Here is a 144,179-nt window from a genome sequence, read left to right as displayed (position 1 = left end):
GCAGCATCCCAGGAGACTAGTTAGAAATGAAAATTCCTGGGCACCACTCCACCACTCTAGACCTTCTGAAACAAATTGCAAGGCCCAGCAATCTGTGGTTTAACACTCCTCTGGGTGATTCTGATAGTGCACTGAAGTGTGAGAACCACTGCTTTAGCCCTTCTTTTGAGCCAGGTAGGTGGATATTCACAGATGCTTTTTCACCCATTGTCAAAGCCATCCTATGAAGAAGATATTATTGCCCCTATTTTTCAGCTGAGGAAAATGAGACTCACTGACAACTTGGGACTGTAACTTGGGAATGTGGAAGAAAGCATGGCCTTATTGGTGTCTTTCAGACCCCCAGTCCACTGCAAATCATAATAATCAACAACTAGAAAGACAGTAGTAGGATGGGTATTTTAGTGTCTATTCTAACCTCACTCATTTATTTGTCCATTCTGCAAACATTTATGGAACAGGTGCTCTGCTAGGTTTGGAGGATACAAACATAAATAGAACAGCCCACAGCCTAGCTGAAGATGAACAAATCATTAACAGTCACAGCAATGACAGTGATGGCAAAGAGGAGGGCATGGTGGACTCTGTTTCGCAGCCAGGGGTTCAGCAGTTTTCCAGGAAAAAGGCAACTCTTAAGCTGGGCCATAACATTGAGTAGGAGCTAGCCAAGCTGCCAAGGGAAGCTGAAGGGTGTGTTCATTCAAGGGCTTGCCAATAATTATTACTGGAACATAATATTCAAGGAGGGAAGCAGTGAGAAGTGAGGCTGGAGAGGAGTAATATAGGGGTCAGATTATAGAAGACCTTGTTTGCAAGGCAAAGTATTTCTGACTTGATCCTAATGGTGATGGGAAGGATTTTTTTTTTTTAATATTCATTTTATTGAGATGTATTCACATACTACGCAGTCATACAAAACAAATCGTACATTCGATTGTTCCCAGTACCATTACATAGTTGTACATTCATCACCTAAATCAATCCCTGACACCTTCATTACCACACACACAAAAGTAACAAGAATAATAATTAAAGTGAAAAAGAGCAATTAAAGTACAAAAGAACACTGGGTGCCTTTGTCTGTTTGTTTGTTTCCTTCCCCTATTTTTCTACTCATGATGGGAAGGATTTTAAGCAGAGATTGATATGAATAGATATGGTACTGTTCTAGCTGCACTGAGGAAGATGAGTTAGGGGCGTTCGAGACTAGAGGCCAGTGATGTGGCTACGGAATGCATGGTGCAGTTAAGAGATGAACTAAACCAAGGGAGTTTGTGGAGGTGAAGTGGTGATAACGGGCTAGCTACTGAGATCAAACTTAACAGCTGACCCAACATGGTAGATGTAGGAACAGGAAGAGCTTATGCTGTCTTCTGGATTTTTAGCTTAGGCCCCTGATGTAATAAACAAGGACAGGAACACAGGAGGAAGAGGAGGATCTGGGGTAAAGGTGATACATTCGATTATTCAACTGAAGAGTTTAAGGGATCTGTGGGATACCTTTTGGAGAAGTCCAGTCTTTGGACACATTGACCTAGAGTTCAGCACAGAGGGATGGGCTTGAGAAACAGATCTGAGAGCTGTGGGCATGGATGTCCTCATCCAGGAAGAAGTGAAGGAAAACAACAGTTAACCTTTACTAAAGCAAGAATGGAGAGGAGCCCAAGGAGGCTGAGAAAGAGCAGTCAGAGAAATAGGAGAAACACACGGAATCTAAAAGAGGAGAGTTTCAGAAAAGGAGTGGTAAGCAGTGTCAAATGTTTCAGAAAAATACTGAAAAGTAACTATTGAGGGTTTGCCCAAAGAAAAGACATTGGTGACTTTAATAGGAGCCATTTCCATGGAGAGATGAGGGCAGAAGCTGGATCGTGGATAGGAGATGTGGCATAGGGCAGGGAAGGTGGACTACTTTTGTAAGAGGTTTGACATGGAAGAGGAGAGAGAAGATGAGAGGCTTAGAAATGAATCTGGGATAGTATGAAGCATGTTTATTTGCTGGTAGAGAGAAGCCAGAGAAGAGAAGAAACTGGAGAGTCAAGATGGAATGCACATTAGAATCACCTGGGGATTCCACCCTGAACCAATTCAACCCAAATCCCTGGGGGTGGGACCCAGGCACCAGCGTTTTTTAAAATGTCCTCAGGTGAAGGTAACAAATAGCACTGAGAACTACTGAGATAAGACTTGCTGAGTGTGGCCTTAGGAGAAGGGGCAGGTAAGCTTGCGATGGGAGCCAGAAAGCTGAAACTTTACATTAATTTTCTCCATGAAGTAGGCAGACATCTAGGTTATCCACTGAAAGGCAAGGATGGGTAAATCTCATGCCTATTTTATACCCTGCATCTGTGAACCTGGGATAATATCTTCTCAAAGCCTGCATGTAGAAGGGGCTGTGATACTTTTCTCCCTTCCCCCACCCCCTCCTTTCCATATGTTTTCCTTTCATTCCTCAAAAAATCCAGCTCCTCACTCCCCAACATTTTGAAAATGAGAATAATTTAATTTTTAACCTTGACCAGGTTAATAAATTGCCTATTTTTCCTCCTTGAAGTGATCTCAGCCACAGTGATAGCCAAACTGGCTGGACAGTATTCGGGTCCCTCTTCAGTCCCCCTTCAGGGTCTTTGCTCATCGTTCCATACCTAAAAAATGCAAACCTATAACTGAGTGACATGACTGGCCAAGCAAATGCAAACTGTATTGGACAGCAAGTTATAAACAGAATAGGGAATTTTCTAAATATAGTATATGTATATGGAAAGACTCTTCCCCAGAACACAAGTATTCTGAGAACCCAAAAGACTGGGATCACAAAACAATATTTTGGATTCAGCAAACATGTAGATTCCTCTCACTATTTCTATTCACTTGCTTTGGAGAATTTAGTTTCCTGCTACACAGGTGAAGCCCATTTGTGCGTGCATGCATGTGTGTGTGTGGGGGGGAGTAGATAATCTGAGGTCAGTATCCTGAAGACTTATTCACATGTTGTTATAATCGAAACAATAATAAGACCCATGCAAGAGATGTCAGCTTATATTAAATCCATAATAAATATTTTGGATAGTATGAAGATTAAATATTACTTATTTTGCACTTATGGCTCCTCTAGTGATAGAAACTATAAGGCAGTATTTCCCCATCTTCTTGTGTTCTTTGACACTTTTGAATATTTTTGGTGACAAAGGTAGTTGCACAACAGAAGTTACAAACGGACAGCCCACATAATGAGTTTTGAAGGTCCTGCAGTGTTTTTTAAAGTTTGAATTAGTTGGCAACATTTAAAAATCGGTGATTTTACATAAAAATTCAGATTTCTGGCTTCTCTTGAAGAACTGGGAGGTGGAACGACCTGGCCCTGCATGCACCTGGTGCACACTCAGGTGGCTCCCCCTTAAGACCAGGCAACACTTTTGGGGTACCTGTCTAGCCTCTGTAGGCACTTGAGTTTGAGACCAAACCCCTGGTCTAGGTAGAAAGTCAGCTGCTCAAAGCAAATGGCTGATGGCATTGCCATTGTCAATATTTGTGTCTGTCACCTCCACTGAGATCAGGAACTTCTTGAGGGCTAGAGTATTATTTGCTCTATGTGTTTGTCTAAAAACCTGTGCCTGACACATAGGCTCAATAAAAGTCTGCTTAATAAATGAATCAAGGGTAGTTCTATGTAATCATCTGGCTACATATGAGGAAGCTGGAATTTCAGTGACTTGCCTCAGGTCCCAAAATTTAGAAATCCCAAGTTTGAGATTAGTCCAACCTGCCTGTGAAGACATGAATAAAAGGATAGGTTTAGTGTTAAAAGGGCATATCTTGGCAGATTAATCCTGAAATGCTGGTTCCCTTTTGAGTCACAATATACATACCAAAGGTTAAGAGAAATTCTGTAGTAAAATGACAACCAACCTTTTTATTTGGTTTAACTCAGTGTTTCCGAACCTTCATATACCTTTTCATTATGTTGATACCCAATCTTGGCTTCTGTATCATTCCCACAATTTCCCACCTCTTCCCAGATGTACTTAAGTGGCAACTTATTTTCTAGTTATGGTGAAATAAAAGTATCCCGGTCAAGAAAATTTTGCAAGAGTTTTCTGACAATCTCACAGGTCCCTGGGGTCTCCCCTAAGGGTGTTGCTAAAACTGAGTTGGGAAACATGACTTTCACTGTGGTAGTGTTTGAAGTCAGGGTTAAGCTATTCTGTTTCTTTTTTTTTTTTTTTTTGATGAGCCCATAAATCCCACAAGTTCCCTTACATTTGTATGGCATTTTAGAGTACATTATTACATGCATTATCTCAATTTCTCCTCACAACACCCCTGAAAGTAGGGATTATTATTCCCATTTTGTCTATGAAGAGTTCAAAGAGTGACTTGCTCAAGGCCATAAAGCCAGCAATGCCAGGCTTTTCATTCTAGATCTGAAGCTCTTCCTGTATCTCCAACTGACTTTTTTTGCTTGAATGTTATTTAGCCTTTTGGTCAAATAAGAATGTTGGCTCTAAATTCTGTGATCTGGGGTTGTACTCTCCTCCACCCAATCTAAAATACTGACTCCACGGTCCCTGGTGAAGCACTGAAGACCTCCAAGGGAAGGCAATCAAGACGGTTCACTTGCAGGGCACTTGCAGGGACGTGGAGGGAGCTCAGATCCCCTTGAAGAGGCCCAGGACACAGGCCAGCTGGGTCTGACCCGGGCCTTTTTCTCCTTCACCTCAATCTTGTCCACTCTCCACAGTGCCTCAGGGCCACAAGCCCCATCTGAGTCCAAAGACCTTCTCTACTTCTAGGAGTTGCAATCCTGCCCTTATTTCCCCTGTCCTGTGGGAGGAGTCCCTCGTGTGAAAAGCTTAATCTGCCCAAGAAAGAGCCTCCAGGAAACCCTTTACGTGCCTTTAACCTGCTTGACCAACGCCACTTGCTCAGTTTTTGCGGATTATGGCTCCGGAAACGCCGAGACATCAGGCGGGTGGCGCTGCTGGGGCCTGCAGTTTCCTTAGCTTCCAGCTCCCGGGGGAGGCAGGGGTCCTCCACCCTGCGAGGGGGAGGGTGCGAGAGGGTGAAGGGAGGAGGAGGAGGGAGTGAGGGCAGAGAGGGAGAAGGAGTGGGAGGGAGAGGGAGGGAAGAATGCTTTAAGGGAGATGCAGCGGGTAGGGAGGTGGGGAAGGGGGAGGCAGAGGAGTAGGGGAGGGGTGAGAAAGAGGGAGGCTGTGGGGAGAGGAGGACAGAGAGAGGGAGGAGAAGGGAGAGGATCTGGAAGACGGAAAGAGAGGGAGGGGAGGGAGGACAGACGGGGGTGGAGGGGAGAGGGAAGGGGAGGGTGGGAGGAGGTTGGGGAGGTGGAGAGAAAACCCGAGAGGGGGAGGGAGCAGAAGACCAGCAGGAGAGGGAGGGGCGCCTGGGCCCGCGCGCCCCGGGGGAGCTGAGACCCGCCAGCGCGCGCCGCAAGTCCCTGCCCTGCGGGTGCGCGCCGCCCGAAACCGGCGCCGGGCGACCTTCCCGGGCCTCCCTGGGAGGCGTCCGCTGGAGGCTGAGAAGTAGTTCCTAATGCCGAAGGGCAGCGTAAACTTGTGTTTCCGCGCTGTTCTGCGGAGCGCGGGAGGACCCGGGCCGGGCCTGCCTTGTTCGCCGCGGCCCCGCTCGGACCGCGACTCCCCGCGAGCCCGGGGGTGGGAGAAGTTGGGGGCCCCACGGGGAGTGTTGGGGGCGGTCCAGGGGGCGGTTTGGAGCCCCGGGAGTTGGCGATCCCCGGGAAGCAAGGGGAAGTCAGACCAGAAAGGGCAGGAGGGGCCGGTTCAGAGGGGTGCTCAGCCTGCTGAGTCCAGATCAGATTGGCTCTGGCCTTTTGAACGTGGATTTTAGACTACCGCGGGTGCCAGGCTGTGCGTCCTGGTTCGGGGGCTCAGATATGAAGGGTGGGAACTTGATGGCCCTGTCAGGGGGCTCCGTTCCTGAAAACCGGGTGGTCTTCGTTTCCGTGGGCCCCAGGTTAGAAACTTGCAGAGGAAAAGGGGAGAGGGGGTCTCTCTTCCTGCAGGCTGAAGGTATGTGCGAATGGGAGCGTGTGCCCCGGGAGCGGCCCTTCGAAAGGAAGGTCTGTGGGTCAGGAACCCCTCTCCCCAAACCTCTTGTGACTGGTGGGGTGAAAGGTCAGGGCTTCCTAATGGAGGAACAGCTTGTCCTAGTTCAAAAGGGCGGATGGTCTCCAGGAAAGTCTTCACTGCGTGCGAGTTCGAAGTGTTGAGCGTCCTAAAGAATGTTTTCGGACCCCTTGCCTTTTGTTCCTGTTGTGTGGGTGATCTCAGGGGACGCGCATCTTTAAATAGTGATGTTTTATTGCTTTTGTTCTCCCCTTCTTACTTGTTGCTCTCTACTCCCAATCCCAGGTTACAAGCTCATACATTTGATTCTAATAACACTCGAAGGGATGCTTACTCCTATTTGACTATCCAGTCTCCTCTGGGCCTTTGGACAGCCCATAGAAGTTCAAAGCCAACTCTGGAGACAGACTTCCCTGGGTTGAACCTCAGCTCCACTGCTGACTAGCTCTATACTTGGGACAAGATACTTAACCTCCCTAAACCACAGTTTTCAGGGCTATAAAATGAGAATAGTACTCACTTCCCATGGTTGACAGGAGGATTAACTGACATGATTCATGTGGGGCTAGCTAGCCTTCTTTACCAGAGCCAAGAGCCCCCTTTCTCCCAGGTTGCACTTGGTGTCTCCCGCTCCCCACCATTTGCTTCCCAACGGAGTTTTAATAAACAGGGCTTTGTTTGACAGGTTTTCTTTGTGCTTTTAAGTTCTTTAAACATAGTCACTTTTAATTCTATGCATTCTCAGTGGCACCAATTTAGTACATTGCAGGTAGCTTGCATTCAACAAATGTTTGTTGGTTGAGCGATTAATAAAATCTCACTGGTATATAGAGAGTGAGATTTTTCTAGAATATTTGAAGTTATGGAAAAGAAAACTCTTCATGGGGTTCATTAGGTAGAAGAAAATTTAAGATATGAAGTTGATTTGTTAGTTTAGGACCATAAACATGTATTATATAATCTCAACTATGTAAAGAAAGCAGTGCACGAAAGAAAACTGGAAGTAAACTTATCAGATTTTACAGTTGATGCCTCAGGTGGTTGGATTATGGGTGATTCTATTTTTCTCCTGCTTTAGTTCTTTCCAACTTTTCTATAGTAATTCTGTTACTCGGAAAAAATAGTTAATATAATTTAACTGTTAAAAATGATATTTTGGATATTTAGAGATGTGATGGCTTTCAGGGAAAAAAGAACTTGGAAAAAAACTAATGTAAAGAATCTACTTTTGAGGGAAACAACAACAAAAAATCCTAAGACTAAAACAATACTTTCTCCCCATGTTTTTCATTAAAAATTTTTTTTTTAAATTTCCAGACTAACCAGTCTTTACTGATTTGTGTTAGAAAAGAAAAGTTCATGTGCTTGAAGTGACCAGAGTAGTTGTCTTTTCTTTCCAGGGGACTTCCTTTGATGGGTCAAGATCCCAGGCAGGAAACCAAAATCATTGAAGAGTTAGTGCTAAATCCAGAATTAAGGCAAAGTGAGCTGAATGATCTTAATGGTTCTTTCAATCAAACCGTAACAGAATAATCTAGTTAACTTTCACCAATGATTTTCTTCAGATTTCAGTAATATACCCAGCATCCTTCTTACTTGTATGACTATAACACATTATTTTTCAATTTCCAGATTTACAATTTATTTCACCCAGACAGTTATCTTACATTTTTATTGAAAATTAGGGCAGCACCCTGATTTGTCCGTGCAAAGGGTCATTCATTCACTGAAAGTTTACTAAGCACCGTTCAGGAGCTTAGGGTCTAGTTAGTGGACATTCATCTATAACAATGACATATAGAGAATTTTCTCAGGGGCTTTTGTAGTGTTCAGGGGAGCACAAGAGAAGGAATAGCCAGTTCTACTGGGGAAGGAGAACAAGGGAGGAGGACTCAAGAAAAGCTTTCTAGAAAACTGGTTATCTGGGCTAATTACAAATCTTTAGCTTTTAAGTAATAGTTCTTCCTGAGGTGACACGGTTGTTTTTTTTCTGCCCTTTGCCCTAATCATTAGTTATTCTAATTACATTCCCCAACACATTAAGGGTATGCTTCATGATTCCTGACTTCATTGATAAAAGCAGTGAGTTTATGTATATGTTCCAATCCTATTCCATCACATGCCAAGGTCAAATTTTAAAAGTATACATCAGTCCTTTTATCAGTCGTAATTAAGATTTATGAAACATGTATGTCTTCAATTTTTTTTTTTTCAATCTAAAGTACGTAATTGTATGTTCATTCTGTAATCTTTGGATGTCAGGCTCAGTGTGTGAGTCCTCTGAATGAAATTAGTCATTGTTTTTCTTGCATTAACCCCAACCTTGATACATTAGGTTTATGATTTCCAGCCTTTTATAATAAATTAAATAAATAAATAAATAAATAAATAAATAAAGTGGGAGAGAGCTTATAGGCACTTGTGGAGCAATTTTAGTGTAGCGTTCTTTTAGACTTTACATATTTTCCTAATTTTTTGGTTTCCTCATCCGCAACTAATTTGACATCAGTTTTTATTATTTTTTAGTGACCTGCCTTTATAGAGTCTTTTTAAAGCATTCAATTTAATTTTCTTAGTCTTTGTTTGCTCTGTTTTGTTTTGCACTCGTATTGCATTGATTTGGGCAATCGTATTGCATTGATTTAGGCAATAGGCATAAACAATTTTAGAACAAATAACTGAATCTAACCACACTATGCAACCGTATTATACAGTTTCATTTTAAAAAATACTGGTCATGACTGAGTGAATTTCTTTCAACCCAGTACATTGAAATGAAGAGCCGCAGTTTGAAAAATATTGTGTCAGAGAGTAGCCTCCTAGCCCTCAGTGCACCTTGGCATCAGTGGGTGTTGGAGGGATAGAGAATGTCAGTAAATCCAGGAAGTTGGTGAAGAGAGCTTCTACTTATTAAAATTTTGTTCGATTTAGATTCTGGGTCAACCATTAGGGTTTGGAAATCCCTAGTGGGATTTGCACTGAAGTTTTGCTGTAGTGGTTTGAGTTTTAAAGGAAACCTGGCCTGGATCTAAAGCTCTCAAGCTGCAAGTGAGTGCTAATGGCCCACAGAGTTCATGTTACATACTTAATCAACCATAACTGAGCCATTTTAAGGTCATTTGATTATATCCTTTCTACAGATAGAACAAGGAGATTAATTGATAAAATGTCTAAACTAATCTAAAGAAACATTTTTCCTAGTTTATGACAATGTCTGGGGCTTCTAAGAACCTCCACTTAAGTCTTAGCTCTGTATTTCCTCCAGGGACACTGGACTTGAAAGATATTTGATGGAGCCAGAGAAGGCTATGGGAAGCAAGAATGTTTAAGTTGAAATCAAATCTCCTCGGTGGAGGCTCCCAGATACAAAAGATGATTGGGGGCTGTTCTGCCAGAGAGCATAGTAAAGGCAGATGGGTGTTTTTCTGGGTTGAGAACTTTATTTACTCTGATCTCCAAGACTGATTTTCAAAAGTTTACCCTTTTGCAAAATGCCTCTTGGTCAGGGGAGAGGGGGCCAGTGAAAGGATAAAGTACCTGTGACAAAATATCTGGGAATCCCTGTGACTCAAGTTCCTCTGTAGCATTTTTAACAAGGGCACAAACACAGTCTGACAACTTTCAGTTTTGAAGATGTCAGGCCTGACCCTTTGAAGAAAGTTTGATCTGAAGATTGGGGGTGTGGGGAGTGGGGTGGGGGCAGCAGGGCTGACCAGGGTGTGCGCTTAGGTATATCTCTCGGCTCCTCAAACTGTTTTTCTGAATCTTCTAAGACGGAGCTCCCTTATAGAGAGGACATGATGTTGTAGAGCGAGGCCAACTGAATCCGCAAGCAGGATCTGACGGGGGCATCATCACACTTTTGTGGTCCCCCAAACTCAAGTTGTCGGTGCAACCAGAGGGGACCAGGCTCTCGGGCTGGTTCATGCTAGCCAGGCTCACTGAGGGCTCATGCGTGAACAGAACTCCACTTCACCATGGGGAGCGTTCATCTCCAGTGGCCAAAAGACTCAAATACGTTCTCTAAGACCTTCACTTTTTTTTTTTTTCCATGCAGGAAAGGTTTGTTCATGCAGCAGCGTGGTGGGGGTTGGAGAGAAAGGCGTCATCAGCGTGGCGGGGGTCTGAAGTAAAGCTTCAGCCCACTCGAGACAAAGCTCCCTTTATTTATGCTTTGCTTTCCGGGGTGGTGACTTGGTAAAGATGGACAGGGATTTAGCTGATGGATCAAATGGTGACTGGACCCAGGGATCTGTTTAGCTGATGTAAGACTGTCCCTTCTAAATCCCAGGTGCCTGGGGAACCATATTAGTAACCAGAAAGTTGTTTGGTGGTCTTAAAATCACAAAAGAGAAATGGACGGTTTTAAGGACTGTTGCACATGGTGGAGTTTTTTTTTGTTTGTTTGTTTTGTTTTGTTTTCTGGGGAGGTGGGACAGGAGGAGGGGAGGTGACAGCTGTCTCCCATGCTGGTTGGGTCACCTGGGCACCCTCTGTCAACCTCCTCTTCCAGCCACTTGGAAAACCCACATGATCAACACCCACTTTCTCTGCCCCTTTACTGGGGGAGGGAACTGTCCTCCTATCTCACCCCCACCCCACCCATCCAGACACTTCCTGGGCAGAGCCCAGAGGTGTATCCTCTCCTCACAGAGTCCAACCTCAGTTCTCAAGATGCTCCCATCCTCCACATCACTTTTTTTTTTTTAATCTTCATTTTATTGAGATATATTCACATACCACGCAGTCATACAAAACAAATCATACATTCGATTATTCACAGTACCATTACATAGTTGTACATTCATCACCTAAATCACTCCCTGACACCTTCATTAGCACACACACAAAAATAACAAGAATAATAATTAGAGTGAAAAAGAGCAATTGAAGTAAAAAAGAACACTGAGTACCTTTGTCTGTTTGTTTGTTTGTTTCCTTCCCCTATTTTTCTACTCATCCATCCATAAACTAGACAAAGTGGAGTGTGGTCCTTATGGCTTTCCCAATGCCGTTGTCACCCCTCATAAGCTACATTTTTAACATGGTGGAGTTTGACAAACTATCTCATAACCCTGTCTAGTGACTATAAACTATTTGTAATCCCCAGATCTGGGTCTTTGTCCCTTGGACAGTACTAGAAAAACACTGCCCAAATTTTGGTCTTTGGGTTTCCTTTTCCTAAATCCAAGAAGATCTCCCTTCTTCTGTTTGTACGTTCTTTCTTCTGATTTGTTAATACCATTTGTTATATTTCAGTTCTCTTAGTCATAATCTAGTTATGTCTCACAGTGCGTCTGTGTTGCTCTTGCCAGGCATTTACACACAGTCCCCACGCTATGTTTCTCTATTTTGATGTATAGAAGAATTGCCTGGGAGTTACTGTTTTTGTTAAAAAATGCAGATTTTGTGACCCCTGCCACCAGAAATTTTGATTTGTTAGTTTGTGTTGAGACCTGAGAATAATCCTCTTAAATAAGCACCACAGATGCTGTTAATAAATTTGTTGATTCTTACAAGTTTCTCTCTCCGAACATAATTCAAGTTCCAAACTCTGGAGACCCCTGGCTTGGTCCTGCTTTGCTAATATTCCTAGTTTTAGGGACTAGGTATTTCCCTCCTAAGAGTTCAGAGTACAGTGGGTGTCCTTAGCCATTTCAGTTTATTCATTAGTTTAACAAAATATTTTGAACACCTGCGATGAACCAAATACTATTCCAGGGTCTGGAGATATATCAGTTAAAACAAACAGACAAATCTATTTTAGCTGCGGGGAGGAAGGAGGACAGCAGTCAATAAATCAATAAATATACCAGAAGGTGATCAAATACTATGGAAAAAATAATCAGGGTAGGGGGATTGTGAATGCAGAGGTCTGGGAGCACAGCAATTTAAAATGGGGTGTTCTGGGTAGGCCTCTCTGACAAAATGACATTTGAGCAAAGACTCAAAGGTGAGCCATGTGGCTCTGTGTAAGAAGCCAGTATAAAGTCCATGATCAGAAGCTGGAGCACACCTGGCGTTTTTCCAGGAGCAATGAGGAGGCCTGTGTGGCTGGAGTGGAGGGAGAGAGGGAGGGAATGGCAGGAGCTGAGGTCAGGAAGGTTCAGGGCTGGGGAGGAGCCGGGAGGTCAGATCTTGTAGAGCATTGCAAAGTGGTTGGCATTTACTCTGGAGTGATATGGGGAGCCATCCGAGAGTTTTGAACAAGTCAGACATGATTTGACTTACATTTTAAAAGTATATTCAGGCTGCTGTAGAGGGTACAGGAGTGGAAGCAGGGAGACCAGTTAAGAGGCAACTGCAGTAATCCAGGTGAGACATGATGCTGGCTGGCAATAGGGTGGTAGCAGCAGAGATGGTGAGAAGTGGTTGTTTGCTGGATGTATTTTGAAGGTAGAGCCAACACAATTTTCTGACAGATTGGATGTGGAATGTGAGGAAAGACAGAAGTCAAGGAAGTCTCTAATCAGGGTAAATCTTGAAATTCTTGCTTGGAATGCTGAGGATGCATGTGGCCCCCAGGTTGCTGGCAGCCATCCTATGCCCATGAGGAGAACCAGCCTGAGGGTAGAGCCAACACTGTATTTGGCGGGTGGAGTAGTAGAAAGAAAGTGGTCCTGAGGACAGTGCTGGGCCACTGGATTAATACCAGAGCCTGAGATACCTCTGCACGTTCAGTTACCTGAGTCAATGGGGCCTTTTGTTATTTTCTGTTACTTGCATCCAAAAGTATGCTTACTCTTACCCAAATCCAGACTCTTTGAGAAGGCTCAGATGCACTGTTTGCCTGCAGAATCTTTTCATACTTTTACCAGAGCTAATCTGCAGACCTCAGGGATGACTTTCCCAACACTTTCTTCTTCTCATGCCATTCCCATGTTGTTGAATTGCTCTACTGGCAAAACTTTAACGCACTGTGTCAGGAGCAGTGCCAGATCTATGGAGAATGGAAGAAAGCCTGAAATTATTGGCATTTCAGGGTAAGGTAGGTAGTCATATTATTGCCTTTATTTGTTAATATTATCCCTTATTTTATAGAGAAAGCTGAGAGCACTTATGAAGTGATTTATCCAGAATCAGAAAAGTCTTCTATTTCAAATCAGAGATTAGTTTGTCTGATTAACTAATCACAATCCATTTGTCACATAGTAGAGAGTAGAGCTTTGCAGAAGGAAACCATCTGGCCAGTTGCCTCACTGATCAGCAACGTATTGGTACAGCTGCCACATCTAAGCATCAGTTTTACAGATACCACAGGTCCAATAACTACTGGCCCTTTGTTCAAAGTGATTAGGCTGAAAAGGATCAATTTGTCATAGTCAAACTTATGAGACTGACGTATAAACCAACTTCTCATATTATTTATACTAGGACTGTGTTTCTTAAACTTGAGAACTTGTAGACTCTTGAATACATCCAAGTTTGAGAAACTGCATTCAGACTTAACACTATGAGACTCTGGGTGATCACTTGACCAAAACAGTAAAAAATGCAAACGCGGTCTGGGCATTGACATTACATGGCAGTACTCTGTAAAAAGGAGGTGATCCAGGTGATGCTTGTGTTAAAGTTTTTATATTTAAAATGAAAACACAAAATTTAAAAATTCTTCTAAAGAACTTATGGACCTCTGAGAATATGATTTAAGATTCCAGTCTGAAAAACAATGCAATAGGACGTAGGCTTTGTTTGAAAACTGGGGCTGGTTGTGTATACAGGATGCTCTAGAGCAAGTCCACTCAGGAAACCAGATTACAGATCAGAGGGTAGATTGTTGGGTGTAGAATAAGAACAGAGGCTGTTCTCAGGGAACACGGCCCTTGGACAGGGGAGCTAGTCATCCTGCCTGTGTCTGCTTACAGAAATTTCTCCCCAAGACTCTCATCAGTCATGGGGAACCCAGCACCATCTTTCTTGCCTTATGGTAAGGAAGCACCGATGATTAATATTTACTAACTTCTCTTTTCCTAGACTTCACTTTGAATCCATGAACCCTCCCTGCCAATGCATCATTTCTAGGTAAATACGACTGGTACTCTCATCCTGACAAGGAAAGGAGTTTGAATTCCAGAGCCCACGCTCTTTTCACTTACCATGTTGCTCGTTTCTGCCACTGAACTAAAATTGGAAGGGGCCCCTATGTGCTATTGGGGATAATGAAAGCAATTTTAAAATCTCTCCCAATTTTGTATATAACAGACTGAGAATCAATCATCTTCTCAGATGTCTTTTCCCAGTGTTCTCTGCCCACCTCTAATTTAGATCTGCCTTTGGCCAATCCTTTCCCACCTCCAGCCTCAATTCGAGTCAGTGCTAGGAACCAGGGAGCACCCACTGCCCTTTGCCATGTACTCCCTCCTGGCTCAGGACACAGGCTGGACTAGAGCCAGGCTTGGCGCTGGACTGCCTCCAAGCAGGCTGCGAGAATGCCTCCCGTTCCCAGGCAGTGATTCCAGGGGCTTATTCAATTGCCAATTCTTTCCTGGCCCCTCAAAGCCCGGAAAGAGCATGTAATCCCTTATGCCACTTGGCAAATGCTTGCTTGTTCTATGCTATGATTAGAAAAGAGGGAGCAGGGTGCATGGCCTGCCTTAGAATGAGAGAGGTCCTGGGGCACATTGGCTGGGGAGCACATATCCTTGCTGAGTCCTCCTTTTCCTGATCTGCCACACCCAATCATGCTGACCCCCTGTGCCTGCCCCACCAGTGACCTCAGGCACCATTTATTCCAGCCAAGCAGCGTGGCTGTTGCCTTTATCCACCCTACCCCTTCCTACCTGTTCAAATGCTCCCTCCAGGAAGCCTCTTATGATCCACCACCAGATAGGATCCTTCCATCATTTTCAGCTGCCATGCCTGTTTTCCTGGACCTATCTTCAAACACAAATAAGTTTCCGGTTTCTATTGTAGCTCTTGCTGCTTGTTTCTTACCTGTTCTACCAGGATATAATGTAAGTCATAGGGACACGTCTGATTACCTTTGTTTTCCCTGCAAGTTACTGCAAGTTTTGGGTACTTAATTGATACTTGTTAAATGTTTAATAAATCAGAAGCATTGTACACATGATACACAAATTGCAGAACACTGCATCCTGCCCAAGTTTCTCACCAGAAGCTGCCTCCAAGCAGGGCTGCCCTGGGATTCCTCTGACCTCCCCATATACCCGCAAGGGCCTTGATCTAGCAGTAAGCCAGTGCCCCTTCCAACTGGTCAGTACCTAGACTATACCAGTTGTTAAATATTTTGAATATCATCCCTGTATCCACTACAGGCAGCCCTCTACCAGATGAAAAAGGACAGATACTGGAAGTAGAGGCACGCGTGCTACAGCAGCAAGGCATTATCGTGTGAGTCGCAGGCTAAGGGTGTTGAGGGAGGTGGAAGAAGGTGGGGAATCGGTGTTGTTGGAAGCTAGAAAGCAGGGAAAATCATTTCATCTTCTGTGAATTACTTGTGTAACCTTGGGCAAAAGAACACTGGCCTGAGAGTCGGGAGACCTGAGTTGTAGTTGTGGTGCTGACACTGGCACGTGGGTTTTGGGCAGATCACTGCATATTGTTGAAGTTAATTCATCGGTAAGATTAAGGGGGATGGACCATGGTATAGTGAGATATGGTGTGGTAAGTGGATGTTGAAAGTCATGAATGGAGCCTTGGATGGGTAAAATTTATAATTTGAGCCTGGAGCAAGTATTCATTTTCTTGCTGTGCTTTAACAGGATATATTGGTTCTAGACCAAGCCTTGGAATTGGCAAAAAATGGGGGAAATAAACAGGAATCTTCAACATTAACCTAATATCTCAATACTTAATGTGCTCTGTAGTCACTATTTTTGCCTGAAGCAGGAAATGTTTCCTGTCAGTTCAAATCACCATTAAACCATGCTTCATTTTCTTTGTAAAGACACTTTTTTCTCTCTCTTTTTTTTTTATCATTTAACTTCTTTATTATTTCCCGTCTGAAGGTCTCACAACACATCACCAGATGTGTCAGGTGAGCATGGAGAGGTTATGTAAATATTTGGTGTAGTTTAGTTTAGTTTATTATCATTGGTAAAAAAAAAAAAAAGAAAAGAAAAGAAAAGAAAGATCACTAGCTGGTTCTATTTCCCCATGCAAATAGAATTGCCTAATAGAAGAAAAAGAAATAGAGCAACTGTTGGTAGATTACCCAAAAGCAGAAGTTGAGTTCCTTTCACATGAGTATTCAAAACTGTTTCAGCGCCATTCTCTGGTCCTGGGTTGGCAGCTGGGACCTGGGGGAGGCCTGAGCTGTGTTAGGCAAGGTGAAGCTATCTGAGCAGCCCGAGACTGCAGGCAGGAGGTAGACATGTGGTGTCGTGCTGGGGGTGAATCTTTGAGCAGAGCCACTTAGCTATGAACACCACTCACAAACCCGGTTATAATTCATGTAACAGAAACATTTTGTGGACTTTCTAATTTCTCAGACATGCTGTATTTCAGGAATCTTGAAAACCCCATGGGAACGTTCTCTAAACTGGTTCTGTTAAAGATCAAACTCCTGTCTAGCTGCCAAGTAAGATATTTTCTAGATTTGGAAGACATTTGGAATCTGAAACTCTTGGAAATAAGCATGATTTTATAATAGTTTAGAATATGGAACAGAGATTGCAATTTTTTTTACTTTTTATTTTGAAATAATTTCAAATTTACAGAAGAGTTACAAAAATAATTCAAACCCCATTCAGAGAACTCCAACAAACATCACTTCCCCAGTTACCCAGATCCATCACTTTTGACATTGTGCTACATTTGCTGTTTCTTTCTTTTTTTACAAGCTTAATTTATTTGTCTTTATTAGGGAAGTTGTGGGTTTACAGAACAATTATTCATAAAATACAGGATTCCGATATACAAACCTATTATTAATACCTTGCATTGGTATGGAACATTTGTTACAATTGATGAAAGCACATTTTTCTAATCGTACTATTAATTGTGGTCCATGGTTTAATTTAGGGTTTGCTGTTTGTGTAGTGTGGTTCCATGAATTTTTTTTTCTTACTCGCTCCTTTCCTTTCTTTCTTTTTCTTTTTCTTTTTCTTTTTTTCTTTTACTTTTTCTTTTTCTTTCTCTCCCTCTCTCTCTCTCTCTGTCTCTCTGTCTCTCTCTCTCTCTCTCTCAATCCATCCTCTTCTGAACATTTGAGAGCAGGTTGCACACATAATAATCCTTGACCACAATACTTCCATGTACATTTCATAGGAACAAGGATATTTACTTATGTAATCACCTTAAGTACAGATATCAAGTTCAAGAAATTTAATGTTGAAATAAAGCTTACATTTTATGTTCCAAGTTTTTCTTATGTCCCAATAATGTCCTTTTGAGCCTTTTCTCCCCCATTCTTAGATCCCATCCAGTATCAAGCATTGCATTTAATAATCATTATCTCTTTAGTTTCTTTCTGTTTCTTTTTTTTTTAATTATGGAAACACATTCAACATAAACCTTCCTATCCCAAGCATACCATTTAGTGGGATTAATCACATTCACAATGATGCAGTACCCTCACCACCATCCATTACTAGAACTTTCTCTTCCCCCCAAACAGAAATCCTATACTCATTTTACATCAACTCCCCATTGCCCCTTCCCCCAACCCCTAGTAAACTGTACTCTACTTTCTATCTCTATGAGTTTGCTTATTCTCCATTGTTTTCTTTGTGGTTACCATGGGGCTTAAATTTAACATCCTAAATCTATCCCATCAGAGATGGCAATTTTAACAATATGCACATAAACTTGAATTGTTATCATTGGCAAGCCAGATATCAAATTTATCCAATTCATAATCCCTAGCCTGTTTTTCCCCATAAAAGCCATAATGCAGTATCAAGTGGGAAATGAAGCTTGATGGGTGAGTGGTGGGACAGCTGATTGTTTCCCTGGGAAAGGGAATTTTCATAATTCATTCATATAACACTGAATAAATGCTAAAATGCTAAGACTTGCCATTGGCCATTAATTTTCCCCTACAAAAATCTGGTTTCTCTTTTTAATCTTGGTAAGAGAGCAGCTGCTATTTTAGTCTTCAGAGAAGGAGTAGTACCTGAGAGAAAGCAACAATGACAAGTAGGGCCAGAGTTTTAACAAGGGGAGCTTTGTTACAACAACAACAAAAAAAAAAAAAAAAAAAAAAGGATTCTGGAATGGTATTTTTAACATTCTGCCTCAGAAAATTAAGTTTTCTAATTGTTCTTGTTTTTAAAATGCAAGTGTATAAAAGTCATATCTGATGTGTTTCATGATAAGACACTAAGTTCCCAATTCTGCTTATACCAGATAAAAGTTGGTGCTTCGCTTTTACCTTATGTTTGATATTTTGAGAAAGACTTCAAATTTAAGTATTGTAACTAAGAAGCAGCACAAACAATTATCTCCTTCAGGCCTCTGATCAAATGCTAGCCTGCATTCTATTTGTTTTCTTTTCACCACTTACCACTTTCCAACCAACTATTCAGTTATTTATTATATTTATTATCTAGAAGGTAACCTCCACAAAGGCAGAATTCTCTGTGCTGGTCACTGACATCTCTTTAGAGCCATGAACAGTGCCTGGTATATAGAAGACATTGTCACTATTTATTGGATGATGGAATGGACATCTATATATTTGCACCTTCAAATCCTCTTCTGTTCATAGGGTACTACAAAATTTCTTAAGGGCAAAACTCTTGTAGGTGTATGTGATCAAAGTTTCACCAGAATATTGATTTTGGGTAACAAATGTTTGGAGCTCCCATTTCTATTTGAACTTTTACTAGAAGCAGCTAAGTGCCAACTCTGGATAGGATATAAGAAGAAAGCTCTTTCAGGTACTTGAAAGTAAAGTGAGCATGTATTTGTACAGCACGCATTTCTGTGTTCCTAGTGCTGACTCTGCTGTGGGGCTCCCCCAAAAGGAGAAGGCCCTGCTCTTGTTCTCAGCAGGTCTGCCATGCGGCTGGAGAAGTTTCTATATTAGTGGCTTCCTTATGGATCCTCACTCTTGTTAGCGAGAAGATCCACAGAAGTTTGACAAAGGAACTGCTATAAATTGAGGGCTTTTTGTCTCACGACAATGAAGATCATTAAAACCATGTGGAACCACTTGCTCAGACCAGTAGTTGTCAATTTCTTTTCCTTGGTGACCCAAGATTTTTTAAAGTAATTATTTGTGCAGTGAGGCTGAGCTGATTATTTTCAAAATATCTCTATATCCGAGTGCTCTTGTAATGAAGGCAGCTTGCGTGTCTCCCATTTGTCACTTACTTGCTGTGAATGATTCAGTCATGATGGGTACCCAACTCTCTTGTCTATTAACTAAGACCCATGCCTATGCTTGAGTATTACCCTAGCTCACTTTCCAGAGGTCCCCTTGTTCTCCCTACCATGTTCCCCAATTTTCTCACCTGGATTGATGTAGTCATCTGTCTCTCTAGCCCCTTCTACCTCTAGCCCACTCCAAACACCAAAGCCAGATTAATCCTTCTAAATCGTGGCTTTCACCTTTTCAGGCCCCTCTTTACAGAATCAATTCTGCAACAATTCATAGTCCTAAATCCAAACTCATCACTCTAGAATTTTAAGACTTCCAACAAATGGGTCCATCAGCTCCTGCTCGTTGCCATGATGAAGACTCTGCTCCAATCTGGTCTCCTTGCAGTTCTTTCCCTTTCCACTTTCTCATTATCCCAGTCCTCGTTCTCCATGCATATACTCATCTCTGTGCCTTTATTTATTCCATTTCTCACTGATCCATCCATCCATCCATTCATTAAGTAGGTATGAGCTTCTACCTATAAACAGGCAATGTTTTTGTCCCTGGGAATACATAATTGACAACTTCCCCCTCAATCCAGAGCAATCCAAATCATATGCTGCCTTCAAGAGCCAGTTCAAGCCTCGTCTTCTTGGAGGGTTCCCTGACTGTCCCCTCTGGACAATGGAAGACAGCAGAGTGTAATGGTTAGAGCAAGGGCTTGGAAATCAGATAAATCTGGGTTGGAATTTTTGCTCTACAACTAAATACCTGTGAAATATTGGGCAAATGACTCAACTTTTGTAAGGGTCCAACCACCTCATTAATAAAACAGGGATCACAATACTTCAAACACTCATTGTGAGGATGAAGAGAGGTTAATAATCAATAGTGATGTCACTCACATCTCTTCTCTTAAAGCTTATCACAAAATAAATGATGCCTGGTCACTCAAGAATAAGTGATATTGCTTGTAGTGTTCTTGTGTTTTATGAAACTCTTTCCTTTCCGAATTCAGTCATACTTAACAGACGTGTAGTGAATGTGTGCTCATTAATGCACAGTAAGAGGACATTTGGCTATCTCATCGTGTCTCTCCTCTTAGATCCCCATTTCCTCAGGGACACTGGCTTCTGTCTACACTGCCTCCCAGTCAAGATAAACCCTTTCTGTGGACTGAAAGCCATCAAGATGGGAATGGAGACGCCTTTGTCTGCTCTGGGGCTAACGGGGGAGAGAAACTTTTGCAAACTGGAGAGTGCCTGTATTTCCAGCTAGTGTTAAGTGGCCATTGCAAAGTATAACCCATGGCTTCAATTTGGTCTGTCAAAAATGGAATTAAAAGTAAATTTGAAGTTTCACAACATTGTTCTCTCTATTAGGGGTGCTGCTGTGCATTACAATCATCTGTGAGGCTTGTTGGGATGGGCAGAGATTCAATCACTGCTAATGGCTTAAGGAAATGGGGTGGTGAGAATTAGGGTCATCCATCCCAATTGGGGAAAGAAGGAGAATCAGGAAGTGTGTTTTTCAATCTTGACATCTTGCCAGCTGGAGCTGGAGAGAAATGTTTTTCCGAACTCATTGAGCAGCCTACTCACAAATCACAGAGATAGCTACATTCAATGAGAATAGATATAATTTTTATGTGGTCTAGCTAAAGACTTGTACCACCCACTCAGAGTTGTGCAGAGCACCCCTTAGGGACCCTCAAAACGATACCACATTGCTAGGTAGAAGCCCACTTTAACAAATGCCATGAATAATGACTGGTTTTATGCAATGAGGCTATTTATATATCCCCAATAACAGTTTGGAATGTTATAAGAAAAATACAAGATGACAGATGTGTTCCAATACATCCTGCACATTTGCCATCTAGTGAATGAACATATTGTCTTGTAGGTATAATTAGGTGTGTTATCTGTTTTTGAATACCTGTTTGGAGTTAAGTAGTTTTAATAAGAATGAATAGTCTACAGGTTGCAAATCAACTTTAGAATTTACCAGAAAACTTTCCCATGATCTTATCTGGTTCTTATGACAACCCTGGGACAAAGGGAGGGTAGGTAATTGCCACTTTTACAGTTGAAGAAAGAAAGAGGTTAAATAACTTGCCCAAGGTCACTAAGCTTATAAGTAGCAGGGCTAGTTCAAGAATCCTCGTAGCCATTATTATTTTTGTTATTATTATATGATGATTATTATATTGACTCCTTGACATGCTTTTCTGGTTTTTCTGTTCTTCTGTCTGGTACACAGAGATTTCTGGATGCATGTGCTCCTGAGCTGCTTCGTGAGCTTCTCTGGGCTGGGGAGGAGGATGCCCCTGGCTGAGTCCTTGACTTTCACAGGGGCAGATAGGACTGGAAGCCTGGCCTTGCCTTCGGGCCCGCTTCCTAGTTTTGCCTGGGGCCAGGCCTGAACAGGATGGTTAGAACTGGAGCCCTTTTTACATGACATGTTTTCCTGGTTTCTAAAAACGAAAATGCAAGAAACCCCTGCAGCAGGAGTGTTTGTTCCTGGCAGTCTGTTCCCTGCCAGTCTCCTCTTGTGGGAGGAACTGCCTCTGGGCATTCCTACTCCCCTACCTTGGTATGTGAGCACACTGACAAGTTTTAAAGAGATACCACATTCACCCATGTCCTGGTCTATTGGATTAGCATGCAAATGCGATAGGTTGCATGGATTCATTTCGTTAAAACCAACAGCAACGACAACAACAAACCATTCATAGAGTTGGAAGATGCACAGATTTCCAATATTATGCTGAAACTTGCGACCCCCAGAGGTGTTGGGTTAGATGGCCAGGGCCGGGCAAGGAGTGGAGGGGCCTAACACAGGCTGACATGTGCTGGTTGGCGGTGGGTATGGCACGCTCAGTCCTAGCGCTTCATCATCTGAGAGAGAGCTAGTTCACTCCCACTCTGTCTTTGCTTGAACTTTTGGGGAAAACAAGGAGAAGAAACACACCCCACATTCCAGGTAATGGAACTTCACTGAGTTGGAACCCCCAAGGTTGCGTGAATGAGGAGGTTTTTAATTGCAAAGGAAAATGAACAAGCCTTGTTCCTTGGACTCTGCAGGGCTGCAACCCTCCCACATCGCACATCTGCATTGATCCTGCTGCCGAAACTTTCCACAGTTGTTTCTGAAGGCAAGGGCCTGATTTTTGGATGCTCCCAATTCAGAGAACTGTGCCAGGGGAAACCCAAAGCCATCTAGCAAGTCTACCCAGAGTATGCAAAATGCTCACACCCTCCCTCCCAGTCCCTCCTCCACGCTGCCTGGACACGATGGCCTCCAAAGGCTGCAGGGGAAGGCATAACTTTGAAAGTCTCTTTAATAAGCTGCAAGAACATGCTTACCCACATAAACTCTGAGACAGCTGGGGAGAGAAAGAAAGATGGGTGGAGGCAGGGAGAACTTCTCTGGGTAGAATAAGCCAAGAACACAACAGCAGCAGTAAATGCGCCAGAGGAAGGCAGGCAAATAGCCAAGAGGCTCTGAGCAAAAGCTAAGCAGCAGGGGCCGTCCCTTCTCCCAGCAGTCTTCGGCCTAGGCGTGCTGGAAGGTGTCCACCAGTTGCCTAAGCAACAAGGGGGTGTCTAGGATCCCCAGGGGTTCATTGCAGGCTCTGGGCCCCAAAGAGGGGCCTCCTTATTCCTTCCTAAGTGTGCGGTGAGCAACTGGAGGGTTTGCAGCCGTGGTGGTCTGGGGCTTTGGGAGCCACTTTTCTCTGACCAGCAGCGTCTCTGGCCCTCGCAGGAGCAGGAATGGACTGCGTCATCGCAGCAGCTGTGTGTTTCTCAAGCTACGATCTGCATGTAAAATCATATTTGTTATTGCATTCCAACCCTTTCCGAATAGATGTTGCTTAATTTTTAAATTGCCCTTTGCTGGCTGGGATTATGTTCTCCCCCGAGTCTCTGCATCATAGTTCCTGAGTCTCCAGTTTCTTACAATACTTACTTTTTTCTCCTTTCCCATCCTAGCAGTTCATTCTCAGAGGTTTTGCTGAAAGAAAGAAAGAATGAACATCATGGTGCTTAAAGTCTCTTATCCTCCAAATCGTGCAAGACGGCAGCCGCCTGTCCACCAGCTGCGTGCTGTCCACGTCAGGGAAAGCAGAGGGAGAACTACAAACGCCGGCTTCCTGCATCCCTCCGCACCACCTCTTTTCCACTGTCTGGCCTTCTAAAACTAAACTGCATTCCCTAGGACTCCTGATGTTATCTCTTGACTCCCAGAAATATTTGGTGAGAACAGACAGAGGAATCTGCTGGGGTAAATCTGGAACCAAGGGGTCAGATAACTTCCATGAGCGGGATCTAAATCAGTGGTTCTTAACCCTGCCAGGATAGAATGGTGTGGGGCTCTGTTAACAAAAAGTGACACCCAGGCCCAGAGATTCAGTTCAACCGGACTTAACAGCATCCGTGCGGTGCTGAGATGCAACCAGGATTGAGAATCACTGATCCAAAGGTGAGTAGCCTGGGCGTGAGCACAGAAAAGGGCCCTGTGTGCTGCGCCAAGAGTCTCAAGCATGTTTGTCTGCAGGAAGCCCCTCAGCCTGGGCCAGTCAAGCGGCTGTGCTTGGGTTAGAGACCTTTTTCTTCCTCTCTTTAACTACCAGAAGCACTGACTAGCTGGTTCTAAACCTGAAGCAGGGGGTCCTGGATAGAAAAGAACTGATTTCTGTGGCACCATTACTGTAACGGAGCTTTTGGAAAGTCAGAGAGGAGAAATTCAACTTTAGAGCACAGGGGGTCAGGGAAGTGGCTGGTTGATTTTTTTTTCTTTACATCTAAAATAAAACCCAGAGTAGGGGTGGGGCAAAGTCAAAAGGAGGGAAGAAATGGAAGTGAAACAGCCGACAGAATCATGAAAGACAATTACAGGATCCTGGAAGATTAAAAACACAAGCACACCTGTTCTCTGAATATCTCAGAAAGTTAGGCTTTTGACTGAAATATTTAAAATGGCAAGTGGCCTTCCTTGGAAAACTGTCCCAAATCTCTGAATAGCTGTATCTCTGGCAGCTGCTTTGGGACAGTTATTTCAGTATCCCAGAAGAAGGATATTTTGGGGTTTAGTCCTTGCCAGAAATAAGAAGCCAAGGGAAAGGGAGAAACATTACAGAATTTCCAAAAATATTTTGATAACGATGCAAAACTTTGTAGAGTTTTGAAGAAAAATTCCTTATTTTAAGGAAACCTAGTGGACTGGCTTTTGTACTTTGACCAGTAGATTGTTTCCTGTGTTGTCAAATCTGCAGAAGGGCCTGTAAGTTCATAGAGAGACATGTGTGAGTTTATGTGTGCACCTGTGTGTGTGTCTACATTTGTATATATATGTGCACTTTATATATTTTTGTTAGGAGTTGTGTCTTGTATATATAGACTAGATAAGTTCTATTTAAGTAGGAAAATAATGTAGATGCTTTCCCATTTGGGAAAATGAGGAGATGACATCAGGTAAGTCTAGTAGGAAAGTTAAATAGGGAAGGCTTTAGTTAATGATTTAAAGTTGGACTATGCTTCTCAAGAAATTTGACCCTAACTGTCATCTTAGCAGTACTGTCCTATTACTGTAACTTGAAGATCTTTTGTGGGCCCCACTGGGGAAATAATAAACTTGCTATTATCCTCCTCTAGTCCTTCCCTCCACCAACTCCTGCTTCTCTTGCATCGCTTAGGAAAAGTCTCTTCTTTCTAATGTATCTCCAGTGCTAGCAGTTAAAGGACTTGATTCTTCCCCAGTGGCTCAGCAATAAGACTATTTTAAGGGTTCTTATATTTATTATTTAAGCTATTGTTCTGCATTATTTTATTTGTTATAATGTACTCATTTCTACTAACACTCTAAAGGCAGTGTTACACAGGGTGCAATTTTAAAAATAAAATAATGTTAATTATGCCCTGGAGGTTGGCAGATGTGGATTTATGAAATATTGCATCATAAGGGTATCCCTTAGTCACGTGCACCTTAATAAATGTCTGCCCATCAGTAAACTTGTCTGGGCAGCCACATTTGTAGAATTAATCCATTTGGGATCAGAGCTACTGAAAGTGGCAAAGTTTTGCTTATCTCAGCAAAGAAGGTCTTCATGAAATTTGGGTCCAAGTAATAAGCATTTCCATGGGGGAAAATAAAACTATATCTTCAGAAGGAACAAGAGTTGCCCAACTGTCAAAAGTGACAGGCAGCTAATACTGAGCAGAATACAGATCCACCGTCTGCTCTAGCACTCAGCAATTGGGTAAACAGTATCCTATCTGCTCCATAAAGTGTGTAAAACAACTTGCCCCAGTGGCTCATTTTTTTTCCTTTCCCTGTGATAAGGGAAAGAATTGCATCTTTTATTGGAAGGAAGGAAGGAAGAGAGGGAGGGAGGAAAAAAGAAGGAAGGAAGGAAGGAAGGAAGGAAAGAAGGAAGGAAAGAAAGAAAGAAAGAAAAGGGGGGGGAGAGGAGAGAGAGAGAGAGAGAGAGAGAGAGAGAGAGAGAGAGAGAGAGAGAGAGAGAGAGAGAGAGAGAGAGAAAGAGAAAAGTGTTTTCATTCACATGACTATACCTGCAGGAATTTGTTTTGTTTCCTTGAAATTTAAAATATTGACTTTGGTCATATGTAACCCCCAAAGCAGTGTTTCAAGTTCATATTGTTAAGACTGAGTTTAATTAGGAAATTCTTCAAGTTGAATGTTAATTGAGAATATAATTAAATTTTTAGAGTGCTTTACAGCTTATAAAAAGTGTTCCTCACATGTCCTTTGATTTTCACAGTTTCAAGAGGATCAGGCAGGTTTTATTATCTCCATTTTGTGGATGGAGAGACTAAGGCTCAGAAAGTTAAGGAACTTGCCCCAAGTCACAAAACTGGTACACGAACAATTTGTCTTCTTACATCAAACCTATACTCTTGCTTAACTGCTTATTAATTAGATGATAAGGACTGTTAGAAACTAATGAATTATATGTGGGTGTCTTGGATCATACAGTTTCCTATTAAGATTTTTAGTTTGTTAAGTTTCTTTGAGGGAGCCCTAGCTTCCCATGGTTTTAGCTCTCTCTGTCCCCTGTTTACTAGCTCTGTTGGCTCAGGCAGCTGTTTGTTTCTGCTCCCAATACTGAATGAGATCAAGAAAAATTCTCTTTCCTCTTAGCATAGTCCAGCCCAGCTGTGGCATTAGACTCTTTTGAAAGAGGCTTATCCTAGTAAACTGAGACAATAATTATAAAAACATACAAATGGGTTAGTTTATGGAATACAGATTTTAAAAATTCTAGTTTGGCCTTTAGCCACAGTAGTTTTCAGGATGCCCAAGTCCCGTTCCTTTTTTGGGGTGACAAAGAGGAACTGATACCAAAGTACTCAGACTCCTAGGCTGTGGCGGATTCCAGGTCAGACCAGATGCTCGGAACTCCTGAGTCTCATTCTCTGCTCAGGTGTCCTGTTGTACCCCTGTGTCGTAGCTACCTTTGACCCTGGTGGCTCTGTTAGACTCCACAGAGTATGTCATTTCTGATGCAATGGAAAACACAAAGCTGGGAGCAAAGGCTAGAGAACAAGCCCAGGGCCTGCTGTGGGACACTGGAAAATCGTTTTGCTTTTCTGGGTCTCCGTCTCCTCACTTGGAGAGTCAGTAGGTTAAACTGGACAATCTCATATTTTTCCCAGCCTCCATCCTGGAAGTTGCTCTTGGTAGTCAGAAATCCCCAACGGCTAGAGCCTAAAAAGACACAGACTGAGGTGAGATGGGAAGTGCCATATTTAATCAGCACATGTATTTATGGGAGATGCTTGGGTTGGACCTGGATCCAGAAATGAAGAGACCCTGCTTCTCCAAAGACCTAGGGGGCTGAAAACAAACTCATTTTAGGCCCACAGATGCAAATAATGGGGACAAATAAGATAATGACTTTCAAGAGTTGACACATAGAAAAGATCCATAACTGCCACAAGGACTGACAGATAATACCCAAGTGCAACTCTTTTCCGCTGGATTGTAAAATTCACCAGGGCAAGGGTTTTTGTTCTGTTTAAGAATGGATCTCACACACAGGTACTAACTAAATGTTGTTGAATGATGAATGGATACTTCAGGTGAGCAATGTGAGAGTACCTAATTTATCTAACTGCTGCACTCACCCTAAAATTATCCCTGGGCTGGTCTCTGGGTAGTAGTAGTTTATTTAGAATCACTATTTGAACTATAATCCATGTGGCCACTAAATGGCTCTGGATTTTCTTCTGCAACTTGCACTCTCCCTAGTTTGACCCTTACTTGTGGAGTGGTTCCTCTCATCTTTCTGACCCTGCCCATCATCAGTTAATCAACATTCTCCATTAATCATACAACACAATTCAGTCATTAACTGAAACAGTCAGCAGGAACGCATAATCCTCTGGAGACTGTGCTTGTATAGACCCAAGGGTGCATTAACATGTGGGTGGACATGCAAGTAAGTACATATTAAACTGAGAAGGAGGAAAAAAGGGGAAAGCTGCCATGTCTTTGTGGGTGCCTCTCTCGGATAACCAGGAATGTGCTCAGATCAACTTTTTTTAAAATTCAGTTTTATTGAGATATATTCACATATCATGCAATCACTCGTGGTATACAATCAACTGTTCACAGTACCATCATGTAAGTGTGCATTTATCACTGCAATCTATTTTTTGAACATTTTCCTTATACCAGAAAAAGTAAAAATAAGAATAAAAAATAAAAGTAAAAAAGAACACCCAAATCATCCCCCCGCCATTTTTCATTTCGTTTTTGTCCCCATTTTTCTACTCATCCATCCATACACTGGATAAAGAGAGTGTGATCCACAAGGCTTTCACAATCACACTGTCACCCCTGTAAACTACACTGTTATAAAATTGTTTCAAGAGTCAAGGCTACTGGGTTGGAGTTTGATAGTTTCAGGTATTTACTTCCAGCTATTTCAATACATTAAAACCTAAAAAGTGTTATCTATATAGTGCGTAAGAATGTCCACCAGAGTGACCTCTCGATTCCATTTGGAATCTCTCAGCCACTGAAACTTTATTTTGTTTCATGTAGCACCCCCCTTTTGGTCAAGAAGATATTCTCAATCCCATGATACCAGGTCCACATTCATCCCCCGGAGTCATATCCTGGATTGCCAGGGAGATTTACACCCCTGGGAGTCGGGTCCCACGTAGAGGGGAGGGCAGTGAGTTCACCTGCCAAGTTGGCTTAGCTTGATAGAGAGGGCCACATCTGAGCAACAAAGAGGCACTCAGGGGGAGACTCTTAGGCACAATTATGAGCAGGTTTAGCCTCTCCTTGCAGCAACATGCTTCAAAAGGGCCAGCCCCAAGACAGAGGGCTCGGCATACCAAGCCATCAGTCCTCAGTGTTTGTGAGAACATCAGCAACAATCCAGGTGACGAAGTCCAATATTTCCGCATTTCCCCCCAGCTCCTCAGGGGGCCCTGCATATATATTTTTATTCTCAGCCCAAATTACTTTGGGATGTTTCGCTATTGCACACTAACCTATACAAACCTACCAGGTCTCACTTCCTATTCAAAGTTCCATGTAATTATGGGGTGTGAACAAACTGTACGAGTTAAATTGTTTAGGAAATATAGATACTGCACCAAATAAACATCTCTTCCCTTGGTCTCACATGGAAGTTGAAGTTTTAAAACACAGCCAGTATCGTTCTTTGCCCTTTGGCCTGATTGGCCCTAGTCCTAACCAGATCTGCTTCATTCATGTCTCTAATTGAGGTCAGATCAATTTTTAAATACTCCATTGTGTTGTACTCTGAAAACAGACTTAGCAGGTAAAACAAATTCACTAACATCATTTTACAAATAATAATTACAGTCAGGGTTTTTTGAACACAAGAAAAGCCTTCACAAATGTGGAACAAACCAAATACAGTGATAGGGTTAGAAACACCTGGCAGCTATTGCAAAACCTGCATGGGGCCAGTTCCAAAACTCTGAACTCTTGTTGAGCCATATCCCCTGGGAGGTTGGGCTGCCTTCTTGTTTGCTCTCTCCTTTGGCAGACAGGTTCAGGCTTCTCTTTCTTTGGTTTCTCTCTTTAGAATTCAGTCCCATAACCTGATGATTTTGTTCTTCTGCTCAGTTCCTACATTAGCAGTTGCTTCCCTGCCAACCTCCTGTTCTGTCTAGGTCTGCGTCTTCTTATGAAACATCTCTTTGTGGGGTTGTGCCTGGGCTGGGAGACACAGACTCCGAGATAGCTCTGTGTCTTCTTCCCAAGAAGCCTGCCGGTCTGCATGGTTTGGGTTAAATGTGATCCTTGCCCTCTAAGCATTTTACAACCAAATAAACAGATAAGGCAGGTTAAGTATTGGGTGACGTGTAAGTAAGTAAACCAATTGACTAGGACAATTGCTGTGGTGTGGTGTGGTGGTTTGAAACTGTATGTACCCCAGAAAAAACATGTTCTGGAATCAAATCCATTCCTGTGGGTGTAAACCCCTTGTAAGTAAGATCTTTTGATGAGGCTATTTCAGTTAAGCTGTAACCCCCCTAGTTCAGGATGGGTCTTAATCCGATTACTAGAGTGCTTTATAAGAGAATGAAATATAGACAAAGAAAGAGAAAGCTACAGAAGCAAGAAGCTGAAATCAAGGAAACCCAGAAGAGAAGGGAGAGACCAGCAGACGCCGCCATGTGCCTGGCCATGTGGCAGAGGAGCCAGGATCACCGGCAGCGGGCTTTGGAGAGAAAGCTTCACCTTGATTTGTATGTTTTCCCAAACTCTAACCATGAGCGAATAAAGTCTCATTATTTAAGTCAAATCATTTCATGGTATATGCTTTGAGCAGCCTAGGAAACTAAAACAGTAAGTTATAAAGAACACCTTCAAAATCCATAATTTATAAGGATATAAGAGTTAGTTGTTTTTAGTAGAGAGGTCTAGCAGATAGGATGGATTTATGATTGTTCATTCCCTCATCCAATGATAACTGAGTAAATGTGCTGCATTGGACACAATAAGACACAAGATGGATAAAATGCGGTTCCTACTGTCAGAGGGTATAGTTTATAGAAGAGATGAGATGTGCATACACGTATCTAAAATATGAAATAAAAAGTATTGTGTTACAAAAGAGATACACAAACAAGGCATGAGGAAGGGAGCAATAATTTTGCCTAGGGAGGAGTTGGAAGCATTTGAGGTGGGCTCCAAGCCTGGCTGGGATTTCACATTTTTACATAACCAATGTTTTCTCACCAATGTTTAATTCACACTAACCGAAATAACAGTATTTTTTTCTGGCTTTGGCCCATAGCCACCATGGTAGCATTCTCAGAAACCTACAAAATCTGCGCATCCCATTGTTTTTGGCAGTCCAGGGAATAGTTCTTAACTTTTTAAGGATCACGTAGTCTTTTGAGAATCTGCTGAAACTTATGGAACCTCTTTCAAGAAAAACAAACATATACACCCAGTAATTTGCATAGTTTTCATGAGGTCATGGACCCCTGAAGCCCACTCTTGGGCTCTCAGGGGTTCATGGCCTTTAGTTTAAGAATAATTCCTGCTGCAGACATCCCTGAATTGCTGGAGCCATTAGTGTTCAGAGCTACAGGTAACAGGGCCACATACAGAAGCTACGCTGTGTTCTCCGGAGCCCTCAGTGCCCCTGGTGCAGGCAGAGCTGCATAATTCTGAAGGCCAATTTTGGTGCCAGAGCAGCACTCTGTGCTGCTGTGCACACAAGCACACACACAATCAGAATGGGGTGTGTATATGTGGACGTTGTACATATTTTTCAAAGTTTCCCCGGCGGTTCTGATACTTGTGACATGTCACCTCACACCCACTGCCTTAGGATGTTATTTTCTTGAGCCTCCTTGATCCCATAGGCTGGGAGACTCCTGGCAAGCCTATAAGACATGCCCAGACAAATCTGTATTCTGGCTCTGAGCCCAGCTTAGGCTCAAGCTGGGATATCCCTCCCACTCCCCTTCCAGGCTGCATTAAATATTGAAGCTGGATGGCAAAATAAGGTCACCAACAAGAAAACTCTAGAAAGCAGGCAGTCTACAAGTGTTAAAGAAAATATTTCTGTAACACAGCTTCATTGAGCAGGGATGGGGCTGGAGCCTTGTGGAATCAAGGATGTGACCCAGGGCTGTTGATTGAATGTTGAGTTGTTCTGATCTGCAGCTTTAGGATGAGACCAGCTCCTGGGAAAAGTGAGTAGGTTGGGGTGAATATATATAAATATGTATCTTAATGCCATTTAACATCAGTCTGGTAGCTCCCTCAGGACCAAGGCTGGATTCCCCAGTAGTCTTAAGGCACCAGCAGCACACCCCTCTCATTTTGCCACTTCCACCTTAATCAGGGCTATATGGGCTCTTTTCTCCATTAGACCCCTCTTCTCAAGTGGAAAGAGTAATCCAGGTGGAATGGTAGGTACCCTTTACTTCTAGAGGGCAATGTGCATTTCTGAAGACTTGAGGTCAAGTATGCAGTTCATAGACCTCAGCCCTCTCTAAGAATTATTATATTTCTAACCGTTGCTTATAAATATCCATTCTTTCTGGATATTGGGTCAGGCACTTCAGGAATGTATCATTTATGGTGAGTTTCTGACAGGGAGATAAGAGGCCCCTTGATTCAGACCACATATGAACTCCGGTTACTGTCTGTGAACAGTAAGCTTGCTATAAATTTTTTCTTATTTATTTTTCTTGGCTCTTGGTTCTTTCCAGTAACTTTCTGTCCTGACTTTTGCCTGAAATCGTCATACCCATAAACATTTTAAAATGGAGACAAGGAGAAAGGGAAGCAATGAGAGAAATTCTGGCCTCCCTGAGCTTGTCTTGAGAGCCCCGGCTCCTCTTTGCATTCCAGAGGGAGCCTGGAGTCTTGAGGGACTTGACCACAGGGCCGCTCACCAACTGTGGCCTGGGATCCCTCCTCTGTACTGCATTGAAGCCACTAAAACTGACTAGATTGAGATTTGGGAGGTGAATTGTGGCAAAGAATGGGCTTTTTGTTCTTTTTTTACCGAGGGTTATTACTATCTTTGGAATTTTTTTCCCTTGGAGAGTGATGGCAGCCTGAATTTGGCAGCTTTCAGAGCATGCTTTTGAATTTGCTTGCGTTTCTTTTTTATCTCCTAAAGCTAGGGACTGTGATAGCTCAGGGTATCGCCTTAGTAAGAAAGGAGCACTTTCAATCTGTGATGAAATAGCTGTGCTATAGAACTTGATAGACTCATGTGAGCTGCCCTGAACAGTAACAACCAGGATTCAGCACTGAGCTCTGTATGAAAACAAAACCAAACCAAAAGAAAAGTAAATAAATAAACAAAGCAAAAGAAATACAGCTACCAAAGGCTGAAAACAAATGGGAATGATTCATACCTCTGAATACCAAATGATCACTAGATCGCAAATGAGGAACAGGGAAAAATACTTGAAACATGTATGTGAGAAAAAGTTTAATATTATTAATATTATTGTTCACTCAATAAGAAAAAGATGGAGGTCTTATTAAAAAAATTGGACAAAGGGTATAAATAAGTAATTCACAGTATAAGAAATACAAATGACATGAAACGTAAAAATGCTCACCCTTACAGGTAATAAAAGAAATGCAACTTAAAACAACAAAAAACCAGTTTTAAAAAATTATCAAAGTGGCAAAGATAAAAAATAAGAACACAGAGTTTTTGAATGTATGGGGAAATGGATACTTTTAGAAATTGGCAGTGAGTGTATAAATTGGTAAAACCACTGTGCCAGTTTGAATGTATTATGTCCCCCAGAAAAAGCCATATTCTTTGATGCAATCTTCTGGGGCAGACATTTTAGTGCTGATTAGATTGGAATTCTTTGAGTGTTTCCATAGAGATGTGCCCCATCCAACTGTAGGTGATAACTCTGATGAGATAATTTCCATGGAAGTGTGGCCCCACCCATTCAGTGTGGGCCTTGATTACTGGAACAGTATATAAGCTGAGACAGCAGGAGCAAGTTGCTACAGCCAAGAAGGACACTTTGAAGAAAGTATAGGAGCTGCAGTTTAAAGATGGCCATTGAAAGCAGACTGTTGGTCTGGAGAAGCTGAGAGAGGACAAATATCCCAAGTGTAACTAAGAGTGGCATTTTTGAGGAACTGCAGCCTAGAGAGGAACGTTCTGGGAGAAAGCCATTTTGAAACCAGAACTTTGGAGCAGATGCCAGCCACGTGCCTTCCCAGCTAACAGAGGTTTTCCGGACACCATTGGCCATTCTCCAGTGATGGTACCCAATTGCTGATATGTTACCTTGGACACTCTATGGCCTTAAGACCATAACTGTGTAACCAGATAAACCCCCTTTTATAAAAGCCAATCCATCTCTGGTGTTTTGCATTCTGCCAGCATTAGCAAACTAGAACAACCACTCTGTAGCGAAATTTGGCAATACCACTTAAAGAAGTTTAACCTTAGGAAATTATCATGGATCTGTGCAAAGATTTAACTACAAGGATGTTAAACAATATGTCTATACTATGAAGTATTATGCAGTCATTAAAAATTATGTCATAGAGTGTTTAATATTATAAAAGGATATTCATAATATATTCAATTTTAAAATTGATTAAAATTTGCATATTACAATATAATCCAATTTTTACAAAAGGAAATGTGTGTAGATAGAAGAAAGACTAAAGGGATATAAAGAAAAGGGTTAACGGTTATAACCAGTGGCTTTTCTAGGACAGTGGACTTAAAAATAATTTTATTTCCTTCCTTTTAGTTATCTCTAATTTCTAAATTTTTTACAGAGAATATGTTTTCTTTTCATAAGTAGAAAAACAAATTCTTATAGTTGTATATCTTTTTTTATTTAGCCAAATGGTGATCTACTTTTACCCTTTCGGGATGGAAACTTTGGAGAAGGTCCGTGGCTTCAAGGGTGACTTGGACAATAAGCTCTGCCATTTTCAAAGTTTAAATAAGATTTTCTTGAATTTGAAACAATTTGATTTTACCCTTTGTGGAACAGTATTCTGAGAACTGTATCTAGAATAGAAAACTCATTCTGACCTATTGTATGATCTTGGACAAGTGATTTAATCCCCTTTAAATTAAAATGGAAATTCTGTTGCGGTGACAATGGTTAATGTAGCCATGAAAAAAGGACTAACATTTGCAAAGTTTCTAATTAAATTAGGGCCCCAAACCCCACAATCTCAGTTTAATCATGAGAAAAACATCAGACAAACCCAAATTGAGGGACACTCTACAAAATACTTGACCAGTACTCCTCAAAATATTCAAGGTCCTGAGAAACAAGGAAATACTGAGAAACCATCCCAGTCAGAGGACACCAAGAAAATGCTAAGAAGACATGATGACTAAACACAATGTGGTACCCTGAATTGGATCCTGGAACAGAAAAAGGACATTATTGGAAAGGCTGGTAAAATGCAAATAAAGTCTGGAGTTAATAGTAATGTACCAATGTTGATTTCTTAGCTTTGACAAATGTACCATGTTAATGTATGGTGTTAACATTGTAGGGTAACCAACCATCACACTTGGCCCAGAACAGGGGTTTCTTGGGATGCAGAACTTGCAGTGCTAAAACCATGATACAGTCTTGGGCAAACTGGATGGTTGGTTAACCTAGTACTAGGGGAAACTGTATTAGAGGTATGTAGGAAATCTGTAGTATCTTTGTAACTTAGTTGTAAATCTAAAATTATCCCCAAATGGAAAGTTTATTTAAAAATAATAAAATACATAATTTAAGACCAAAACAAAACATAAACAAATTGGGGACAGCTGACTAAAAATGGGATGGTAGGATTAAAAGAAGTTAAATATCCATCTATTCAATGAATGTATTGAAGTTCCTAGTGCATGCTAAGTTCTCTGCTGGTTTCTACTTTCAAAAGGATGAAGCACATACATAAAAATGCACACTGCTCTTTTTCTTGTCATATTTTCAGAGATAAATGTGTTTGTGGGGAACTCTGTAGATTTATTCATTTAGCCTTTTTAAAAATGCAATCACTGTTAGCAGACATTAAATAATCTTTAAAAAGTTTGTACTTTTTCCATTCCATTATTTTATCCATGGGTTTTGCCTATTTTTAAATACCCTTTTCTAAGCCTGTGTTCATAGTTCATATGCTTTCGTTTCCTCCTCAAAAAAGTTTCCACAATTAATCAGCATATGTTAAACCCCTGTATGGATCCCTTATGCTATTATCATATAGTCTTTCACTTTTACTCTATTAGATTTCTTTTTAAATTTTTATTCCATTTTATATTAACATATATACAACATAAAATTTCCCATTTTAACCACTGTAAAATCCAGTGGTATTAATAATTCACAATATTGTGCTGCAATTACCACCATCCATTACTAAAACTTTTCCATCCCCCTAAACAGAAACTCTGTACCCGTTTTCCCCCTCCAGTCCCCAACTTCTGACAACCTGTAATTTCTGTATCTATTTCTTTATCCTAGGTATTTCATATAAGTGGAATCATCTAATATTTGTCCTTTTGTTCTGGCTTATTTCACTCAACATGATGTCTTCAAGTTTCTTCCATAATATAGCATGAATTTCATTCCTTTTCACATCTGAATCAAATTCCATTGTATGAATGTACAGTACTATATTTTGTTTATTCATCTGTGATGGACACTTAGGTTGCTTCCACCTTTTGGCTATTGTGAGTAATGCTGCTATGAACACTGAAGTATAAATATCTGGTCGAGGCCATGTTTTCAATTCTTTTGAGTATATACTTAGTAGTAGAATTGCTGGGTCAGGTAGTAATTCCATGTTTAACTTTTTGAGGAGCCATCAAACTGTTTACCACAGGGATGGAACCATTTTACATTCTCCCCCACCAAAAATGTACAAGTGTTCCTACTTTTCCACATCCTCTCCGACACTTTTTATACTCCATTTTGAAAAAACAATAGTCATTCTAGTGGGTGTGAGTTAGTAGCTCACTGTGGTTTTGATTTGCATTTCCCTAATGGCTAATGATGTTGAATATGTTTTCATGGACTTATTGGCCATTTGTATATCTTCTTTGGAGAAACATCTATGCAATTACTTAGACCATTTTAAAATTTGGTTGTCTTTTTGTTGTTGAGGGGCAGGAGTTCTTTATATATTCTGGATAATAAAACCTTATCAGATCTATGATTTCTAAATATTTTCTCCCATTCTGAGGCTGTCTTGTCTACCATATTTTTCCAAGTGAAGGTTCTATTTATTTTTTCCATCCATTAAAAAAATTAAGGTGTAATTCACATACAGTAAAATTCACCCTTTTTAGGTATAGTTTTACAAATTTTTACTACTCTACTAGATTTTGACTATTATAATTCAAATGTTTTCTTCTTGATTCTCTGTAGATGTTTGAATTCATCAGTAAAGATAGAGATGACTTAAAAGACATCTTTGACTATGTCTATATCAGTAATTATAAATTAAAAACCCTCATCAAATTATTTTTCATTCTTTAAATACCCCTTTTCTCCCAAGTACAAGACTTAAAAACTAAGTTTAACTTCTATAAAGGATAAGATATTGGTAAATTTTGTAGGAAACCAACCATTGGAAATAACAGAAACTTATGATTTAACTTAAAAAGAGCCAGCATGCTCTCTCCCTAACACCCTCCAAGCCCCCATCACAAAACCCCCAAGTGTAGTCCTTGTCTTATTTCCTTGTGAATTCCCTGAAGTTGAACTCTGGTGGTACTTTCATACGGTGGGAATTAGTGTGGAGCATGCTCAGGAGGAGGAAGAGAAAGCAGAGCATGTAAAGGTAACCAGGAATCACACTGCATACACATATATTGTGGGTTTAATAGAAGCATGTTTCTTTCCTTTAAACATCAAGGTTGATTAGTTATGCACATCACCTAAGCCATAGCATGTCTTTAGGCCCACAGCTCAGCAACCTCACAAATACAGGTATATGGTTGACAGCACACATGGCCTGTTATGGATTGAATTGTATCCCCCAAAAAGACATGTCCAGGTCCTAACTCCCTGCCCTGTAGATGTGAACTTGTTTGTAAATAGGACCTTTGAAGATGTCATTAATTAAGAGGAGGACAAACTGGATTAGGGTGAGCCTCAATACAGTGTGATTAGTGTCTTTATAAGGTCAGAAAATTTGAACACAGAGAGATAGTGAGACAGGGGAGGAGGCAAGACAGAGAGAGAGAGAGCCATGTGCTGAGGCCGAGATTGAGTCAGGCTGCCACAAGCAGCCAAGGAACACCACTGATTGCTGGCCACCCACTAGAAGCTATGGAGTGAGGCATGGAACAGATTCTCCCTTTAAGAAAAGCATGGCCCTGCTGATACCTTGATTTCAAACCTCTAGCTTCTTGAATCATGAGATGACAAAAGTTTGTTGTTTTAAGAAAGAGAGAGTAGGCAGGTATTCACTTCATATCTGCCTCAGTAATGTGAAATAACCTCTGGGTCTAATGATAAATATCACCGAGCGAAGCCATGAACGAATCACTTGGACTTTGGGATAAAGCATGATGAAAAGAACACTATAAAGACAACTAATTTAGAAGTCAGGTAAGTATGGTATAGGGATGAACTAACCTAAGTAGATTAAACACTGAGTTTGACATCAAAGTGTGGAACGGTTTGGAATGCACGGCTTACAAAGCTACAGGGATCAATATTCGGACCAATTTTATTCATTTGATATGTCAATGACATGGAAGAAGGAACATGCAGTAAGCTTGTCATACAAAACTAGAGGGAGGGACAGTCAATACAAAGAAGGAATGAAATGATTTTAGTAGACTAGGCACATAAGCAGATAAGTGGCTTATTCAATTCCGTGTGGAGAAAATATGAAGTAGAAAGATTATCTCACAGTAATGTGAAATCAGGATGTTCAAAACAGAGTTAAAAAAAGTAAAAACTCATGAGATGAGTAAATAGGCACGCTAGAAAGAAAACAATTCAAATGCCATGAGTAAGACAAGAATATTGACTATAGATGTTAAAAACCACATTTTTTATATACTAGGCTAAGAAAATAACTCACTGAAATATACACAATTAGAGCACAAATAAGGACGTTTGTTAAGGAGGATAAATTTTTAAATTATAAGTGGTCTATCAATACCAGATGTTTCTTAAATTAGGTATGGATTCATCTAATTTATTATTTATTATGCTTTATAATTTACATATACTTCGCATGTGTCCTTTTATATGTATCAAATGGTATATAAGAACATTTAAGGATTTCCTTATACATTTTTGATGATCTGTTCAGCTGGTGAATACTAGCTGTATCCTCTTTACAGTTAGCAGTTCTAATTATTAACAGTTTCTCCATAAAAGAAAAATCTGAACCTTTATTTCTAAAAGAATCTAAAGTCATGGCTTATTGAAATCAATGAATCGTTCAGTAGATATTTGTTATCTTTTATTTGCTCATCATTACTGTATAACTGTTTCATGAGCTCTGTTCTGGTTTGCTAATGCTGCCATTATGCAAAATACCAGAAATGGATTGGCTTTTACAAAGGGGATTTATTAAGTTACAAATTTACAGTTCTACACACATAAAAGTGTCCAAACTAAGGCATAAACACGAGTATACCTTCACTGGAGAAATGCTATTGGCATCCGGAAAACTTCTGTTAGCTTGGAAGGCATATGGCTGGTGTCTGCTTGCTCCCAAGTTGCATTTCAAAATGGCGTTCTCCAAAATGTCTCTAGGCTTAGCTTCTCGGGGCAAACTCTGGGCTAGTATCTCCAAAGCATCAGCAAAAGTCTGCTTTCAACAGCCTTCTCCAAAATGTCTCTCTTGGCTGTAATAGTGAGCTCCATCTATCTGAGCTCTTATATAAGACTCCAATGATTAAATCAAAACCCATGCTGAGTGGGTGGAGCCACACCTCCATGGAAATAATTCATTCAAACATTTCACCCACAGTTCATTGAGTCACATCTCCATGGAAACATTCAAAGGATTCCAACCCAATAAACACTAATATGTCTGCCCCCACAAGATTGCATTAAAGACTATGGCCTTTGAAGGACATAATATATCCAAACTAGCACAACCTCCTTTATCAAACATGCCTTTTTGATAAAGCATAAAAATCTCACATTTTCCTTTAATATTTAAAATTCAGAATAAGTTAAATGATGTAGCTTTATAAAAACTCCCAAAGGGACAAATGAAGAGCTGTTTTGTTTTCAAACCATACCTCTCTTCATCTGTTCCACTGGAACTTTCTTGAGAATCACTGCTTAAGAACTACAGAAAAAGGGTAAAAATCACGCCTATTGTATTAATTGGGATGACAATGCTAATAGTCATGAATTAAGTGTAATAATGAGGAGTACACACTCTAAGTATAATGGAAAGTCATTCATGAGGGAATTAGTAATAGCTGGAAGTAATGGTTTTATGGCAAGAGGTTAAGAGTGTCTAAATGTGGGGCCATAAGGAAATGCAAAAGATACCATTGCATGCAACAGATTATAGGAATTGCTGAAGGTTTTCGAGCAAGATGAAGGAAGATTAATTTGGTGGAGAAAGTCTGGAGTCCCATTTAAGACTGCAGAAGTCTGGCCAGGACAAAGTGTGCTTTGATCTCCTTCAGATGGTGCTGCCTGACCCTCAGTGATTTCTGAATTCGGAGGGCACTCCTTTGGCAATGTATCTTGTGTATTTTATATTTTGTTATTTCACATCTATATTATTTGAATTTTATATGTTTATGTTTTGTCTCAACTGGGTTATATGCTTCTTGAGGGTAGGGGCTGTGCCTGCTGTGTCTTGCAGAATGAGGTTCAATAAATTTTGTGGTTTCAATAAATAGGTAGCTGAGAGATGTTCTGAAGTAAAACTTGTCAGCACCTGGCAACTGGCTGCCTAAGGGAGAGGAAGGGGAGAGATGTGTCAAAGGTAATTTCTGGTATGGGCTTATTCAATTCCGTGAACAATAGCATCAAATGGAGACGGGAGCTGGTTTTACAGAGAAAGGTATGACTTCAGCTTTGAACATTCTGAGTTTGAGGTGAAAATGAGACATTCAGGAGGAATTTCCAGTGCTTAAAGAAATGGAACTGGAACTCGAGGGACAGGAGACAACTAAAGGTAAGATCTGGGATTAATGAGTTCATAGATGAGGGCTCAAGTTGCAGGAATGGTTGAGTTCTTTCTAAAGAAAAGCTCAGAGAATCAGAGACTGAGCTTGAAGTAATATTCATATTTAGGGGCCAGAAGGAGGAAAAGAAACTAAAGTTGCAGTGTCTATTATGGTAGCCATTAGCTAATTGTGGCTATTTAAATCTAAATTTAAATTAATTAAAAAATTCAGCTCCTCAGTTGCACTAGCCATACTTCGAGTGTTCAACAGTCACATGTGGTTAGTGGCTACTGTATTGGACTGTGCAAACACAGAATATTTCCATCATTGCAGATAGTTCCATTTTACAGTATCAAGGATACAGAGAAATAATCTTTTGAAAGACAACCATAGTGCAGATGATGTTTCAAGGTAGGAGAGAGGTTTAAGAAAGCAATGTTTATAGTGTTAAATGATGAAAACATGAAAAAGAATGAAAACCTGGGGGTGGGGGGGTGGTGTGTGGGGTGGAATTCCTGGATTTGAAGATAAGGAAGTCTTTGGAGATCTTCAAGGTAGCAATTTCAAGTAGTGTGGTGGGGACAGAAATTGGGTGAACCATTAAATTAGGAAGACAGTAGGCAGAGAAAATTACTGAGACCTTAGACAAGGAAAGGGGGGAAAGAAAGAAGATATACCTTGAGAAAACTACAGATTGCTTTGGAGGGTTTTTAAACATGGGGAGACTTGTTCATGTTTGAAGATAAATGGAAAGAAGTATGTGAAGATGGTAAGGGCTCCCAACTCTATACTCTGCCCTTGTTGCTCTTTTTAGCTCTAGATTAAAATTTCCAATAGTCTGTTAGATGTCTCATGTATGCCGTGCTAGTACCTCCAGCTCAACACATCTAAACCATATTGATTTCCATTTTTATGCCTCTTATTTCAGTTTATCTTTCTAGTAACTAAAGCTGGAAAACATAGTCATTTGAATTATTCTACCCGACCCCCCAGCCCCTCTGCCCTGTTCAGTCAATCAGTTGCCTAGATGTGCTTATATTACTTCCTCTGCCATGTACTCTCTCTCCCTCCCTCTCCTCCTTTTCCACCATTTTAAATTTGGTATTTATTATTCCCATAAAAGATTTTATAGTTTTACCCTACATGCATGTATCCACATATAGTATATGGTATAACTTGATTCATTGTAAGACTTCATATAAATGGTATTATACTATTTCTTCCTGTAATTAGCTTTTTTCACTCAATATTATTTTTGAGATTTATCCATGAATGATAGTCATTTCTTTTTTTCACTTATTTTAGATTTCATTTAATGAATATACCATGATTTATTTTGGATTATTCTTTATATCTATCTGTCTGTTTGTGTCTGTCTATCTGTCTATCTTTATGTATCCATTCTCTTGATGGATATTTAGATGATTTCCAGTTTTTCATTATTTTAAACAATGCTGCAATGAACATTCTTTAAATGATTCCCTTTGCCCCTGTGTGAGTTTTTTCTAGGCCTAGGACATATATTTAGGGGAAGGGATTGCTGGATGTATTAATTTTCTGTTACTGTGATAACAAATTAATACAAATTCTGCATCTTAAACAACATAAATACATCATCATACATTTCTGTAGGTTACAAGTCCAGCATGGATCTCACCAGGCTAAAATCAAGGTATCAGCAGGGCTGTGTTCCATTCTTTAGGCTCTAGGTAGGATCCTTTTCCTTGCCTTTTCCAGCTCCTAGAGGCAGCCCACATTCCCTGGCTCATGGCCCCCTTTCTCCATCTTCAAAACCAGCAATAGCAGGTCAAATTCTTATGCTGTCATTTTTCTGGTATCCTCTCTTCTGCTCCCCTCATCCACTCTTTTTTTTTTTTTTTTATTTTGAAATAATATCTAACTTGCAGGACAGTTGCAAAAATAATACAAACCCCATACAGAGAACTCTAACATACCCCGTTTTAGTTTTAGTTTCCTAGGCTGCTTAAAGTTAATACCATGAAATGCGTTGGCTTAAGCCAATTAATGGGAATTTATTAGCTTACAGTTAATAAATGGCCATGAAAATGTCCAAATCAAGATATCATCAAGGTAATGCTTTCTTCCCGAAGACCGGTTGCCAGGGATCCTTGGCTCCTCTGCCACATGGCAAGGCACATGGTGGTGTCTGCTGGTCTCGCCCTTCTCTCCCAGGTTTCATTGCTTTCAGCTTCTTGCTTCCCTGGCTTTCTTTCTCTCTATTATTAAGGACTCCAGTAAGAGGATTAAGACCCATCCTGGATAAGGTGGGTCATACCCTAACTGAAGTAACCTCATCAAAAGGCCCTGCTTACAATGGGTCCACATCCATAGGAATGGATTAGTTTTAAGAACATGTTTTTCTGGGGTACATACTGCTTCAAACTACCAACCCCCATCCAGATACCCAGATCCACCAATTTTAACATTTTGCCACATTTGCCATACCTTCCTTTCCTTCCTTTTCCTTCTTCTTTCTATCTATCATCTATTTTCTAAATATTTCAGAGTAGGTTGTATATATCATGCTCCTTGAACACTTAATACTTCATAAGAATATTAGGAATATTAGGAATACAAGGATATTCACTTATGTAACCACCTTAAGTATGATTACAAGTTCAAGAATTTTAGCATTGACGTAAAACTTACAACCTATACTCCAATGTTTTCATATGTTGCAATAATATCTTTTGGACATTTTCTCCTCCATTATTAGATGCAGACTGGGATCATGTATTGCCTTTAATTGTTATTATCCCTTTAATCTCTCTCCTTTTGAAATTGTGGAAACATATATGCAACATGAACTTTCCCATCTCACTATTCCCAAGCATCCAATCTGGTGGATCACAACATAGTAATGTGCTACCTTCCTCATCATCTGATACCAGAACTTTCCCATCACCCCAAACACAGCCTACACCTATTATGTATTAGCTCCCATTCTCCCTCCTCCCCTACCCCTGATAACCTGTACTCTACTTTCTGTCTCTATGAATTTGCATATTCTAGCTATTTCAAGTAAGTGAGATCATACAATATTTGTCCTTTTGTGTCTTATTTCACTCAACATGATGTCTTCAAGCTTCATCCATGTAGTAGTATGTATTTATTCCACTGTATGTATATAGCCTCATTCCATTTTAAGGACCCCTGTGATTATACTGGGCCTGCCTGGATAATCCAGGATAATCTCCTTATTTTAAGGTCAGTTGACTATCAACTTTAATTCTCTTTTGCCAAATAAGGGAATAAATTCACAGGCTCCGGAGATTAGAATGTGGATATCTTTGAGAGGCCATTATTCTGCCCACCATGCTGGGTAATTGGGCATGTACATCTACATCTGCTGGGTACTATGCTAGCCACTGGGGCTGCAAAAATGAATAGAAAGTTTGCTATCCTCAAGTTGCCTAACATATAATGAGGAAAGCGAGTAAATCAGGCATTTGACACTCCCCTTCCCTTTCTATTGTACTACCTAGTCTAGCCTAGCCCACTGCAATAACTCCTTAAAAGATGGTCTCCTTGTCTCTGGTATCTGGTTCCTGTTATCTCTTCACTGCTTCCAGAGACAGGCAGCTTCCTAAACTCATCAGATCAATCCCTTCTAATAATCCTTCAATGGTTTTTCTATTATATCAGAAAATAATGTTATTTGAAAAAGCCATTATGAAAATGAAATTAATATATGTATGTGTATAATTACATAGATATATGTGTGTTTATAATTACATTTGTTTTTTACTCTAGCTCTTGACTTGCAATGGAGGGATGATATGGTGCAGCATTTCAGCCATTTTAGGGAGAATTGAAAAAATTCGATTCCTCCAAGGCAGATAAAAACTGTTTTCAATATTTTCTACAGTTCTATCCAACTTTCTACCTGCCACTTCATTCTCTCTTTTTTCCTCCTTCCTCCTAACTTCTCTGGGTAGGCCTGGCTGTGATTGGCTCTTTTGGGAATAGTTGATGTATATGTCAGGATTCTATGATTAAAGGAAAGAAAAAAATCCATTTTAAGACAGAGATCAAAACATCAAGTAAAGTATGAATACACTTCATGCTGAAGGGTTTTGCTCATCATTAAAGCCACCACTTTAGTGTGTCAGGTTACTTATCATTACTGTTTGTTTTGTATAGTCATTAAGCCAGTTCTTAAGTTTGCTAATTTGCAACAAAGAATTTCTAGCATTCTATATTCTTCTAAGACAGATTTTTAACAAAGTATAAATACATAAACCATATTTTCTCAGAAACTTGCAATGACTCAGAAAACCAATATGAGCAGGCTAAGTTTCCTAGACTAACATGAGATGACTTTTGAAGCGTTGTGGATATTTAAAATTTTTAGAATATCAAGGAATGCCAGTTTCCTGGATAAAGAGAATGTGATTTTCCCTTGAATTATAAGGACATCAGTTCTTTTGTACCATAATATCACTGGTGTGGCGATCGAATGAAAATGAGGTTCTAACTCATTTGGGGAAGGTGATCTTGAAAGAGGTGAACTATTAAAAGGTCAAAGAAATTTTATCATACAGTATTTATCAGTCAATTTTAATTTTTTCATCATTCATTATCCTATAATTGTCTTGACAATCTATCTGTTCAATACTAATTAAACCTCACAACTTGTTGGCTATTGGTTAGAGCATTCAAAATATATGATCCCTAAGACAGGGAACTCACATTATGAGGAAGGCTTGCTTTAAAAATGATCTTCCTTACCTATTTTATCCACTTAACTGTCTTATTTATCTCTTCTTTTCTGTTTTTTTTTTTTTTTTTTTGTTGTTGTTGTTGTTAAATTCACTTAATGGGTAGATGAATCTCCTAAACTGACCATTTAAGACTCAAATTTATTGATTGGAGACTGATGGAAGCAGGTTTGAATCCTGATTCCGCCACCTATTGAACGTGACACTGGGCAAATTATATAATCTTGCTGAGCCTCAGTTTCCTCATCTATAAAATGATAAATCTATAATAGTTATCTCATAGGGCTGTGAGGATTAAATAAGGTTAAAGATGTGAAGGGCTTGGCACATAGTAAAAGCTCAAAAATGTTATTTCTTGGCTTTTAAGATGTATTTCTGAGAAAGCAGGGAAGATATGAAATGTGAAGGGGATTAAAATATACCTAGTCAATGTAAACTGGAACGTTTCTGAAATATGATAGTGGTTATGTAACCAGAACAAACTTGAAGATTCTTATCATCCAGGGTGAACAGAAAAGCAGAAGTTGGGACTGTTAAGGAAAGGGGATAGTTTTTCAGGTGTGGGGCTGTTAATTAGGGTTGTCACTGTTTTTAATAGAGAATGGCTAGGCTCTTGCAGAAGTGGATCAAGCAATATTTGAAGACCTGTTTTCTTTGTAAAGAGAAAAGGATTGAAGATAAGTGAAAGATTTCATGCCACTAGGTCTATAAAAGCCTTTGAGGAGGCCCTTTGACCTTCAAAGTGTTTCCAAAGGATTTAAGAAAATTTACAAAAATACATACAAGATGTTTTTTAAAGTGAGGAAATTGAGGATAAGGGCAAATATAGTGATAACCAGATCTCTTAATGTAATGAAAACAGTGGCCTGCACAGAACTTTCTCCAATAATTTTTTGGAAGGGAGAAAGTATAAACAATATTCAGAACTCTGCTTTTCTTCATGTTAAACAACTGCAATTCTGGGTTCCTATGTAATGTAGCAGTTGCCTGAGAGGCTGCCCTCTTACTAAGAAAACAAATACATTTTAGTTAACATAAACTATATTTCAAGATTTGATTACCATAGTGAAATATAGCTAAGAAAAGGTGTTCTTTCCAGAGACTGTCTTAAGTTATAGTTGTCTTAAGATAATGTATGACAATAACTCTTTGGAGGCTGATTGTGTAGTAGTGGTGCTTTTAGTCTACTTATATCTTAAAAGTAGCATCAAAAGCAGAATAGTTAGTTCTGATGGGTTTTCTCTTTTCAGAAAGATTAGATGAAATATTTTTGCACCCTGTCAGAATGATCTAAAGACCAAAAAAGTTGGCAAACTATTTGTTCTTGTCCTTTGTCATATTGGTATCAATGTGGAAATGAATTTAATTCCTGTGGCTAAGTATTCTGCCCTCTCTGGTGACGGGACTAATGTTTTGCAGAAGAGCATGGAGATAGTGTGTTTAGACCCATAAAACACATCCCCTCTCCTGAAAATGTATTAAATATTCTTTACAGGGAAAGAGCTATCCTCTAGCCAACATATCCAGGAAAGAACAAAGAGGAATAATATTGTTGACTTCCCACCCTCTCTCCTACTCCAATTATTTTTACCTCTAGCTCATCCCTTTTCCTTTTTAATTCAAAAATCAGCTTATTCTGACACTGATTTTCCTTTAAATTTTAAGGGTAAAATATTTCTGTATTGTACATCCACCACACCATTTGCTCTATTCAAATTTTAAAGTGATTCTACTTAAATAGGAGACCCAAAGGACATTTAGAAGATATCAAGCCTACTGCTGGACTCAGACTATCAAGTCTTATTTTTGCATATGGGCTGTTTTTAGGTCAATTCCCTAGAAACTCTATCTTTTGTACAATTAAGAGCCAGGTAACCATATAATGTTTCCCATCCTAGGAACATAAGTTCCAAGTGTTAATTCTTTAGAACTGAGATGCAAACTCTCTCACAAATGGATTAAGAGTTTTTGTTTTTTAGTTAGCACACACAAAATTTAGTTCAAGTGCTTGGACTTCACAACCCAGTAGTCTCCCCAGCATCCTCCCATGCCCCAACACAACTTCATTTATCACACAAGATACAATAAACACAATAGATGGAACACCGATTCTTAAGGCAGATTTCCAATAAAAGATCATGAACAGCGACTCCATCTTTCATTTAACCTTTCTTGGCTACTAGATCTAAAGGTAATAGGCAGGCATGTCTCTTAGTTGGCAAAAAAAAAAAAAAAAAAAAAAGCAAAAAACAAACAAACAAAAAAACAAAGAAAAACATTTTTTTCCCTCAGGATGACAGCAAGATAATAAGGATGCCAACAACGACCGAAGGAGTGTTAACCTAACCCAACAAATGAGACGAGACTTAAAGTATAATTAAAATGTTCCCAGAAAAAATGTACTTGGCTGAGATGCATTATTTAAAGTGTTGGCAATTGTTGATGGGTTTCTTCAGGAGGTATCTGACTTGGTACCAAGAGAATTAAGACGTGGGTAAGATGCTTGTGCAGCAAAATGATTATGCGAATGGATTTTTTTTTTTAGGATTCTGCCGCCACTGAATACATATACACACCACGTATGGAGTGAAACATACTTTAAAAATCCGTTTTGGTGCTACTGGCCAGAATTGAAGCTGTCCCCCTAATGTGTGTAGAAACTTGAGATTTCTTTTTTGTTTTGAATGCCGGTCTACACGGTACCTAAAAGTGGGAAACTGTTTAGGAGCACGGGACTAAAGAGGATGGAAACGAGTTGGCTCCAACTGTGAATCCAAGAACTGAATGTGTGTGAGAGAAAATCCTCCTCCAGCCTCGGAGGGGGTGTCTCCCCCAATGCCAGCTCCCTCCCCCCGGGCTCGTGGGGCGGGTCTGGTTTGCTCAGTAGCAGCAGCGGACGCAGCAGCAGCCCCGGGCTGAGCCGCGGCTCCAAGAGCGCGAGGCCCTGGGGAGATCCGGCCGCGGCTGCCGCCAGAATGAAGCGTCGAGAGGAGCCAGAGCTACCCGGGACGGATTTCCTCCCCAGCTCAGCCCCCCCAAAGCTTGGCGGGGTCTGTTCCAAGAGCCTGCGAGGTGGAGGAGGCTTGCGCCTCCGGCTTGGCAGCGGCAGCCGGCGACCGAGGCGGGCCCAGCGGGGTAACAGGCGAACCTTAACCGCTCTCGGGAATCTACGCCGCCTCGGCCGCTCATTGTCTCTCCACTTCCACCCGGGGGGCAAACAGGAAACGCGCCGCCTGCCCGAGCGACGGACGGGTGCCCGGACCAATGAGCTCACTCGACGGAAAGCGTGGCGGCAAATGAGCGGGAAGAAGAGGGGCGGGACTTCCGGGCGGGCTGTCACCCTCTTCCCCCCTTTTGGGCTGGAGGCTCCACCTTTTGTGTTTCCCGCACAGTCAATCAAAATAGGAAAAAAAAATCCCCGGACCGCTCCGGCCGTGTCCACCGCCGCTTCCCGCATCCTCTCCCGCCGCCGCCGCCTTCGCTCCTCACCATGTGTAAGGCGGCGGGGAGCCCCGCCTGAGGTGCCCTAAACACACTATGACCGGTACGTAAAGCCGAGAGAGAGCAACCTCTACTGTTGCCGCCGCTGCCGCCGCCGACCACAGTCAGCTCGGGGCAGCCGCCGCCGGCTCCCGGCTCTGTGTGTGCGACCGAGTGTCCGTGAGAGACAGAAAACCGCACTCTCCTCCGCCTCCCTCCCCTCCCCGCCAGCTACCGTCCACCCCTCAAGCCTCAGCAACGCCGTCTCCCCGCTGGGCCCCGGGACAGGCGGCCGGGTCCGCCGGGAGCGCATCCCCCTGTGTGCGGACGCGGGCGGCGGGCGGGCGTGTGTGACTGACGGTGCGAGAGGAGCGAGCGCGAGTGAGAGCGAGCGGCGCGAAGGGAAAGGGGAGGAGAGGAGAGGAGAGGGGGCAGGGGCAGCGCGGGGAGGAGGAGGAGGAGGAGGGAAAGAGGAGGAGGAGGAGGGTTACAGCGGCGGGCGGGGGCAGCAGCAGCAGGAGGGGAGGGGAGGAGGGAGCCGCCGCCGCCGCCGCCGGGGGGCGGGTGGGGGAGGGGAAGGGGACTCGGTCCTGGCTTTCGGAGTAATTTCGCCTCGGCCCGCGGGCCCCCTCCCTCTCCTCCACCCCCTTCCTCCCCCTCCCCCCGCGCTGTGCCTGCAGCTCCCGAAAAGCCCGTGAAACAAGAGGAAATGGCTGCCTTGGACGTGGACAGCGGCGGCGGTGGCGGTGGCCACGGCGAGTATCTGCAGCAGCAGCAGCACGGAAACGGCGCGGTGGCGGCGGCGGCGGCCCAGGTGAGGAGCGGCTGAGTCCCGGCCCGACTCCCCCCTCGCGCCGCTTTCTCCTCCCCTCGCCTCTCCCCTCCCTCCTCTTCTCCCTCCTCCCCTCCCCCCGCCCCGGGAGCTGCCCGCCGGAGGCGCCAACGCTCTCGACCCCGCCCGCGCTTCCCCCCCGCCCGGCGCCTTTTTGTGTGTGTGTGTATGTGTGTGTGTGTGTGTGCGAGTGCGAGTGCGAGTGCGTGCGCCCTCCCGGGGGTGGGTTCCGGGCCGATGGTGGAGGCCCCCGCGCGCATCCCGTAGCCCGCCTCCCCGCGGACGCTGGTGCTTGTGTGCGTGCGAGCGGGAGGACGCCGGCCCGAGTCGAGGCGGAGGGCGAGAGCTAGAGCGTGGGCCGCCCGGGCGCAGCCTGCGAGGACCGAGGCGCACTTCCTGTGCGAGCGGCGGCCCGGCCCTAACCGCCACCCCCTCCCCCTGTCTCCCTCTCTGAACCCGCCCATCGGGGGTAGGACACTCAGCCGTCACCGCTCGCCCTGCTGGCCGCTACCTGCAGCAAGATAGGGCCGCCATCGCCAGGCGACGACGAGGAGGAGGCGGCCGCCGCAGCCGGGGCCCCCGCCGCTGGCGCCGGAGCGGTAAGTCCCGCGCGCGCGGCCCGCCCCCGCCGAGGCCCTGCGTCCGCCATCCCCGGCCTGTGGCGTGCCCGCCCAAAAGGCCTTCCCGGCGCCCGCGTCTTCGTCCGAGCAGACGGATCGCGGAGCCAGGGCGCCCATCCCTGCTCTTTCGCATGCCTCTCTGGATCAGAAGCCAGCCCAGGCTTTTTCTAAATTGACACTGCGGCACCTCGCTCAAAATTCCCTACAAAATGAAGCCAGAAAAGGCGGGGGTGGAGGACTCCAAAATGGATGTTTGAGCAATTCTTATCAGTGCAGAAAACTCCTTCTCTGAACACTACAGAAATTTTCAAGCACAGCCTATCGGTCATAGTATCAACTACAGAGGAACAGTGGTCTATAGTTGTTAGCATTTTTGAAACGATCTTTTTTTGCTGGAGTTTATTAGATCTTACTAGTTCAGTTCTTAAACCTTTTCAAAAACATAACGATATATATACTCTTTGAATTATCGTTTTGTATGCAGATGTGAACACTTTTTGAGTGCTTTCTAGTGGCCGTTCAACATTGTTGAATTTTGTTTTTTTTTTGCAGATGACTGCATAAATTTGCGGTAGTTTTTATTGAGTGGATTAACTGAAACATTTAAGTAGCGACAGTTGAAATCGACTAAGTTACTTAGGTATTACTTTGGCTTTTGAAATTGAATGTGAGTACCAGTGTTAGAAACAAAAGTACACGTATGGAATGGTATTAACATGCACGGTAATACGTACGATACTTACAGCTGAATTTTGTTGGCAAAGTTATGTTTTTATTTTATTATTGTTCCTGATAAGGATATGGTAGGATTCTGTTTGTAGTGTTTTTAGTGTATGGGGCAGTGGGAGGAACAGGCCAATGTTGAGTGAGGATTCAAGACATTAGCTAGAAACAGTTTTTAGACTGTTGATTATCAATTTAATATTTGTTTGAATTGTTGTTGCATTAGTTTAACAGGTAAATGCTCACCTGTTAAAATGATTGAAACCCTTCCATTTTTTTTTCTTTTGAAGTGAGTTATAGGAATTGATTGTGTAGTGATGTTTGGAAGGGTCATTGTAGGCAAAAAAAAGTTGGACATTTGGTATATTCCGGAGCAAATGCTTTTAATGTGTAGGCATTAAAAGTTAAGATAATGTTATACTAAAGTTAAGTCATGTTATTGTAAAATATTATATTTGTAATTTTAGTGCCTGTTTAGGATGTGAATAGTTTTAATACCTTAAAAGTATGATTTTAGGTTTATGCTTTGCAAACAGATTAAAATGTAAAATCGTACAATTACATTTGTGAGAGGCATTGTTACTTTGGAAAACAAACTTACAGTTTGGTAAACCTTATTTTATGAACTGTATCCCTCCAGCCCCACAATATCAAAACAGGTTAACTGTTATCTTAGAAAACCACTGCTTAAGTAAAATTGCAGTATGTAATTGCTTCTACTTACGTATTTTTATGTTTTAAATAGAACAAAAAATTTCTCAAAGCTGAAACTTCCCACGTTTAATTATCAGCTAACAGATGGGGGAAGAGATGGGGGAGGGGCAGAAGTGAAGGAGGAAGTTATGTGTGAAAAATGTGTGTGTGTATATATATATATGTAGAACTGAGACTCACATGTGAGTCTCAGTCCTGGGAATAGAATCTGTCTCCAGCGTTAGCCAACTGTGGCCATGTTTCTACTTGTAGGGAAGTTGTTTCTATGCCTCTACCTAAATTCTGAGGTAGCCCCTCCTCTGGACTGCCAGATCACTACTGATACGTACTTCCTGCCAGATGAACATAAGCTAGAATTAGTCTGAGTAGATTTTTCTTTGTATGTTTGGGATGTGTGCATAAAATTTTCACTTTGAATAAAATTGGTAAGACTGACTTGAATATATTTGTCTTAGCAAATAGGGAAATTATTTTTTCCAGTTCAAAAATGGATTTCAGACATTTACTTCTCAGGAAATAAAAGAGGAATAAATTTAGGTGCACTCATGGGCATTTTTTTCCATTTAAAAACGTGTTTAGATAATCTTATTTTAACTACTTAAATTACTGGGAATCATGAGAGGTTTATAGTGAGCTTTTCTGTGGTTGTGTTTTTTAAAAATAACTTTTATTTTGGAAGAATTTTAGCTTTACAGAAAAGTTGCAAAGATGGTACTGAGAGTTCCTGTTTACCCTTCACCCAGCTTCCCCTAATGTTAACACCACCATAGTACATTTGTCAAATCTAGGAAATTAATGCTGATACAATATTATTAACTAAACCATAGACTTTATTTGGATTTTACCAGGTTTACCACTAATGCCCTTTTTTTGTTCCCGGATCCAATCCAGGACACCACATTGCATTTAATGTTGTGTTTGAAATCAAGTGGAAATACACACATAGAATTCAACTTTGTGCTAACTTAGTTTGGTACTTTAAGACTAAAAGAGCTTTGAAAAGCCAATCAGCTACATTGGAGATATGCTTTAAATATAATTTGGAATTTGTTATATTATGGGTTCATCTTGGATCCTGGCTAAGGGTGTTTGATTACCCTAAGTACAGTACTGAGTAGGTCTAATTGCAAAACAGTCTTGCCTCTAATGTGGTCCCACAGCATGAACTCACCAGAATGGTTTTATAGGAAAGCTCCTTTGTATTTTCCTTACTAAAAATTGTGTAGCTACTTCTAGTGATAAATCAGAAAATAGAAAAAAGTAGACTTAAGTATTAACTTGTCCTACATTTGCATGGACTTGTGGATCATTAGTTTGCTTATTCCATTTGTACTTTAATTTAGTGTAATAAAGTGCATAAGTAAATACATAAAAGACATTGCCTGATCTTTAAATTATAAATTTAGTGTTCATTAATTTAGCATATCAACATTGGAGCTACAATATGAATAGCTGATTTCAAGAAAGGTCATTGTTACTACTTAAATTAAGACCTACACTGTCAGTGTAACTAATTCATTGGATAATTGTTTTTATTTGAAAACTGAATTCTATTCATGTTTGTTGAAAGTTTTAAGAAACTTGAGTATATGCCTAAGCTTGTTTCTTAGTTTGTTTCCATCTTAGCTTTACACTTGTTCTTTTTTTCAATTATACACTTTCTTTGCCAATTCTGGCTTTCAAAAAGCTGTTTGTGGGAGCTGAGAAGTAAATAATCACTTCCAAATGCTATGCAGTAAGTGGTGTGAACATTTTTTCTTTTTCCCTTTCCACAGGTGTTATCTGAGAAGATATACCTTTTTCTTGTCCTCCCAACTCCTTTCCCCTCACCAATAAGGGAGAATGTTCTTGCAATGAATTGCTATAGCAGCGTCACTGCTGATGCTATCCCAGCGCTACTTGAGTCTGGTTCTTTTCACCTTGTGGCTATGTGTTTGTATTTACAGGGAAACTTACAGTGCCTACATTTACAACTTTTTACAGTAATACCAATACCAACATTATGTTAGATGTTGGGTTTTTTGTTTTTGTTTTGGTTCATTGTTCAGTAAGAATATTAGGAGTTACTGAAACAGGTGGATTTTTTTCTTTTGACTTGTAAACTTACATAGAGGATCATCTTGCAACCTTGTGTCTGGGCTTATTTAGCAAACCATTCTTGTAGAAATAAATTAACCTGAATATTCTTGCCTGGTTTATGTTGTTTTATGTCTCTTTTCCACTGTTTTGTGTAATACTTCTAATAGCCTAGCAGCAAACATTTTTATAACTTTTTAAAAAGTTTTCTAATTTATCCCTTTTCCATTTGGTATTTAGTGTACTTTATCTTTTTAAGTGATATGCTGCTGATGAATTTCTTTTACAAATTGGGTTAGTAAGGAGGCTTTGCAGTTTTGAAATATTTGGGGCTTATTCCGTGTGGAAATATGGAAATAAGTTAAAAATTGGTTTAGAGTTTCTTACAAGAAGCCTGTGATACTTCAAAGTCAGTTTTATTGATCCATTCTGTCGTATTTTGTCAATCATTTAAAAATAAACATTTTTAAACTATTCGTTCAGTAAGTACTTACTGATCTTACTTTGTGCCAGGAATTGTGCTAGGCATTTACCTAATGGATGTTTTCCAAATCTGTTAACATAATCTTAGTACTTAGTACTAATTGTATTAGCAGTGCAATCCTATTTAGGATTGCATAGTGCTTTACTATTTAGGAAGCTTAACATTTTCTTTTGATTTTTATGAGCCTGCAAGGTCATATATTTTTCCCTATTTTTAACATAAAGATAATTGAGACTTGCTCCAAATCATACATAGTTTTTAGCTGTAAGTGGAAGTCAGTTCTGAGTTCTTTCCTTTCTACTATAACATGATTCCCCACCCCACCTCTCCCTCAGCATAGTTTCGTCTTAAATCATGAAAGTCTAATAGCTTTCTGAATCAGTGGTTTTTTAATTCCATTTTTAAAATCTAATATTTAGCAATTTTGAAAATTGGAATTTTATGACATATAGAGTCTTCTTCTTTCCTGAATTTTTGCTTAAAATATCTTGCTGATTTTTTCCCAAGCTTGTGCTTCATAGATATTTTTATAAATGCTTTGGTCAGAATATATAATTTTGTCCTAAATTTGGGGTTTTCCTTCAATTAATGGCCTCATTGCTAGGAAAAAGGATTTGTTTTTGTTTAGCTTCTGGAGAGGGAATGACTCGGGCAGCAGCGTTTACTTAGATGTGAGAAGCTGTATTTATTTTCAAGGACTCTCTTAATTAGAAGAAAGCTGTTATTAAAAGTTGAATATTTAATTTGCCTTTATTACTATTTTGTAAACAACTTTTGGGATACCATAAGTGACTTTTTTTTTTTTTTTAAAAGGAAGAAAAGGACAAAATGTATTGTAAAATTAGTTTGTGCCTGAGATACCAAACTCTTTGTGAGAAGTTGAGTAATTGTAAACAGTGCTGGTCAGAAAAAGTTGATTCTTCAGTGATGAACAGTAACCTTAATAAGACAAAGACTGGGTTTTAGACATTATACTTTAGTTCAGATTTTAGTATAAAGTATAGATTTAAATATATTTATAGTTTACTTAAAATGCCAAAAGACTGAAATGAAACATGAATTGTGATATTTGGAATGGTGTCTTAAGCTTGTAATTTCTATTGCATGTGACTTTAAAGTCTGATGCTTCGTTTTAATAATTTAAGTGTTTATATTTGAAAGGCATTTTACTCTTTTAATTGAGGCCTAGACATTCCTATTGGGTCTTATGGTTTCTCTGCCTTTGGTCTCTTCTGCCTTGTAGTCTCTTTTACTGGGCCTTAGTTTATCTCTGAAATACAGTTCTGATTGCACCACTCACTTGCTTGAAAACCTTTTATAGCTTTCATTCACGATCTGCAGGATAAAGTCCAAACTCCTTAGCAGGATCTGTGAAGTCAGTTGCAGGCCCTAATAAAGATGTCTGGTCCTGTTCTACATTACTCTATGAATGTGAGCCTTTTCTGGATCTTCTCTTGAACTGCAACTAGATATTATTGTTTAGGGTTTCTTTTTGTTTGTGACTTTATTGTTTCTGTATCTTTATTAATGCCTCTTTATATTCCTATTTCCTAATTGCCCACAGTGAAATCTTATATTTTATTCTTAGAGTACTTCAAAAATATCTTCTGTGAAGTCTTCTTTTTTTTCCTCCAAACTTTTATGCTCCCACATAGTGTTTTGATCATATGGCTGGTATATATCATTTTTCACTTTGTATTAGCACATGTACATTTGCTTGGATAAATTGTGAACCATTTGAAGATAGTCATTATGTCTGTCATGGGTTTACTCACATGCCTATTTAATCTTGGCCGATATGCTCAAATGTTTAAATTGAATCATGAAACTGTGGTTCATCCATTGAAATAATACACTTCTCAACTGTGGGTCTGCATGAAAATTAGACAGTGAGTTTAAGACGTTTTTAAGATCTTTTGTTTCTGTAATATTTGCATTAAATTTTCAGAATGGTTTATGTTGGGGGGGACAGTATTTGGATTAACCTCTTTTAGTGTCACATATCCCTTTGAGATTATGACAAACCCTTAGGTCATCTTCTTCCCTCAAATTGCATCTCCCCTCCCCCCCAAGTTGGTATGCTATTGAGTATTCACGAATCCCTTGAATCATAGTCATGAATCCTAGGTTCAGAGTTCTGGGCTAGATATGCTTACATTCGCATTGTCTAATTTATGTGAAGTTATTGGTAACCATAGATAGGTCTAGAAAGAAGTGGGATAGGGATGGCTTTGTTTTGATGGTAATTCATATAGGATATCATTTACTGTGTGTTTATCCCTGTCTTAGTGGGACATGAATATGGCACAGTGGCTGAAGGTCTGGGTTGGAATCAAACCTATCCTAGTTTTATATCCTGTCTTGGTCATGTGATAGCTGTGTGAATTTTGTCCTTGAGTTTTCTCATTTGTGAAATGGGAATGAATAACACTTACCTCAAGAATTGTTGTAAGGGGTAAATTGTAAAGTCTTATAAACCTCTACCATAGTACTTTGCATGCAAAAGAAAAGCTCAAATACTGGACATTACTGTTACTTATCCTGTAAAAAAAATTTTACCCTTTGACATCCACATCTAGACTTTTATTGCTTTCTGCTTTCCTACTTTGTATTTTTCCAGTCTGTCTTCATCAATAAACTATGGGGGTGGTACCTGAAATTTCAGCATGTAATATAATGCAAAATGTGTATATTTACATAGACATTAAAATAGAATAGTAGGTAAAGTCACAGACTATCTTCCATGTTTTAGACCCTGGAAAAACCTTTCAGATAGGACTACTTTGCTATGTGATCACAGGACAAAAACCTTTCCTCATGAAATTATTTTAAGGTCTCATTTTTTTCTGGTAGTTTGTGGGAAAAATAATGGGTGTTTGGTGGCTTTACTAATGGAATAGCCTTAACCATGGGTTTACTCAGAGTACATTAATTAATCCAAGCCATAAAAGGTAGTTTTAATTATTAGATTTAAAGTTTATGGCAGTAACATATAAATCTTATTTTTCTAACTTGGATGACTTGATAACACTGTACTAATAAAGGTTCTTTTTTATACACAAATACAGTGCATCCGATTTAACGATGTATCTGTATACATTTTGAACTCTTCCCAGTAGTTGAGGTCCATTTGGTTTGAGCTCTCTCATAATCTTTAATAGCCATCTTGACTTTTTTTGTTTGTTTATTTTTAACTAAATAGCATTAGAGATCACATATCAGGGATAAGGAGATCACTTTGTGGTTGTAAACAGAGGTTATTTCCAATAATCCCCCTCCCCACTCAAATAGGATTTGTATGGGTTATCTATGCAATAATTAAAAACTGGAAGTGATAATTATTGTAGTTCATATATTACTGCATCTGCATTTGAAATCCTTTTGTGTTATTCAGATAACTTGTTTTCAGGTAATAGGATGTATGCCAATTTTTAGAGTTTCTTGAGGGTTCATTTAAATATACCAGAAGTGTATCTTGTAACATTTTTTGTTTTCTTCGCCCAGACAGGTGATTTGGCTTCTGCACAGTTAGGAGGAGCACCAAACCGATGGGAGGTTTTGTCAGCCACACCTACAACAATAAAAGATGAAGCTGGTAATCTAGTACAGATTCCAAGTGCTGCTGCTACGAGTGGGCAGTATGTCCTTCCCCTTCAGAATTTGCAGAATCAGCAGATATTTTCAGTTGCACCAGGATCAGATTCATCAAATGGTACAGTGTCCAGTGTTCAGTATCAAGTAATACCACAGATTCAGTCAACGGATGGTCAGCAGGTTCAGATTGGTTTCACAGGCCCTTCAGATAATGGGGGTATAAATCAAGAAAGCGGTCAAATTCAGATCATTCCTGGCTCTAATCAAACTTTACTTGCCTCTGGAACTCCTCCTGCTAATATCCAGAATCTCATACCACAGACTGGTCAAGTCCAGGTTCAGGGAGTTGCAATTGGTAGTTCATCTTTTCCTGGCCAAACCCAAGTAGTTGCTAATGTGCCTCTTGGTCTGCCAGGAAATATTACCTTTGTACCAATCAATAGTGTCGATCTAGATTCTTTGGGACTCTCGGGCAGTTCTCAGACAATGACTGCAGGCATTAATGCAGATGGACATTTGATAAACACGGGACAAGCTATGGATAGTTCAGACAATTCAGAAAGGACTGGTGAGCGGGTTTCTCCTGATATCAATGAAACTAATGCTGATACAGATTTATTTGTGCCAACGTCTTCTTCGTCACAGTTGCCTGTTACCATAGATAGTACAGGTATATTACAACAAAACACGAATAGCTTGACCACTTCTAGTGGGCAAGTGCATTCTTCAGATCTTCAGGGAAATTATATCCAGTCGCCTGTGTCTGAAGAGACACAGGCTCAAAATATTCAGGTTTCTGCAGCACAGCCTGTTGTACAACATCTACAACTTCAAGAGTCTCAGCAGCCAACCAGTCAAGCCCAAATTGTGCAAGGTATTACACCACAGACAATCCATGGTGTGCAAGGCAGTGGTCAAAATATATCACAACAGGCTTTGCAAAATCTTCAGTTGCAGCTGAATCCTGGAACCTTTTTAATTCAGGCACAGACAGTGACTCCTTCTGGACAGATAACTTGGCAAACATTTCAAGTACAAGGGGTCCAGAACTTACAGAATTTGCAAATACAGAATACTGCTGCCCAACAAATAACTTTGACGCCTGTTCAGACACTCACACTTGGTCAAGTTGCAGCAGGTGGAGCCTTGACTTCAACACCAGTTAGTCTAAGTGCTGGTCAGTTGCCAAATCTACAGACAGTTACAGTGAACTCTATAGATTCTACAGGTATACAGCTACACCCAGGAGAGAATGCTGACAGTCCTGCAGGTATGTCTATTTTAACACAACATTTGTTAGAAAAACATAAATTGTAAGTTTTAAGTCACGTCATACTATGAAATAAGTTCTGACTGATGTGTTAATGTGTAGGGAAAGTTTAGATGTTCAGCATTTGGCGCTCTCTCAAGGTGATCAGACATTTCCCTGTGTTTAAATGAAAGTGCGCACCAAAATATTTTTCAAATTGTTCTCCATTGAAAGTTTGTAATTTTTGAAGTTAAGGACTCATTTCTTCATTTCTCCAGTTACATTTGCAGGCTCTCCCTTTCCCTTCCCCCGTCAATTTTATATTTGTGTTCACATCCGTTTAGTATTGTCCAGCCTTATAAAATATTTATTTGGCAGGTAGGATGTCTTGGCTAGCGTGGGTGTGTGATGTATGTTAAGAATTTTATGTATTATATTTCGTTGGGGAGTCAGGATGACATACTGAAAACATGGTACTGGGAGTAAAGACTTACATGTGCTGTCTTAGCTGCTAGCTAGCTGTGTGATTTTGGTCATCATTTTTTCTCTTGTGATTTCAATCTCCTCACGTAAAATGGGGTTGTTGGGCTAGGTAACTGTTTCTAGGATCTCTTCCAGACCCCTAATTCTTTGATTTTGTGATAGTTTATTTTTATTAGTGTGTAGTGTTATTAAACTTAGTCATGCCAGAAATACTGTTATTGTTAGTAGGGGTAGAAATTTCAAAAGTCTCCTCTTTGAATATTATGTAACAATTAAGTAATACAGTTTAAAAAGAAATAATACCACTATTATCCTATTAATGTTATTCATCTAGATAACATTTCATTGAATGTTTTATTGTGCACTAATTCCAGAACATAATTGCTTTCACTATTCTACTTTGTATTTGGATTTTTGTGGAAATTGTACAATCAGTGACTGTAAACTTTTTTTTAATTCAGTTTTATTGAAATATATTCACATACCATGCAGTCATCTATAGTATATAATCAATTGTTCACAGTACTATCATACAGTCATTCATTCATTCATCACCCCAATCTATTTTTGAACATTTTCCTTACATCAGAAAGAATCAGAATAAAGAATGAAAAATAAAAGTGAAAAAGAACACCCAAATCATGGCCCCCCCATCCCACCATATTTTTCATTCAGTTTTTGTCCCCATTTTTCTACTCCTCCATCTATACACTAGATAAAGGGAGTGCGATCCACAAGGTTTTCACAATCACACTGAGTGTAAACTTCTAAATAGGGGCACTTGGGTGTAATTTATTGAAACAACTCCTGTCACCCCTTAAAATACTTTTTTTTTCTTTTAGAAATTTGTGCTGTATGTTTAGATAATTGGAATTGTCCTGGAGCTTCAGATCTGGATTTGGAAATCCTTTAATTTCATTTGAGCCTTAAGCTAGAGTTTAGGGCAGTAATTGTCAAAATGTGCTGTGTGTGCACCTGTGGTGGTCCTTTAGATCCTCTCAGGCCTTTGATTTCAAAACTATTTTTGTAATAATACTAAGAAGTTATTTACCTTTTTCACTGTGGTGGTATTTGCACTAATGGTGCAAAAGCAGTGGTGGATAAAACTGCTGGTGTTTTAGTACGAATCAAGGCAGTGGCATCATCAGACTGTACTAGTAGTCTTTGTATTCTTCATGACCCTGCATCTGCAGTTTAAAAAATGCCGATTTCACGGAAGACTATCCTTGATGAACCAGTAAAAATAGTTATTTTTACTAAATCTTGACCCTTGAATGCTGCATGTCTTTTTTTTTTTTAATAACTGCTTTAAGGTATGTCACATACCATAAAATTCCCCCTTTTAAAGTATACAATTTAGTAGTTTTTAGTATAGTCACAGAGTTGTGCAGCCATCACCACCATCTAATTTTTAGTGCATTTTTATCACCCCCAAAGGAAAACCTGCATCCCTTAGCAGTCACTGCCCTTTTCCCCCTCCCCTCAGCCCCTGGCAACCACGAATTACTTCCTCGCTCTTTGGATAGTTTGGATTTTAATCCCATTTCATAGAAATGAAATCATACGATTTGTGGCCTTTTGACTCTGACTTTCATTTAGCTTAATGTTTTAAAGGTTCACCCATGTTGTAGTATGTATCAGTACCTCCTTTTAATGGTTGAAAAATATTCCGTTGTATGGCTGTACCACATTTATCCATTGGTCAGTTGATGGATATTGGGTTGTTTCTACTTTTTGGCTTTCATGCATAATGTTGCTATGACCATTTGTGTACAAGCTTTTTTGGACATAAGTTTTAATATCTCTTGGGCATATATCTAGGAGTGGAATTGCTGGGTCATATAAGTTTTAGTATCTCTTGGGCATATATCTAGGAGTGGAATTGCTGGGTCATATGGTAACTGTTTAACTTTTTGAGGAACTGCTAAATTATTTTTCAAAGTGACTGTACCAGTGTATGAGGGTTATAATTTATCTACATTACCACCAGCATTTTTGATTATAGCCATCCTAGTGGGTGAGAAATGGTAGCTTATTGTGGTTCTGATTTGCATTTCCCACTGCCTGTCTCTTGAATATTTTTTTGAGAAATAAGATACCTGTCTTTGAAAAACACTTTTTTTTCTGTTGTGCACTTGTGTGAGTTGCAAGCTGAACTAGATGCTATTTTCGTGGAACACTTTTTACTTGAAAGAACAACTGACAAATTATGGTTAAGACTCACCATTTGTATTTATTATATGATAGATATTTTCTCTAGCTAATCAGCAAAATGTGTCTGTCATTTAAAGGAAAAAGCCTGATAATATTTGTTGCCAATGACAAAATTTAGGCTTTCAAGTAAAAATTAAAATTTTGGTAAACTTGAATCTACTATACAGGACGAGGCTTAAGAATGGGGAGTGGTTGCTTAGTATGAGCAGAATGTTTAATTAGGATGAACTTAAATGTTTGGAAATGAACAGAGGTGTTGGTAGCAAGATGCAAGAATAACTAACAGCCCCGAATGGTGTGTGAATGAGGTGGAAAGGGGAAGCTCAGAGTCATATATGTCACCAGAAGGAAAGTTGGAGGTCAAAAGATGGAAATGTATAAAACTGAATCCTGTGGTGGGCAATGTGCATGATCAACTGTACAAATACTAGAAATCACTTCCATGAACCAGAACAAATGTATGACAATACAATTAGAAGTTAATAATAGAGGGGCATATAGGGAAGAACTATATACCTATTACAAACTATATACTGCAGTTAGTAGTATTTCAACATTTTTTCATAAACAGTAACAAATGTACTATATCAATACTATGAGTCAACAGTTGAGGGAGTTTGGTTAGGGATAGGGGAGGTTTAGAGTTTCCTTTTCTTTTTTTTCTTTTTTCATCTTTCACTTTATTTCTTGTCTGGATTAATGAAAAGTTTCTAAAAATTGAACAAAAATTAAGTGTGATGGATGCACAGCTGTATGAGGGTACCCAGGGGCAAGTGATTGTATACTTTGGATCTTTGGATAATTCTATGGTATCTGAACAATCTCAATAAAAATGAAAAAAAAAAAACAAACAAACTTGAATCTACTATCATGAGCTTTATAACTTCATACTTAAATATTCTTATGATGAGATGGGTGGTGGTATTAATAAACAGAGACGCTTTTGATAATGTATTACAATGAAGTATGCCAACATTTGGAAATAGGTATTTTTCACATTGTCAACTCATGATATTACTACATAGGCAAGCCTTTTGCTTAAAAAGCAGTGTTCTAGTTTGCTAATGCTGCAGAATGCAAAACACCAGAGATGGATTGGCTTTTATAAAAATGGGGTTTATTTGGCTACACAGTTACAGTCTTAAGGCCATAAAGTGTCCAAGGTAACACATCAGTAATCAGGTACCTTCACTGGAGGATGGCCAGTGGGGTCCGGAAAACCTCTGTTAGCTGGGAAGGCACGTGGCTGGCGTCTGCTCCAAAGTTCTGGTTTCAAAATGGCTTTCTCCCAGGATGTTCCTCGCTAGCAAGCTTGCTCCTCTTCAAAACGTCACTCACAGCTGTACTGAGTTCCTTCTCTTTGAGTCAGTTCATTTATATGGCTCCACTGATCAAGGCCCACCCTGAATGGGTGGGGCCATGCCAAATATCCCATCAGTTGTCATCTACAGTTGGGTGGGGCGCATCTCCATGCAAACAACCTAATCCAAACGTTCCAACTTAATCCCCACTATTATGTCTGCCCCACAAGATTGCATCAAAGAATATGGCTTTTTCTGGGGGACATAATACATTCAAACTGGCACAAGCAGAGTCTATGGTAGAAATGCACTCCTTACAGTGTTTAAAAAAGAATGGAAAAAAATATGAATGATTTTGATCCATACTGTTTTTAAGTAATAGGTAGATCTCACTTTTGACATTGATATACAAATAGGGGACCAACCTAATTATTGTTTTTACTAGACCTTAAAATTGTCATATTAAATATAACCTGAGGATGACTTTTTAGATATTGTACATTAAACCCAGCTTTGTTTCTATGTCTGAGTTCCTTTTACTCTGGGAATCTGTATCCAAACCTTACTGAAATAACTACTGAAGGATTAAGTAATCAAGCAGGCAAATGGATCCAGAGGAAATGAGTGGGATGTATGTATATGTGCATGTCAAGGTGTTTCATTAAATTTTAGGAGAGCTCAGATTTTTGTTTTATTTTAAAACTGTGTAATAAAGCATTAGAAAAAGCTTGGGGAAAAATCATTCAACTCATTTTTTTTTGTTTGTTTATTCTTTTTGAGTCTTATAATTGTGTATTTTCTGTACTTCATTAAAATTTGTTTTATCTCTTTACAAAAAATAATACATACTTGGTTTGGAAGATAAAACTTATGGAAATATTTAATGTAGAAAGTAGAAGTTTCTCTAATTTCATCTCAGGAGTAAGATGGCATCACATCCATTTTTTAATGCTATCATAGTTATATTGCACATACTGTAACTTGTAATGTTTAAGTTTTAGTTATTTTTATTGTGATAGGATGAAAATACCAGGTAGGTATTTAGATCAGGAATTATAACCTATTTAATAATTAATATAAATAAAAGTATCCCATGTGAGAGGGCTTGGCCCAGAGTTTAGGTTCACTCCTTAAACCAGGGGTGGGAGTTGTTAAAGGGTAGCTAAAAAAAACACAAAAAGGGTTGTTGCTGGGTAAGCCAATACTCAGTGGTACAACTTAAATAAAGCTGTATACTTAACAGAAATGTGGAGAGGGACTGAGGGATATGGGACATCAACAGTCTTCTGACCAACATCTGAGCTGATCTGAAACATTGAGCTTGTTAGCTCCATTGTCTGGATTTGTGGTATCCTCACTATTACCACTAAAGCCAGTATAAGACCTCGTTCTGTCTACAGTGTGGCGGGGCTCCTTTAAGGCACTTGTAAAACTGGTAGACTCAGAGATGTGAATACAGAGAGAGGAAGAAAAATTGTACTCAAGATGAGTTTGTAAACCAAAATCTCTAAATATGTGAACATGGCAAAATCAATGAAAGATAGCCAAGAAAACCAACAATAGAAGATGAATTCATGTCAGATTTAAAAAGATAGAAAAATCTGCTAAAGACATTTAAGTCACTATGCCTATCATTCTTAATAAGATAAAGAAAGTAATGGAATCCATAGAGAAGTTCTAAAATGAGAAAAGGTAGATATGAAAAGAATCAGAAGTCCTGGAAATGAAATTAGTATTGCCTTTTCTTTTTCATTGATAGTGATGTCTTATTATCAGTATTGTCTTAGATGAAAACAAGGTGTTTTTTTTGGTAGTGCTGGTGGGGTGACCCCAGAACAACTTTTAGAATAGACATAGAAAAAGAAAGAATGAGCAAATATTAAACAGAGGAGTGCACTCAGAATGCAGCACAGAGATAATTAAAAAGCAGTTAAGAGATATTGAAGACAGAATTCCAGCATAAGAATCTTAGAGAATGGTGCGAATGGCAGAGATGCAATATTCAATGCGATTATTACAGAGGTTTGGGTTGAAGAAGTATAGTCTACAGATCAGAATTTTACTTCAGGTATCAAGTAAGATAAGTAAAAATAAGTCCAATCCTGACTTACAATGAAATTATAGAGAAAGAGATCACCTGAAATGAAAACAGAGGGAAAAGACAGTTCACCAACAAAGAATTACAAACCTGCAACTTTTCTCATTAGCCACACAGATGTCTTCAATGTGCTGAGAGGAAATAACCAGCAACTCAGAATTCTATATCCAGTTAAATTACTACTCAAGAGTTAGGGCTTAATGAGTACATTTAAAGTATTCAAGGACCGAGAATTTATTATCCAAAGATCCTTGTTGAAATATAACTACTGAAGGATTAAATAATTAAGTAGAAAAATGGATCCAGAGAAAACTAGTGGGATGCAAGAAATAATAGTTATCACAGAGATGGATTAAAAAGTTGATAATTTGACTGTAAAATACTGGTAATTGTAAAAAAAAAATTATGGAAATTTAAAAAATACACAAAAGCAGAGAAAATGTTTAGTGAACCTCCATTTACTCAAACTATTAGTTTCATCAGTTATCAACACTGTCATCATGTCATTATTGTTTCCTCTGTCTCTACCATTTATAGCTTTATTTTGCTGGAGTATTTTAAAGCAAATTCTAGGCATTGTGTAATTTTGCCCCAAAATACTCATGGAATAATTTTCAGGAAATTATAATTCTCATGAAATAATACTCATAGTGTGGGACCCCTGAGTATTCCTGAGACCTTTCGTGGCAATGTGTGAGGTCGAAACTGTTTTTCACAATAATACCAAGGTGTTACTTGCCTGTTTTACCCTCATCTCACTAGTATGCAGTGGCATTTTCCAGAGACTACAAGATGTGATAACACAGCAGATTAAATGCAGAAGCAGATGTGAAAATCCAGCTGTATTCTAATAAACCACATATTAAAAAGATTGCAAAAATGTCAAACTCTTCTACTTTTTTTTGAAAATATAGTCAGTTTTCATAAAGTTGTTATTTATGTTAATATGTAATGAGTTTATTGTTATTTTTGAATGAATTAACACGTTTCAAAATTTCCCAGGTTTGATTCTCTATATGGAAAGTATTGCTATATATACTTAAGTAGACAGAGGCCATTTGGAGTCCTGAGATTTTTTTAAACAGATTTTTTTTTCATTTTTATAAAGTTGTAATTTACATAAAGTGAAATTCCCCCTTTTTAAAAGTACACAGTTCTGCCTGTTTTGACATAGACACACTGTTGTATAATTACCATAACAATCAAGATACAGTATCATTTCATGACAACACCCCCTTCCCCCAGTTTCCTTATGCCACTTTGTAGTCAGTGCATCTTTCCCACCCCCAGTCTCTGGCAGATATATGTATAAGTCACATAAAAGCTTCTTTGAGGTTCTTAATAATTTTTAAGAGTTAAAGGGATTGATGTTTTTTTACAGTGGATTTGTTTAAATTAGGATTCAAACAAGAACTATATAAATTAGGATTCAGGCAAGGACTTTGAGTGATGTATGTACCCTTAAGTCTCACCTTTTTCACCTAATGGTTTTGGCAACTTTCCCTTGTCACTTGGAATCATTTTGAGGTGCAAAGTGGTGATTTTTCTAATTCTCTCATTCCTTTTTATTTAAACTTGTGATTCTTCTATGAAGAACTTTTTCTCTCTCAGATATTTGTTTACCCCAAAATAGTTTGTACAAGAAGGGCAGATTAAACTACTAAATTCATTCCTTTTATTTACTCTTACTTTCAGAAAGAATTGATGTCTTAACTGTCAGAGATTCTATTTTTTTGGTGAACTATTATGACCTCATATATATTTTTTATCTTTTTGTGTTTTAATCAGTTGCAATCAGTATTCTTGGTAGTTAATTTTTATAGTGCTAAAAAGTGGAATTCTATGCATGAAAACAGAAATTGGAGTGGGCAACTCATGAGGTGTTGGTCTGTGTGTAAAGGGTTTTTGTTATTTTTAGGAGGAAAAATCATGAGGATAGTTTTAGCCTTTCTCCAGAAATTTATAGATTGGTTATAAGTAACTATCAGGAAAACAAAAATGCAAATTTTAGCTTCTAAACTGGGACAGGAGGTAGAAAATTATCAATCCAACAGAAAATACTGAAGAAGAAATGCAGGAAAGAAAAAGTAATAAAAAACAGATGTAGAAATTCAGGAAAGCCCTGAAAAGGAAACAGGAAAAAGTATATTAACAGTTCCACAGCCAGCAAAATTGGTAAATTATCTGCTGGTATTCTGCTATATATAGTCTGCTATATATAGTGTATATATATACACAAAAGTTTTATAGTTTTGTAACTTTGTTTTCAACTGCTCATTTCCATATCAGTGGTTTTCTACAACAGACTTATTTGGTTGCATTAGTAAGAATTGTTATATGGATGTTCCATGATTTATTTGACTAATCTATTATGTGTTTAGGTTATTTCTCATTTTGTCCCATTACATAGAAATTTATACTTCTGTAATTATTTCCTTGTGCAGAATTACTAAAAATGGAATTGTTGGGTTAAAAAGTGTCACTATTTAAGGCTTTTAGACATATTGTAAAAATGCGTTTTTACCACATTGTATGAGAGAAAGGACTTTTGCATACTTTATCAACACTGAGATACTTTACCAAATGGGCAAAGTTTGGGGAGTAAAAATAGAATCTGAATGCATCCATATGATTATCAGGGAAGTTGAACATTTTTGCATGTCTGTGGTTATTTGTGCTTCTTTGGTAAAATGCACTTCATGTTTTTTGTCTATTTTCCTTTTGTGTGTTTCTTCCCCACTGCTAATTTGTAAGACATCTTTATTTGTTAAGGATCCTAATGTTTTTCATAATATAAGTATTTTCCCCATTTATTTGCAGTTAAGTTTGGTTATGGTGAGTTTTAGTACATGTATGTTCTGAAGAGAATTTTTTGAGCCAAATAGTTTAGAAACTCTGAAATATAGTTTCTGAGTTTAGTTTGTACTTATTTGCAAGTCTCTTGATGGCAGTGACAACAGTATGTTGAAGAGCCTGGGAATTTAAAAATAATTTCTATGACTAGAAAAATCTAGAATACATGATGTGACTTGTAAAATAAAATCATTTAAAATGTATGTTTTGGTCACACTTCTTATTTTCTTAGTCTTTTATGGAAAAAGAGTGCTTAATTCCTTGGGGATGATACTTTCCTTCATTCTTAAATGGCTGTTTAATGTTGGTAAGTATGATGGCAGTATTTGTTCTGATCTAGTGACGTGATTTAAACCATACAGTCTTAGAGGTCAGCCAATACAACTCATTAGATGCGTCTTCAACAAATGGCTGCTCAGTGTGTTTTTAAATACTTCTGTTCTTAATTTGTTTTCTGAAGTTGTATATTCCATTTATGGTTAACCAAATTTATACTGTAATGTAGCCAGTAATAATAATGCACATAATTCTGATTAGATAAAACAGAACGGAAATTACCTGATGTCTGATCTTCTTGCTTTCTTTGAAGCGTTGTTCTGCAGTGCTATGTTACTTTGAGTCTAAGTCAGCTTTATTATAGTTTGTTATCTAAGCTACTTATTCATTTGGTGGTCCTTGGGGACCATTTTGTATTCCGCTTCATTTTATAATGGTATTTGATGTTGATACTTTTTCATACATCTCAAATTCTATGAATCATCCTACCAGCAATCTAGATTAGAGAAGTCAGTCAACAAATGTTTGAGGGTATACTACAGTATTCCAGTTAATGTTCTCTAGGTTCTTCGGCCACAACATACTCTAATTTCAGATAAATAGTGGTATGAAGAAAATAAAGCAGGGTTATGGAATAGGGAATATTTAAAAATCTGGAGAATGGACAACTGTTTTAGATTGGATGATTAGGAACTACCTGCTTATAAGGTGGTGAAATTCCAGTACATAGCTGAACACTGAGAAGGAGTGTGCCATTTTGAAATTTGAAGGAAAAAGTATTCCAGAAAGAGGGAATGAACCAGTGTGACTGAGGCTTTGTGAATTAGGAGTATTAGAAGGCGAGGTTGGAGGTAGTCAGAGACTGGATAACATAGCCATGGTAAGGAATTTGAATTTTATTCCACATTTAGTGGGAAAACTTTGGGAAGTTTTGAGTAGGAAAATGATGTGATCTATGTTTTAAAAAGATCACTCTGGAAGAACCCTATGGCAGGCTTGAGGGGGTTGGGATGGCAAGAGTAAGCACAGGGCTAATCTAGTAATACAGTCAAATGATGATACTAAATTTGGCTAGATTAGTAATAGGGAAAGCCCTGGGGGAGGGGTGGCATAAAGAGGGAATTAAGAATTCTGTTTTGGCTATGTTAAATTTGAAAAGCCTATTAGATTTCCAAGTGGATGGTTCAAGTAAGCATTTGACTATCAGAGTCTAGAGCTCAGGCTGGACTGGAGATGAAAATTGGGGAGTCATTAATGGATATAAATGTGACCAAATGAAGTCATTCAGGTCATAGCTTTTCAGTCTTCAGTTGCATGACAGAATCTCACAGGGAACTTTTTTTTTTTTATTTTTTTTTATTTTTTTATTTTATTTTTTTTTCTTCCCTGCAAAACTTACCTCTACTCTGGCCTTCAAGAGAAAAAAAAAATCCCTTTCTCAGTACTAAAAACTCCTTGTAAGATTTTTTTTTCTTCCAGTTTTATTGAGATATATACACTTATCATACAGTCATTTATAGTGTACAATCATTTGTTCACAGTATCATTATATATTTGTGCTGTCATCACCACAGTTTTTGAACATTTTCATAACTCCAAAAAAAAATAAAATAAGAATAGAAATAAAAGTAAAAAGAACACCCCAAACGTCCCATTGCTCCTATTATTCATTTAATTTTTGTCCCCATTTCTCTACTCATCTGTCCATACACTGTTTAAAGAGAATGTGAGCCACAAGGTTTTCACAACCACGTGGTTACATGGAATACGCTATATAGTTATACAGTCATCTTCAAAAATCAAGGCTACTGGGTTGCAGTTTTATAGTTTCAGGTATTTCCTTCTAGCTATTCCAATACACCAAAAACTAAAAAGGGATATGTATATAATGTATAAGAATAACCTCCAGAATATCTTCACAACTACATTTGAAATCTCCCAACCACTGAAACTCTATTTTGTTTCTTTTCTCTTCCTTCTCTTGGTCCAGAAGGAAGGCTTTCTCAATCCCACGATGCCGGGTCCAGGTTCATCCTGGGAGTCATGTCCCACGTTGCCAGGGAGATTTACACCCCTGGGAGTCATGTCTCATGTAGGAGGTAGGGCAGTGAGTTCACTTGCTGAGTGGGCTTAGAGAAAGAGAGAGGGCCACATCTGAGCAACAAGAGGTTCTCAGGGGGTGACTCTTAGGCACAGTTATAAGTAGGCTTAGCCTCTCTTCATATAGAGCTTTTTAAAGATGCAAACGACTGTGTTCACTCTCCCAATTATAGTTTTTTTTTTTTTTTTTTAAGGAAATTGATTTTATTCAGGCTATTGCAATAGGGAGGGCTTCCCTTGACCTGATGATTAGAATGTCTTGATGAGGTAGTTTTGTCTTAGAGTTTTATAGGGAGGAGTAGATAACTTATTGGTGGGGTGATTTTACAGTTGAGATTGTTTTTATAATCAGAGGGAGAGACAGTCAGCTGAACAAGAATTCTCTGAGTCTAGGTAGTTTCAGGAGGACAAACGGTTTAGCTAATCATTTGTGAGACAAAGAGTGGGAATTTGGAGGGTCTGTGTCTGGCCTTGTCATAGGTGAACAAGGGGTCAACTGCAGGTCTTATCTAAGTCATGGGGAAGGGTGGTTCTTTGCAGTGAGCCATTTCCCAGAACACAAAAGAGTGGGGGGATTTTTTGTTCTCTTCTAAGCAGTTTCATTGAGATATATTCACATACCATACAATCCATCCAAAATATACAATCAGTGGCTCATAATTATACATTCATTATTACCACATTCAATTTTAGAACATTTTCATTACTCAAAAAAAAAAAAAATTCATACCCCTTAACTACCCCCCCTCCATTATTGACCCTTAGCATTTGTGTGGTACATTTGTTAATGAAAGAATATTTAACTGTAGTTCATAGTTCGCATTAGGTGCATTTTTTCCATGTACCATTCTATTAACTCCTTGTAAAAGTGATATACATTTGTTCTAGTTCATGAAACATTTTTATATTTATACTATTCATGACAGTCATTGTCCACCACAGGGTTCCCTGTGTTATACAGTGCCATGTTTCATCCTCTAGCTTTCCTTTTAGTGACATATCTGACTCTGTGCTTCCCCTTTCAACCACCATCACACATAATTCAGTACTTTTAATTGCACTCACCATAATGTGCTACCATCACCTCTATCCATTTCCAAACATTTAAATTCAGCCTAGTTAAAAATTCTGCACACATTAAGCATCCACTCCCCATTCTCTACCCTCATGCTATCTCTGGTAACCTATATTCTAGATTTTAACTACAATAAGTTTACTGATTATAATTAGTTGATATTAGTGAGGTCATACAGTATTTGTCCTTTTATGTCTGGCTTCACTCAACATAATGTCCTCAAGGTTCATCCATGTTCTTTTATGCTTCAGGACTTCATTCCTTCTTACTGAATAATATTCCATTATATTTATATACCACGTATTGTTATCCATTCATTGCTTGATAGACACTTGAGATGTTTCCATCTTCTGGCTATTGTAAATAATGCTGCTAGAAACATTGATGTGCAAATGTTTTCATGTCCCTGCTTTCAGTTCTGAGTACATACCTAGTTACAGGATTGTTGCATCCAATTCTAATTTAATTGCTCTGTATGAGGCCTAGGAAAGACATGTATTTTAAAAGTTTGCAAGTGATTTTGAGTGAAGCTGGTTTGAGAATTACTAACTTAGTAGGGAATTAATAAAGATAGAGAAGAGTTGGAAAATAATGTCATTATGAGCCTCAAATTATTTTCTGCAGAGTTCTCAAGTGCAATATCCAGCATATAATCAGGTAACCAGGCATGTGGGGAGATGAGACCACATGAGCAAAAACCAGCAGAAATCATAGATACAAAAACAGACCCATTGGCACATTGGAGCTCCAGCTACTAGAATTATTAAACAGGAACTAAAACCTATGTTTTCTATGGTCAAGAAGATAAAACCAAAATAGAAAAATTTTAACAGGAGCGTTGGAGACTAACAAAAACTACATAGCACACTTGGAAAAGAACCAAATAGAAATTCAGGAGCTGAACACAAAATAACCAAAATTGAGAATAAACCTTAGGGCTGAGTTCTAGGGCATTCCTAACATTTAGAGGGTAAGAAGTAGAAGAGGAGCCAGCACAGGAAACAGAGAAAGAGCTTCCAGAAAAGGGAAGCCAAGTGAATAAACTACTTAAGGAAAGAGAGAGTACTTACCAGGGTCAGATATTGTGGAGACGATGTGTAAGATGAGAGAATGGGATGTTAGATTTGGCAACCAATGAGTTAGCCTTGTTCATGGTAACATCGTGGATTGGGTGTGAGTACTTAACTTGCTTCATAAGTGGCAAGAGGATTTATGGTTTTATGAAAGTCTTGAAGGTAGATTTTGACTATTTAGACTATGTCCCTACTTTATTTTCTGTATTAGAAAGAAGCTAGTTGATAAATTTCAGGGGCTACTCATTCTTCATACTTGTATGAAGTGTTCTTGCTTTTTCTTGAGTATGAAGGAGAAAGCCTTTATGTGCCTCTTCTAATTGCTGCTCATGCTTAAAATTTTGTTTGGGCCTCATTTGGAAGAAGGGATAGTAAACGCTCAAGAACCGAAGAGAGGAGGTGAATAAGTTTCTTAGGGTGGAATGGTATTTAGTCAAATAAGTAATACTTTCTTGATAAGTTTGTTGTACAAGTATGTGCATGTTCTGAAGGAGCTTACCGATTTGAAGGAGTTATTTAAAGCAGACATATGAAGCATAATTACACAATTAAATCAGTGTGTAATTGGCAGTATATATCAACGTAATAAGTTCCTAAATTTTATGGTGCAGATAATTGTGTATTAGTTCATAGGAATGGGGTATCAAAGAGGGCTCCGATTGTCAGGGAAGACTTCATAGAGAAGGGGGAACTTGAAGACGGGATTTGGATTTGGATAGGTAGGGAGATGAGGGGAAGATGTTTACTAATAAGGTAAAAAGCAATATAAGTGAGAGTAGAGACCAGTCTGTCCAGGAGATAGTTTATTAGCACAGCATTTCCCCAAAAATGGTTTTTTAATTAAAAAAATAAAAATGGAAAAACATTTAGTTATTAATAAGTTATTAAATATGAAAATGTTAATTACCACATTAGTTTCTGAGAAATCCTGTGAAAAGTAAACTTCTGACCCTTTAAGGAAAGGAAGCAGTATCCCTTATCTCTTTTAGATTGTACATTTGTAGAGATTAGTGTTTCATTGGATTAATTGTGAGGACACTTAGTGAAATACTGTAGCAGCCTAAATAGAAAGCTGGGATGTTCGGGGACTAGTGGCTGATAGGACACATTTGGGTAAGTATAGTGTGAGTGTGGAGAGCTCAGAATTCTATTGGTGAGGATTTTAATATTTTTACTCGACTTTAGGAGCCCTTGAAGATTCTTGAACAGAGGAATAACATGAATAAATCAATGCTTTGGAAGACATACTTCAGGAATTGATTGGAATGGGGAGAAACTAGCATTGAAGAAGGTGGGATGCTACTTCAGTTATATAGGGGTAAATTAATGAAAGTAAAGAAGTAAGAATGTTAGAAATTTCTTTCAAAGGGTGAATTTACAGGATTTGATGATTGACTATTGAAAATAAAAGATAAGTCCACATAATTGGTTGAGTTGTAAGGGGTAACTGATCTGGGGGAGGCAGATTGATTCTGGCCTTAATGCGTTAAATTTGTGGTGCTGGGTTGTAATGGCTTGGTAGAAGAGATAAAGGACTAAAGTTATTCGGGACAAAGGACTGTCATTATTGTAGGATTGGGGTAATAGGCATGATTAAAGTTGTGAGAGTGGCTAAACTGAGCTAAGAGCTACAAAAACTCTTTGGAAAAGAGAGTTTTGGAAATTTTGGTGGGGGAGAGGGGGCTGTAAGTTAATTAGCTATGACATGTTAGTATCAATAAAACATGCAGGAAAATGTGTATATTTTCTGTCATTTACAAGATACTCTTTTAGAAAGATAAAAGTTTAGTGGAGATGTTTCTCTGGGTAATAGGGGAACAGGCAATTTCTCTTTGCCCTGTTGTCTGGCATTGGAGAGTTAAGTTTGAACTGAGTGGCTGGTTTTGATTTGGTAGTTTTGTTGGTTGATTTTTTGTTTTTTCTTATTTATTATTTTTCCTCAGAAAATTACATTTAGATATTACTGCCTCCGTTTTTTTTTTATAAGAGCCTGTTTTATTCTAGATTGATAAATAAAAGGCTAGAACACCCAACTTCAAAATAAAGATTTTGTAGGGAGGACTAACTCCTTTGAGAAAGTAATCTGCATATGTACTAGTACATTTATTCCCTGAACTGAATGTGCTGTTATATTTGCATAAATCCCTCCTAGTATTGCTTTTTTATTGCCTGCCACTTACACCTCACTGTGACACCCTTTAATCCCCAATACTTCATACAATTCAGCATTAATCATGGTCCTCTCATGCTAAAATTCTTTCTTTGAATGCCTAAGTGAAGATGGAATAGAATGTAAGCATTTGTTTTAGGAAGAAATGGGTTTCACCTTTAGACCTGTGAAAACAAAGCTTTAAGTTTTGAGATAATACCTTATAATATATTTTGGATAGACAACTAATTTTTATGTTACAGTGTTAGTTGACAGAAAGTTAACTATAAAGACTATGAGGAAATCCTTTTAATAGCTTTTCTCAGTCTTCAGAAACTTTTGTAGAAGGGAGAATTTTGTTCTGTAGTAAAGAAGCTTCTTTTATCTTAGAGGTCCTGGTTTTATCTAGCTAGTAGCAGAAGCAGTTTACTTACATGTTAACCCTGTCTTCTTAGGCACTTTCTATAATTTGATTTGCATTTTGAAGCAGGTTTCTACCAAAATACAAGGAAACTAAAAAAGATACATTTCCTTAAAGACAAACTTTGAAAGTTTAAAATCATGACTAAAAAGTGAGTGCAGTCTACCTAATTCTGATTCTTTTCCTGGGGTTATCCAAGTTAGGTATAGCTATGAAGCTTGTTTTGGCCATGAAATGTGTTGTAGAGACTGATGTCTTAGCTTTGATCCCTAATTAAGGAAAACATGCAGTGTGCCTTCAGCTGACCAGTGATGGATGTGAATGAAAAGTAAACCTTTGTTGTTTTAAGCCCCTGGGATTTCAGGGGTTGTTTGTTATTGCAATTTAATTTTGCCCTGCACTATCTAATGTGCAGTTATCAGGTCCATGATGTGCTTGACACTTGAAATGTGGCTAATCCAAATTGAGATGTGCCGTAAGTGTAAAATACAAACTGGATTTCTGAAGAGTTAAATATGAAAAAAATGTAAAATATCTCATTAATTTTTTTAAATTTTTAAAGTTAATTTTATTTTCAATACCATGCGGTCATACAAAGCATACAGTTTTTCACAGTACCATTATATAGTTGTGCATTTATCACCAGTATTAATTTTTGAACATTTTCATTACCACACACACAAAAGTAATAAGAATAAAAATTAAAGTGAGAAAGAACAATTAAAGTAAAAAAGAACACTGGGTGCTTTTTTTTTGCCCCCATTTTTCTACTCATCCATCCCTACACTGGACAAAGGGGAATGTGATCCACAGGGCTTTCCCAATCACATTGTCACCCCTCATAAGCTACATTGTTTTACAATCATCTTCAAGATTCAGGGGTTCTGGGTTGTAATTTGATAGTTTCAGGTATTTACTGCTAGCTATTCCAAGTCATTAGAACCTATAAAGGGTTATCTATATTGTGTGTAAGAGTGCCCACCAGAGTGACCTCTAGGCTCCTTTTGGAATCTCTCAGCCAGTGAAACTTCATTTCATTTCATTTCATTTCACATCCCCCTTTTGGTCAAGAAGATGTTCTCCATCCCACGATGCTGGGTCTAGATTCCTCCCCGGGAGTCATATTCCATGTTGACAGGGGGATTTACACCCCTGGGTGTCAGATCCCATGTAGGAGGGGAGGGCAGTGATTTCATCTGCCAAGTTGGCTTAGCTAGAGAGAGAGGGCCACATCTGAGCAACAAAGAGGCACTCAGGGGGAGACTCTTAGGCACAGTTATAAGCAGACCTAGCCTTTCCTTTGCAGTAAGTCTTCCCAAGGGCAAGTTCCGTGATTGAGGGCTCAGTCCATCAAACCACCAGTCCCCAATGTCTGTGAGCACATCAGCAACCATTAAGGTGGGGAAACCCAACACCCCTGCATTCTCCCCCAGCAATATTCACATTAGTGGTAGCATGTAATTTTTCTCTTTTTGTGCCTGGCTTATTTCGCTCAGCATTATGTCTTCAGGGTTCATCCAAGTTGTCATGTTTCACGACATTGTTCCTTCTTAGTGCTCATTAATTCTTATACTGATGTATGTTGAAATGATGATTATTTTGGGTTAAATGGAATAAATAAATTCCACTCATTTGCTTTTTTTAATTTGAATTTTTTTTTTTTACCTTTCTTATGTGGCTATTAAAACATTTAAAATCACATATGTAACTTGCATTATATTTCTATTGGATAGCGCCAATACCAGGAATAGTATACCAGAACACCTCAAATGTGGTAGGTATAGAGTTAAGGATCAGGCAGCAAGGAAACTGGTATGAGAGGCTAGGAAGGCAACAATGCAAAGGAGAAATATGTGGCAAAACTTGCCTGCAATAACATGAAAGGCCAAGTAATGTAGGTAATGCATTTGTAGCTCTTGGGGGAAGAGGTTGGAAAACAAAATTGTACTGTAGCTTTTGTTAGCTCCCTTTGATAAGGTATTATAAGAAAAAGATGAGCTCAGAAAAGAATTGGCTGGTTTGCAAATAGGAATGAGAAGCAATAAAGATTTGAGTTCAGAAATTTGGGGATTTGTAGGACAACTGCTTCTGCTTCTCGTTACTAGTTACTAAGAAATGAAACTGAGAAGGCCTTTGAGCAAATAATTAAAATGCATTCTTATGACAAAGTTCAAATCAAGGTTTATGACCATCACTTCTATTGTTAGATCTTCTGAATGGATTAAGATGACTTGGAGTAAAGGTTTACTAATGGGTCAGAGAAAAGAGACTAGAGGTATGGCTTCCCTGCTGAAGCGAGGAAAGCTAAAGATACCCACAACTGAGGAAAAAGAAATAGAAGTGCACAGTGTCATGGTGCAAGAAAGCAAAGAAATGTAGCAAATCTAAGCAGCATCTAGGAAAAAAAGCTGTAGTTCTGGACATGTTCACTTGGAATTGACTAGAACCAAATAGATAAGAAGCCTAAGGTTTTCAGGGGATTATACAGCTGAAGAAATCAAGCATGAAAAAAAGTCTGAAGAAAGTGTAACTGCTTGTGACTCAGTGATCTTGGTTCCCATCCCACTCCCCAGCCTTCTATAAGAGGACTGAGAAAGCTGCTCATGTGAGAAAGGCACAGTTTCTGATGACCATTTCACTTGTGGAGGAGGATAACAAACGAGGAAAAAAATTTCCTAGAGGATGGAGCCAAGAGGCCCAGAGAATAATGGAATGAAGAACTTAACAAGAAACAGAGTGAGAGCATTCCTTACCCCCAGGACAGAGGGTTCTTGGACTATCTGTTCATCAGGGTTTGGGAATTGCTGTGAACATGTGACTGTTGTATTTCCCATTCTTCTTTTTGAATAGGAGTGTTTCTTATAGTTCTGCTTACCTTGTTCTGTCATTGTATATTGTGTATGGGAAAGGAGGTAGATAACTTGTCTTTTAAGTAAATAGGTCTCTGGGTGAAGAGGGGCCGCATCTGAACTTGATGTAGAGGTGATTTGTACATCACTTACAGATTCTGGCCTTTGAGCTTGATGCTGTGACTAGATGGAGTTTGGGGGTATCTTCTGAAGGGAGTGGACATGTGTGTTCTGCATGTGGGAAGAATAATAATTTGAATATTTGACCAGCACGGGGGACTTGGGAAGATACAGGAAAAGTCAAAAAAATAGAAACTTGTAATGTTATAATTAGAAATAACTGTTCAAAGCTATACCTCGGTGTAGCTTACTGGTTCATTTAAAGCATTATCCCTTATTTCTGGTGGCAGCAACCTAACTTATGATTGTTGATAATCTACAGAAAGTGTTGTAAATAATCCATAGGGAGAACAAATAAATAGCTTTCTAACACAGGATTGAGGGAGGAAGGGAAATCTTTTTTGTTTGCTTGCTTGCTTGCTTGCTTGCTTGTTTAAAAGGAGTCTTTTTTTTTTTTTTTTTTTAATGGAGGGAAAAAAACTCAAACCATTATTTTGTCTAGCCATAGCAGCGGTGGCAGTGACAGTGATGGTTTTAGTCCAGTGCTAGAGTTAGAGCCCTTTCCTCAAGTGAAGTTTTAAGTGGAGAACCCTGGTGTATAAACTCATCCTAATGGGTCTGCTCTGATTTATATGAGTGCCTGGGAACCCACGTGTTCATCTTCCCCGCTGCCACCAGTAGTGTCCTTTGAGGCTCCTTTGTGGAAGGAGTTTGAAAGTTCCTATTCTGGAGCAGTTGTAGCTGCTGTGTCCATCTTCATTTCTGGGAGGTTGGGGTTTCTTAGGAGAAGGCCAATTTTTACATACAGTTTAAAAATCTTGGCTGATTTCCAAGTTTAAAACTGACTTGGAAGATGTACATCAGAAGGGGTGTTGGGTGTGGTGGTCCAGGAAGTAGAGGATAGAGAGGGTTAATACCACCACAGATGAGAGAAGGCAGAAAAACTTAAGAAGTAGATACAAGACCTCAAAAACTAGATTTCTGGAGGTTTTATTTTTATAGTATAGTGTGTGATACTGTAAATTATTTTCAAGGAATAGGAGTCATTAGACAAAAATTACATTTTGAGTTTTCTGCTGAAGGAAGAAAGGTAAATGTTTCTTTCTGGAGAGATTTCCATTCAAAATATTGTAAACTGTAAATATCTGGGAAATTACTGTCCCAGATAACTCATGCCATGAACATTTTGAATTTTAGAAGTTTTCAGAATTTATTTTTAAGGGAAATGCAAGTAATTAAACACTGGAGTTGTAAATAATACTCCTTCCAAAGTTTAATTTTTTAAATTTAAAACTGAAGGAAAAGAGCCCCAGGTTGTTTATATATATTTATATATATACATTATGTATTATATATTTACATTATATATTATATATTATTATATATTATATATTTTGTATTATACATTTATTTATATATATGTATTTTTTAATTGAGATTGTTCATATACCACACAACCATCCAGAGATCCAAAGTGTACAACCATCTGCCCATGGTACCATCATACAGCTGTGCATCCACCACCACAATCAATTTTTAGAACATTTTTATTACTCCAGAGAAGAAACAAAGACAAAAAAAGGAAACTCAAATCCTCCCATACCCCCAACCACCCCCTCTCTATCATTGATACATAGTTTTGGTATAGTACATTTCTCACTGTTGATGAAAGAATGCTAAAACACTACCAACTGTAGTATATGGTTTGCAATAGGTACAACCTTTTTCCCATATGCTTCTCTATCACCATCTTCGAGCCACAGTGTCATACATCTGCTCTAGCCCGTGAGAGAGACCGCTAATATTTCTATAGTTGATCACAGACATTGTCCACCACACGATTCACTGCTCCATACATTCCCATCTTCCAACCTCCAACCCTCCCTCTGGTAACACACATGACCCTGAGCTTACCCCCTCCACCACCTTCAGACACCCCTCAGCACTGTTAGTTATTCTCACAACATGCTACTGTCACCCCTGTCCATTTCCAAACATTTAAATTCACCCTGTGTTCTAGTTTGCTAATGCTGCCGGAATGCAAAACACCAGAAATGGACTGGCTTTTATAAAGGGTGTTTATTTGGTTACACAGTTACAGTCTTAAGGCCATCAAGTGTCCAAGGTAATGCATCAACAATTGGGTACCTTCACTGGAGGATGGCCAATGGCGTCCGGAAAACCTCTGTTAGCTGGGAAGGCACGTGGCTGGTGTGTGCTCCAAGTTATGGTTTCAAAATGGCTTTCTCCCAGGACGTTCCTCTCTAGGCCGCAGCTCCTCTTCAAAATGTCACTCTCAGTTGCTCTTGGGGCATTTGTCTTCTCTTAGCTTCTCCGGAGCAAGAGTCTGCTTTCAGTGGCCATCTTCAAACTCTCTCTCATCTGCAGATCCTCTCTCAGTTCCTGTGTGTTCTTCAAAGTGTCTTTCTTGGCTGTAGCAAGCTCACTCCTTCTGTCTGAGCTTATATAGTGCTCCAGTAAACTAATCACGGCCCATGCTGAATGGGGAGGGCCACACCGCCATGGAAATTATCCAATAAAAGATCTCGCCCACAGTTGAGTGATCACATCTCCACAGAAATATCCAATCAAAAGTCTTAAACCCAATCAACACCAATAAGTTTCCAGCCCACACAAGACTGCATCAAAGATGATAGTGTTTTGGGGGACATAATACACCGAAACCAGCATACCCTAGTTGAACATTCTGCTCATAATAGGCAACTGCTCCCCACTCTTCAACCCCATTCGACATCCTGATAACTTATATTTCATGTCTATGAGTTTACATATTATAATCAGTTCATATCAGTGAGGCCCTGCAACACTTGCCTTTATGTGTCTGTCTTACTTCACTCAGTATAGTGCCCTCAAGTCGTCTTCATCAAGCCATTTCTTCCAAGACGGTTTTGTTCCCCAGGTTATTTTAAGAATAACTGATCTGTGGTACCTAAACAGCTAAACTGAAATCTGTTCTGCCATGGCTATTTTTTAAAGCGAATTTTAAGAAATAACTGCAAGCCATCCAATTTGAAAAAATTTTTCTTGCAAACTGCAATTAGAATGAATTAATAATAGAATTAGCTTAGGAACGATTTTTGCATTCTTGGTGTATAACATAAACACATTTAGTGGAACCTAAAAGAAAATATGTTTTTCTGCTGGGTTAGAAAGTATGAAATCTGAGAATAAGATTATGAGAGGTGAAGTTAAAAAAATCATGCATGGATGACTTATTGCTGTTTTTGTATATGTCCTCCACTGGTCTTACCTAAAGAAGGAGGCTTTAAATAAAAAAGAACAGCATGTTTTATTCCTTCTAGTACTTAGCCTAAGAGTATTTTTGCTTATTTTGGTACCATACTGTTTAGAAGATTTGATGATTTGGGAGAGGGGTTTAAACTATTTTAGGATCCAATTTATATTATAGTCATGCATAGTTTGTTTTTGGTATTAGGTGATGTTGGCTTCATGGAAGGAGTTAGGTAGTGTTGCCCCCTCTTCAATTTTTTGGAAGAGTTTGAGCAGGATTGGTGTTAACTCTTCTTGGAATGATAGATAGAATTCTCCTGTGAAGCCATCTGGTACTGGGCTTTCCTTTGTTTGGAGGTTTTTGATGACTGACTCAGTCTCTTTACTTGTGATTGGTTTGTTGAGGTCTTCTGTTTCTCCCAGAGTCAGTGTATGTTGTTCTTGTGTTTCTAGGAAATTGTCCATTTAATCTGAGTTGTCTGATTTGTTGGCATACACTTGTTCATAGTATCCTCTTATCTTTTTTTTTTTATTTCTGTGGGGTCAGTAGTAATGTCCCCCCTCTCGTTTCTGATCTATTTGCATTTACTGTCTTTTTTTCTTTGTCAGTTTTATTGCTCTTCTCAAAGAACCAACTTTTGTTTTTGTTGATTCTTTCTGTTGTTTTTTTGGTTATCAGTTTCGTTTATTTCTGCTCTAATCTTTGTTATTTCTTTCCTTCTTGCTTTGGGATAAGTTTGCTGTTTTTTTTTTCCTAGTTCCTTCAGGTTTGCAGTTAGGTCTTTGATTTTTAGCTCTTGCGTCTTTTTAGATATAGGCATTTAAGGCTATAAATTTCTCAGCACTGCCTTTGCTGCATCGCATTATTTTTGACATGCTGTATTCTTGTTTTCATTCATCTTGAGATATTTACTGATTTCTCTTGGAATTTCTTCTTTTGACCCACTGATTGTTTAGGAGTGTGTTGTGTAACTGCCATATATTGGTGATTTTCCAGTTCACTGCCTGTTACTGATTTCCCTTACTGGTAAATCTTCATTTCTGCACTCTACTCCAAGCTTCTCTCTCCTGTCTTTTCATTTCAGCCTGCAGAACTCCCTTTAGTATTTCTTGTAGGGCAGGTCTCTTGTTAATGAACTCTTGGTTTCTGTTTGCTTGTGAATATTTTAGCTCTCATTTTTGATGGACAGTTTGCTGGATAAAGAATTCTTGGCTGGCAGTTTTTCTCTTTCAGTATCTTAAATATATCATAACACTACCTCCTCATCTCCATGATTTTTGATGAAAAATCGGGACTTAGTCTTAATGAGTGTCCCTTGTAGGGATGAATTGCTTTTCTCTTCCTACTTTTGGAATTCTCTGTCTTTGGCATTTGATTCTCTGATGAGTACGTGTCTAAGATTGGCTCTGTCCAGGATTTATTCTTTTTGAAGTATGTTGCGCTTCTTGGATTTGTATATTCAAGTCTTTAAGAGATGGGAAAATTTTGACCTTTATTTCCTCAGATATTCTTTCTGTCCCTTTTCCCTTCTGTTCTCCTTCTGGGATACCCATGATATGTATATTTGTGTGCTTCATGCTAACGTTTAATTTCCTGAAACGCTGCTCAATTTTTCCATTCTTTTCTCTCTCTATTCTTCTGTAAGATTTCAGATGTCCTGTCTTCTAATTTGCTAATCCTTTCTTCTGCCTGTTCAGATCTGCTGTTGTATACCTCGACTGTATTTTTTTAATGCAGTTTTGTTTAGATAATACACAGAACATAAATTCATCCAAAGTGTACAATCATATGTTCATCATATAGTTGTGCATTCATCACCACAATCGATCTTTGAACATTTTAATTACTCCAAAAAATAAAATAAAAATTAAATAAAAAAGAACATCCCAAACATCCCATTCCCCTCCTCCCCCCATTGCTCATTTGCTTTTTTTTAGTAGTTTTATTGAGATATATATTCACACACCCTACAGTCATCCACAGTGTACAGTTATTCACAGCACGATCATACAGTTGTGCATTCATCACAAGAATCAATTTTTGAACCTTTTCCTTACTCCAAAAATAAAAATAAAAACAAAAAAGAACACCCAAAACTTTCCATCCTCTCCATCCCAGCCCATTCTTCTTCTAATTTTTGTCCCCATTTTTCCACTAATCTGTCCATTCACTGGATAAAAGGAGTGTGAGCCACAAGGTTTTCATAATCACACAGTCACACTGTGCAAGCTACATAGTTACACAATCGTCTTCAAGAATCAAGGTTACTGGGTTGCAGTTTGACAGCTTCAGGTATTTCCCTCTAGCTATTCCAACACACTAAAATCTGAAAAGTGATATCTGTATAGCGCATAAGAGTATGCTTCAGAGTAACCTCTGGACTCCATTTGAAGTCTCTCGGCCACTGAAACATCATTTTGTTTCATCTCTCTCCTGCATTTTGGTCCACATTATCTCATTTCCACAGTATTGGGTTCAGGCTCATCCCCAGGAGTCATTTCCCATGTTGCCAGGGGGATTCACACCCTGGTTGTCATGTCCCAAGTAGGGGTTGGGTAGTGAGTTTACCTGCCAAGTGGGCTTGGGTTGGGGTGGGGGGGCAAATCTGAGCAACAAAGAGGTTCTCTCCTCCAGTGTTTTTTTTTTTTTTTTTAATTGAGATTGTTCACATACCATACAGTTATCCAAAGATCCAAAGTGTACAACCGATTGCTCCTGGAACGATCATACAGCGGTGCATCCATCACCACAATTTTTTTTTTTTCACTTTTTAGAACATTTTCATTACTCCAGAAAAGAAATGAAGGCAAAAGAAGGAAACTCAAATCCTCCCATACCCCTAACCACCCCCCTCCATTATTGACTCATAGTATTGGTATAGTACATTTGTTGCTGCTCATGAAAGAACATTAAAATGCTACTAACTGTAGTATACAGTTTGGAATAGGTGTATTTTTTTCCCTATATGCCTCTCTGTCATTAACTTCTAGTTATAGTGTCATACATTTGTTCTGCTTTCTGAAAGAGATTTCTAATATTTGTATAGTTAATCATGGAGATTGTCCACCACAAATTCACTGTTTAATACATTCCCATCTTTTAACCTCCAACTTTCCTTCTGGTGACATACGTGATTCTGAACTTCCCCTTTCCACCACATTCATGGACCATTTCAGCACTGTTAGTTATTCTCACAATATGCTACCATCATCTCTGTCCATTTCTAAACATTTAAGTTTACCCTAGTTGAACATTCTGCTCGTGATAAGCAACCATTCCCCATTCTTTCACCTCGTTGTATATCCTCGTAACTTATATTTTGTGTCTATGAGTTTACATATTATAATTAGTTCATATCAGTGAGACCCATGCAGTATTTCTCCTTATGTGTCTGACTTATTTCACTCAATATAGTGCCCTCAAGGTTTCTTCATCAACCCATTTTTTAAAGACAGTTTTGTTCACACACTATGCATTCCTTCCTAAGTAAACAATTGATGGCTCCCTGTATAGGCACATATTGATGTATTCACCACCACCACCACTATCTATATAAGAACATCTCTATTTCTTCCACAAAGCAAGAGGAAGAATCAAAGACAGTAGAGAGACAAAAGAAAAAAGAGAGAGGGAAAAAAAAAAAAAAGCTGGGAAGCAATGAAAGTAGAGATAACATTAAACTAAAGTAGAATTAAGGGTCAGACAACATTACCAATGCCAAGAGTCCCATACCGCTCCCATACATCTCCCTCTTATATGCATTTAGCTTTGATATATCGCCTTTGTTATATTAAAGGAAGCATAATACAATGTTTCTGTTAATTTTAGTCTCTAGTTTGCATTGATTGTATTTTTCCCCCAATACCTCCCTATTTTTAACACCTTACGAGGTTGACATTCATTTGTTCTCCCTCATGAAAAAAAAATTTGTACATTTTATCACAGTTGTTGAGCAGTCTAGTTTTCACTGAGTTATACAGTCGGAGTCTTTATCTTTCCTCTTTCCTTCTGGTGTACCGCATGCTCCTACCTTCCTCTTTCAACCGTACTCACAGTCGTCTTTGTTCAGTGTCCTTACATTGCTGTGCTACCATCACCCAAAATTGCATTCCAAACCTCTCACTCCTGTCTTTTCCTGTCTGTAGTGCTCCCTTTAGTATTTCCTGTGGAGCAGGTATCTTGTTCACAAACTTGGTCATTATCTGTTTGTCAGAGAATATTTTAAACTCTCCGTCATATTTGAAGGACAGTTTTGCTGGATATAAGATTCTTGACTGGCGGTTTTTCTCTTTCAGTATCTTAAATATATCACACCACTTCCTTCTTACCTCCATGGTTTCTGTTGAGAAATCCGCACATAGTCTTATCTAGCTTCCTTTGTATGTGATGGATCACTTTTTTCTTGCTGTTTTCAGGATTCTCTCTGTCTTTGAAGTTTGATAATCTGATTATTAATTGTCTTGGTGTAGGCCTATTCAGATCTCTTCTTTTTGGGGTACGCTGTACTTCTTGGATCTGTAATTTTGTCTTTTATAAGAGATGGGAAATTTTCATTGATTATTTCCTCTATTATTGCTTCTGTCCCTTTTCCCTTCTCTTCTCCTTCTGGGACACCAATGGCAGAGTTTCATGTTGTCATTCAATTCCCTGAGACATTGCTCATGTTTTCCATTCTTTTCCCCATCTGTTCTTGTGTGTGTAGGATTTCAGGTGTCTTGTTCTCCAATTCCTAAGTGTTTTCTTCTGCCTCTTGAAATCTGCTGTTGTATGTCTCCATTGTGTCTTTCCTCTTTTGTGTTTTGCTTTTTGTTTCCTTAGATTCTGCCAGTTGTTTTTTCAAACTTTCGGTTTCTACCTTATGTACGCCCAGTGTTTTTATTATTCGCTTCATCTCTTCTGCCATATCTTCCCTAAACTGTTTGAATTGATCTAGCATTAGTTGTTTCAATTCCTGTATCTCAGTTGAAGTGTAAGTTTGTTTCTTTGACTGGGCTATAACTTCGTTTTTTTAAGTGTAGGTTGTAGTTTTCTGTTGTCTAGGCATCTGGTTTCCTTGGTTACCCCAATCAGGTTTTCCCAGATCAGAACTGGCTCAGGTCCCAGAAGGAGGAAATATTCAGCACCAAATTTCCCTGAGGGTGTGTCTTAGAAAATTGACACACCCTATGATGCCTCAAGATGCTCTGCTTTTCCTAATCTGCTCAGCAGATGACGCCTTTTAGCCTGTCGCTCCCAACTAGTGTAAGGAGGTGTAGCCCCTTTAATTCTCAGCTTAAGTTGTTTCTGGTTTGATTGTTTTCTCCCAGGCCCTGGGATTTGGTTCTGAATGGAAGGCTGGTAGTAGAGCTGGGCACCACCTCTTTCGTTTTAGGGAAGATGCACCCCCCCACCCCAGGGAGTTTTCATTTGTATTTAAATAGGGTCTTTGTCTCTCTGACTCTGCTATCTCTACCCTTATTTGGGTCTGAGGGCTGCAAGCTGAAAATGACTGAGGCTTTCTCCACTGAGCTGCTCAGGTTGAGAGAGAGAAAAAGGGACAGAAAGCCCCCTTTCAGGGTCAGTCCACGGCTCCCAGTTTCACCCATTGGCCTGAGATAGCACCCGGTCCTCTGGGCTCCCCCTCCCAGGAAAGAGATGTCCCCTGGCTTTTCAAGGTCAGTCATCACTAAAAGCCTCTGTCTGCTTGTTGGGGATTTGCAGCTTGCATTACGCAGTCCACATCTGTTAATTAAAACCCCAGTTGGAGCTGAACTCAGCTATATTCGCTTGTTCAGAGAGTGCTGCTCTCTATCACAGAGAGGCTTTGCAGCTTGCACTGCCATCCAGGAGGGGGCTCCCGGCTCAAGTATGCAATTTCTACTCATAGATTCCATGCTGTGATCTTAGGCATTCCTCCCAGTCCAGGTTAATGCAGTATGTATGGACAGTCACGGTTGTCCCCTAGCAATTATTCCAGATCATTTACTAGTTGTTCCTGGTTGTTCATTAGTTGCTCTTGGGGAACTAACTAACTTCCCCTCCTCTCTATGCCGCTATCTTCCTCCGTCTCCTCCAGTGTATTTTTAATCTCATCTATTGTGCCTTTTATTCCCATAAGTTCTGTTATTTTTCTTTGCATGCTTTCAGATTCTTCTTTATGCTCACCCAGTGTCATCTTAATATCCTTTATCTCTTTAGCCATATTTTCTTTCATCTCCTTGAATTGATTTAGGAAATTTGTTTGAATGTCTGTGATTAGTTTTTCCAAATTCTGTGTCTTATCCAACTTTTAAATTTGTTCCTTTGATTGGGCTTTATCTGCCTGTCTCTTACTAGATTTGCAATTTTTTGCTGATGTCTGTGCATCTGATTTTCTTTATGTATTTACTCTGATGGTCAGTTTCTTTCCCTTGTCTAGGGTTTTATTGTTGATTGGCTTTGTAATAAGGCTCTACTTTGACATTTGGTTCAACTTATTCTAGGTCTTTAGAATTGCCCCTGTTTAACTGATCAAAACAGGGGCAGGGACCCACGAAGCTGTGCAGACCAGTTCCAAAAGGCCCTAGAGAGAGGGTCAGGAAAGATGCTAAAAAGCCCCCCCCCCCTTTTTTTTTTGCTCCCCTATGCTGCATTTCCTAGCCTGCCCAGCAGACGGCACTCTTCAGCAAACCTTCCCCGCAGTGCTATTTTTCAACCTCCATCAGGCAGTGTTAAAACAGTGGCCATGGGTATCCCAGTTCTCGGCAGGCAAGACCGTGTTCAGAGCTGGAACCCAGCAGTCCAAACGCTCAGATAAGAAGACATGCTCAGCACTCTACCATGCCCCACCCCCCACCCCCATTCCTGAGGAGGAAGATCTTCACGCCCCTCTCCATCTATGACAGCCAGACACTAACAGTTATCTGAGGCAAGCCTCGAGGGTGGGAGATGGGTGCTGGCTACTGCTGTGGAAGCAATTCACTCACAGTTGCCGCTGTATCTTCTCACTCTCCCTGTCCCGCTCTTTCCTTGATGCTGTACAGTGCTCCCCTGGTCTCTGGAGCTCCAGAACCATTGATGCACACAATTTCTGCCTGTCCACTAGCTGTTTTTTAGGAGGAGTGTGTCTTGCATCTCCCTACTCTGCCATCTTCCCTGGAAACTCACTTTGTTTTGAATCAAGAACAAGATCATATCACCTAGTTTAAATACTTGTCTTATTTATAAATGTGGCTTCTGATCATCTTCAGTTGTCTCTAAAAACTGAATATCCTCTTAAGAGGTGAATGTTCGAATTCATCTCTGATTGGAATAGTGAGAGTTGTGAGTTGTGGTTGCTACTTGAGAAAATTACTTTCTTACTGCTTCTTAGCTAGCAATTAAAAATTATTGGGAGCTATTATCCTTTCTGATATTATTTTAACCTGAGGGAGTGTGTGTATTGGGGGAGGGGGCATTTCTTTTACCCTTTACAGTAGATTTAAAGTAGTTGGTCTTTTTCTTTTTTTGAATTTGAAGGAGAGAGGAAAACTACCCCCTACAGCTTATGGAGGAAGGGAAGAGCCTTAGGAAAGAGCACTGTCTGTAGTACTGTTGTGTATCCTTCATAGTTATTCTGAACTTTTTACCTGTGAAATTGAAGATTTTATCTCATTTCCTAAAATAAGAAGTCCTTTAATGGAAGTGGGAAACGGGAGATGTCTAGATTTTTAAAGTCACACGTCAGTTTGATCAGTCTGCAATTAAAATTAAATATTTATATATGGGGAAGCTAAATTTAAACTGCTCTTCCTATAAACTGGCTCTGATAAGGAACTAATCTTTAGTCATATTGCAGTATGGTTGTGTACAATTCTTTGTCTTATATCCTGGTTCCATGCATAAACAACTTTGTGATCTCAGACAAACTACCTAACTTCTGTTTTCTCATCTAGAAAGTAGGGGAAAAAGTAATAGTAACCTCAGGATAGTTGGGGGCATGAAATGAGTTGTTCTTATAACAGTGCCTGACAAGTAGTGAATTTTAATGTGTTAGTCACTATCATGTATCATCTATCATCATACAATAGAGATGAACACTGTTCCCTTAACAGGAACTTATTTAGTCCTTAGGTGAAATACTTCACAGTATGTTAATTGCAGGTCAGATAGTCTTTCCCCATGTATTTGGGGTGTGATAAAATAAGGTTTTCTGTAAGGCATATTAGAAAAGCAGTCATATCCATTTGTGTTTCTGTGTATGTGTATGTTGTGTAGTCTACAAAAGCTTGCATTATCTTGATAAAATAGGGAGAATAATCCTATTAGTTTTAAAAATCTCCCCCTAAAATTTTAATTCCTTTTGAATAGCCTAGTGAAGTTACATTTTTTTAAGGAACCCATGTCTACAATTTAGAACTCTCCCCTTAAAAGAAAAAATGGGAAGAAAAAGCTCTGACATGTCCATAAGAATTTGAGTAGTTATGAATGAAAATCTAATTAAGATAATAGGAGATCTTGTTGGATTATCCTGTAATTTTGTTTTGGTGATTTTTATGGCAACTGAAACTGATTAAAGGGAAAATGTAAATAAAATAAACTTTTAGAATCAAATGAAATAATTTCATCACTGGTTAAAAAAATGGAAGGCAGATTATGAAAAACTTTGATAAGAACAACAAAATCCTAATGATATGCTATTGGTAAAGGAGAATATCTCATTTTATAAACTACTGTAATTCATATTTATCAAGTGTTATTTAAATTAAATATGCATACTCCAGACATGGTAAATCAGTAAGAATTTATCTTAAATATTATTAGCTCTATTGAGGAAGGCATTTAGAATTTTTTTCTGTTAATAGTTTTAGTAGAAACCTGTGCATGCCCTTAGTTATTAATGCTTAACCGGTATTGATTATACAGACTGTCACTGGTGCCTTCACTAATTCTCTCATGATTGTTTGTATTACCTGTTACCTGCCTGCTCAGTCCCTCAGTTTTCGCTTGCTTTTAGCATGCCAGTACATACTGCTGTTAATGTATGCTTGAATAAAATGGATTTGTATTATCTGGTTTTAACTGAATAACCTTCAAAGTGGACAAGTAGCTTTAATACACCTATAAAGAAACCATGCATTGAATGGAAGAAAAAAATTCAAGTACCACTGAGCAACAGGAAAATGTCAGAGCAGAAGCTTTTCATCTGCCATTGGTAATAATGAACTTTACCCTACATATTTTGTTGTGACTTATTAGTTAATATTGAGCAATTACAATTTACCACACAATTAAACACATTTACTTTTATCTTTATATTTCTGTTTGTGTATCTTATTATTTTACAATCAGAATAGTTTTATGTGTATGTGATTAATTAATAAATGAATATATATTTATGGGGTGCATGTTCAAATTTTACTTACAGTGTCAAGCAGTCAAAAAAGTTTGGAGGCTTCATCATCTTCTTAATCTATAAAAGCAACCAGGTTTTTTAGAGCCAACAGGACTATTTAATGTTGGATATGGGAAGTAGTTCCATCAAAATCCCCACTACCTTTACTAGTATACTGAAGGAGATTATGCCTACATTGCATTCTTCTCTGTTCCAGTTTGCTAATGCTGCCATTATGTAAAACACCAGAAATGGATTGGCTTTTATAAAGGGGGTTTATTTGGTTACAAAGTTACAGTCTTAAGGCCATAAAAGTGTCCAAGGTAAGTCATCAACAAAGGGTACCTTTGGAGAAAGGCCACTGGCATCCGAGAAACCTCTGTTAGCTGGGAAGGCACATGGCTGGCGTCTCCTTGCTCCCAGGTTGCGTTTCAAAATGGCGTTCTCCAAAGTGTTCCTCTTGGGGTGTTTTGTCTTCTCTTAGCTGCAGCTGCTCTCTCAGCTCCTGTGCGTTCTTTAAAGTGTCACTCTTGGCCATAGCAAGCTCGTTCCCTCTGTCTGAGCTTATATAGTGCTCTAGTAAACTAATCAAGGCCCATGCTGAATGGGTGGGGCTACACCTCCATGGGAATTATCTAATCAGTTATCACCTACAGTTGGTGGGTCACATCTCCACAGACACAACCTAATCCAAAGGTTCAAACTTAATCAACACTTAATATGTCTGCCCCATAACACTGCATTAAAGAGTATGGCTTTTTCTGGGGGACATAATATATACAAGGTGGCACATTCTCCTTTTTTCGTATTTCTCCACTTAGTTTATTAGTCACATGTTAAGCAATATCTTTCTGTCATTTTGTGTTGTTATGGTTGTTTGCCCATTGATTGGCCATACAAGAAAATTAGTCTTTTATCTTTGTAACCACATCATGTGTATAAATATAGTTCATCTTAAATTCCTTCTTCCCTCTCTTTTCCTTCAACTCTTACCCAGGCATGTGGGAAATGTTCTTTATATATCCCTTTTGCAAGCTTGTTTTTTTGGTAGGGCTTGAAAACAGCTATAATCATGGCTGACCAAGTTATTGTCAGTGATGTGCCAGGCTAGATGAAAAAGAAATTTACACATTTTCAGGTAGATAGACTTATAAAAAAGTCAATGCTGTTAATTTGTAAAGCTCTAGAATATATATGCATATCTCCTTGAGAATTTCTTCTCCATTACTTTAATTTTTTTGCATTTAAATTTGTTTTTCTTCAAATACCAAAGGTCAAATTATATAGTTTATTCATTTTTAAAATTACTCATTTATTTTAGAGGTATTGCTACTGAAAATGGTTCATTTACACTATTTCAGAGTACTCTTATGTGTTAAGTCTGCCTTTTTGGGCTAGCCTAGGAATTTTAGTACCATTTTATGATGCTTGCTTTCACTGTAAAACTTGAGGAGGGAGGTGTCTAAGCTTGTCTCCAAATCATCTTTTACCATTCTCTTGAATCTACCCTAAGCAGAACTTTGTCCTCATTTCTCCACTGAAATACCTGTTGTTGGGATAACCAGTGGTTATTATATTGTTAATTTCAAGGTCATTTCTCAGTCCTCATCTTACTTATCAGTAACATTTAATATGATTGGTTATGTTCTTCTTGAAATGATTTTGTCATTTGGCTTCCGGACCACAGTTTCCTCCTACTTTACTAGCTGCTACTCCTTGGTCTCTCTGTGGTTTTTTTGTTTTTTTGTTTTTTGTTTTACTTTTTGTTTTGAAATAATTGCAAATTTACAGGACAGTTGCAACAATAATATAAACCCCCATACCCAAATCTGCCAATTTTAACATTTTGCCACCTTTGTCCTTGTGCCGGTTTGAATGTATTGTGTCCCCCAAATGCCATTATCTTTGTGGTCTTCTGTGGGGCAGACGTTTTTGGTGCTGGTTGGATTTGCTTGGAATGTGCCCCACCCAGCTGTGGGAGATGACTCTGATGAGATGTTCCCATGGAGGTGTGGCCCCGCCCATTTAGGGTGGGCCCTGATCGGTGGAGCAATATAAATGAGCTGACTCAAAGAGAGAAAAATAGAGTGCAGCTGGGAGTGATGTTTTGAAGAGAAGCAAGCTTGCTAGAAAGGAATGTCCTGGGAGAAAGCCGTTTTGAGGCCGGAGCTTTGGAGCAGACGCCAGCTGCCTTCCCAGCTAACAGAGGTTTTCCAGACACCACTGGCCGTCCTCCGGTGAAGGTACCTGATTCCTGAGGTGTTACCTTGGATGCTTTGTGGCCTTAAGACTGTAACTGTGTAGTGAAATAAACCCCCGTTTTATAAAAGCCTGTCCATCTCTGGTGTTTTGCATTCTGCAGCATTAGCAAACTAGAACAGTCCTTCCTTCCATCCTCTGTCCTTCCTTCCCTTTCTTTAATCCTTCCATCCTTTCATTCTGTTTGTCTATTTTCTGAACATTTGAGAGCAAGTTGCATGCATCATACTCCTTGATCAATACAGTACTTCCATGTATGTTTCCTATGAACAAGGATATTCACTTGTGTAATCATTTTAAATGCATTTATCAAGTTCAAGGAATTTTGCATTGATATAAAGCTTGTATGTATATTCCTAGTTTTTCTTATGTCCTAATAATGTTCTTCTGAGCCTTTTCTCCTTCATTCTTAGATCCTATCCAGTATCATGTATTGTATTTGTCATTATCTCTTTAGTTTCTTTTTCTTTTCTTTTTTAATTGTGGAAACATATATACCCCATAAACCTTCCCATCCCAGCCCCTGCCAGCATACTATTTAGTAAGATTAATCACATTCATAATGTTGCAGTTCCCTCACTGCTATATTCCTTCACCCCAAACAGAAACCCTACACTCTTTATTTTTTTTAATTTTTAAAATTTTTTTTAACTCTCATTGCCTCTGTCACCCACACCTGGTATCCTGTATTCTACTTTCTGTCTCTGTGAGCTTGTATATTCTCTCTTTTTTTTTCATTATTACCATGGGGTTTAAATTAACATTCTGAATCATCCTGAATCTATAACAAATCTCATTTGCTTTTAACTTCAACAGCATGTATGAACTATGTTCCTATACCCTCCATCCACCCGTTTATATGTAGTTGTATCAGATTACATATTTCTGCATTGAGTTCCGACCCCATTGATTTATCATTACATTTTATCCATTTGCCTTTTAGATCATGTGGGAAGTAAAAAGTGGAGTTACAAACCAAAGATAGAATAGTTATCACGTTTATATTTACTACTGTCATTACCCTTACCATAGATCTTTATTACTTTGTATGGCTTTAACATATTATCTAGTGTCCTTTACTTGCAGCTTGCAGATTCTCTTGTAGGCCAGTCTGGTGGTGACAGAGTTCCTCAGTTTTTGTTTATCTGGGAACGTTTTGATCCTTCTCTCATTTTTGAAAGACAGTTTTGCCGGGTATAGAATTCTTGGTTGGCAGTTTTTTGCTTTCAGCACTTTGAATATCTTTCCTCAGCCTTCTTGCCTGTATGGTTTCTAACGAAAAACTGGCACTTAACTCTTATGGAGGTTCCCTTCTCCAAGACATGTTGCTTCTTTTTTGCAGCTTTCAGAATTTTTTCTTTATCTTTGCCATTCCACATTTCTTTTACCATGCTCTTAGGTTATATTTGGTTCCTTTTTGTAATTTCCATCTCTCTATTGATTTTTTTTTTTTTTTTTTTTTTTTTTTTTTTTTTTTTTTTTGTTCATTTGTTGATTTCTTTGTGTTTTCCTTTAGCTGTTTGAGCATATTTAGGACCATTTAGAAAAAAATTGTGTCTGGAATGTTCCTGGTCTTGCCCTCCTCATTGATGGTTTCTAAATCTCTAGTCTCCTCCTTTGCCTGGGCTATCATATCCTGTTCCTTTGTATGTTTGTGATCTTTTGTTGAAAACTGAACATTTTGGTATTTTAATGTGTTATTGCTGGAATTTGGACTCTCTAGGGCATCTGTTCCTTAAGATTGTATCCAGCATGATGTTACGACAGAGCTTTTCTTGAATGCCAGAAATTAACAACAACAAAAAAAATTAGAAGGAAAAAAGAAATACGTTTCCTTCTTTGCAGATTGATCTGTGCCAGGTGTTCCCTTTAAAGGCTTATCTGTACAATGAGTTTATAGAATAGCCCCAGGCCAAAATCTAGTGCCGTCTTGGTCCTTTCTGTGCATGAGTTTTGTCTTGGGCATACATGTTTGGCTTTAGGAATTCTCCTGTTTTACATGTTTCTGAATATCCCTTTTTCCCTAGACACAGTTTCACCAGTCCTGGGCACTACTCTTTATTTTCTATGGTCAGCATTCTCTTGTCCCAGGCAGTTACTTGATTGCTCACACACAGCTTTCTGTAGAAGAGCTCAGTGAGCTGCCTTCTACATGCTGGGCAAGTTAAGTCCTGGGACAGCAAGTCCCTCATGCCATCACCAGACAGATTGGGTCATTGTACATGCTCTCATTATGTGTGTGAGGTTTACTCTGCTCCCTCTGAAACCAGGTCCATGGGTCTGCACTGGGAGTGTGGGTGGGCTCCGTGCTGAGATATTACCAGTTTTAAGTAGACGTTTGCTTGATTCTGCACTTGCCCTTTTACTGCAGTCCTCTAACTCTTTTTCCCAAGCTTTGAGAAGGATGTTTTTGCCAGTTTTTGTGGGTTGTTCAAAGCTTTTCTGAGGTCTTGGAGTTCTGAAGTGTCTCACTCTGCCTTCTTGATCCTGGATCTTGCTGGTGGTTTTTAGTCTTTCTTACTTGTTAATTTTGGAGTTCCCCAGGGTTTCTTTCTGTCTGCACTCCATTCCAGGTGACTCTTAATACCACCTATAAATGCTGATAATGCCTTAATTTGCATTTGCAGGCCACACTTTTTGCTGAACTCCAGACCCATCAACTGCCTAACCAGTGCCTTCATTTGGATATTTTATAGGCATCTAAAATTTTTCGTATCTCAAAATGAGCCCCTGATTGACACCCCTTCCCCACTACCCTGTGCCACTTACAGTCTCTACCCTATCTCTGTTCATGGCAGCTTTCTAGTTTCTTAGGACAAAAAACTTGGAATTATCTTTAAATCTTGTCTTGTTTCCACACCTCATTCTGAAACTTGTTTTCAAATCTTAACAAATTTAGATGTCTTTGGCTCTACCTTCAAAATATTTTTTGACCCAGACCGCGTCTTATCTCCTCCACACCAACACCCTTGTTGTATGCTACCATCATCTTTTGCATTGATAATTACAATACCATCCTAATTTAGTCTCTTTTACTTCTGCCCTTGCCTTCCAACAGTCTCTTTAATGCAGCGAGTGACCTGCTTAAATAAAATGCAATTCAAATTATATAACCCCTCTACTCTTAACACTTCAGTGGCTTTTCTAACTAAGAATAAAATGTAAAACCCTCAAATGATAATACACCGTAGTCTATAATATACATGATCTTACTCTGTCCCTCCACCCCATTCTTCACTTTTTTTTTTTTTTTAACCCCCGTGGTCTTATCACCTACTATTCTTCCTCCACATCATTCCATCCTAGCTACATGAGCCTCCTTGCTTTTTCCTGAGCACACATCCAGCTTGTTTTTCCTGCCTTCCTGTTTACTCCTTTGCTTCCTTCAGGGTCAGATGTTACCTAATCAGTGAAGCTTTCTCTATTTATAATAGCAACTATTCCCCTCTCCTTTCATTTCCTACCTGTCTTTACTTTTCCTTCATAACACCTAATCACCATGTAAAATAAGGTGTCATTTGTTGTGTTTTCTTCCAACTAAAAGGTAAACTTGATAAAAGCATGAACTTAATTTGTTTACCGATTTATCCTTAGAGCCTCTGATAGTGACTGATGCATTGTAATCACTCACATATTTGTTGAGTGAAAAAAATTATATTCTAAACTTTAAACTATGGACTTAATTTTTGGAGCACACTTGTCTTAAGGTATTTTTGTTTTTGTATTAAATTATTTTTATGGTCAGGAAAGTGATGACTTTATGGGAACTAGAGATCAAGCCAAAGCAGTAGAAGTTGACTGCCTTTAACAGAATTCTTAAGTAATCTCCTATAGGTTACTTCAAGAAATTTTGTTTAGAATAACTATATTGAAGTACAATATACATTCATAAAAATGTGTTAAGTCATATGTGTATAACTTGATGAATTTTTACAAAATGAACACATAGGTATAATCACCCAGATCAAGAAAATAGGATATTACCAACAACCAGAAGTGTCCCTTGTACCCAGTCATTACCCCACTTAAAGGTAGGCAATTAATTCTTCTATCACCATAGAGTAGTTTTGTCTGTTGTGTTTGAACTTTGTGTAAATGGGATCATACATGTATATACAGAGAGAAAGAGTCTGGCTTCTTTTTGTCAAAATTATGTTCATGAAATTCATTTCTGTCACACGTAAGAATTATTGATTTTCACTGTTTTAACAGGCATCATGATTTATTTTTCCATTCTATTTCTAGTGGATATATGGGTTATTTCCGGTTTAGGGCAATTACAAATAATGCTGCTGAGAATTTTTGTTTATGTCTTTTGATATCACATGAGTATACAGTTCTATTGAGTATACACCTAGGAGTGAAATTGATTCTATTATAGAGCATGATTAGTTCAGCTTTAGAAGATTACAACCAAATGTTAATCAAAGTGGTTGTACCAATTTACATACCCACCAGCATTGTGGGGAAGTTTCAGTTGTGCCAGTTCTTTGCCAGCAATATATGGTATGGTATGGTGGTATTTTGTTTGTTTGTTTGTTTGTTTTTAATTTTAGTCATTCTGATGTGTGATAGTGTGGTATCTCATGATTTTGACTTACATTTCCCACACATCTAATAATGTTGAGTGTCTTTTCATACTTTTTATGGACTATTTTGATGGAGTATTGCTTCCTCTTTTCTTGAGCCTTATAAATACTAGATTTATAAGAATGGTGAGATAACTGGGTCCCATGTTGGATACTAATATGGCATGGTAAAAAGTGTTTTCCTATCATCTACAGTAAGATGGTGAGAAAGATGTAAATTTTACTGCCTGGTACTGAAGATTTATTTTTAAGGTATCTGGGTTGGTAAAGGGGAATTATTTAGGGCTTATATTAGATTAATTTATTTGATGATTTGGATTCTAAAATATAACCAGATGTGTATGAGTAAGTGCAATGATTAAAAATTGGTTGTAATATTTGTTGGGGGATTAATTTTTTATCTTTAATGAGCACTTTGTGATCCTGTGTCATAGGAATTGACTTCTCATCTTATAAAGATGATCTGTTTATATATTATTTGCAGATAGGAGAATAGAATAGTAGAGAATAAAGCTTTTCCAAGTATATTATTATCTATCTTGAAAGCTCCTCCTAAATGGAGCTTCATTCGTTTAGTCGGATTGTATTTTCTGAGCATTTCTGGGTACAGCATTCTTTATCTAAAGGGATCTGTGAGCCAATAAATATATTTATGTCTTTTCATAAATATAAATAAAGAAGCTGACATTTGAACTAGTTTTGAAGTTTAAGTGGAGGTTAGTTAGATAGGGAAGGGTAGTCCAAGCAAAAGGAATAGCACATCCTTGAGTATAGTATTGGGAAAGAACACTGCCTATTCTGAAAATGATGAGAATTTGTGTTTTAATTTTGAAATTGGAAGAGGAGTTTGGGACTAGATTGAGAATATTACTGAATGCTAAGTTAAAAAGAGTTTAGACTGTTCCACAGAAAATAGAGAATTAGTGCAAGTTTGAATCAGGGAAGTGATCTGATTAGATCTTTACATGGGAAGAAAATTCTAGCTGTAGAAGAGTTGGAGAGAGAGCCTCTAGCTGGGAATGGACTGACAGACTCACCTGAAGTTGATAGTTTGAGCAAATTCGGTGTATTTTCATGCTGTTATTTAAGAGGGTTTAAGTAGAATGTTTGGTGGGTGGGACAAGATGTGGTCAGTTTAGACTTAAGTTCTTTGTGCCTGTGGTATGTTCAGATACAGTAAGATAGTAGGAAAGAAAACTAAGCCTAAGCAGCCATGTTTATTACACGTCTGACTTTAAACATATTTTATAAGTTTCAGTAAGAGAATTAGCAATAGGGAAGAGCAGGAATATCATATACCTTCATTCCCTCAGTTAGGTTGCATTTCACTCTTTCCTTCCCCTATTAATTGTTTTTTTTTTTTTAATTTGTTTATGTTTTTTGTTCTCTATGTTGTCTTTAAATCTTTTTTTTTTGTTTTTTTTTTTGCTTTGCCTTGTTTTGTTTTTTTTTTTTTTTTTTTTTTTTTTTAAATCATCATTTTATTGAGATATATTCACATACCACGCAGTCATACAAAACAAATTGTACTTTCGATTGTTTACAGTACCATTACATAGTTGTACATTCATCACCTAAATCAATCCCTGACACCTTCATTAGCACACACACAAAAATAACAAGAATAATAATTAGAGTGAAAAAGAGCAATTGAAGTAAAAAAGAACACTGGGTACCTTTGTCTGTTTGTTTCCTTCCCCTACTTTTCTACACATCCATCCATAAACTAGACAAAGTGGTGTTTGGTCCTTATGGCTTTCCCAATCCCATTGTCACCCCTCATAAGCTACATTTTTATACAACTGTCTTCGAGATTCATGGGTTCTGGGTTGTAGTTTGATAGTTTCAGGTATCCACCACCAGCTACCCCAATTCTTTAGAACCTAAAAAGGGTTGTCTAAAGTGTGCATAAGAGTGCCCACCAGAGTGACCTCTCGGCTCCTTTTGGAATCTCTCTGCCACTGAAGCTTATTTCATTTCCTTTCACATCCCCCTTTTGGTCAAGAAGATGTTCTCCGTCCCACGGTGCCAGGTCTACATTCCTCCCTGGGAGTCATATTCCACGTTGCCAGGGAGATTCACTTCCCTGGGTGTCTGATCCCACGTAGGGGGGAGGGCAGTGATTTCACCTTTCAAGTTGGCTTAGCCAGAGAGAGAGGGCCACATCTGAGCAACAAAGAGGCATTCAGGAGGAGACTCTTAGGCACAAATACAGGGAGGCCTAGCCTCTCCTTTGCAGCAACCGTCTTCCCAAGGGTAAAACTTATGGTAGAGGGCTCAACCCATCAAACCACCAGTCCCCTATGTCTGTGGTCATGTTAGCAACCATGGAGGTGGGGTAGGCGAATACCCCTGCATTCTCCACAGGCTCCTCAAGGGGGCACTACATCTTTTTTTTCCCCTTGTTTGTCTTTTTTCTTTTTTTTTTTTTTTTTTTTTTTTTTAACTTTCCCTTCTTTTTTCAAATCACCTGTATGAAAAAAAAAGTTAAAAAGAAAACAAACATACAATAAAAGAGCATTTCAAAGAGACCATAGCAAGGGAGTAAGAAAAAGACAACTAACCTAAGATAACTGCTTAACTTCCAACATGTTCCTACTTTACCCCAAGAAAGTTACATAATATAGCAACATTTCAGTGAACTTGTTCCTACTACAACCATCAGAAATTAACAGACCATAGTCATTTCTGGGCATCCCCAGAACGTTAAATAGCTTATCTGTTCTTCCTGGATTATTGTTCCCCCTTCCTTAATTGCTCTCTACTGCTAGTTCCCCTACATTCTACATTATAAACCATTTGTTTTACATTTTTCAAAGTTCACATTAGTGGTAGCATATAATATTTCTCTTTTTGTGCCTGGCTTATTTCGCTCAGCATTATGTCTTCAAGGTTCATCCATGTTGTCATATGTTTCACCAGATCGTTCCTTCTTACTGCCGCGTAGTATTCCATCGTGTGTATATACCACATTTTATTTATCCACTCATCTGTTGAAGGACATTTGGGTTGTTTCCATCTCTTGGCAATTGTGAATAATGCTGCTATGAACATTGGCGTGCAGATATCTGTTCGTGTCACTGCTTTCCGATCTTCCGGGTATATACCGAGGAGTGCAATCGCTGGATCGAATGGTAGCTCTATATCTAGTTTTCTAAGGAACTGCCAGACTGACTTCCAGAGTGGCTGAACCATTATACAGTCCCACCAACAATGAATAAGAGTTCCAATTTCTCCACATCCCCTCCAGCATTTGTAGTTTCCTGTTTGTTTAATGGCAGCCATTCTAACCGGTGTTAGATGGTATCTCATTGTGGTCTTAATTTGCATCTCTCTAATAGCTAGTGAAGCTGAACATTTTTTCATGTGTTTCTTGGTCATTTGTATTTCCTCTTCAGAGAACTGTCTTTTCATATCTTTTGCCCATTTTATAATTGGGCTGTCTGTACTATTGTCTTTGAGTTGTAGGATTTCTTTGTATATGCAAGATATCAGTCTTTTGTCAGATACATGGTTTCCAAAAATTTTTTCCCATTGAGTTGGCTGCCTCTTTACCTTTTTGAGAAATTCCTTTGAGGTGCAGAAACTTCTAAGCTTGAGGAGTTCCCATTTATCTATTTTCTCTTTTGTTGCTTGTGCTTTGGGTGTAAAGTCTAGGAAGTGGCCTCCTAATACAAGGTCTTGAAGATGTTTTCCTACATTATCTTCTAGGAGTTTTATGGTACTTTCTTTTATATTGAGATCTTTGGTCCATTTGGAGTTAATTTTTGTGTAGGGGGTGAGGTAGGGGTCCTCTTTCATTCTTTTGGATATGGATATCCAACTCTCCCAGCCCCATTTGTTGAAAAGACCATTATGGCTCAGTTCGGTGACTTTGGGGGCCTTATCAAAGATCAGTCGGCCATAGATCTGAGGGTCTATCTCTGAATTCTCAATTCGATTCCATTGATCTATATGTCTATCTTTGTGCCAGTACCATGCTGTCTTGGCAACTGTGGCTTTATAATAAGCTTCAAAGTCAGGGAGTGTAAGTCCTCCCACTTCGTTTTTCTTTTTTAGAGTGTCTTTAGCAATTCGAGGCATCTTCCCTTTCCAAATAAATTTGATAACTAGCTTTTCCAAGTCTGCAAAGTAGGTTGTTGGAATTTTGATTGGGATTGCATTGAATCTGTAGATGAGTTTGGGTAGAATTGACATCTTAATGACATTTAGCCTTCCTATCCATGAACATGGAATATTTTTCCATCTTTTAAGGTCCCCTTCTATTTCTTTTAGTAGAGTTATGTAGTTTTCTTTGTATAGGTCTTTTACATCTTTGGTTAAGTTGATTCCTAGGTACTTGATTTTTTTAGTTGCTATTGAAAATGGTATCTTTTTCTTGAGTGTCTCTTCAGTTTGTTCATTTCTAGCATATAGAAACATTACTGACTTATGTGCATTAATCTTGTATCCCGCTACTTTGCTAAATTTGTTTATTAGCTCTAGTAGGTGTATCGTTGATTTCTCAGGGTTTTCTAGATATAAGATCATATCATCTGCAAACAATGACAGTTTTACTTCTTCTTTTCCAATTTGGATGCCTTTTATTTCTTTGTCTTGCCGGATTGCCCTGGCTAGCACTTCCAGCACAATGTTGAATAACAGTGGTGACAGCGGGCATCCTTGTCTTGTTCCTGATCTTAGAGGGAAGGCTTTCAGTCTCTCACCATTGAGTACTATGCTGGCTGTGGGTTTTTCATATATGCTCTTTATCATGTTGAGGAAGTTTCCTTCAATTCCTACCTTTTGAAGTGTTTTTATCAAAAAGGGATGTTGGATTTTGTCAAATGCTTTTTCAGCATCTATTGAGATGATCAATTGATTTTTTCCTTTCGAGTTTTTAATGTGTTGTAATACATTGATTGTTTTTCTGATGTTGAACCATCCTTGCATGCCTGGAATGAACCCCACTTGGTCATGGTGTATGATTTTTTTAATGTGTCTTTGGATTCGATTTGCAAGTATTTTGTTGAGGATTTTTGCATCTATATTCATTAGGGAGATTGGCCGGTAGTTTTCCTTTTTTGTAGCATCTTTGCCTGGTTTTGGTATTAGATTGATGTTAGCTTCATAAAATGAGTTAGGTAGTGTTCCATTTTTTTCAATGTTTTGAAAGAGTTTGAGTAAGATTGGTGTCAGTTCTTTCTGGAAAGTTTGGTAGAATTCCCCTGTGAAGCCATCTGGCCCTGGGCATTTATTTGTGGGAAGATTTTTGATGACTGATTGGATCTCTTTGCTTGTGATGGGTTGGTTGAGGTCTTCTATTTCTTCTCTGGTCAGTCTAGGTTGTTCATATGTTTCCAGGAAATTGTCCATTTCTTCTACATTATCCAGTTTGTTGCCATACAGTTGTTCATAATATCCTCTTATAATTTTTTAATTTCTTCAGGATCTGCAGTTATGTCGCCTTTTTCATTCATTATTTTGTTTATATGGGTCTTCTCTCTTTTTGATTTTGTCAGTCTAGCTAGGGGCTTGTCAATCTTGTTGATCTTCTCAAAGAACCAACTTTTGGTGATATTTATCCTTTCTATTGTTTTTTTGTTCTCTATGTCATTTATTTCTGCTTTAATCCTTGTTATTTCTTTTCTTCTACTTGGTTTAGGATTGGTTTGCTGTTCATTTTCTAGCTTCTTCAGTTGATCCATTAGTTCTTTGATTTTGGCTCTTTCTTCCTTTTTAATATATGCGTTTAGTGCTATAAATTTCCCCCTTAGCACTGCTTTTGCTGCATCCCATAGGTTTTGGTATGTTGTGTTCTCATTTTCATTCGTCTCTATATATTTAGCAATTTCTCTTGCTATTTCTTCTTTAACCCACTGGTTGTTTAGGAGTGTGTTGTTTAACCTCCAGGTATTTGTGAATTTTCTAAGTCTCTGATGGTTATTGACTTCTAATTGTATTCCATTGTGGTCAGAGAATGTGCTTTGAATGATTTCAATCTTTTTAAATTTATTGAGGCTTGTTTTATGTCCCAGCATATGATCTATTCTGGAGAAAGTTCCGTGAGCACTAGAAAAGTATGTGTATCCTGGTGATTTGGGATGTAATGTCCTGTAGATGTCTGTGAAATCTAATTCATTTATCAGATTGTTTAGGTTTTCAATTTCCTTATTGGTCTTCTGTCTGGTTGATCTATCTATAGGAGAGAGTGATGTGTTGAAGTCTCCCACAATTATTGTGGAAACATCAATTGCTTCCTTTAGTTTTGCCAATGTTTCTCTCATGTATTTTGTGGCACCTTGATTGGGTGCATAGACATTTACGATTGTTATTTCTTCTTGCTGAATTGCCCCTTTTATTAGTATGTAGTGGCCTTCTTTGTCTCTCAAAACATCCCTGCATTTGAAGTCTATTTTATCTGAGATTAATATTGCTACACCTGCTTTCTTTTGGCTGTAGCTTGCATGAAATATTTTTTTCCATCCTTTCACTTTCAATTTCTTTGTGTCCCTGTGTCTAAGATGAGTCTCTTGTATGCAACATATCGATGGTTCATTTTTTTTGATCCATTCTGCGAATCTATATCTTTTAATTGGGGAGTTTAATCCATTTACATTCAACGTTAAAACCGTGAAGGCATTTCTTGAATCGGCCATCTTATCCTTTGGATTATGTTTGCCATATTTTTCCCTCTCTCTATTAATATCCTTTATTGTACCCATACCGAATCTCTTTAGTACTGAACCTTTCTCCAAGTCTCTCTGTCCTGTCTTTGTTTCTCTGTCTGTAGGGCTCCCTTTAGTATCTCCAGTAGGGCAGGTCTCTTGTTAGCAAATTCTCTCAGCATTTCTTTGTCTGTGAAAAATTTAAGCTCTCCCTCAAATTTGAAGGAGAGCTTTGCTGGATAAAGTATTCTTGGCTGGAAATTCCTCTCTCTCAGAATTTTAAATATATCGTGCCATTGCCTTCTCGCCTCCATGGTGGCTGCTGAGTAGTCACTACTTAGTCTTATGCTGTTTCCTTTGTATGTGGTGAATTGCTTTTCTCTTGCTGCTTTCAGAACTTGCTCCTTCTCTTCTATGTTTGACAGTGTGATCAGTATATGTCTCGGAGTGGGTTTTTTTGGATTTATTCTATTTGGAGTTCGCTGAGCATTTATGATTTGTGTATTTATGTTGTTTAGAAGATTTGGGAAGTTTTCCCCAACAATTTCTTTGAATACTCTTCCTAGACCTTTACCCTTTTCTTCCCCTTCTGGGACACCAATGAGTCTTATATTCGGACGCTTCATATTATCTATCATATCCCTGAGGTCCATTTCGAGTTTTTCAATTTTTTTCCCCATTCTTTCTTTTATGCTTTCATTTTCCATTCTGTCATCTTCCAGGTCACTGATTCGTTGTTCAACTTCCTCTAGTCTTGTACTATGAGTGTCCAGAATCTTTTTAATTTGGTCAACAGTTTCTTTAATTTCCATAAGATCATCCATTTTTTTATTTAGTCTTGCAATGTCTTCTTTATGCTCTTCTAGGGTCTTCTTGATTTCCTTCATATCCCGTACTAGGGTCTCATTGTTCATCTTTAGTTCTTTGAGTAGCTGCTCTAGGTGTGTCTCTTCTGGTCTTTTGATTTGGGTGCTTGGGCTTGGGTTATCCATATCGTCTGGTTTTTTCATATGCTTTATAATTTTCTGTTGTTTTTGGCCTCGTGGCATTTGCTGTCCTTGATAGGGTTCTTTTAGGGTTTGTAGACCAGTTGAAGTCCTTATCTCTAGTTTATCAGATCTACAGCTTCGTGGAGTACACTTTCTCTAACTAACCAGCAGGTGGCGTCCACGAGCCACCTGTTCTCCACAAGCCAGATTTCCCCTGCTTAGCCTTTTTGGTGAGTGGGGGAGTGAGTCTTGTGGGGCCCAATTGGTGTCCCAAGCTTGCGTGTGTAGTTGGTGTTGCCTGCCCTGTATGTGGGGCGTGTTTCTGGGCAGTCGGGGAGGGGGGGTGGCCCTAACAATCAAATCTCCCTGATGATCCTAGAGTTTTAAAGCTACTGCAATAGTCTAATCCTTCAGTTCAGTCCTGCCACAGTTTGTCTCTGCCACTGACCCACAAGTCTTTGGTATTGGCGTATGGCTCCTGGGACTTGCAAGTGGGCCCCTCTTCCAGGCTGTGCACCCCGGGTCCTCTGTTGAGGGATGACTGTGCTATGTCACAGGTGAGTGCCGTCCCCCCAGGGCAGTTCTGGGCTGCTGGGCTGTGTTGGGAGGCTCCCAGTCTGCTCAAATGATGGCTGAAAAGGGCTCTGTTAATTCACACTGCTCCCCCTTCCCAGCTCTGGGACATTCAGCTGAGGTTGCAGGGAAGGCTAATGTCCACGCCCAGTTTTGTGGTGTGTGCCTGTTATTTGAAGCACTTCCGTCACACTGGGTTGTCTGGGGCAGCTCTGGGCTATGGGGCTGGCGATGGGCAGGAGTGTTTCCTGTCCACCAGGATGGTGGCTGTGAGCGGACACCCCCCTTTTCTTGGGAAGTTGTGTTGTTTAGTGAATTTTCTCAGCCACTGGATTATTGCCTTTTGTCTCAGAGCTCTCTTATTTCTGCTCTTGACTTGACGTGCCCAAATTTCAATTCTTTGAAGCTTTCTGTATTGAGCTTCTTAGAGTAATTGTTTTAGAAAAAGCAAAAAGGATTTAAAAAAAAAAAAAAAAAAAAACGGCCCTCCTCAGAGATCTAATGGGTTATTGAAATGCTAATAGACAAAGCAACCAGGGCCATTAAGGAAAGGTGCCCTGGGCAGAGAGATCAGCCTTGCTTCGGGATTTGCATATGCGCCTCAAGGCCTGATCTCCGCCCTTCCCCTTTCTGTGTTCACCAGAACTCCAAAAATCCTCTACTTTTACTTTGGAGCTTCTCGTGTTGTTTTCCTTCTATGCCCGTCTCCTCTCTGCTGGGCTGGCTGCTCTCAGAGTCTCTGGTGTCTGGCCTCAGTCTATCTATGGTTGGAGTTTGAATCAGTAGAATGAGTTTCCGATGAGAGCAGCCACTGCAATTCTCCCTTCTCCTTCCTGGAGCTGACAGCCCCTCCTCCCCCGGGACTGAGCCTGGCAGGGAGGGGCGCGGGTCCCCTGGCCGCAAAAACTTACAGATTTCGGTGATCTCAGCAGTTCCACTTTTTCATGAGTGTTGTATGAAGTATGCCCAAAGACAGATTGCTCTGTGGTGTCCAGTCCACGCAGTTCCTGGCTTTTTACCTACTTTCCTGGAGGAGTAACTAAAACATACAGCTCACCAGTCTGCCATCTTGCCCCGCCTCCTGTCTTTAAATCTTTATTCTTAAAATTCCTCTCTCTAGATTCCTTCATCCATTCTTGATTTTAATACCTCTTCCCCTATTTTTCTACTACCTTATCACAAATAATGTTAATAAATCACACAAAGATTGACAATTACATTGCAGAACAAGTAGTTTTTAAAGCATCTGATCAGTTCTACATTTTATGGAATTGATATATGTGATTTCTATATGCTAAGTCTTTTATTTAACCTGTATAAAGTTTTAAGTTGTATAAAGCTAGTACTGTGCAGTATTTGTGCAAGTACTTAATTGTTTTGTCATAATAATACAGGTGGACACTTATAAAGCAATTCGTGTATCTGGAAGCATTTTATTCATATCTAATTGTTATTTCACCTCTTTGCTGAGAAGATAGAAACAACAAACAGAATCTCCTTCAGTTTTCTCTTAATTTCCAGCCATCACATTCTCCCTGCACCTGGGGCCTGGCACATAGTAGATAATTTGTTGGATGAATACTTGTTGGATGAATGAATGTACTCCTAGCTTTCCTTCTCTTGTATAGTAGAGGTAGGGGTGGCCTCTGCTCCATCAGCTAAACCCGTGACTCTGGGTTCTCATCCATTCCTGACTCCTTAGGGACTTCACTCCTTTGTCTTCAATTTTCCCTCTTTAATGGATCTTTTTCATAAGCATTTAAACATGTTCAAGTCTTTCCTACGTTTATAAACAAAATAAAGCACCCCTCTTCCCAACTCTCATTTACCCTTGGACCGCCTTTAGTTTCTAGTGCCATATTTATAACACTCTCTTAAGCCAGGTTTGAAAAAAAAAACTGTGTACATTTGTTGTTGATACTTTCTCACTTTGCTCACTTTTTTTGGTATTCTGCCTTGATTTATCTGGAATCTTTGATGTCGACCACTATCTCTCTTTCTTAAAACACTTTGTTTCCTTTTCTTTTATCATGTCACATTTTCCTGGCTGCTGCTCCTTTTTTTTTACAGGTTCCTCCTCTTCTGCCCATTTAAATATTTGTGTTCATCATTTGTTAGTTTCTGTTCTCATTCTAGTCCCTGAGTGATATTATCTACTTCTGTGGATGGGCTTAGGTCTGTGTGTGTGTGTACCTGTAGATCCAGCTTCTTGTATGTCTCACAAACCAGTTCAGACTCAGTGATCTTCAATCATGAACTCATTAACTAGTCCTTCCCACCCCTCCGCCTCCACCTGACCCTTCTCCAGGCTTTCCCATTAATGAGTGATAGATACGACCATCTATCCTGTTGACCAGACCAGAACCCTAATTATCAACCCTGACTTTTCACTCTCTTTCCATTTCTTTCCCTTGATTTTTGTTTTGAGGTTCTTCTGATAAACTGATAAGCTGTTTGAGGCAGTTGTCTTGATTATTGGTATAAATTCAAGAGTTGTTAGGCACATTTGATTTTTAAGGCTATTTTTGCCCCAATTATTAGTGACTGATATAGATTTTTGTTTTATGTAGATTAAAATGAAAACTTACTGGAATGTATGTTTCACCAAATAAGAGGTTATAGTCACTGTTCTAAATCATTTATTGTTTCTTTAGAAAAGTCACGATTCTGAGATGAGAAAAGCTCAATTGATCTGTTCTTTTGGTTTCATTTAGGATGTGATGTATCATCATCAGTATAAATAAAGATGTTTGGCTTTGCTGAGTAAATGACATAACCTCCCGCCATATCTTCTTCACCTGTGCATGCTCATTCTGTTTCCCAGTCTGGTTTGTAATAAAACTCCTTGAAAATAGAAGCTGTCTTCAGTATGTCTGTATCTCCTTCTTATGGTGGTATTGTGGCCTTTACAGATATTTTAGTGATGGCTGGCTTTTTTTTTTTTTTTTTGAACAAAGATATTTTATTTTTCCAGAAGCTAGTAGCCATTATGCACTATGCATTATTTGTGATGATTGACTTTAAAGCCTAAGTTTGTGAGAAACAGTTTCAAGTGAAGCCACCTTCTTTTGCATTCATATAGTATCTGCAAATAGATACAACTGACGGAGCTTGTGAAAGAGAAGTTTAAGGCATTAGAATTTGTTCCAATATGGATTTACCGTTGGATTTATTAACTAATTTTGCTCAAAAAAACATTACCTGGTTTTCTTATTGAATCTTTTAAAAAGTGACCTCTTAGCTGGCATTATTCACTTTCTGGCTTAATCTCTGATGTTTAGAATAAAATAGGAATAAGCCACAATTAATTTTGGGCTCTTATATAATACTCACTTTACACCTTAGAGAGATTCAGAGCTCATGCTATTTTTTTTGGGCTAATGAGCTACTGCTCATCTATATATATATGTATTTTTTTTCTTTAGATATTAGAATCAAGGAAGAGGAACCCGATCCTGAAGAGTGGCAGCTCAGTGGTGATTCTACGTTGAATACCAATGATCTAACACATTTAAGAGTACAGGTGGTAGATGAAGAAGGGGACCAACAACATCAAGAAGGAAAAAGACTCCGAAGGGTAGCTTGCACCTGTCCCAACTGTAAAGAAGGTGGTGGGAGGTATGCACATATTTTTTTTTTAAGAGTACTTTTATCATTACCATAATTTTTTAAGTATTGCATGCCATGTCATTTAATATGGAAAATTATTCATTACATGATCATTTTGGGTGTGTGTCTCTCTTGAGTGTGGCAGAAAAGATTAGAGAACAAAATATGTGAAATTGAATGCTCACCCCTCCCCCCCTTTTTTTAAACTAAAATTATTTAGTGTGCTTTCTTCCTTTTTTTTTTTTTAGTGGTAATAGATGCCATTTAACATGTCCATTTCAGAATTTAGCTTGTTTGCAAACTAGCTTTGGGATATGCCTAAACACAGATAAAAAGTTGATTCTTAGCTTGAAAATAACAGTTACATAGAATAAGAAGTTCAGAAATAGTTGATGAGCATGAACATCCATTTTCAACAGAAATGAATAAGCCTTAATGTAAAAATTTTTAAAAAATAAACATTAAGGCAGAATAACATGACAGGAATAAATCAAAACAGAGCAGTGATTACATTAAATGCAAATAGATTAGACTTAGCAATTAAGAGATTGATACTCTCAGATTGTATTTTTTTAATCCAGGCTTATGTTGATTGTGACGAACATCTCAAATAAATTGGCACAGAAATATTGAAGATAAAAGAATTGAAAAATATTTATTAGGCAGCTGTTTTAAAAGAAAGCTTGGATAGAAATACTAAAATCATAACTAAGTAGAACTAAAGTGAAAAGCATCAGATGGAGAGATAGGGATATATTTCTTGTTACTGTTATGATATTTTCATCTAGTTAGTAATTATAGTCCCTTTGTCCACAGCTTTGATATATATAGAGCAAAAACTGATAGAACTCTAAAGATACACTAACCAAATTCCCAGTCATAGTGAAAGGCTCTAATGTACCTCTCAGAAATGCACAGTTGAAATCCACCAAAAATTAATAAGGATATGTTGTAACACAGTTAAGCAGCTTGATTTGGTAGAGCTTTTCTGTCTGCCTTTGAGTCACCCTTATTAGCTGATTTGCACACCAGCCACCCATGTACAATAATATTAATGATTAGGCTAATAAGTGCTAACACTGTATTCTAGACAGTCTTGTAAGTGAGGCATAGAGAGACTGACAGTCTTAAGAACATGCACAACTGGGATTCGGACCCAGTTTCTTACTTGAGGTCCTTTAACTGTTATATTGTATTCCCTCCCAAGTGGATCTGCTTCTGTATCTGATCCTTAGCTAATCAACTTACTGGTAATTATTTAATTGTTTGAAATTTTATTTATTCTTTGAAATGTTTTCGTCAGTTTAAATAGTGTGGAATTCTGGTTAGGCAATAACTTTTCTGAAATTTACTGATCATTTTAGAGGAGCTTTCAAGTTAAATAATTTATAAAAGCCAAATCTAATTGAAGATCAAAGCCTGGCCTGTTTCACTTACTCTTTTCTTTAAAATGAAAATCTCATTTATGTTTATAAAATTAACATATGCTCCTAAAAATTCAGAAATATGAAGAGAATTTTAAACACTCAGATCCTACCCCACTACAAGATAACCATTGCAACATTTTTGTGTATATATATCCTTGTGGACTTCACATATATTTTAAAGGAGAATCATCTTATACCCATTGTTTTACGTGTCTGCCCTTTAGAAAAATTTTGTGACCATATTTCTGAGTCTGTATGGAGTCTGCATCAATTTTTTATGGCTGTACAATATTCTATTGTTTTGATGTATAATTTATCTCTTTTTAGTGGGCATTTAGGTTGTTTACTGTCATATCCTTATACATACATCTTTGCACATTTATCTTATTATTTCGTTAGTATAAATTGGCAGAAGTGGAATTGTTGGGTCAAAAGGAATTGTCTGCTAGAAAAGCTGTATCAGTTTTTACTCCCACCAGCAGTGCACGAGAGTATCTGCTTTCTACCCTTGCCAACTGTGAATTTTACCCATTTATTTTGACTTTAAAAACCTGACAGATGAAACTAATGTCTCAATATTGTTTCATTTGGCATATTTTTGATTACTTTGTGAGGCTGCACATTTTTGGTATGTTATTTTGCCATTTTAAAATTTCTTTTGTGAATTGTCTGTGTCTTGTTAATCTGTTAATTTGTGTTAAGTATGTTAAATATTTTTCATTGCCTTTCAACTTTGTTTATATTATTGGTTTGGAAAATGCAGTGCTACATAAGTAAAGAAAAGGTTCCATTGCTTAAAATTTGCAAACCTTTTTATTTTAGCACACAAAGTTTTAGTTTGTCATTCTTAATGAGATGTCTTGCGTTTCTCAGAGCTCATTTGAACAAAATCCAACTTGTATGTACCACAGGAACAATTGTATCATTGACAATTGCTGCATCTTATTAGTTAGAAGAAAACCATATACGATAAATTCAAAATATTCCAAAATGTTCTGCAAAGATGAGCTTGGTGATACTTTAAAATATTTAGAATATTAGCCTTTTTATCTTGACATTTTCTTTTTAAAAACTAAAGAATGTTGGGAAGGTAACCTTACTTTAGAGAACTATTATTTATCTTTAGAAGACTAAATTTTGGTTGTTTACTTTTTTGAGCAAGGTAAAATATGAGCATTTTAAAAATTGTATCCATTCTACAATTCATTTGAATTCTAAAGGCATTATTGTTTTATAGGTTTTATATGGCTTAAACATCAATCCATAGTTTTAGAATTAAGTTATTTTTGAAAATGTTTCCTTCTCCATCATCATTTCAGTTTTGTCCCATTTTTCCTATCCCATACCAAAGAAAGACTTAGCAACAAGATTTACTTGCTTTTCTTAATCCCTCTACCCAGAGTTTAGCTTTACTTACTCATGATCACTCTATCTTGGCATTATTAAATTATTAGTAGCAAATTTAGGCACTCAAGAATAAAAACCTAAAGTTGTTAGGTTTTCCAGATTACATAATAGGTATTAATGGTGTGATTATGTTTGTCAAGAAAATTTAGGACTATATATTTTCTTAACTGAAGCTTGTTGAGAAATTCACTTCAGTTCCTTCCCTTTCTCTTCACACCACATGCCATAAATCCATATCTAGTTCTTGTCTTGAATCAAATTTCCTTTTTAAATAGAGACTTTGCCTCTAAATTACGTTTTTTTGTGTACCACCCTCCCTTCTATTTTTTTTTCCTTTTTAAGTGTCTGTACCATTTTCAAACTATGAATATTTTTTTCTTATAATTCAGTTGAAAATATCATTTCCTGGCTTCTGGAATCTTTGAAAACCCAGATTTGTTGCTGTAATTTGTTTGTTACAGTCTTCGTGCCTTGTTAATGCTCCCAAGATGAGTTTTGCGAAGTTTGTGAAATAGCACTTTTATAAAAAGCACATTGATGCAACTGAATGGTAGGCTTAGAAGAGGGGCAAGAAGTCAGGAGCACAAGAGTGAATTGAATTGGGTTTTCTGTGAAATTGCTACGGTGAACATGATATGTAAAATTTTGTACACCAATAGCTACAAATATTGCTGTTTTTCTTAGGTCTATTTAACAATAATATTGCTCTTTTTCTTAGGTCTGTTTAAGAATAAATTTTTAAAAACTAAATTAAATAGAAACAGTAGGTGTTTTAGTTAATACATTGGCATTGCAACTAAGCCAGAAAAACCTGTTTCACTCAACTCAGCTCTTTGAAGAGTTGTAGAAATTGGGGGTGGACTGGAGCAGAAACTAGAATTGTGTTAGATTATAACATCCTTGCCCTTGAAACAACAGCATGACTCCTCCTTGTCTTTACTTATGCTATTCCTCTGCCTGGAATGCCTTCCCTTCTTTCTATCTAAATCCTACCCACCTCCTCCATGAAGCCTTCTCTAACTACTGGAGCCCACATTGATGTCTCCCTGTTCAGAACACCTATGGCATCTAACAGCCAGCACTGCACCGTTTAGCACTGTTTGTCCTATGGCAATTTCACATGCTACTGAGTGTGAGTACATTAAAATATACATGGGGGAATATGCATTTTTCCAGTAAAATTCAGTAAACATAGGTATATTGTATATAGGAGGATTTGCAGGCTATGGAAAGTTTGTAGGCTATACTGAGATTCTGAAATTGGGGGAGGGGGGTTGGGTTTTTAAAATGTACCCTTTTTTAAAATCTCAGAAACATTGTAAAGTGTGTACAATATGTTTTTGACAATTGATGTGACAAAAATGTCTTATTTTTAAAACACATTTTATTTTATTCAGTAACTAGCCTTATTTTGTTTTTAAGCTTGAGGAATAACATTTTCTGTGGCAGTTTAATACTCTTCGCATATCAGTTCTAGAATCAAAGTTTTTTTGCGTAGGCTTTCATCCCCCTAAACACATATTTCCCAAACCCCATTCTTGGTATCAGATACTAAAATGTAACAAATGTTAAATTCTGGGATGTGGAGAAAACTGTATTACGTACAGTGAAGTTGTTCACATATCTCTTTTATATAGTTTTGGGTATCTTTGCATGGTTAATGTGAAGGAGATTTTTAACTGTAAAAATGTTGATTTATATTTATTCCGTTCATTTATATTTATTGTGCTAAGGGAGCTAAAGCCATAACTTTTAGCTAGATTTTTTTCTCTGACTTTCTCCAATTCTGTATATACTGAGTAGCCATACAAATATTGCTTAGATCATGTTAATTTAAAATCTGCTTAAGGTGCCTGTCTACCTTTTAACTGTACCTATGATGAGTTGCACATTACTCTTGGATTATTTATTTTTTAATTAGCTGGCATAATGACTTTTGAATAAAGGTTCCCATACAGCTAATTTATTAATTGGATTGGGCCTATGCATAGACTTTGCCAATGGTTCTGATGGAATAGTAATTAGTTTATTATATATTCTTTATGTTTGAAATATCCTTTAAATTACATAATTCTTGAGTATATTTACATTTTAGACAGCAGTCACATTCATTTTTAAGTAAAATTAATATGTAAAATTTTATATAAACTTTCATTTAAGTTGATTTAAAATGATCTTGGTTTCTGATTGACCTTATGGATGAGAATGTCCTCTTTAAAATTCAACATGGGACTATCTCTATAAGTGGTAATTTTCATTTGAATATTTTCATGTAAGCATATATTATTCTGTGTGTTTTATAGAGGTACCAATCTTGGGAAAAAGAAGCAGCACATTTGTCATATACCTGGATGTGGTAAAGTCTATGGGAAGACCTCACATCTGAGAGCTCATCTGCGTTGGCATTCTGGGGAGCGCCCTTTTGTTTGTAACTGGATGTTCTGTGGTAAAAGATTTACTCGAAGTGATGAATTACAGAGGCACAGAAGAACACATACAGGTTACTGATATTTACTTTTAACAGAAAAAATGAATATTAGAGGGCTACATCCTTGAAATTTTCTTCTAGCATTTTTAAATGAATTTTTAAAAAATATGACTAATTACATTAAATTTTTATCTTTGGTAACACCAATTTTAAAACTAATTCCAAAGAACAAGTTAGCATAGCTTGTCTTAAATAGAGTTTGTGTGTGTGTGTGTGTGTGTGTGTGTGCATGCACGCAGACTTTGATTAGCTTTTGTAGACATTATTGAATATTTGAGCCACATTTATACTATTATTCTGTTAACATTTTAAATTAGTTGTCTGCTTTTACTTTTTGATCTTTTCTATTATTAAAAAATCTCATAATTTCTTATAAATTCAGGCATTTCATATTTTTCATTTTTTAATTGTCTGGGAGACAAGAGAAAGCCATTACTTCCATTTTATTGAGAAATAACCAAGGTACTGTTGATGTCAAGACTTTCTCCTTCGTTTCATTTTTTAACAGTGCTATGTAGTTGTTATATGAAATGGACTTGGGGCTAACCCAAACTGAAGCCTAACTTAAAATAACTCAGGTATTTTTCTCTGGCTACCATGTGTAAATGATTGAAGTGCTCATTAGTCTGTGTTGAATACTGGAGAACTGAAAAATGTGTAATGTATTTACAGTCCCTTAAGTGCTTAAAAGAAAGAAGCCTGGTGAAGTTGACAACATGGATTTTTAAATCTGCCAGATCCGGATTCAAATCAAAATTCTCTGTTAGCTTAAGCAAATACACTGACACCTGCTTTTGTATCTCCTATGTTGGCTTTAAGTATTATATGAAATAACCTGCGAAATATGTAGTAGTACACATACTAAGGCTCTTTTGTTTTAATTTCTGTCTCTTTCATGAGGTAGCTTAGACAGTTAAGATTAACCTGTATCAAGCTGCAACAGATAATGTAAGAAAGTATATGATAAAGTAAAATATTTTTATATTACATTATGTGCTGTTGTATATGCTTAGAGGCAGAGATGATTATAGTCTGGAATGGTTAGATAGGCATCCTTTGGGGGGGTGGGGGTAGGCAGGTAGAATAGACCTTAAGACAGCTCCGTAATAGTTTCCCTAAGTGGAGTTTGATAAATCAAATGAACGAAGGAATAATGTAAAATGAAGAAAAGGTCTGTGATCAAATGAGTGTGTATTAAAGGGTTACAGGTACCTTTAGCACCTCTCTGTCAGGACCCTTAGCTAATGAGCATTGTGGATCTCTGAGTGGGGGTTGTAGAGTGTGTAGCATTTCCCAACCTCATTTGCTCATTCATGGAGCATCTCCGAAGACTGATGTTCCAAAAAATTTAGGAAACACGTTCCTAAAAGATTGGTGATATGTCCGTAGAAAAGATGACAGAACATTTTGTGATGGTGATGATATGAGTGAAGATGAGATATTACATAGCACATTTCTGTTAAGTAGGATTGAGCCACATTGTAGAAGTCCTTGTAAGTTAGGCAGCAGAGTGTCTACACTGGTTGTCTAAAAGCTATCCTTGCATCACTTATACAATGGTGGAATTTTGTAAAGTGAGAAAGTCTGGTATTTAAGGAAGATTGTCTGGCATGATTTGTTGGATTGGGGAGAGAAAGACTAGGGTATCATTGTAATATTTTGGGTATGAGGATCTCCCTAAAGTAGAAGTGCTGGAACAAGAGATAGACAAGACATTTTGAGGAAAAAAATTAAGAAAATATTCACTAGATTTGTCTGATTGCTTTCTCTCTGAATTCCTTTTAGGTTGGCCTTTTGCCTTCTCTTCCCTAACCCTCTTGCACAGTAGATCTTCAATATATTGGAAGTTCACTCTGTCTTTTGTATTAAAAAAAAATTATTCATGCTGGGAAATAAATTTACTCACTAGGGTCTTAATACTAACTTTTAACATCTTGACATATTAGGCTTGTCCTTGGTTTTTCCTGCTGAAATCAAGTCAGAGTTTGTTATTCTTGGTATTAACTGGACCTAAAGCTTGCTCCTCTGCTTTGATCCCGAAGTACTCTAAATAGTTACTTGGATTCACATTTACGAGTTGACAATTTAGTATCATGGATATGACATGTTAATATTATCTTAAATATAGTTTAAAGCAATTTACTATTAGTCTTTAAAGAACAATGTTACAGATGATAGATGATCTTTTTTTAAAAAAAAATTTATTCTTCTTAAAATTCTAGAGGTCAAATCAGTTGAAAGATTGCTTTTCATTGAAAACTAAAGGTGACGTTTATTTTGCGGCAAGGCTATCATTTGAGAGAAATCTTGCAGGGGCAGCTCATGAAATGAATACAATTTTTATAGCTACCCTAGCCATCAGTGTTGGTTTGTTTCTGTTTTGGGCATATGATTGGTCTATTGATGTTAAACTTTAAAAACTAAGTAACTTAATTTTTTCCCTAACAGGTGAGAAGAAATTCGTTTGTCCAGAATGTTCAAAACGCTTTATGAGAAGTGACCACCTTGCCAAACATATTAAAACACATCAGAATAAAAAAGGTATTCACTCTAGCAGTACAGTGCTGGCATCTGTGGAAGCTGCACGAGATGATACTTTGATTACTGCAGGAGGAACAACACTTATCCTTGCAAATATTCAACAAGGTTCTGTTTCAGGGATAGGAACTGTTAATACTTCCGCCACCAGCAATCAAGATATCCTTACCAACACTGAAATACCTTTACAGCTTGTCACAGTTTCTGGAAATGAGGCAATGGAGTAAATATTACACAAATACTTATTCATTGTGGTTATTTTTATACAGTAGTGAGAAGAATATTGTTCCTAAGTTCTTAGATATCTTTTTATTGATGTGCAAAAATTTTTGGATTGACAGTAACTTGGTTATACATGACACTGAAATGCCTTACTTTGTATGATATTCCATAGTATATTAAAAAATGGTAAAATTGCATGGGTTTTGTAGGTACTTTTGGAATCTAGAAGAAATGAAATTTTACCAAGTTATATAAAGAGAAAATTGAATTTAACAATGCGAATGGTAGTCTAACCAAATGCATCAATCCTGTGTGGTTTAGTGTAAAAATGAGAACATGTTGGTATTTATCTATTGTAAGATAAAAAAGTTGGTGGGTGAAAGAAATCATGTTATGATAAAAATTTTTGTAATTTTCTTGATGACTGGAATTTTTATTATGCATAACTGACAAATCAAGTTTCCAAGCAAATGTTACATAGTGTAGGCTTTACTTAGCTTATCAATTTGTCATTTTGAAGCTAATTATTTTAATTAGGTTTAACTATGTACAATATTTTAAGCATTACTCTTGTAAGATTTTGAAAACTACATTTTAACATGGAACTCTAGGGATAGTCACGTTTTAAATCCTGTTGAAAAGCCATGTTTAAGATTTAATTTGCCAAAATAATGTCTTGTTAATATCCTTTCAATAATGAAGTTGGGCAATATAACCAATGTTTAAAAAAGTTTCAGATGTATAGGTTGAGGCATTTGGGTGGTAAGAAAAAATGTAATAGTGAATTATCCCTTTTCTTGAATATTGGAGGACCAAAAAATAAGGGTGTATTGCATCTTAGCAGTGATTTTTATCCAATCTTGTTTTCAAAAACTGTATGTCTGCCAGGGCCTTAAAAGCCATCATGTAAATTACCAGTAAAGTATAACATATGCAAACATAACAAAATCACTTCCATAGTGACGATACTCCAACCATATGGATATTAGTCATAGAAAACTAGAGGTTTTATGATATTTTTTTAAGGTTTTTTTGTTTGTTTTCGTTTTGTTTTTTTTTTTTTTTTTTTAATCTAGGTAGTCCGTACTTAATATCAACCATTTTCCTCTTCTGCTTCTTCCCTTAAAATTTATATGTATCCAGTACATTTAATTGAGAAATGTATGTTTTTTATTCCACTGTATTTTCTTTTTATTTTTTAATTATTGTTTATATTTTCAATTATTAAATGTACAAAATAAAGTTACATTGCTGGTCTTGTAAGAGCTATACAATTTTTCTAAATGTATACCTGTAACTGCAGCAGTTCACCTGTTTCAAAAATTTGGAATTCTGTTCATTTGTTCTTCTTAAGACCACCTCAAATTTAAAGGCTACCTTATTGTACGTTTAAAGTGTATTATAACAGTGTGGTAGTTAATAAAACACTATTTTTTTTTTCTTTTGAGTTTGTTGTATTCCTGTGCATTTAAAATAATGCTGTGATATTAGGTAAGAAAATCTGTGGTTTATTTTTCTCCAACCCAGCCCTTCATTTTCAGATTCTTGATTGTCTGTGTATCAGACATTGAAATTAGTGTAAACAGGTATTTTATTTTAAAAAGGATGTGCAGTGGCACTGGCGGTTTATGCTAATTTTGTACCTAAGAACTTTTTAAGTATAACTTTTAAAAAATCTGCTAGCACTTAGCCCACATTTATTAATGTCAATTTTATCAATATTGTTTTACAAACCTTTTTATGTTTGTTTCCCTTTTTAAAGCAATGCAGAATATTTTGATTTATCAAAAACCTGAATTTACTTGAAGACTTCTAAAAAAAAGATAAGACAAACTTTAGTAACCATAGCAAGCATTATTAGAAAAGGTTCTGTTTTGAATTTGTATATGTCTTACACGGTGAGGGTCAAGTTGGAGGAAAGGAAAAATTAGCAGACTATTATGTTAATATAGTGTGATTGCATTTTTGTTATTTTAAAGTAAAATTTTCCTTTCCACACGTATTCAGTGGGGGTAAAGATTTCCATTGTCTCTTCCAGGCACCATCTGAATAAACCCTGTCAATGTCTTTGAATGCATAGGACAACTCTGGACTAATACATATAAACAAAATTTTTCTCAATGTGAGACACATGTGAACACAGGCAACATTTTTGTAAATGTGTGAGTCAGAAGCCCATGATGTGAAAGAGAAACTATTGCTTGGAATTATAGAAATGAATCAGAATGTTAAATTATGTTGGAAGTTATAGGTATTAGAATTTAAATCTCAAATTCCTTTAGATAATTTATATAATCTTTTTAGGATTGTGTGAGGAGGTTGCTCACTTGACTAAAATGTTAAATCTGGCGGTAAAAACTTTGAGTATGATAGAAGAGGTATTTTAAAATAATGTTGAAATTTTTTAAGTTTATAGAGCATTTTTCATTCATGAGTTTTCCAACAAATTTTATCAGTTCTTAGAGTATGAACGCAATGACCAAAGTAAGTAGTCTTGAAAATCATTTAAGTTTTTAGTTTTTTGAGTTTTCACTAGGAATATGCAAGTGAATTAGATCTTTCACCTAGCAAGGAAATCAGTTACTACTTAACTTCTGTGCAGGTGATTTTAACTATTTCTATTTTTATATTTTCAAAATGTTGATATACTCTGGAAACTTAATATTTGAAGAAATATTCAGAAATCATTTTTTCTAGTTACAAAATCTCAGTGTTGTGTATTAGTATAATATTTCTAAGGTTAAGTATACTTTTGAACTAAACGTGTTTTGTATGTTGCTTCATCTTTTGACAAGACCATAGTGCATATTCAGTATGTTTACATACAGATAATTAGTGGACTATACTTCAAATTAAAGAAAATATCACTTGACTTTGAAATGATTTAAATAACTAAAACACAGTAAAAACATAGTGCATATTCAGTATGTTTACATACAGATAATTAGTGGACTATACTTCAAATTAAAGAAAATATCACTTGACTTTGAAATGATTTAAATAACTAAAACACAGTAAAAAAATAAAACTTAAAAGGAGCAGCACCTGTTGCAAAAAGTTAAGTGCCCTTGTAAATAACTTTAGTCTTTCAAAATAGTGAAAATGCTTAAGATATTTAAAAATATAAGTACATGTAGGTTGAAGGCCGGTCAAACATAATTCATAGAGAATAGCTCTTAACCAGTATTGTTCATCACAAAATGCTGGGGAGCATTTTTAAAAGTCCTCAGGCCTGTCCCCCCATATTTGACCTACTAAATAAAGGTCTGTGGGGATGTGGTGTGTGTATTTGAAACAGCTCCTCAAGTGGTAAATATTCCTGGGTAAGAATCACTCAAATAGAGCAAGCATCCCTTAGGATCTATGATTAGTTCACATTCTAAGACTACTTACTAAGGATCCCAAAGTTTTTGGTATATTAAAAAGTTTACATTCAATATTGTTTGAACTTAGGGGTTTTATGTAAATGATTGAATTTACTTGTAACATTTGTCTTTAAAATATATAAGTTGACATGTTTGTCCTGCTGTCTACCTATTAGAATATATTTTGGGTTTAGTCTTAATTATGTGAAGTTGGTAAGAATTGTTTCAATGTAAAAGAACTGTTTTCCACTGAATGCTATGTTTAAAACTTTTAACCATGAATGAGTAGTAGGTCTTTTGTTGTCTGAGTACAGTACAAATTGGTTGATTAATATTTTAGGAACAAAATTTGATAACTTAGGGAAATCAATAACTCCATTATTTCGTGTTGGACAGACTAAGATGTTGATTGGATCCCTTGCCTTGTTCAGACAGCTTGGCATATAATGTAATACAATGTGGGAAATATATACTAAGTGACATATACGAAGTGCTGTAGAAATGCAGAAGTGGGAGAATTTGCATGGAGAAATCTGGGAAATTGCCAGGCAGAGGAAACGACATTAGCAAAGGTATAATATGATTTGTTATGAGTGATAAGGAAATTTGTGAGAGGTGGAATGGAAAAGTTTTGGAGGAGGGGCTGTCAAATTGCAAAGGAGTTCAGAATTTAGTCATTACTAGTGAGTCCTAATCTTTTGGGGATCATGGGCCTTCTCCCTAGAAATATGTACATTAAAATCATTCAAGTCCAGATTGTTCAAACATTGTATGGGGAATTGTGTTAGCTAAGGACTGAACCTTGGAAAGCAATCACTTTAAGGAACTGATGGAAAAGAGAAACAGTCAAGGAGGCTGTCATGGGAGACACAGAAAGTCATGGTGGCAACAAAAAGTCAAATGCACTAGAGAGGTAAATCAGATGAAAGAGTGAGAAAAGGCTGTTGGTTTTGGCAATAAGGAGGTGGATATTGTTCTTTATAAGCTGCTTTACGAGTGTTTGGGTAAAAGCCGGACTGGTCAGTTGAGGGCCCAGGAGAGGCAGCTATGCCTGTATTTTATGATGGAAATAATTAAAGGTGGGCATATGTTTGGATTGAGGAAGGTTTTGGAGAGGATTTCCTGATTATAAAAGTTTGGTTACTTTATATTGAGGATTAGCAATATTAAGAAAGTAAGAATATGATCTCTGAGCTACCTAGAGAACCATTGTTTAAATTATTTCCTTTTTAGAGTGCAAAACAATTGGAATTTAGAAGATATACAGGCTTGTTCTCCTGTTTTTGCTGGTATAAAATAGCTTTTCTGGATACGGATATTTTTTAAAACTTTTTTTAAAAAGCTGCATAGTATGCTGTCATGTAGCATAAATTATTCATGGCCTTTCATTGTGTTTGTTACAATTTTTTTTTTGGTGTTAGAACTGATGTGCTAAAAAAGAGGTGTCTGTCTTTCATCCCTCCTTCCCTCCCTACTACTCACCCTTTAACTCTCTAGTTTCTCTTCTAAAAAGCTACATAATAGATATGTGATATAGGTTAGTCTTAACTTTCTTGAAACTTAATTCCCATCTAATGTGAAAGGGATAACTACAGTATACCTTTTCATATGGTGGTTGTGATGATGAAATGGTAAACATTTAGCATAGTGCCTGGCTTGTAGTAGAGACTTGGTAGATGGTTTCTCCCACCCCCCACCCCCACCCCTTACATTTGTTTATTTCTCTGGAAATTTCATTTTGTTGTAATGAAGAGACCATTGCTTTGGCCACCAATTGTTTGTGGTTTAGACATTGATTTTTTTCCAGAATGAGGAAATTTTGTTTTTAATGCAAAAACGTGAAGAGAGAACATTTAGAATGCAGACTGATAGTAGACAATGTGTCTGAAGTGGCTCCCCCATCAGAAAGGATGGAATAAAAAGAAGCACATAGAAATGTCTTTTCTTGAAGAGAGTACACCCCATTGTAGAATTCTATCCTATTTTTACATTTCTAGGAACCAAAGAATCTTTAGATTCATTTTTATTGAAAGATAAAATTTAGCATTTAGTCATTTTAAGGCTGGAAAAGATCATCAAAGAAGTGCAGTTCATGTCTCCAAAAAATGTCTAAGCCTATAAATAGACAACAGGGAAATGCAGGAAAGGATGGAGTTAGCTATGTTTTAGGAAATCTCCCCAACTTGTGTCCCTTTTTCTGAATATTCCCACTGTCTTCAGGGATGTGTTGTTTAGATGACTGGACAAGGAGTAAATCTTTGGTCAAAATTAAGCCAATAAGATTATTTCTCCTGAAAATCTGGCATTGTAAAACAGAGAGAAAGAACAAAGCAAAGACCAGAGATCATACATCCCAGAAGAAAAATAGGAAGAGAATGGATGCCTTGATTCCTGGTAGCTGCAGTTTTTTTTCCAGTATTGGGTGTGTGTGCATTTCCTGCTCTTGGGTTCCATAAGAAACTCTTAAAACCATACAGTGAAACTTCCCTCCGCCCTTATTTTTTCCTTATGCATTTTGGCAGTCTGTTTCTTCCAGCAAATAGTGCCAACTAAAGCATCTGAGATAGAGTCCCTTCTTGGACAAAAATATGCTGTGGTTTTGAAAAGTTGGTGACTTGGTCCTGTAAAAAGTACAAACAGAAAGTCATGTGGTGCATGAGTCAGGTTTAGATGAGGGAAAGGTTATAAAGAGCTGGGTGAGTCAGGAAGGTGAGCATTGAAGGGTCAGTAAAATGTGCCTGAGAACCATGATTAAAAGGCCTAGTAGTCTGCAGTTTTAGTACATCCTTTTCTTAGAGGGCTGTGTCTGTGTTTGGTCTTCAGGAATATTTATCAGTTGTAACCAGTTGTCCTAGCAAAATCGATTGAACTGTCAGTCCTTTCCCCACTAATGGTAATGCTACCTCTGTCAAATACGAAGTTTCGTTTCTGTGTGGGTCTATTCCTTGTATCCATTCTGTCTTTCCCTATTCTGAGACCACACAGTTACCATGGCTTTTAAGTCTTGTTGATACCAGGTAGGGCAAACCTCCTCTCCCACCCAACCCCAGTCTCACCCCCCACCCACCCGTCCTTCAAAATGGTTGATCCCTGGCTCTTTCTGTGAATTTCAGAATTAAATTATCAAGTACCATTAAGAAAAACTCCATTAATATTTTTGTTGGAATTCCTTTGAATTTATAGATTAATTTGGAGGAAGAATGGAGTCTTCCTTCCCATGAACCTTCTGTATCTCTCTGTTATTCAAGTCCTCTTTAAAGTCGTTTTATAAATTATTATTTTCTCTTTAAAAGTTCTTACATGCCTTTTAGATTTATTCCCATGTAGTTTTTTTTGTTTGTTTTTTGGCTATGGGGAATAGGCTTTTAAACTTAAATGTTGAAGCTGATCAGTGCTCATGAGTTTTATAAATTGATTTTGTCTAACCTTACTGAATTTGCATTTTACTAGTTTTAATTGTTTGCTTGTAGATTCTATGACATTCTCCGGAGATAGTCATATTGTTTTCAAATATGCAAAGGTTTTTTTTTTTTTTTCCCCTCCCAATTCTTATGCCTCCATTCCTTTTTATATCTTATTGTTTTGTCAGTTTAATGTTAAATAGAAGTGGTGGTGACAGACATGTCTGTCCTATTTCTGACCACCGTTTACTTTTCATTTTTTCACATGTAAACTCGTTTGATCCTTGTATCAGTATGAGATAGGTGGAATAGGCGTTACGTCCATTTATAGTTGAGGCATATGTAAAGTATCACCCAAATTCACATAGCTAGGAAATGTCAGAATGTGGACTCAAATTCAGATCTGACTTCAAATCCTGTGTGATTTTCCCAGGTACCACAGCTGTCTTCATAGAATTCATAGGATTGATGGCATTTATTTCTTCAGCGAGTTGTTGAGTGCTTGCTGTATGCTCTGTACCAGCGATAAAAGGATGATTGATTCAGTCTGTCCTGAAGGATTTAGTCAGGAAGGCTGATGACATGATGACATTTTGACTACAATCACCTTTCTGACTTTTTTAAATGTATCTTGTTTCTCAGTTTTCCTATATTTTTTCAGTTGTCATAAAATATTGTCTTTCAGTGCTGTGTTGGACTAACTCCCCCCACCCCAACATGTTCCTCCAAAAGCTACAGCATAACCCTGCTAAGTGTCCACAGATGTGACATCTGGAACATTGCATCCTCCAGCGTGTGAGAGCCTGAGGGCAGGGCCTTTGCTTGGCACAGAGTTATGTTCAGGAGGTCACCTAATAAACTTTTTCTGACATTTGAAGAAGGAACAAAGGGGCTTCTTTGCTTAGGTCCTAGTGCTAAACGTGAGGCTTACTTTGCTAGTCCAAATTTCAAGAGAATAAAATTTTAAAAAAGTAAGAGAAGTTGCTTAGGGGGCTTGTCTTTCTGGGCAAAGTCTCCTCAGATAGACTCTTAATATTGGAGACTATGAGTCAACCCTGATATGGAAACCAGAGACTTCACGAACAGAACCAACTTTATCGTAACAGTTGGTGAAGAGGAAATAAGTAACTTTCTGCCCTGTAAATTCATAATTTGAATGATGCACAGCAGATAGGGCACTAGGTGTGAACATCTCCCCAAACCAGGGATCTTGTATTACCTGAACTCCCTCTCTGTGGGGCTGTTTCCTTTTCAACTGGTGAAGAAAAAAGGAACCGTGTTCGAGATATTTCTCATGTTTGAGATATTTCTCTGGTTCCAAAATTTAAATTTAGGACACAGGGAGGAGGAAAGAAATGAGCTATTCACAATTGACAGCAAAATGGGAAGACAGCATTGTGGATTATGTAGGAGAGGTGTAAGGGCGGGGCTTAGCGTTCAGTGTTGGATGCTGGGCATCCTCCTTTAACCATATGTACATAGAGTCTTCAAAGGAGTTCACAGCTGAGTTTCTGGACTCCTACCCAGGGTTATCACACCTGCAAACTTAAATTCCTCTCTCCTTTTGCTCTGTGAGAGCTGTCATAAAATTAACAGGGCCACGATACGACTCTGTCAAGTTGCTAGACAATCAGGTATCCAGCAGCAAAGGGCCTTTGCTGGTCATTAGCAGTACTAGGTTGCTAAATGCTTTGTTTTTGTTACTTGTTTATCTTTTTTTTTTAATTAGAGAAGTTGTAGGTTTACAGAAAAATCACCCAGAAAATACAGACTTCCCATACTCCCCCTCAAACAATTTTCCCTATTATCAGCACTTTGTTTTAGTGTGGTCACTTTTTTACAAATGATAAAACAATATTATAATTAGACAACGATTGTCCTTGGTTTATTTTGTGGTTCACTGTCTCGGTTGTACAGTCCTATGCTTTTTTTAAAAAAATATTTTTATTGTAGTAACATATACAATCTAAAATTTCCCCTTTTAACCACAATTCCAACATATAATTCAACGATGTTAATTACATTCACAATATTGTGCTGCCATCACCACTTCCATTACCAAAACCTTTCCATCACCCCAAACAGAAACTGTACCAATTAAACGTTAATTCCCCATTCTCCACCCCTCCCACCCCCACCCCCTGGCAACTTGCATTCTAGTCTCTGACTCTAAGAATTTACTTATTCCAATTATTTCCTATCAATGAAATCATACAATATTTGTTGTTTTGTGTCTGGCTGATTTCATTCAACATGATTACATCAAGGTTCATCCATGTTGTTACATATATCAGAACTTCATTCCTTTTTATGGCTGAATAATATTCCATTGTATGTATATACCACATTTTGTTTGAATTCATTGATTGATGGACATTTGGGTTGCTTCCATCTTTTGGCAATTGTGAGTAACGCCACTGTGAACATCAGTGTGCAAATGTCTGTTCAAGTCCCTGCTCTCAATTTTTTCAATATATACTTAAAAGTGGAATTGCTGGGTCATTGGTACTTGTATACTTAACTTTCTGAGGAACAGCCAAACTGTCTTCCACAGCAGCTACACTAATATACATTCCCACCAGCAATGAACCTGTTTCTATTTTTCTACATCCTCTCCAACATTTGTTATTTTCTGTTTTTTGAATAGTAGCCATTCTAGTGGATGTGGAATGGTATATGATTGTGTTTTGATTTGCATCTTCCTAATGTGTAATGATGTTGAGCATCTTTTCATGTGTTTATTGGCCATTTGTTTTTCTTCTTTGGAGAAATGTTTATTCAAGTGTTTTATCCATTTGTTAATTGGGTTTTTTGTCTATTTGTTGTTGAATTGTAGGATTTCTAGATATTAAACTCTTATCAGAAGATACGTGGTTTCCAAGTATTTTCTCCCATTCTGTGGGTTGTCTTTTTACTTTAATGTTGATGTCCTTTGATGCACAAAAATTTTTAGTTTTGATGAAGTCTCATTGATCTATTTTTTGTTTTCATGCTATTTGTGTAAAGTCTAAGAAACCATTGCCTAACACAAGGTCCTGAAAGGTTTCTCTGTATTTTCTTCTCGGAGTTTTATAGTTTGGTTCTTATATTTAGGTGTTTGATCCATTTTGAGTTAATTTTTGTATGCTGTGTGAGGTAGGGGTTCACTTTCCCTTTCATTCTTTTGCATATGGACATCCAGTTTTCCCAGCACCATTTGCTGAAGTAACTTCTTTGTTTCTGACGGAGGTTCTTCTGCCTTAGTTTCCCTTTTGTTCCACAGGCAGCTAGGGTGACTGAAATAAAGGTTTGGGTTATATCACTCTTACCCTCACAATCAGGCTCTTCAAAGAGTTGCCTGGACCCCTTTCCACTTCTTCATTGCCCACTCTCTTCTCAGCTTACTCCCATCTGGTTTCTATTCCATCACTCCACTGAAAATGCTCCTGAAAAAGGTCAGCAGTGACCTCCGTGTCACTAATCCATGGAACATTTAAATATCCACATCCCGCTAAGAGTGTTAGCTCAGTTGGCCATTCTCCCCTTCTTGAAGCAGTCTCTTCCCTTGACAGCCATGGCCCTTTTTAATTTCCTCCTACTGCTTTCCACTCCTTTCTCTTTGCCAGCCTGTCTTCCTCTACCTGACACTTAAATGTTGGGTTTTCTCAAGTTTGATCCTGAGTGGATTTCTTACTCTGCACTCGTACTGGGCAATCTCTTTCACTCTGGGAATTTCCTTTTGCTCTAGACAAGGACAGCTCCCAACTTTTCTACAGCTGCTCCATTGCTCACTTGAATTGCAGTCAAGATATTTAACTACCTATTTAGCCCTTCTATTGAAAGTTTCACGGGTAATTCAAACTTTATATGTTCAAAATTCAATTTCTGTCTCCCCTAAACCTGGATCTTCACTATTTCTCAACAAACAGCAGCATCATAGGCAACTAGGTGCTTATGCCAGAAACATGAGCATTAACCTTGACACTCGTCTCTTCCTCACCCTTTATATCACTTTAATCACAAAGACCTGCTTACATCCCTGATGTCTCAAAACCTTCCATCTCTCTACATCTCCTCAGCCAGTGGCCATGATGTTTTGCCTGTATTACTACAGTATCCCATAATCACTCTTCTTGACCTCCCCTTCAAGTCTGCTCTTCAGATAGCACAGCAGAATGATTGTTTCAAAATTTCAGTCTCTTTAAAACTTCATTGGCACTTAAAATAACATCCTGGGTCTTCACCATGGCCTGGCCTCTGCTGTTTTTGCCAGCCTCCTCTGAGATGAGTCTGTCTCTTCTACTGTGCGCCACCCTACCCTGCTCTCACTTCCTCAGCCATCTCATGTTCCTCCTGGCTTGCCTCTGGGCTTTGTACATTCTGTTAGGACCACATTATGATTTTCATGGGCTTGGGCACTTTTGCTTTCCTGGGTCCCTTCTTTTTTTAAAAAAGTTATATTTTATAACTGCATTGGTATACAGAAGAATATAATCCAGGCTGGATTCATTATGCACTCATTTTTCTTCTGACTTAATTAGAAGTTAAAATATTTTCATGGGCTTCTTAAAGTATCAGTGCCTTTGGGACTAGGCCTGCTGTGCCTGATGGTTAAGTTGACCCTGCCTTCTATTCCTTCAGCCTGAAATGCTTCCTTTGTACTATATGAGAAGAGGGGTAACCCTAGCTAGCAAAGTGCCAACTGGAAAGACCTACTGTACCTTGTAGTGCAGATGAGGCCTGCTGAGTAGGGCAGAGATTGGATCTAGTGTCAGTTACCATCCCTGAATGGATTACAATTGTCCAAGCTCAAAGCAAGACTGGCTCTGCCCATCTGCATAATTAGGTCATAGCTGCTCCCTCAACTGGAATATGAGGGTGGGGAGTGTGCCCTCTGCTTCCTACCATGTCACCAGTCTCCAGCTCCCAGCTAGCTCTTGATTCTGATGTGCTCTCCACGCACCTCAGCTACCTCCCCTTGGGGGAGCCTGACCTTAAAGAAGGAAAATAACCAATTCCTCTAGTCTTAAGTATAGCACTGGTGGTGTTAGATGGTGAAATATAACCAAGTTATGCTGACCTAAGTTTTTTCAAGACCTTGCATTATATGCTCATGTTAATTGAATAGTCTCTGGTAAATTTTTTTTTAATTTATTTTAATTTTTTTCACCTTTAAACTTTTAAATTTTGAGATAATTGCTTATTCACAGTCAGTTGTAAGAAATAATACAGAGAGATCCCCAGTACCATCTCACAACATTGTACTATAGTACAGTATCACAACCAGAGTAGTAATATTGATATGGTCAAGATACAGAATTTATCCGTTGCCATAAGGATTTTTCAGGTTGCCCTTTTATAACCAAATCCTCTTCCCTCTACCCTTCTCCCTGTTTAACTCCTAGTGACTACCAATCTGCTCCATTTCTTGTATGTCATTTCAAGAATGTTATATAAATGGAATCATGCAGTATGCAACCTTTGAGATTGGCCTTTTTTCATGCAGCATAATTCTCTGGAGATTCATCTGCATTGTTGTATATAATAATAATTTGCTCCTTTTTATTGCTGAGTCATATTCCATCGTATGCATAGACTACCATTCGTTTAGCCATTCACTTGCTAATTCAGATGCCTGGGTTGTTTCCAGTTCTGGTTATTATGAATAAAGCTGTCATAAATATTTGAGTATAGGCTTTTGCGTGGACATACATTTTACTTTCTCTGGGATAGATGTCCAGGAGTGTAATTGCTAGGTCATATGGTATTTGAATGTTTAGGTTTTAAAGAAACAGCCAAACTGTTTTCCAGGGTGGCTGTACCATTCACACTGCTACCGGCAATGTATGAGTGATCTAGTTTCTCCTTATCATTGCTGACATGGTGTTGTCACTTTTTTTTTATTTTAGCCATTCAGACTGGTGCATACTGATATCTCATTGTGGTTTTAATTTGCTTTTCCAAGATGGTTAATGATGTTGAGCATCTTTACATGTGCTTATTTGCCACTTCTATATCCTTGACAGTGTCTTTTGCCTTCTAAATGGATTTCTTTTTGTTCTGTTGATTTATAAATATATATATATATATTTAATTTTTTTATTGAGCTTGTTCACATACCACACAACTATCCAAATATGCAAAGTGTACAATCAGTTGCCCATGGTGCCATCATACAGCTGTGCATCCATCAACACAATTATTTTTTTTTCAATTTTTAGAAACATTTTCATTACTCCAAAAAAGAAATAAAGACAAAAAAAGGAGACACAAATCCTCCCATACCCCTAACCATGCCCCCTTCCATTATTGATTCATAGTTTTGGTATAGTACATTTGTTACTGTTGATGAAAGAATGTTAAAATACTACTAACTGTGGTATATAGTTTGCAATAGGTATATATTTTTTTCCTATATGCCTCTCTCTTACTAACTTCTAGTTATAGTGTCATACATTTGTTCTAGTTCGTGAGAGAGATTTCTAGTATTTGTATAGTTAATCACTGACATTATCCACCACAAGATTCACTGTTTTATACATTCCCATCGTTTAACCTCCAACTTTCCTTCTGGTGACATACGTGACTCTGAGCTTACCATTTCCACCACATTCATGTACCTTTCAGCACTGTTATTCTCACAACATGCTACCATCACCCCTGTCCATTACATTCTGCTCATAATAAGCAACCCCTCCCCATTCTTTAGCCTCATCTCTATATCCTGGTAACTTATATTTCATGTCTATGAGTTTACATATTATAATTCATACCAGTGAGACCCTGCAATATTTGCTTTTATGTGTCTGTCTTATTTCTCTCAGTATAGTGCCCTCACGGTTTCTTCATCAACCCATTTCTTTTAAGATGGTTTTGTTCACATACCATATCTTCCATCCTAAGTAAACAATCGTTGATTCCCTGTATAGTCACGTATTTATGTATGCAGCACCACTGCCGCTATCTATGTAAGAACATCTCCATTTCTTCCACAAAGAAGGAGGAAGAGTCAAAGAAGGCAGAGACACAAAATAAAAAGAAAAAAGGAGAGAGAGAAAACAAAACAAACAAAAACAAAACTTGACAGCTAGAAAGCAACAAAAGGAAAGATAGCATTAACCTAAAGTAGAATAAAGAGTCAGACAACATCACCAATGCCAGGAGTCCCATACCCTTCCCCTATTCCCTCCCCCCAATAGGCATTTAGCTTTGGTATATTGCCTTTGTTATAGTAAAGGAAGCATAATACAATGTTTCTGTAAATTATAGTCTCTAGTTTGCATTGATTGTATTTTCCCCCCCAATCCCACCCTATTTTTAACACCTTGAGATATTGACATTCATTTGTTCTACCTCTTGTAAAAACATATTTGTACCTTTTATTACAATTGTTGAGCATCCTAGGTTTCCCTGAGTTACACAGTCCCAATCTTTATCCTTTGTCTTTTGTTCTGGTGTCCCACATGGTCCCAATCTTCCTCTTTCAACCATACTCACAGTCATCTTTGTTCAGTGTACTTACATTGCTGTGCTACTAGTGCTACTATCTCCCAAAATTGTTTTCCAAACCTCTCACTCCTGTCTTTTCCTTCCTGTCTGCAGTGCTTCCTTTAGTGCTTCCTGTAGAGCAGGTATCTTGTTCACAAACTCTGTCATTGTTTGTCAGAGAATATTTTAAGCTCTCCCTTATATTTGAAGGACAGTTTTGCCGGATATAGGATTCTTGGTTGGTGGTTTTTCTCTTTCAGTATCTTAAATATATCACCCCATTTCCTTCTTGCCTCCATGGTTTCTACTGAGAAATCCACACACAGTCTTATCAAGCTTCCTTTGTATGTGATGGATCGCTTTTCTCTTGCTTCTTTCAGGATTCTCTATCTTTGACATTTGATAATCTGATTATTAAGTGTCTTGGCATAGGCCTATTCAGATCTATTCTATTTGGGGTATGCTGTACTTCTTGGATCCATAATTTTATGTCTTTCATAAGAGATGGGAAATTTTCATTGTATCCTCTATTATTGCTTCTACCCCTTTTCCCTTCTCTTGTCCTTCTGGGACACCAGTGACACGTACATTCTTGCTTTTCGTTTTGTCCTTAAGTTCCTGGAGACATTGCTTGTATTTTTCCATTCTTTTCTCTATCTGTTCTTTTGTATGTAGGCTTTCTGATGCCTTGTTCTCCAGTTCCTGAGTGTTTTCTTCTGCCTCTTCAGACCTGCTGTTGTATGTTTCCATTGTGTCTTTCATCTCTTGTGTTGTGGCTTTCATTTCCATAGATTCTGCCAGTTGGTTTTTCAAACTTTCAATTTCTACCTTATATACACCCAGTGTTTTCATTATATGGTTCAGCTCTTTTGCCATATCTTCCCTAAACTTTTTGAATTGATTTATTGTTAGTTGTTTCAATTCCTATATCTCAGTTGAAGTGTAAGTTTGTTCCTTTGACTGGGCCATAACTTCGTTTTTCTTAATATAGGTTGTAGTTTTCTGTTGTCTAGGCATGGTTTCCTTGGTTACCCCAATCAGGTTTTCCCAGACCAGAATGGGCTCAGGTCCCAGAAGGAAGAAATATTCAGTATCTTGTTTCCCTGAGGGTGTGACTTAGAAAATTGGTACACCCTGTGATGCCTCAGGTCACTGTGCTTTTCTGCCCATCAGGTGGTGCCTGTTAGCTTGTAAGGACTGGTGTAAGGAGGTGTGGCCCATGGCTGTTTCCCCCAGACTTTGGGGTCTGGTTCTGAATGGAAACTGGGTAGTAGGGCTGGGCTCCACCGCTTTCCTCTTAGGGAAGATAGATCCCCCTAAGGAGAGGTTGTTAGCATTTGAATAGACTCTGCCTGTGCTATCTCCACCCTTGTCTGGGTCAGAGCACTGGAAACTGAAAATGGCTGAGGCTTACTCCACTGAGCCGAAAGAGGGACAGAAAGCCCCCTTCAGGGCCAGTCTGCGGCCACTCTGTGGCTCTTTAAGGTCAGTCTCCACCCAAAGTCTCCGACTACTTGTTGGTGATTTGTAGCTCGTAGCAAGCAGTCCATGCTTGTAAATTAAAACTCTAGTTGGAGCTCAACTGAGCTATATTCGCTCTAGCACCACAAGGCTTTGCAGCTTAGGCTGTGGGGTGGAGAGGCTTCCAGCTTGGATCTACAGTTTTTACTTAACAGATTTTATGCTGCGATCTCAGCCATTCCTCCCAATTCAGGTTGGTGTATGATGAGTGGATGGTCTTGTTTGTCTGCCAGCAGTTATTCCGGATTATTTACTAGTTGTTCTTGGTTGTTTATTAGTTGTTCCAGGGGGACTAATCAGCTTCCACTCCTCTCTGTGCCACCATCTAGTAAATTTTGAACTTACGAAGAAAGAAGTTTCAAGTAGTATAAATTACATAGAGGGCATGGTGATTTCCCTAGCATGATATATTTCTCCTCTGGTTTGTGTGTGTGTGTGTGTTTTCCCTTCCTTTCCTCAAATCAAAAGATGAATTTTATTGCACCTTTAAGATATCACAAAAAGGTCTGGCATCTCGTTTCCATAGTTGGACAACTCTTAGATCTTAATTCATTTTTTTCAGAGACATAGATACCACCCACCCCAGAATTTACTTACATCCTTGTTTTTAACTGTTGTGGCTTGCTGAATCAAAACAGCTGAATTTTTTTTCCTGCAATTTTACTGATATATAGTCACATACCATACAGTCACCCACAGTGTACAATCCGTTATTCACAGTATCATGTAGTTGCGCATTCATCACCACAATCAATTTTGAACATTTTTATTACCCCCAAAAATAAAAATAATATTAAGAATAAAAATAAAGGTAAAAAAGAACACCCAAAATATCCCATCCCCTCTATTATTCATACACGTTTGTGTCCCCATTTTTCTACTCATCTGTCCACACTGGATAAAGAGAGTGTGAACCACAAGGTTTTCACAGTCACATGGTCACACAATATAAGCTATATAGTTATATAATCATCTTCAAGAATCAAGGCTATTGGATAGCAGTTCGGCAGTTCCAGGTATTTCCTTCTAGCTATTCTAATACACTAAAGATTAGTCAGCTTGTAAGGACTGGTGTAAGGAGGTGTGGCCCATGGCTGTGTGATATAGCACATAAGAATAACCTCCAGAGTGACCTCTCCACTCCATTTGAAATTTCTCAGCCACTGAAACTTTACTTTGTTTCATTTCTCTTCCCCCTTTCAGTCCAGAATTCTTTCTCACTCTTATGATGCCGGGTACAGGCTCATCCTTGGGAGTCATGTCCCATGTTGCCAGGGAAATTTACACTCCTGGGAGTCATGTCCCAGATAGTGGGGAGGGCAGCAAGTCCACCAAAGCAGCTGAATTTGATACAAGTTTAGTGTCATTTTCATCATGAAACTAATTTCCCTTCAGAATTAATTCACCTTTCTGGGCTTGAGATACAGAACAAGCAACACCGGGCCTTATCTGAACCCTGCAGGTATATTTCTCACCCAAGAAAATTACGATTTCAACAAGAGACCCATTCTGAGTAACGACGTTGATGGGGAAGTGAGCACACACAGACCTCACCTTGCAAGGGAAGCCGAGTGTCACACCCTTGATCATGTTCTGTACCCGACGGGGGTAGTGCAATCTGTTCCTTTCTATTTTCCCACTACTTGTCAACCCCAAGTCTCTTCTTTTTCTGTCCAAGGAAACAGAGTTCTATGTTGATGAGACTGAAGTCCCCCTGCAGGGTTCCACTGAGGCCCTTGAAAGTAACAGTGTGTTCCTTCAGTGTGATGTCAACATTTTCTGGAATGTTGACAGTCTGGTTGCTGAGAATGGTCTTCATTCTCTGAGTAGATGTGAGCAAAGCTCCTCTGGTGTTTCTGCAGCAACCAACAGCAGCAGAAAAGGGAGAAGAAAACCATGTTTTGTTTGAACAATATTCTTTCTCTTTTCATGTTATTCTGAAGCTTCTTTGTTTTCCTTTTCTTTCCTTCTTTTCTTGCACGTTAATTCATCTGAAAGCTGAAAGGGGGCTAGCAGAGGGCTTTATCAAAGAGGAGGAAGTATCTAAATTTACTAGGCTTACATTCTAGAATTATCTTTGTCTTTCCCACAATTTGTCTGTATACCAGGTGATTAAAAGGAAGGATCTGTACTGATGTGCCGTTGTTTCATGTTCTCTGCATGAACACAATACTTCTCTGAGCTGACATTCATAACAAGAGAAGACTACAGTCAGGAGAAGTCTCTATCCAGTCCTTTTAGTCCAAACCCACAGTATTTTCCATTCCCCCTTTTAATTACATTTGCTCTGTGGTTTGGGTAAGCAGACCACATTGCTTGCTGCCTAAATTATTTTCCAACAACCAAATTACTACATCCTTGAATATGTCCCCAGGTCATCTGCATGTTTTTGGGCAAGCTGTCTTTTAGGACATTGAATTATATTCTTTATTATGATATAGAAGTACAGCATCAGTATCTGTACACCTTTTGTTAGAAATATATGCTAATTATTTTTTTCCAGTTACAAGAAGATTAAAGCAATTCTTAGGCATTAATGGGTATTGTCAACAGAGTTAAGTATTGAATAGAAGATTGAGGGGCAAAATCAAGAGAAAACAAAGTCCCCATAGATTAACCTCTCAACTTTCATGCTGGCTATGATGCCCCTTAATATGTTTTTGACAGTTAATAATTGGTGGATTTCCCTACTTTCTTTTGAATTATTTTGTGAAATCAAGTGGGTCATTTTGAAGTGTGGTACTCAATAATCTTATTTTATTTTATCTTGTAAACTTATCTCCATTTGGAGACTTGCAAATGGTATTTGCCATTACTTAGCAAATATTTCACTGTGCTGGAAAATTGCCTCTCTACTTTTGTCAAGAGCTCAAGATGATAATAAATGCCATGTTAATACAGAACTGCTAATGGATCTTGGAAACCTGAGAACTTAGGCCAAGACTCAGAGATTTAAGAAAAAAAAAAAAAAAAAAGCAAGGGAGTAAAAGAGAAGAAAGGGCTTTCTGGATCTAAGATACTGTGAATTTTCCCAAGACTTCCATATTTGATGAGAGAAACTATACATAAAAATATTCTATATGGTCATTTTTCTCCCCTCTCCTTTAGTTTCATGTAGGTTTTTATATTTTTCACTGTGATTTATAGATCTGGTTATAATTTCAAATTTTGAACAAGAGACTTGGGCCCTTAAGAGTCGGTTCTCAATTATAGGATCTGCTTACCGGAATCATTCTGCCTGGGGGCCCAGGAATGTGCAGGAAGACCTATAAGAAGGGACATTGTAAAACTCACTAGAATCTGGCACTATGTATGTGTGGTGGCAGCAAGAGCTCTAATTCTTTAGCCCATCAATATTGGGAATTTGGGTGAAGAAGGTGTGACCATGGGTGCAGTGTTCATGGTTTAGCTAATTAAGATAATAAAGCAGAGCCCATCAAGTCTTTTCCAGATTTAATTAGCTCTCCCCATTATCTGCTGTTTCATTACCTTCTAAAATTTCTTATGGAAAGTCTCGCAAGAGGTGTTTTATGGAACAAGTTGTAACTATTTTTATGGATTTTAGTGATTTAGACCAGATTCATGATCCACAACCACACTTGCCATTATGAGCAATATAGACTTTATTTTTCCAGATTTTGTGCAATGAATATCAATTTTTCCCTCCTTTTGAGTAGTGCTAAAGCCTGCTTTAAGAGTTATTTTATGTGGTCCTTTATAACTGAAATGAAAATGGCAGATTTTGAGGTAGGTAAACTAACTTCTGTCCTTACTTCGAACTCTTGGAAAGGGGATTTCCTGTTAGTGCTAAGTGCTGTAGGTATGTGCAAAGACTTTTATTGGAGATGACTATCTTGCCATCTCAACAAGAGGTGGGATTCATGGAAAGCTTCCCTGGAAGAGTGACAGGAAATGAAGGTGAAAAAGAGTTGGATAGAGAGAAAATGTCAGATTAGACAGGGAAGTCCCCACAATCATTTGATTACCATGCTATCCAAAGGCCTTAGCAGTGAGCCTGCTTAGGTGTAGCAGGCAGTCAATAAATAATGTGCTGTCCTTGCCTGGTAACATGCTTGCATTCAGCAGAACCACTTGGAGACACATCTTTTACCCAATGCAAATATTTTGGGCAGCAGCAGGCTATTGGAGGAAGAGCTCAAGGTTAAATGGTGCTTTAAATTAAACCTCCCAGGTGGCTGCCTCCTCTATTTTCAGCACCCATGTTATGTCATTGAATACTGAAAGAAAAAACCACCGAGGTAATTGCTTATGATGATCACCTGAGCTTCCTTCATGAGCCGAATTTGGGCTCTCCTCTGGGCTCACCAAGGATGTATGACGCTTTATGGAGATGGCAGCAATCTGTTGAGATGTCAGGTGGCCATTGGTCCAAAGTGAGCCTCAGCTTCAACAGAGAAAAATGCCACAGAAAAGGGTTTGGGCAAAATCAAAAGGAGCATTTGTCACCTCCATCGGCCAAATGGGATTTTCTCTGAGCCTCTGTGTTAGTGAAATAACAGGTAGGAGCTAATATGTGTGCACTAAAGAGAAAATGTGCTGATTTGCCACTTTTTCCTTGTCAAAATATGTTAGACACCATCCTGCAAATTAACACTGTCCTGAAAGCAGTAGGGAGAAAGAATTAGAGGGCATGGTGATTTTCCGTACTCTCTAATTCCAGTATTTTTTGCAGTAAGTAACTTAGCACAGGAAAGGGATAATGCTGTTTCACTTATGATTTTCATTGATCAGGATTCTAGTAGAATGGAAGCATTCCTTCATTGTCCTCCTTTGCTGCAGCGGCTTTGGCATTGAAGAGAATTTGACGACTGCTGCAGAGTTCTTTTCTGAGCTACAGCCTCCTGTTCTGGGTCTTTTTCCACCTCCAAAATAATCCCGAGAGTCAGGAGGGTGATGGAGGCATAGTTGAGGTGGAAGGAAAGGAGGTTCCTTGTCACAGTCCCCGAAGTGGAAGAGGATATGTTGTGCAGACCAGAAAGTGTCAACATGCTCTTGTCCATCCAGGGGTGAAAAAGGCTTCAAAATTATTTTGATGCAGGGCTGCCACTGCTGTGCTTTTTCATGAGCTAGAGAAAGGCATCACTCAGGGATTGGCAAGGGAAGCTTGGGCTGGATTTCAGTTTCTACTTGCACCCTTTGTCTAGGAGCAACCCGCATAACCATGCATAGTGGCCCTAATCTGATGTTCATCTTAAACAATGCTGATTTTATTGCTGAAAATGCCAGACAGGACTCTTTGGTAAGTTTGCCCTTGGCACTGTGCCATGCTTCTTTCCCTACTCCTCTTCTCTTTGTCTCTCTTCTCTCCTTTAGGTGCCTTCCAGATGGATCCCCAAAGTCAGTACCCCATCCAGGTTTCTACTCTTGAACTTCAAGCCCTTCCTTCCCCTTCTCACCCTGCCTCTGGCCCCATCCCTGAGTCCTTCATTAAAAATTACCCATTCAATGTCCCATTCCTCCAGTATACTACCAGAAGGCAGAAATTAATCCTGTTAATAAACTGGTGCTAATCTGCAAATGGTTGATAATAGATTGGTAACATATTACTCCCTTAGATAGAACCTGGACAAATATATATAGATTAGGCCACAGCATTTACATTTTAATAGAGAACTTTAAGACTTTAACCCTGAGTTTTCTCGCATTCTCAGGCACACTATCTAGGTTTTTGCAAAAAGCAAATTCATTTGATAGAGGAAAGTGACATTCAGAAGTGTTGGGCAAATTGGAGAGGCACATTTACAAAAATTGCCAGGCTTTTTATGTACTAATGATTCTATTATAAACATTTTGTTGAAGGCAATTCTTATCTGTTTTCCTTTCTGCATCCTTTCCCCTTTCTTTAATCTCAGTGATCTTTGAATTTACTAAACTTAACTAAATTTTGTATATAGTTAGATTTCATATATTTATGTGCACACTTGTCCAGGAACATCTGAAAAGCCATAGCTGGTCCAGGAGCTCTATAATGCCATCAGGCCCTGCTTTACCTTTCCTCCTCTTTATTGCCCTTTAATCGTCACTGACTCCCTATTTCGACCCCTAAATCTTTTTAAAAAACATTTTGAAATACTTTTAAACTTAAAAGAGAATTTGCAGAAATAGTACAGAGAGTTCCTGTCTGTCCTTCGCCCAGTTTCCTCTAACATTAACATCTTGTATGACAATAGTTCAGTGATCAAAACTAAGAAATTAACACTGATTCAATACAACCAAGCTAAAGACTTTATTTGATTTTCACCAGATTTTCCACTACTGTCCTTTTGCTGTTCCAGAATCCAATCCAAGGTCTTATCACATTCAGTTGTTACGTCTTCTTCTGTGACAGTTCCTTCTTTATAACCTTGATACTTTTGATGAATACTGGCTTGTTATTCCGTAGAACATCCCTCACTTTGGATTTGTCTGATTGTGCTGGTTTGAATGTATTATGTCCCCCAGAAAAAGCCAAGTTCTTTGATGCAATCTTGTGGGGCAGACATATTGGTGGGGATTAAGTTGGAATGTTTGGATTAGGTTGTTTGCATGGAAATGCGCCCCACCCAACTGTAGGTGATAACTGATGAGATATTTCCATGGAGGCGTGGCCCCACCCATTCAGGGTGGGCCTTGATCAGTGGAGCCATATAAATGAGCTGACAGGCAGAGGGAACTCAGTGCAGCTGAGAGCGATGTTTTGAAGAGGAGCTACAACCTAGAGGGACATTTTGAAGAAAGCACAGGAGCTGCAGAAGACAGACATTTTGAAGATGGCCATGGAAAGCAGACTCTTGCTCCAGAGAAGCTAAAAGAGGACAAATACCCCAAGTGCAACTAAGAGTGACATTTTTGAGGAACTGCAGCCGAGAGAGGAACATCCTGGGAGAAAGCCATTTTGAAACCAGAACTTTGGAGCAGACACCAGCCACATGCCTTCCCAGAGGTTTCGCAGACACCATTGGCCATCCTCCAGTGAAGGTACCCAATTGCTGATGTGTTACCTTGGACACCTGATGGCCTTAAGACTGTAACTGTGTAACAAAATAAACCCCTTTTATAAAAGCCAATCCATCTCTGGTGTTTTGCATTCCAGCAGCATTAGCAAACTAGAACACTGATGTTTTCTCATGATTAGATTGAAGTTATACATTGTTGGTAAGAATACTTTAGAAATGATGTTCTCATCTCTGTACATCATATTGGGAGTATAAGATGTTGATATGTCTTATCACTAGTAATGTTCATCTAACGTGGTGTCTGTCAGGTTTCTTTAGAGAAAAGCCACTATTTCTCTCTTTGTAATTAATGACTGTCTTGGGGGAGATACTGTGACACTATGCAAATATCTTATTTCTCCTCAGACTTGTGCCCATCTAATCTTAGAAAGCATCGGTAGATATCGTTTACAACAATTATTACTGTTACTCTAATAGTAATTTTCTATTTCCCACATTTCTTCTACATTTATTAATTGTGATTTTCTGTAAAGAAAATTATCCGTTCCCCTCCATTTACTTATTTTTTTCAGTTATGTATTGATATCATAATGGACTTATGGATATTTATTTTATTCTATAAATTATAATCCAATACTCTCATTATTTATTTTATTGCTCAGATTATTCCAGCTTTAGCTCCTGGTAGCTCTTTTATCCCATTGAGGTGTTCCCATTGTTTATTTTGAACCCAGTCCTACTTTCTGGCACCATGAGATACCACAGACTCATCTTTTGTTTTCTATACCCCAGCCCTGGAATCAATCATTTTCTCCAGGGAATTCTCATTCCTTTTATTGGAAGACAGTGTGCTTATCACTACTGGGTGCCACTGCATCTAACTCTTCTCAGCAGACAGCCAGGAAATCTAGGCACACTAACCCACGCATGCACATGCATCTATATTTATTTCTGTATACATCTCTCTGTGCTTACATTAAAAAAAAAACAAGAATTCATACTGGTATCTCCATTCTCATTCAAAATCTCAAGGTTCCTTCTAGCCTTCCTTCTTTCCTCATTTTTAACTCTTTCTCAGACACTGATAAAAACCTGGCTCTCTTTATCTGGAATATATTTACTTGTTTGTGCAACCCTAGTATAAACATAAAGCAGTTACCGAATTGCTAGGCTGTGAGAAACCATCACCTATGTCTGGACTCGGCTTTGCTCTGTGTTAAGCCTCATTCTCAACCAGGCTCTCTCCACATGTGGTGGTCCCCAGCATCTCTAAGCTTACATTCTCCTGGCTTAGTACCCCTTTAAAAAAAGAGTACTTCTTTTCTCTTTCCCAGGAGTTGCAGAAAAAGGTCCCATATGGGTTCTCCTTGGACTGACTGGGTTCCCTGTCAGCTCTGATCCAGTTATTGTGGTCAGAAAAAGGGAGTAGCCTGTAGGCAGACCTAAGACCCGTGTCTGCCCCTGGGGCCTGGGAGGTAGTGACTGTCCCACCTGAACCACAGGGAGAGAGTACAAATGAGGGGTGATTCTCCAAAGGAAAATTAGGGTCCTATTTTCAAAAGAAAGGGAAAACATTCTGTGCCAGTTAAACCCAGATGTCCACAGGGACAGTCATGTGGCAAGGCTGATGGAAGGTTGATAGTGCTGGGGCTGGGGCTGGGGGGTCATGGGTAGGATAGACTGCAGAGATGCCAACTACCACACACACACACATACACAAAGTGATGAAAAGATAAATGCACAGTTGATAAGAAAAAGGGATATTGCCCCAATTTAACAAGAATGGCTGCCAGTCTTGTTAGCTTGACCTAGTTTAAGATGAAATAGAAGTTTGCTAACTTGAATGCTTTTTGTCCAAACTCATGCAGAAATTCTGCAACATGCCCTCTAGGCTTGATTTAGTTCCAACAGGTCACACTGCCCAAGATCTGGGCAGCTGCCACCTTGTGGCCAAGACTCCCCATGGGCTGGGAGGGGCTGGAAGGCTGTCCCCAGTTACTGCCAGCCGGTGTGTGGGATCACCTTTTAATGTTACTACTAAAATGACTATAGTTGAAAGCCTCTGCACAGTAGAAAAACTTAGAAGTTCAATCTTTTGTTGCAAGATTTAAAAGCCACGGAAAACTTTTAAGTCAAACGTAGTTCTTTCTTTCTTTTTTTTTTTTTTTTTTAAGATGTAGAGTTAATTGCTATTTATCTTGGGCTGTGAACTTATTTTAAATCTTTCCTACAGGTCCCAAGTTGGAGAGAGGTCCAAGGACAAACCTGGGGTCTCTGAGCTAGCCTCCATCCAGGCAGCAGTGCCATTTCCCTTGGAATGTTCAGTAGCCATGCTATCACTCCTGCTTTTACTTCTTTCCTTCTAATTAATGCTTCATTTACATAGGAAGGAATTTCCTTAATTAAACATTGTATTTCATTAATCTTGAATTCTGCTAAAAATCACATATTAACAAGACTTCACAATTCCCAGCTTCTTTTAAAAATCATCTGTTTTTTTAAAGGGGCTTAGCTCTTCTTCTCCTCTGAAATGTTGGAATATATCTGTAATAGAATACAACAGTTTTTATGCAGTTACCCAGTGGTTTAATCACAATGCGAAAACAACATTGCTAATCTGAACAATCTACATGGATGACAACTCACTGAAATAGCTATCAATTAACGATGTAATTGTCAGTTATAAATTGCCAACATTAAAATAAGCAATTGTTATTTCTATGAGGCTTTTGTGACTTTTTTTTTTTCCTCTTCACAGGGTATGGATATAAGGCAGGAGCTTGTGTTGAAAAGTTTAATCTGATGACCGAGTTAATTGTTGTTTTAATCATTGGATCATCTTTCTTATGGGTTGTTCTGAAGTGAAAACAGCAGTGCTAGTCGTAAAATTCCATTCCAGGCTTGGCAGGTCAACTCTGCCTTGATTCTGAAATCTCTATAGCATCAAATTTGATGCAAAGTCTATATTCTCTTTAATCAGGGGCTATTGTAGATAGAGCATGACATGTTAGTTCTCTTCTACTTTGTTCCATCAAGATCATGTCAAAGAAAACTCAGCCTCTGTATGAAGACAGATTGTGTTTTTGCTAAAGCAGCTGAAAAGAATTTAGCCAAGCATCGTCAGGATAATGGCCTCAGTGTCTTCCTCTCTACACTATTTCAAATAGGGTCCCCTCCCTGGCCTCCATGGGTGAGTGGGCAAAAACAGCAGAAGGAGAAAAATCAGGATTTGATGGGGGAAGAGCACTGAGAAGATCAAAAATGCTGTGACCACCTTATGTTTTCTGTTTGTTGTTTTGTTTTTGTTTTTATTTGTTTTTTTTAAATTAAATTCAGTTTTATTGAGATATATTCACATACCATACAATCATCTATAGTGTACAATCTACTGTTCACAGTATCATCGTATAGTTGTGCATTCATCACCCCAATCTATTTTTGAACATTTTCTTATACCAAAAAGATAAGGATAAAAAATAAAAGTAAAAAAGAACACCCAAATCATACCCCCATCCCACCCTATTTTTCATTTAGTTTTCATCCCCATTTTTCTACTCATCCATCCATACACTGTACAAAGGGAGTGCGATCCACAAGGCTTTCACAATCACACTGTCATCCCTTGTAAGCTACATTGTTATACAATCATCTTCAAGAGTCAAGGCTACTGGGTTGGAGTTTGATAGTTTCAGGTATTTACTTCTAGCTATTCCAATACATTAAAACCTAAAAAGTGTTATCTATATAGTACGTTAGAATGTCCACCAGAGTGACCTCTCGACTCCATTTGAAATCTCTCAGCCACTGAAGCTTTATTGAGTTTCATTTCGCATCCCCCTTTTGGTGAAGAAGACGTTCTCAATACCACACTGCTGGGTCCAGATTCATCCCTGGGAGTCATATCCTGCGTTGCCAGGGAGATTTACCTACAGGGAGTCCGGTCCCATGTAGGGGGAACGGTGTGAGACCACCTTATGTTTTTGCACATTTCTTCCTTGGGAAGACAAACATCAGGGTGGATGCAGGTTCCTGGTTATGCTGGAATACCTACAGGGATAACCATGAAAGGAAAGACTACAACTTTTGGGTGGGCAGAAA

General features: G+C 38.5%; 1 protein-coding gene across 2 annotated transcripts; it reads left to right on the top strand.

Annotated features, from left to right (window-relative positions):
• Positions 1 to 48,236: 48,236 nt before the first annotated feature.
• Positions 48,237 to 118,818, top strand: SP3 (Sp3 transcription factor). Of its 2 annotated transcripts, none has more exons than XM_037848932.1 (7): positions 48,237 to 48,799; positions 49,416 to 49,549; positions 50,050 to 50,166; positions 57,689 to 59,048; positions 109,106 to 109,298; positions 114,427 to 114,623; positions 117,060 to 118,818. In XM_037848932.1, the coding sequence occupies exons 1-7, from the start codon at positions 48,793 to 48,795 to the stop codon at positions 117,374 to 117,376; spliced, it is 2,325 nt and encodes a 774-aa protein (XP_037704860.1). In that variant the 5' UTR covers positions 48,237 to 48,792; the 3' UTR covers positions 117,377 to 118,818. The 2 variants fall into 2 exon arrangements, with proteins under 2 accessions (XP_037704860.1, XP_037704859.1); XM_037848931.1 differs by having other exon boundaries at positions 50,041 to 50,166.
• The last annotated feature ends 25,361 nt before the right edge of the window (positions 118,819 to 144,179 follow it).

The sequence above is a fragment of the Choloepus didactylus genome, chromosome 9 (genome assembly GCF_015220235.1).
Source record: "Choloepus didactylus isolate mChoDid1 chromosome 9, mChoDid1.pri, whole genome shotgun sequence".
Taxonomy (NCBI): Eukaryota; Metazoa; Chordata; class Mammalia; order Pilosa; family Megalonychidae; genus Choloepus; species Choloepus didactylus.
Note: the sequence above shows the minus strand (reverse complement) of the source record. Positions and strands in the feature narration are given on the sequence as shown.

What these genes read in the sequence shown, in the direction of transcription:
- SP3 (XM_037848931.1), top strand. An exon ending in GAATGCTGACAGTCCTGCAG is followed by an intron (nt 59,049 to 109,105) that starts GTATGTCTATTT and finishes TTTTTTCTTTAG; the next exon opens with ATATTAGAATCAAGGAAGAG. An exon ending in GCACAGAAGAACACATACAG is followed by an intron (nt 114,624 to 117,059) that starts GTTACTGATATT and finishes TTTCCCTAACAG; the next exon opens with GTGAGAAGAAATTCGTTTGT.